At 42.1% G+C, this 122465-nt stretch overlaps 2 protein-coding genes, 1 long non-coding RNA gene and 3 pseudogenes across 3 annotated transcripts; 3 read left to right on the top strand and 3 right to left on the bottom strand.

Moving 5' to 3' along the window:
• Positions 1 to 11035: 11035 nt before the first annotated feature.
• On the bottom strand, positions 11036 to 12136 carry LOC118615821 (annotated as a pseudogene).
• Positions 12137 to 15599: 3463 nt separating this feature from the next.
• On the top strand, positions 15600 to 43686 carry ZNF554 (zinc finger protein 554). The gene is made up of 6 exons (XM_036240825.1): positions 15600 to 15654; positions 21451 to 21524; positions 24843 to 24969; positions 42789 to 42830; positions 42908 to 42980; positions 43538 to 43686. Exons 2-6 carry the CDS (start codon positions 21492 to 21494, stop codon positions 43617 to 43619), a joined length of 357 nt encoding a protein of 118 aa, XP_036096718.1. The 5' UTR covers positions 15600 to 15654; positions 21451 to 21491; the 3' UTR covers positions 43620 to 43686.
• Positions 43687 to 53454: 9768 nt separating this feature from the next.
• On the top strand, positions 53455 to 68798 carry LOC118615689 (zinc finger protein 555). Its single transcript, XM_036240824.1, has 4 exons — positions 53455 to 53539; positions 65876 to 66002; positions 66428 to 66608; positions 66988 to 68798. Exons 1-4 carry the CDS (start codon positions 53537 to 53539, stop codon positions 68549 to 68551), a joined length of 1875 nt encoding a protein of 624 aa, XP_036096717.1. The 5' UTR covers positions 53455 to 53536; the 3' UTR covers positions 68552 to 68798.
• A 27464-nt stretch (positions 68799 to 96262) lies between these two features.
• LOC118643907 lies at positions 96263 to 97569 on the bottom strand (annotated as a pseudogene).
• Positions 97570 to 101449: 3880 nt separating this feature from the next.
• LOC118615819 lies at positions 101450 to 102105 on the bottom strand (annotated as a pseudogene).
• An 18684-nt stretch (positions 102106 to 120789) lies between these two features.
• On the top strand, positions 120790 to 121886 carry LOC118615820. Its single transcript, XR_004956492.1, has 3 exons — positions 120790 to 120869; positions 121197 to 121327; positions 121459 to 121886. It is a non-coding gene; the product is annotated as an uncharacterized LOC118615820 (long non-coding RNA).
• The last annotated feature ends 579 nt before the right edge of the window (positions 121887 to 122465 follow it).

Genomic DNA, 122465 nt, shown 5'->3' with positions numbered 1-122465 from the left:
GGAGAAGATATTTGAAATATTTACCAACAAAGGACTCATTGTCTTGACAGTAAGACAAATAACATATTTGCCAATAAGAAAAATACAACCAATTTTTTGTTTAATGGGCAAAAAACACTTCACCAAAGAGTTTACTCAAATTGCAGATAAACCTAGGATGATATTCAACATCAATTGTTCAGAGAGAAATGCCAAGTACAACCACATTGGAGGGGGCTTCCAGTCAAGATGGAAGTGTAGGTAAAAGTGGTACTCAGATCCTCCCACAGCCACATCAAAATTACAACTCCACTAGAGAACAACCATCATTCAAACCATCTGAAATCTAGCTGAACAGAAGTCCTGCAACTATGGATATAAAGAAGCCACATCAAGACTGGTAGGAGGGACAGAGATGTGGAATGTGCTGATCCCACTCCCACGTGTAGTGGGTAAAAATTGAGAGGGATAGTGGGGCTTCCCTGAGGAGTAAGGGGGCCCACCCCCACACCAGGCCCCCCAGCCCAGGGTTTCAGTGCTGGGAAGAGAAGTACCCATAATTTCTGGTTGTAAAACCAGCAGGGACTATGATTGAGTGAAACAGAGAGCTTCTGGAGTCCCAGGCATTCCTCTTAAAGGGCCTGCACACAGACTTACTCAGACTCATTCATTCTGATGTCCAGCAGCTTGAAAGGCACCAGGGACATATGGGGAGGAAATGAATTATCTGGCATCAGGGTAAGAGCTGGAGGGACAGCTTTCTTCTACACAGAAGGGCTGACATTGGCCATTGTTCCTATTTTAAGCCCTAACCCCACAAAGCTGGCAGGCAGGTGCCATATCTAAGTCTACAGCAACCTAGATAACACTGTTGGCCCTGCCCTAGTGATTCTCTGAGACCCTGCCCCACTCAGCATTTGGGTCTACCCAAGCTGTTTCCAGTGGCTTTTCCATACAAATGCCCTGTCTTGGCTCATGCTTCATACTTTGCTAAAATCTCTCAGACAAACAGCATCTGGCCTTGGTGTATTCTGTACCTCTCACTAAGTGGCTCCAGGCCCAGGACCAGTAGCAGCTGACCTTGGTTCACAGCTTGGCCTCTCTTGGGCACCTCCGAGCTCTGCACAAGTGGCAGCCATCTGCAGATCACTTTGTAGCTTAAGCTGGGTGGCCCTGGGCAGGACACAGGTGGTAGTTGGCCTTGGCCTGCACCTTCCAGGAAGCCCCAGAGCCACCTCCACAAGTGATACACTCAAGGAGCAGACTCAGTGGGCACCAGAGTCCTGTTGAAATAAGTCCTGCTCCATGGGGCCAGCCCCTGAACAGCTGATCCTCCACAGTAGTCTTGGCCAGCCCTCCCAGTTGATTGGCCTGGGGTAAATCCCTTCCACTGATGTGCCAGTAGCAACCAAGGCTCAACAACAACAGAAGGGTATACACAGCCCACATTGGGGGGAGGCATGCACCTGGAGTGCCTAGCTTGGGAGATTGGAGAGGCTGTGCCACTGGACTCTACAGAACACCTACTACATTAAGCCAGTCTAACAAGCCTGGGAGATGTAGCAGCTCTACGTAACACATAGAAACAAATGCAGGGAAGCTGCCAAAATACGGAGACAAACATGTCCTAAATGAAAGAACAGAACAAAACTCCAGAAAAAGAACTAAACAAAATAGAGACAAGCAATTTACCAGATGCAGAGTTCAAAACACTGGTTATAAGGACCCTCAATGATCTCAGTGAGAACTTCAACAAAAATATAGGACACATAAAAACAGGACTAGAAAACATAATAAAGACCCATTCAGAAATGAAGACTACATTACAGGAAATCAACACGGCAGTAGATAAAGCAGAGAATCAGATCAGAGATTTGGAAGGTAAGGAAGAAAACACCCAATCAGAACAGCAAAAAGAAAAAGGAATTTAAAAAATTAGGAAAGTATAAGGAGCCTCTGGGGGTAACTTCAAGCGTACCAACATCCACATCATGTGGGTGCCAGCAGGAGAAGAGAGAGAGCAAGGAATTGAAAACCTATATGAAAAAAAGTCCCTAACCTGATGAAAGAAATATACATACAAGTCCAGGAAGCAAAGAGTCCCAAATAAGATGAACCCAAAGAGGTCCACACCAAGACACATCATCATTAAAATGCCAAAGGTTAAAGACAAAATCTTTTATTTATTTATTTTTTTATTTTATGAATTTTTATTTATTTTTTTGTTACAGATATTTTACCTTTTTACCCCATTGGCACCCCCCACCCCCACCCCCTCCACCCTGTCCCTGGCTTAGTTGTCCATGTCCATTGGTCATGCATACATGCATATAAGTTCTGTGGTTTATCTCTTACCACCCCACCCCCCACCCCCCATCCCCTCTTCTGAGGGATGTCAGTCTGTGCCCTACATCCATGTGTCTGGGTCTACTGTATTCCTCAGACTGTTATGTTCATTATATTCCGTATATAAGTGAGATCATGTGGTATTTGTCTTTTTCTGCTTGGCTTCTTTCACTTAGGATAATACTTTCCAGGTCCCTCCATGTCGTCTCAAAGGATAAGAGATCTTTCTTTCTTACCGCTGCATAGTACTCCATTGTGTATATGTACCACGCTTTTTTATCCATTCGTCTACTGGTGGACACTTGGGCTGTTTCCAGATCTTAGCTATTGTAAATAGTGCTGCTATGAACATGGGGGTACATATATTCTTCCTGATTGGTGTTTCAGGCTTCTTAGGGTATATTCCCAGCAGTGGGATCACTGGGTCAAATGGAAGTTCAATTTTTAATTTTTTGAGGTAGCACCATATTGTTTTCCATAGCGGCTGCACCAGTCTGCATTCCCACCAGCAGTGTATTAGAGTCCCCTTTTCTCCACACCCTCGCCAACACTTGTTGTTTGATGATTTGTTGATGGCGGCCATTCTGACAGGTGTGAGGTGATACCTCATTGTTGTTTTAATTTGCATCTCTCTGATGATTAGTGATGTTGAGCATTTCTTCATATGTCTCTTGGCCATTTGTATGTCCTGTTTGGAGAGGTGTCTATTCAGCTCCTCTGCCCATTTTTTAATTGGGTTCTTTGTCTTCCTTTTGTGGAGTTGTATGAGCACTCTCTATATATTGGAAATTAACCCCTTATCTGATACATCATTGGCAATGATGTTCTCCCATACAGTGGGTTGCCTTTCCATTTTGATGATTGTTTCTTTTGCTGTGCAGAAGCTTTTTAGTTTGATGTAGTCCCATGTGTTCATTTTCTCCTTTATTTCTGTTGCCTTAGGTGATGTATCAGTGAAAATTCTGCTCCGTATGATGTCCGAAATTTTGTTGCCTACATTTTCTTCTAGAATTTTTATGGATTCACGAGTCACATTTAAGTCTTTTATCCATTTTGAGTTTATTTTTGTGTATGGTGTAAGTTGATGGTCTAGTTTCATTTTTTTGCATGTAGCTGTCCAATTTTCCCAACACCTTTTATTTTATTTTATTTTATTTTTTTTTATCCTCACCCGAGGACATTTTTCCATTTTTTGTACAGATAGAGTGGGAGGGAGAGAGAGGAAGAGACAGAGAGAGAGAAACATCGACATGAAGGGACACATCGAGTGGCTGCCACCGCACGACCAACCAGGGCCGGGAACAAACTGCAACCGAAGTACGTGCCCTTAGCGGGAACCGAACCTGGGTCTCTCCGGACCACAGGCCGACACTCTAACCGCTGAGCCAAACCGGCCAGGGCCCAACACCATTTATTAAAGAGTCTGTCTTTACTCCACTGTATGCTCTTGCCACCTTTGTCAAATATTAATTGAGCGTATTGCCTTGGGTCCATTTCTGGGTTTTCAGTTCTGTTCCACTGGTCTATATGCCTGTTCTTGTGCCAGTACCAGGCTGTTTTGGTTACAGTCGCTTTGTAGTATAACCTGATATCTGGTATTGTGATCTCACCTACTTTTTTTTTTTTTTTTAAGATTGCTGTGGCCATTCGGGGTCTTTTTTGGTTCCATATGAACTTTTGAAGTATTTGTTCTAGTTCTATGAAATATGTCGTTGGTATTTTGATGGGGATTGCATTGAATCTATAGATTGCTTTGGGTAGTATGGACATTTTAATTATGTTAATTCTTCCAATCCATGAACAAGGTATGTGCTTCCACTTTTTTATATCTTCCTCTATTTCTTTTTTCAATGACCTGTAGTTTTCTGCAAATAGGTCCTTTACTTCTTTGGTTAAGTTTATTCCTAGGTATCGTAATTTTTTTGGAGCGATGGAAAATGGGATTGTTTTTTCAGTTTCTCTTTCTGTGAGTTCATCATTGATGTACAAGAATGCCGTCGATTTCTTGACGTTAATTTTGTATCCTGCTACTTTGCCAAATTCATTTATTAAGTCTAATAGATTTTTGATGGAGTCTTTAGGGTTTTCTATGTACAATATCATGTCATCTGCAAATAATGACAGTTTCACTTCCTCCTTTCCAATTCGGATCCCTTTTATTTTTTCTTCATGTCTGATTGCTGTGGCTAAGACTTCCAGTACAATGTTAAATAAGAGTGGCGAAAGTGGACATCCCTGTCTTGTTCCTGTTCTTAATGGAAATGTTTTTAGTTTCTGTCCATTGAGTATGATGTTGGCTGTAGGTCTTTCATATATGGCCTTTAGTATGTCGAGATATGATCCCTCTATTCCTACATTGCTGAGCGTTTTTATCAGAAATGGATGCTGGATTTTGTCGAATGCTTTTTCAGCATCTATTGATATGATCATGTGGTTTTTATTCTTCATTTTGTTTATGTGGTGTATCACGTTTATTGATTTGCGAATATTGTACCAGCCTTGCATCCCTGGAATGAATCCCACTTGGTCATGGTGAATAATTTTTTTCATGTATTTCTGATCCGATTTGCTAATATTTTGTTCAGGATTTTGGCATCTATGTTCATCAGGGATATTGGCCTGTAGTTTTCTTTCTTCGTAGTGTCTTTTTCTGGTTTTGGAATTAGAATTATGCTGGCCTCATAGAACGTGTTTGGAAGTCTTCCTTCTTCTTGAATTTTTTGAAATAGTTTGAGGAGAATGGGTGTTAGTTCTTTTTTGAATGTTCGGTAAAACTCCCCCGTTGGGCCTGGGCTTTTGTTTGCTGGGAGAGTCTTGATTACCTCTTCAATTTCCTTAGTTGTTATTGGTCTGTTCAAGTTTTCTATCTCTTCCGGGAATAGTTTTGGGAGACTGTGTGTTTCTAGAAATTTGTCCATTTCGCTTAGATTGTCGAATTTGTTGCCATATAGTTGTTCATAGTAGTTGTTAATGATCTTTTGTATTTCTGTGGTGTTGGTTGTTACTTCTCCTCTTTCATTTCTGATTTTGTGTATTTGGGTTCTCTCTCTTTGTTTCTTGGTGAGTCTAGCTAAGGGTCCATCAATCTTGTTTATCTTTTTGAAAAACCAGTTCTTTGTTTCATTGATCCTTTGAATTGTTTTTTTGGTCTCTATGTCATTTATTTCTGCTCTGATCTTTACTATTTCCTTCCTTCTACTTGCTCTGGGGTTTTCTTTTTGTTTGCTTTCTAATTCTTTAAGTTGTGAGGTTAGACAGTCTATTAGAAATTTTTCTTGTTTTTTGAGGTAGGCCTGTAGTGCTCTGAACTTCCCTCTCAGAACTGCTTTCGCTGCATCCCATAGATTTTGTGTTGTTGTGTGTTCATTTTCATTGGTTTCCAGGAAGTTTTTAATTTCTTCCTTGATCTCCTCGGTGACCCATTCATTGTTTAATAACATGCTATTTAGCCTCCATGTGTTGAAATGTCTTTGCATGTTCTTGTTGCAATTGATTTCTAGTTTCATGCCATTGTGATCTGAGAAGATGCTTGATATGATTTCAATCTTCTTGAACTTGTAGAGATTTAGTTTGTGTCCTATCATGTGGTCTATCTTTGAGAATGTCCCATGTGCACTTGAGAAGAATGTGTATTCTGTAGTTTTGGGGTGTAATTCTCTGTAGATATCTATTAAATCCATTTGGTCTAGTGCTTCATTTAAAGTCTCTGTTTCCTTGCTAATTTTTTGCCTAGAGGATCTATCCAGTGCTGTCAACGGGGTGTTGAAGTCCCCTGCTATGATTGTATTGTTGTCGATTTCTCCTTGGAAGTCCTCCAGAAGATTTTTAATATATTTTGGTGCTCCTATATTGGGTGCATATATGTTTATCAAGGTTATATCTTCCTGTTGGATAGATCCTTTCAATATTATGTAGTGGCCGTCTTTGTCTCTAGTTATGGTCTTCATTTTGAAATCTATTTTATCAGATATGAGAATTGCTACCCCAGCTTTTTTTTGCTTTCCATTTGCTTGGAAAATTTTTTTCCATCCCTTCACTTTCAACCTATGTGAGTCTTTTGTTGAGAGGTGGGTCTCTTGTAAACAACATATAGATGAGTCATGCTTTCTTTTTTCTTTTTTTTTTTTTTATCCTCACCCGAGGATATTTTTCCATTTTTTGTACAGATAGAGTGGGCGGGAGAGAGAGGAACAGAGAGAGAGAGAGAAACATCGATGTGAAGGGACACATCGAGTGGCTGCCACCCGCACGACCAACCAGGGCCGGGGACAAACTGCAACCGAAGTACGTGCCCTTAGCGGGAACCGAACCCGGGTCTCTCCGGACCGCAGGCCGACGCTCTAACCGCTGAGCCAAACTGGCCAGGGCGAGTCATGCTTTCTTATCCAATCAGCTACTCTGTGTCTCTTTATGGGAGCATTCAATCCATTTACGTTTAAGGTGATTATTGATATGTACTTATTTATTGCCATTTTTGTTTAGTGTGGTTCTGTTTTTCTTCCCATTTCTACTGCTAATTACAGCAGTCCTTTTAACATTTCTTGCAGTGCTGGTTTGGTGCTAATGTATTCCCTTAGCCTTTTTTTGTCTGGGAAGCTCTTTATTTGATCTTCTATTTTGAATGATAGCCTTGCTGGGTAGAGTAGTCTTGGATTCAGATTCTTGTTTTTCATGACTTTGATTACTTCATGCCACTCCCTTCTGGCCTGTATTGTTTCTTGTGAGAAGTCAGCTGAGAGCCTTATGAGGTTCCCTTTGTAGGTAACCTGTTGCTTATCTCTTGCTGCTTCTAGGATTCTCTCTTTGTCTTTAATTTGTGGCATTTTAATTACTATGTGTCTTGGTGTGGGCCTGTTTGGGTTCTGTAAGGTAGCCAGGTGCCGCCGGTGGGAGGTGGGAAGAAACCAGAGAGCCAAACAGCCGAATAAGCAGAAATCAGGCTTTATTGGGTACACTCCGGGCGGGTTCACAGACTCGGGGGGTCGAGTCCAAGAAGCCGCGCCCGATGCTGGGGTTTGTGATTTTTATATCTGCGCCTGTGGCAGAGGGAACTTGTTGTTAGGTTAGGTCCTGAGGGGCTACGCATGGGGGCCCCTGGAATGTGAGTCTATTGTCCCGGAGCGAACAGTTCCTGGACTAGGACAGGAGAATGGGACAGGAGTTGATCTATGAGTTCGGGGCAAACAGTTCCTGAAACAGGGAGGGAGTTTAGGTTGGGTAAGCGAGGTAACGGCTGAGCAGTTTGCCTGGTGCCAGTTCCCAGGCTCTCGGACAGGTTCTTCTTACTTGGGACTCTCTGTGCTTCTTGAACTTGAATGCCTTCTTCCTTCACCAAATTAGGGAAGTTTTCTCTCACTATTTTTTTGAATATATTCTCTATCCCTTGCTCATTTTCTTCTTCTTCGGGGACTCCTATGATGCGAATATTATTACGTTTCCAGTTGTCCCATAGTTCTCTTAAGCTGTCTTCCTGTTTTTTTAATAGTTTTTTCCTTTTGTTTTTCTGATTGGTTGATTTTTTCTACCCTGTCTTCTAATTCACTGATCCGGTCCTCAGCTTTCCCTACTCTGCTTTTTAAACCTTCCAATGTGTTTTTCATTTCTGATATGTCATTTTTTATCTCTTCTTGTTGGTTTTTAATTTCCAATTGGCTTATTTTCAGTGTCTCTATGTCCTTACTCATGCTGTCCAGCTTCGTCAAGATCATGGCTCTGAATTCTAGCTCTGTTAACATGCCTAATTGCTCCACATTGATCTCATCTTTGGTGGAGGTGTCTTGCTCTTTCATTTGGCTTCTGTTTCTGTGTTTCACCATTTTGGATATCACTGTGGGCTTTGGAGCCTGTCAAGTTCTCCCTGTGGGTGTTGGTGTTCTGCTGTTTGTGGCTCCCTCTCCTGTGTTTAGATGAGCGAGGGAGGACCCACGTTGAACACCACTGTCAAGTCTTACTTTCCCGGGAAAGTTGCCAGTCCAGGAAACGTACTGTTATCCTCTAGCTTTTTGCCTGGAGGCTAGCAGTCTAGGTTAATTGATGAGTTTTGGGTTGTCAGTTGATTGAAAAACTCCCTCTGGTGCTCAGCCAAGGGGCTTTCATGAGGGTGGGGCAGATGCTGGTTGTTAGTGAGCCTCAATTAGCACTTCAATGGCCCACAGGGTGGGGTTGGATTTCCGAGGGAGGGGCCGCTGCCTCTCCTCAGAGCCCTGGGAAGGAGCAATGTGGCCACTGTCCTGAGTGGCTGCACTCAGCCAAAGCTCTGAGCGCCCTCCAAACCCCGAGTGTCCCGACACAGTTCCAGTCCAGTCTGCCCTCCCTCTGCCGGAGCCCAAGGTGAGTGGCTGTGGCTGTTTCAGCCTCTGTCCCGGCTGCGCTGTGGAGCCGCCTGGGAGTGTGACCTGAGGGCGCCGCTCACAGCTGAGGCCGCTGCCGAGCTGCGGACCGTGGGCTCCCAGCCCCGTCTCGTGCCTTCGCAAGCCTACCGGGATGGAGTCAGTGTCCCTCGTTGTATGGTCCTCGCAAGCTGCTTTTCTGTTGGTTTTTCCCGTCGATTTGTCTGTGTTATAGTTGTAATTCCAGTTTGGTTCTGGGAGACTGTCTGTGTAGCTCCGTTCACTCCGCCGCCATTTTTTTCTCCGCCTAAAGACAAAATCTTAAAAGCAGCAAGAGAAAAGCAGTTAGTTACCTACAAGGGAACTTCCATAAAATTGTCAGCTGATTTCTCAACAGAACCTTTGCAGGCCTGAAGGGATTGGCAACAAATATACAAAGTGATGAAAAGCAAGGACTTAAACAGTTATGATTACTCTACCTAGCAAAGCTATCATTTAGACTTGAAGTACATACAGACTTTCCCAGACGAGCTAAAGGAGTTCATCACCGCCAAACCAGTATTACAAGAAATGTTACAGGGCGTCTTTAAGATTGGAAGAGAATTGAGAGGATGGGTGAAAAAGGTGAAGGAATTGAGAAGTACAAATTGGTAGTTACAGAATAGTCATGGGGATTTAAAGTACAGCATAAGAAATATAGTCAATAATATTTCAATAACTATGTATGATGGCAGATGGGTACTAGAGTTAGGGTGAAAACTTAGCAAGTTATGTAATGTCTAATCATTGGGTTGTACACCTGAAACTAATATAATGTATGTCAACTCTAATTGAAAATTAAAAAAAAAATTTTAAGTACAAAAAACCCACTTTGGAATACTTTTGTATACCCACCAGAAGGTCTAAAACTAAAGAATATTATGTGCTATTTATTGAAACAACTTTGTGTTACAGGTAGGAAGGTAAATTGGTACTACTGCTTTACAAAGCTTGTGCCACATCTACCAAAGATACTGTTCTATTTATACAACAGAAGTCTCCACGACAACAAGAGTAGAACACATCTCTGCCCCAGGCAGTGCTGGGCTTTCAGCATGGATGAATCTCACAGGTGATGTTAAGCAAAAGGCATCAAGGAGAAGATGTCAATGATGCATTAGATCATGACTACAATAAACATGCAAACCAGGTGTAGACCAAAAGTTGAATTTCAAGCGACAGTTGTTCAACTGCAGAAGTGACCACATAAATGCTTCTGGCTTTGGACCTCTTAAGAAGTGCAGGAAATCCAGCCCTAGCTGGTGTTGCTCAGTGGTTAGAACATCAACTGGGACCCAGAGGGTCATGGGTTCTATTCCCAGTCATGGGTATGTACCTGGATTGCAGGTTTGATCCCTGGCCGTGGTCTGAGTGTGTGTGGGAGGCAACCAATCACTGTCTGTCTCCTTCTCCCTTCCTTCCTCCCTCCCTTCCTTCTACTCTAGAAATCAGTGGAAAAAATATCCTCAGGTGAGGATTAACAACAACAACAACAACCAAAAAGAGGTGCAGGAAATCCAAATGCCCATCAACATCAAATAGTGTTTTGGGTCATGTCATGTGCTACACCTATGCTTATTTCATCAGCAGGCATTTAGTGAGCATCTGTTGTAAACATTCACTTTGTCCTGGAGTATTAGAGATATTCAAATCACAGTGCTTCTCATCAAGGAATTTCTAAATTATAATTTTTACCTGAGAAATTTTTTAAAAAAATTTTTATGTATTTATTTTTCAGAGAGAGGGAGGGGGGGAAAGAGCGAGCGAGCGAGCGAGAGAGAGATCAATTTGTAGTTCCATTTATTTATGCATTCATTGGTTATTTTTTTTTTCCTTTATTGATTTTAGAGAGAGAAAGGATGGGAGAGGGAGAGATAGAAACATCGATGAGCGAGAACATGGATTTACTGCCTCCTGCATGCCCCCCCCACTATGGATTGGGCCCACAACCTGGGCATGTGCCCAGACCGGTAATCGAACCGGTGACCTCTTGGTACATGGGTCGACACTCAACCAGTGAGCCACACTGGCCGAGCTTAATATGATTTTTTTTTTTTCCTGTAAAATCACTTTATTTTCTGTTACATAAACATCTTTCTTAGGTAATTTTACCAGAACAACCTGTTTATGGGGTATTAGAGTTCGGGGTAAATTTTCTTTTTAAATTTATCTCTATTATACAGAGTTGTGATATAAAAACAAGCTATATCAGCTATAGTTTTCAGAAAGCAGTTAGCTAGATAAATCCTGCTGAAGAAACTTTTCTATTTAAATCTACAATATGGCATAAAAAGACATAATTTTAAAAATCTTCTCATCAAAAAGCTTGAGATCATCAAAGGAATGTTTATTGTCCTCCACAGAGGGCCTCTAGGATTTTCTCATAATCTTCTTTGGTTTTATCCAGGATGGCTTGGCAGAGAGAGACACCATACAGCTTCTGGTAATATGCTTTGATATCATTCATGTCGATTTCAGAGCGGGAAACCATAACCCTGATCAGTGTCTTATGATGTGTTCCGACACCCTTCATGGCCTGATGAAGCTTCTCAGCAAAGAACATTGGTTTGCTTGTGGCACACTTCACAGTAGTTGTGTCACCCTTCATCTCCAGGTCCAGAACTTTGTTCATGTCATGCTGACTGTATTTGGTATGCTTCTGAAACACTCTTCGAAGATGGGGATAGCTTCAGGTGGTAAGAATGGTAGTGAACACGTTCACATCCGTCCCTTTTCTCTTTTCTCCTGCTTCATATAGTGCCCTGGCATCTGAATCAGCCATGTCCTCATTTATACCAAGATTCTCAGCCCGATCACCCTTAAGCATAGAAAGCAAAGCCTTCCGATAATCTCCAGAGGTTTCTGAGACGATGTCTTTAGCCAGATCCCTCTTCAATTCTTCTCTATAGACTCGGTCAATTTCTCTGATTTCTCTCTTAGTTCTTGATGCCAAAATTTCATTCAGAGTGTCTTCATCAGTACCAAGGCCCTTCATGGCACCTCAGAGTTCATCAGCATCAAACTGGGCTGGAGTTTTTAATAGAGCCAAAACAACTTCCTTGAGGTGACCTGTGAGGGCTTTCTTCAGAGCTTCATCCAAGGGCTTTCCTTTTTCCTGGAGATATGCTGCTTTGATCTGTTGACGCTGTGCATTGGTTCTCTTAGAATGTCAATGATGGTTGCTTCATCTACACCTTTAACTGTTATTGCTTTATGCAAGGCAGCAACATCCGAGGATGGATTGAAGGTGGGATAGGAGCTCACTGCTGACCCAGGACCACCTTTGTATCCTTTCACGATTTGAACGTATTCCTGCTCTTCATTGTCGATAAACCAGGTCTGCTTGAGGAATTCTGATACCATTGCCATTTTTAAAGAAGTTTCTTTGTTTTCACCTTCCTGAAAATAACTAATGAGAGATTCCCCTCTGAAAGCTTCACACTAGAACTCTTAATATGATTTTTTTTTAAATCGTTTTTTTTTTCCTCACTTGACATTTTTCCATTTTTTGTTCAGATAGAGTGGGAGGGAGAGAGAGGGGGAGAGAGAGAGAGAGAGAGAGAGAGAGAGAGAGAGAGAGAGAGAGATCGACGTGAAAGAGACACATCGAGTGGCTGTCTCCTGCACGACCCAGCCAGGGCTGGGGACAAACTGCAACCAAGATATGTGCCCTTAGTGGGAATCGAACCTGGGTCTCTCTGGACCGCAGGCCGACGCTCTAACCGCTGAGCCAAACTGGCCAGGGCCTTAATATGGTTTTTAATACGGGTAAGTTTGAATCTATTATATTGCTGTATATTTGCTATTCACTCCAGTTTACCTGTTTCCCTCTTTTTCTGCCTTTCTTTGGAGTAATTGAATATATTAATGATTTTATTTCCTTGTTGACTTATTAGCTATAACTCTTTGTTTTGTTATCTAGTTTGTTTAGCTATATTAGGGATGATAGTAAACGTGTAACTTGTCACAGTCTACCTTCACATGATACTATATGACTCTGCGTGTAGTATAAGAACTTTACAATAGTATATTCCTGTGTCTTCCCTTCCAGCCTTTAGGCTATTGTTGTCATGCCTTTTACTTTTACGTTTATTATGACACCCTCAATACACTATTTTTTTTAATTAAAATTTTTATTTTTAAATTACAGTTGACATTCAATATTATATTAGTTTCAAGTATACAGCATAGTGATTAGACATTTATATAGCCTACAAAGTGATCCACCTGATGAGTGTAGTATCAACCTGGCACCATAGTTATTACAATATTATTGACTTTATTCCCTATGCTGCACTTGACATCCCCATGACTATTTATGTTATTTTTTTATCCTCACCCGAGGACATTTTTCCATCCTTTGTACAGACAGAGTGGGAGGGAGAGAGAGGAAGAGAGAGAGAGGGAAACATTGATGTGAAAGGGACACATCGAGTGGCTGCCACCCGCACGACCAACCAGGGCCGGGGACAAACTGCAACCAAGGTACATGCCCTTAGCGGGAACCAAACCCGGGTCTCTCCGGACCGCAGGCGGACGCTCTAACCGCTGAGCCAAACCGGCCAGGGCCCCATGACTATTTTGTAACACGATTTGTACTTCTTAATCCCTTCACCTTTTTCACCCAGTGCCCCAATCCCTTTCCCATCTGGCAACCATTAGTTGTCCTCTGTATCCCTGAATCTATTTTTGTTTTATTTGTTTATTTTGTTCTTTAGATTCCACATAACAGCGAAATCATTTGTCTTTCTCTAACTTATTTCACTTAGTGTGATAACCTCTAGGTCCATCCATGTTGTTGAAAATGGTAAGATTCTATTCTTTTTTATGGCCAAGTAATATTCTATTGTATATATGTGATACATATTCTTTTTTTTTAAATTTATTTTTTATTGATTAATTTTTGTTACAGATGATTCTCCTTTTTTCCCCCATTGAATCCCCCCTCCCCCTCCCCTCCCTGCCCCTTCCCCAGATTGTTGTCCAGATACATATTCTTTATCCAATCATTTACTGATGGATACTTAGGCTGTTCCCATATCCTTGCAATTGTAAATAACTGTAATGAACATAGGGGTGCATATATCTTTTGACACTGTAATCAATTCTGTTTGGGTAGGCCAGTCAGCAGCACTTCCAGCAGGAGGAACAGGTCCTTTAGTCCTGAAGGAGAAATCTGGGCAACACCATACATCTTCCATGTCATGAGCTGGACTGGAAAAATCAGACTGAAAAAGTTGTGTTGGAAAATTATTTAACACATTGTTGTAGTCTCTTTGGGCTGTTAAAACAAATTATCAGAGACTGGGCGGCTTAAACAACACAATTTGTTTTTCAAAGTTCTGGAGGCTGGAAGTCTGAAATCAGGGTGCCAGCATGGTCAGCACCATCTCAAATGCCAAGAGATTGTCTGTGGTAATGGAGGAAGTGTTGTCAGCTTCTCCCAACTTCCAGGGGACCCCCATTTCTTCTTTAATAGAAAACATGAAGCAGAGGACATGGGCTACTGCATATACAGCACTGTATTTACAGGGATGGACAAAATAGGTTTACAGTTGTAATACAAATAAATAATATAATAATACAAGAATAAACTTTCACATACTTACAACTATAAACCAACTTTTGCTCTCCCCTGTAGAGAAAAAGTATGAAAGATATACAGGGAGAGAGAATACATCATGGTTTTTCTCAATGATACTAAAATAAAAATATGTATTTAGTTTATCAATAAATATTTTATTTTGTTAGATTATTACATTTTATTATATATTATATATTTTTCTTTTTTTGTTAATCCTCAGCCGAGGATATTTCTCCATTGATTTTTAGAGAGAGTGGAAGGGATGGGAGGAGGGGGAGAGGGGGAGAGAAAGAGAAACACCAATGTGAGAGAGACACATCTATTGGTTGCCTCCTGCACGCACCCCCACCGGGGCCAGGGATCAAACCTACAACCCAAGTACTGTCCTTGACTGGGAATCAAACCCAAGACCCTTTGTTGTGTAGGCCAACACTCTAACCATTAAGCCACACCGGCCAGGGCTATATATTATGTTTAATTATCATATCGTATTAAAAATATATTAATCTATAATATATTAATCTACCAATTATAGTTTTATTGCTTTAATAGACAACACAAATTAATATATTAATATAAATCAATATATTAATATTATCATTAAAACAATTTACCAACATGGACTATATATTTTTATAATTTTAAAATAAATAATAATAATTATTATTTTAATAGCAAATCTTTATGTGTCAGGCATCATGCTAAATATATTGCGTTTTGCCCTGGCTGGTGTGGCTCTGTTGGTTGGAGCTGGCCCCTACACCTAAAGGGTGGAGGGTTCCATTCCCGTCAGGGCACATGCCCAAGTTGCAGGTTTGATCACATCCATGTTTATCTCTTTCTCTCGAAAATAAATTTAAACAAACAGATAAATAAATATATTGTGTTTCTTATTTACCTGGGGCCTGTGGATATGCGCAGCCGCAGGCGTGGGTATCGCTGCTCGGGAGAGGGCGCTGTGACTCAATTCATTGCTCCCAGAGGGACCGAAACCCAGTACCTTGCCCGAGCCTCTGGGACTTGTAGTGTGTGGCTGTGTGGTGCACAGGCGCAGTGCCTGGGCGCGCGTAACTGGATGGCGGTGGCGGCGGTGGTGTGAGTTAACTTGGGGGTTGGATGCGTCGCGGGGGGGGGGGGGGGGTGTCCACCGGGGCCATGGAGGGGCGGAGTAGTGAGGGGTACCGAGAACAGACTGCACGGAGCACCTTCGCTGCGGCAGGACCCGCGGGACCCGGTGGCGCCCCATTGCTGGGCTGTTAGAGCCACCTGCGCCTACACCTGGGGCCGCAGGGGCCGGGACACCGCGTCCCAGCGACGCAGCCTTTAACTGGCGCCGGGCGATTCGGAGCCCTATCCTGGTTCCGCGCAGATCGTTTGGTGAGCAGGGGCAGGAGGGGTGACCTTGGGTGCCTCCCTCTATGGTTTACGCCACTTGTCACTCTGGAGGCGACAGAGAGGAGAGTCAGAGTGGCCGGGCAGCTTGTCCAAGGCCGCCTAGCACCCAGAATGGCAAGGTCTGGCCTTTACCCTGAGAAAAAAACCCTGAGTGACAGACCCGTGGGGGCAAATTGTTATGAAGTGAGTGAAGTTCCCAGAGGTCGAATATTAAAGGGAAGTGCAGGAAACCCATTTTACTCTTAAAGGCAGAGAGCGACTGGGATGCCCACACTTTCAAAGGTAGACTCTAGACTCTCTCCAGCTACTTCTTGGGCGAGACCAGGTGTTTGCAAGTGAGGATGACCTTTAATCTCAAGGGACACTGGGTCATGTCTGGGGACATCTATGGTTGTTATAACTGGGGGGTGTTCCTGGCGTTGAATGAATGGGGATCAGGGATGCTGTTCCAACACCCCACACTCTCCAGGAGAGCCCCTCTCCCCCAAGAGTGATGTGGCTCCAAATGTCCACATTGCTTAGGGGAGACCCTGCTTTGTACCTCAGCATTGTGATTCTAGTGATATCTAGGATCCACTTCATTTATGTCTGTATACCCCTGGAATGAGGAAGCAGCTGACCATTCAAGATGACACAGAGCTCACTAACCTCTCCCCTGTGAGGAAGTCCTCATTGGGCCTTTCTTGGGGGAAAAGGGTGAGTTTTGGTGGTTTGAACACTGAAAGGGAAGGTTATGAGCACCCCGCTGGGTGGTTTAGTTATTTGGAGCATTGTTCCCTGCACCAAAGAGGTTTGGGTTTGCTGTCAGGGCACATACTTAAGTTACAGGTTCGATCCTGGTCGATCCCAGTGTTTCTCTTTCTCTTCCCCTTCCTCTCTCTAAAAGCAATAAAACATTTTCTCGGGTGAGGATTTTAAAAAATGTGGGATTAGATTCCCCTTGGAAAGAAGGAAGGAAGGAAGGGAAGGAGGGAGGGAGGGAGGGAGGGAGGGAGGGAAAGAAAGAAAGAAACGGAAAAGAGGTCCTGAGCCAGGCGCCACAGGCTTAGGTGAATGAGGGACGCAGAGGGGATCACTGACATCAACCACGAGGGAGGGGGTTCCAATGAACCATGCTAGAGTGAGAGAGAGTTGGTCTGGAAATGCTAGGAAGGGGCTGGAGGTCTTGGACCCATTGTCATGAACTGCAATTTAAAGTCTCAAGAGCAAAGAGGAAACCCCATGCAGTTTGGGAGCAGGGTTGTAAATCCCTCCAATCCCAGCATCAAAGAATCCCCTGCATTAAGTCCCTTGACAACAAGGCTAAGGGGAGGGCAAGAAGCTGCGTCTTTACTTGCCTTTGGTGTTTGTGTGGCTTTCCTGGAGCAGCTGGAACAAAGCACTGTAGACTGGGCAGTGTAAGACAGACATATTTATTCTTATATTCTGAAGACCAGAAGTTGGAGATCAAGGTGTCAGCAGGGCTGGTGTCCTCTGAGGCTTCTCTCCTTGCCTTACAGATGGCCACTTTCTTTCTGTTTTCATATGGTTGGCCCTCTGCATATTTATGACCTAATCTTTTTATAAGGACACCATTCATATTGGATTAGAGACCACCTCAATGGCCTCATTTTACCTTAATTATCCCTTTTAAGACCCCATCTCCAAATATAGCCACATTCTGATGTCCTGGGAGTCAGGGTTTCAACATGTGAGTTTTGCAGGGAGCACAATTTAGTCCATAACAACAGATATACTGTATATGTACTGCTTATGTACTGTATGTACCTATGTGTTTTATACTTAAAAAGAACAAGTTATTTTTCCCTTTTTTCTACCCCCAAGAACCCATTTACAGCACCTTATGGGTGATAGCACCCCACTGGTAATGCATCCCCAAATGTTAATTTTTAAAAATTCCCATTCCTTTGCTCCCCCTTCTCCTTTGGCATCCACCAGCTTGTCTATATCTATGGGTCTGTTTCTGTTTTGTTTTGTTTACTCACTTGCTTTTTTTTTGGAGTCCACATGTAAGTGAAATCATATAGCATTTGTCTTTCTCTGACTTATTTTACTTAGCATAATACCATCTAGGTCCATTCATATTGTCACAAATGGCAAGATTTTGTTCTCTTTTTCTTTTAATCCTCACCCAAGGACATTTTTTCCATTTTTTGTTCAGGTAGAGTGGGAGGGAGAGAGAAATAGACAAACATTTACATGAAAGGGACACATTGAGTGGTTGCCACCCGCATGACCCATCCAGGGCCGGGGACAAACTGCAACAAGGTACGCGCCCTTAGCGGGAACCGAACCTGGGTCTCTCTGGACCACAGGCCGATGCTCTAACTGCTGAGCTGAACCGGCCAGGGATATTTTTTATGGCAGAATAATATTCTATTGTATATATGTACCACATCTTCTTTATCTAATTGGTTTATTGATGGACACCTAGGTTGCTACCATATCTTGGTTATTGTAAATAATGCTGCATTGAACATAGGGATTCATATATCTTTATACACACACACACATATACTTAAAATTTTCTTTATTGATTTTAGAGAGAGAGGAAGGGAGAGAGAAAGAAAGAGAGAAACAATGATGAGAGAGAACATCGATTGGCTGCCTCCTGCATGACCCCCACTGGAGATTTGGCCCACAACCTGGGCATGACCCCCACTGGAGATTTGGCCCACAACCTGGGCATGTGCCCTACCCAGAAATTGAACTGGTGATTTCTTGGTGCATGGGTCGACACTCAATCACTGAACCACACCAGCCAGGCCATCTTTTTTTTTTTATCCTCACCCGAGGACATTTTTCGATATTTTGTTCAGATAGAGTGGGAGGGAGAGAGAGAGAGAAACATCGACATGAAAGGGACACATTGAGTGGTTGCCACCCGCGCGACCCAACCAGGGCTGGGGACAAACTGCAACCGAGGTACGTGCCCTTAGCGGGAACCGAACCCGGGTCTCTCCGGACCGCAGGCTGACGCTCTAACCACTGAGCAAAACCGGCCAGGGCAAGGCCATCTCTTTGAACTAGTGTTTTGGGTTTCTTTGGATAAATACCCAGAAGTCGGGTTGCTGGGTCCTATGGTAGTTTCTATTTTTAATTTTTGAGGAATCTTCATACTGTTTTCCATGGTGGCTGCATCAGTTTGCAATTCTACCAACAGTGCACGAGGGTTCCCTTTTCTTGACATCTTCACCAACGTTTGTTGTTTGTTGACTTATTGATGATAAGTGAGATCTCATTGTAGTTTTGATTTGTATTTCCCTGATGATTAGTGACATTGAACACGTTTTCATATATCTGTTGGCCATATGTCTGTTGAATATTTATCAAAACTAAGACATTAACTAGAGTGGTGGTTACCAGGGCCTGGAGGTAAGGGAGTGGGGAATTGTCAATTAACAGGCACAAAGTGTCAGTGAATAAGCCCCAGAGATGTGCTGGACAACATTGTACCTATAGTCAGCAGTAATATATTATCCACTTACAATTGTTATGAGGATAGATCTCATTGTACATGTTCTTACCATGATAAAATTAAAATAAACTAAGACATTAACTTGGGTTCTCTGTACTATTAGCTAGACTACAAACTTCATTCAGATTTCACCCGATTTTCTATTCATGTCCTTTTTCTGGTCCAGGACCCCATCCAGGATCCCATGTAACATTTAGTAGTCATATCTCCTTGGGCTTCTCCAACCTGGATGGTGTCTTTGTCTTTCCTTGTCTTTCATGACCTTGACACATTTGAAGAGCAGTGGCCAGGCATTTTGTAGAATGCCCCTCAAGTTGAGTTTGATGTTTTCTTATGATTACCCTGAGGTTCTGGGTTCTGGGGAAGATACCACAGAGGTGAGGTGTCCTCCTGTTCATGGCACATAGGGATACCTGAGGCCCTCACAACATCCCTGGTGATATTAACCTTGATTACCTGGAGAGAGTGGGGCCTGTCAGGAGTCTCCACTGTGAAGTTAATCTTTTCCCCTTTATCTGCACTGTTCACTGGGAGCCAGTCATTGAGTCTATCCACCCTGAAGGGGAGGGAGGTTAGGTCCACTTCCTGGAGAAAGTATGTTGAAGAATTTTTAGACATATCTTCAAACCATGGCAGTAATTAATAAATATTGGGAGTATGACTTTGAGCTTTGCAGATGTCCTGCTTCTCTTTGGAATCTCACCAGTCATGAAGCTCACATCCATGAGTCTTGTCTGCAGGAATTCTTGCTAGGGTGTTCCCATGGTGATTAGCTGTTTCTGAGTGGATGACTTTTGAAGGTTTCATCTGTGAATACAGATCACACCCATGGGAGGTGTTCAGTACAAAGCCTCTGTGTGAGTCTGTGTGAGGGTTTGCCATCTACAAGGGACTTCACAGCCAAGGCATCATGGAGAGCAGGCAGGTAGCACAAAGCAGGACTGTCTTGGGGTTTTGTCAAAGAGAAGCAGAGCTAGACAGTCATCAGAGCAGTAGAAACAGATTCAAATCAGAAACTGATGCAATGGGGAGAAGAAAACTTAGTGCAGATCTGGGCCCAACTCCAAGTACAGTGTGAAAAGGGGGGACCTATAGCCAAGGAGCTGGTGGGGTCAGTGGATGGAAAATTGCTAAGAGGAAATATTAGGGAGATTCTGGCTACACCAGCTAACAGGATTCCTGCTGCAGATGAGGTGATCCAACATTGCCTGGGTGTGGGGAGGTAAAGAACCTTATTAGGTATTAAAAGTGATCAGATATGGAGGATGGAGGGATTATCAATTAACCACCATAGCAGAATTCTTCCTAAAATTGTATCTGACTCAAATCTGCTCAAGGAGAGAGACCAGTCACTGAGCAGAGGTGCCAGAATCAGCTCTTTTCCTGAAAGGAAGCGAATTCTGCGGGTATGTGGGAGCTTCGAATTTCCCACAGGCTTTCAGGGCCACGTGTTCCCATTTCTCTTAAGTAACATCTGGATGCTGCCTGCTCTAGGGCCAGAGCAGTTTGGCAGAAGATAGTCCAGTGGAAATGAGGGGACAGCCAGGAAGGGAGAGAGGAATCTGAGACATGCAAGGGGTAGGGGCATCTGTGAGGGTCAGAATGGAGCTTTCCAGAATGTGTGTTCCCCCAAGTTCACATCCACCCAGAACTTCAGAGTGTGACTGTCCAGTTGACTCTTGAACAACACAGGTTTGAACTGTGTGGGTCCACTTATACATGGGATTTTAAAAATAATTATGCACAGTACTGTTAATGTTTGTTTTTAATCCTCACCTGAGGATATTCTTCCATTTATCTTCAGATAGAGTGGGAGGGAGGTAGGGAGGGAAGGAGGGAGGGGGGGAGAGAGAGAGAGAGAGAGAGAGAGAGAGAGAGAGAGACATCAATTGATTGCCTCCTACATGACCCCGACCAGGGCCAGGGACCAAACTGCAGTTGAGGTACATGCCCTGGACCAGAATCGAACCCACAACTCTTTGGTCTGAGGGCCTATGCTCTAACCACTGAGCAAACTGGCCAGGGCTGTAAATGTATTTTTCTTATGATTTTTTTAACATTTTATTTTCTGTAGCTTATTTTATTGTGAGAATACAGTACAGAATACATATAACATACAAAATATGTGCTAATTTACTTAATTGGTAAGGCTTCCAGTCAACAGTGGGCTATTAGTTGTTAAGTTTTGGGGGAGTCAAATGTTATACGCTGATTTTTGACTGTGTGCAGAGTCAGGGAAACTTCTGGGGTTTAAAGACAGGCCTGGATCTGGTCTTCACCATATCTTTCCCCTCCTGAAGCTCTGTCTGCCCAGAAACCTGCATGTTGCCAAGAAGAGAGGATGGCTGCTGGGTGCCTGCCCCTTTGGCCCCAGGTGAGTGGAAACGTCCTCCTGCCCTAAAAGGCATCCAGTGTGTCTGGAGAGAACATATAAACCAGAATTAATTTCCTTCTTAGAGAAGGGATTACCCCTGCTTTATGGGAAAGGAGGGAGAATTCCCATGAGTGTCTGAGACCAGGTGCTCATGCTTCTTGTAAGCGCAAGGAGTGATGTGAACTATATCCAGTGTGCCCTCCCCTGCAAGAGACCTGTGCTTCATTCCTAGGGCTGGGAGCATCTCTGAGACTTAGGCGTCTGGCACCTTTTCCTATAGAGCAGGGAAGGCTGTCCAGGAAAGTACCATTCTCTTTACTTAAAATCATTTTTAATTGTGGTAAAATACATATAAATACAATTCACCATTTTAACCATTGTTAAATGCATAGCTCAGTGGCATTAAGCATGTTCACATTGTTGTGTAGCCATCACCACCATCCATGTCCAAAACTTTCTCATCTTCCCAAACTGAAAATCTGTCCCCATTAAATGCTGGCTCCCCCTCCCCACTCCTAGGCCTTGTTACCTACCATTCTACTTTCTATCTCTATGGATCTGACTTCTTTAGGGACTGCCTATGAGTGGAATCACACAGTATTTATCCTTTTGTGTCTGGCTTATTTCACTCAGCATAATGTCCTCAAGGTTCATCTACATCGTAATAGGTATCAGAATGTCCTTCCCTTTTGAAAAAAAATTTAGATATTGATTTGAGAGAGAGAGAGAGAGAGAGAGAGAGAGACATCGATTTGCTGTTCTACCCATTTATGCATTCATTAGTTGAATCTTGTATGTTCCCTGACCAGGGATCAAACCCAGAATCTTGGCGTATCAGGACGATGCTCTAATCACCTGAGCTACCAGGCCAGGGCCTCAGAATGTCCCCCTTTTTAAGGCTGAATAAGCCTTCTGAAGGCTGGGGACAGCTGTGATTAATAGTAAAACTGCCTTACTAAGGTGTGTTTACCATAAGGGTGAGGGGAATAACAGCTTTCAGACAGTTGGGACATCAGATCTGTCAGGAGTGGGTGGACAGGGTCCCCTCCCTTCCCTTGCAGCTCTGGGCAGCAGCCACAAGTTCAGGAACGCAATCGGTTTTCCCATTAGAAATACAGAGCTGTCAGAGGGGAGGGAACTGGGGGGGCTGGTGAAAAAGGTAAAGGGATTAAGCAAAACCCCCCAAAAAACAAAAAGCAACAACTCATAGATACAAACAACAGTATGGTGATTACCAGAGGGAAATAAGTGAGGAGGGAGCTAGAAGAGGGTGAAGGGGGGGTAAATGGTGATGGAGGGAGACTTGACATGCGGTGGTGAGTACACAATATAATACTATACAGATGACGTATTATAGGATTGTACTCCTGAAACCTATATAATTTTATTAACCATGTCATCCCAATAAATTCATTAAAAGAAAAAAATGGCTGGTGTTGCTTAATGGTTAGAGCGTTGGCCTGAGCACTGCAGGGTTGCAGGTCCGATTCCCAGTCAAGGGCACATACTCGGGCTGCAGGTTTGATCACCGGCCCTGGTCAGGGTGCATGCAGGAGGCAACCAATCGATGTGTCTTTCTCAGATGTATCTCTCTCCCTCTCCCCCTCCCTCCTACTCTCTCTAAAAATCAATGGAAAAAATATCCTTGGGTGATTAACAACAACAACAACAAAAAGTAAAGAAAAAAAATACTGAGCTGATCAAAAGCTGGGTTTTAGGTGGTCCCCTTGGAGAACAAGCCCTTCCCTGAGAATATTTGTAAGTGACCCAGATTATCCAGCCAGCATCCATGACGTAGTCATAGTTAGGGCCACCTGGAGAGCTGTCCTAGATCTGCACTGTCCCTAAATAAAAATCCTGGTCATCGTGCCTGTACCTGCTGTCAGGTCAGCCTGTCCCATGAGGCTGAAGAAATCCACGGGACACAGTCAGGTTCTAGCTCGGAGCTGGTGCAGGCAGTGAGGCTCTGTGAAATCAGAATTCCCAACAGAGCCCATGCATGTCTTTCAGCAGCAGCAGAGAGGCTTGCAAAGCCAGACAGTGGGCACTTCTTATCTGTCTCGGGGTCCACATGGAGCCACTCAGACAGACACAGGAAATGCACCTCTTCACATCACACATCTGAATTCACAGGAGTCCACTTGCAGCTCAAATCTGTGTCTTTAAAACTCCAAACAGGTTTCTCCATCCAGAGACTGTTTTGTTATATTGTTGTCTGAGACTCTGATAGGTATGAATCATAGTAAAATCATGACTGATAGAGACTCATTTTGTTTTAATACAGGATGTTCCAAAAAATGTATACATACTTTAACAGCTGATAACTCAATTTTCACTCCTTTTCAGGTTTACCTGATTTGAAAAAATGGGTGAAGCTAGACTAAGCTTTGAACAAAGAAAATCCATCCACTAGACTTAAAAAAATTTTTTTAATGTTTTTATTGATGTTATAAGAGAGAGGGAGGAAGAGAGAGAGAGAAACATCGATGTGAGAGAAACATCAATCAGCTGCCTCCTGCATACCCCCTTCTGGAGATCCAGCCGGCAACCTGGGCATGTGCTCTGACTGGGAATCAAACCGGGACCTCTCAGTCCATGGGATGATGCTCAATCCACTGAGCCACACCAGCTGGGCTATCCACTAGATTTTTTTTTTTAAATCCCCACCGGAGGATATTTTCCATTTATCTTCAGATAGAGTGGGTGGGAGGGAGGGAGAGAGACAGAGAAAGAGAAACATCAATGTGAGAGAGAGACATTGATTGGCTGCCTCCCGCATGACGCCTACCACGGGGACAGAACCACAAATGAGCTACGTGCCCTTAACTGGAATCCAACCTTGGTCCGCGGACTGACACTCTAACCGCTGAGCCAAACCAGCCAGGACATATCCACTAGACTTTTTTGTGGGGATACATAAAAAATCGAGTTTTATAGTATGAAACCAGCAATAGTCGAAGAATTGAGGGCGGCTATTGAAAGAAAACGCACACAAATATTGAACACAATGATTCTTGATGTTTGTGATTCTTTGCTTCCCGTTATCAGCAGTGCCTGGACCAGACAGACATCAGTTTGAAAACAAGCGTTGACAAAACAATTAAACAATGTCTGTAGATTCTATTACATTTTGAAAAATAAATGTATTTTAATAAACAGTGGCTTTGTAATTATTCAAAGTGTGTATACATTTTTAGGGGACACCCTATATTTAAAGTGTTTACATTTTGCCCTGGCCGGTTTGGCTCAGCGGTTAGAGCATTGGCCTGCGGTCCAGAGAGTCCCGGGTTCTTGAGCAGAACTGATGTGATCTTTTAGGAGTTGGTGACCTTCCAGGATGTAGCCATGGACTTCTCCCAGGAGGAATGGGAGCTGCTGGATGGTACTCAGAGGAAGCTCTACGGAGAGGTGATGCTGGAGACCTATAGGAACCTGGCCTCACTGGGTAAGGACAGTGTTGTTCATTCCCGTGCTGAGCAGGTCACACTTATTTAGCATCTACTGTGTGTCAAGAGCTATGTTAGGAAGAGTGGATTTATTGCTGAATAAGACAGCTATGTTTCTGCCTATGTGGGGTTCATGGTCTGTAGGTTTCTCCAACACAATAACCTGATTTCTTCAGTACAGTAAGTCATCAATAGGTTTTTGGAACTGTGGCAGAATGACAAAACCAATTTTACATAGGCTAATTGATGTAAACAAAAGTTAAGTTCCTAAGGCACCTCATCAACATTATGAGGACCTGCTGTATATTATAGCCAGAGCTGCTGATGAAATGCATATCTTAGCTTAGGCACTGATAATGTCCCTGATTCCTCTTGAGTACAGAGTCAAGGTGTTTGTACTTTTTGTGCCCAGGTGAAGAGCCGTAAATTTAAAAAAAAAATTTTTTATGGTAAAATAGGTGTAATATAAAATGTGCCTTTTTAATCATTGTTTTATTTAAAATATTTTTTTCCTTTATTGATTTTAGAGAGGAAGGGAGGGGGATAGAGAGATAGAAACAACTGATGACCATTTCTGGGTCATGGGGCAGTTCCATTCTTAAATTTTTGAGTTACCTCTGTACTGCTTTCCATAGTGGCTAGACCAATCTGCATTCCCACCAACAGTACACAAGGGTTCCCCTTTCTCCACATTCTTGCCAACACTTGTTGTATGTTGATTTACTGATGATAGCCATTTTGACAGATGTGAGATCATATCTCATTGTAGTTTTAATTTGCATTTCTCTGGTGATTAGTGTCATTGAGCATCTTTTCATATGTCTGTTGGCTATCTGTATGTCCTTTTTGGAGAAGTGTCTATTCAGGTCCTTTGCCCATTTATTTTTATTTTTATTTATTATTATTATTATTTTTAAATTCTCACCCAAGGATATTTTTCTATTGATTTCTAGACAGAGTGGAAAAGAGGGAGGTGGAGAGAGAGAGAGAGAGAGAGAGAGAGAGAGAGAGAGAGAGAGAGAAAGAAAGAGTGATGTGTGAAAGACATTAATTGGTTACCTCCTGCACAACCCTGACTGGGGCCGGGGATTGAACCTGCAACACAGGTACATGCCCCTGACCTGAATTTGAACCATGACCCTTCAGTACACAGGCTGACACTCACTGCTAAGCCAAACCAGCCAGGGCTTGTCCTTTGCCCATTTTTAATTGGATTGTTTAGGGGTTTTTATTGGTGTTTTGTAAGTTCTTTTTTAAAAAAATATGTTTTTAGCCCTTGCCGGTTGCTCAGTGGTTCGAGCATCAGCCTGCGGACCAGAGAGGCCTGGGTTTGGTTCCCACTAAGGGCACGTACCTCAGTTGCAGTTTGTCCCCGGCCCCGGTTGGGGTTGTGTGGGTGGCAACCACTCGATGTGTCTCTCTCGCATTGATGTTTCTTTCTCTCTCTTCCTTCCTCTCTCCCTCCCACTCTATCTCAAGATTAATGCAAAAAAAAAAAAAAAATGTCCTCAGGTAAGGATAAAAAAAAATGTTTTTATTGATTTCAGAGAGAGGAAGGGAGAGGGAGAGAGAGATAGAAACATCAATGAGAGAGAAACACTAATCAGCTGCCATCTGCATGCCCCCTACTGGGAATTGAGTCTGAAACCTGGGCATGTGACCTGACTGGGAACTGAACCGGTAACCTCCTGGTGCATGGGATGATGCTCAACCAACTGAGCCACACTGGTCAGACAGTTTTAGACGTTCTTTATAAACTTTGGATACTAGCTCCTTATCAGATGTATTGACGAATATGTTCTCCCATTCAGTGAGTTGTCTTTTCATTTTGTTAATGGTTTCCTTTACTGTGCAAAAACTTTAGCATGATGTAGTCCCATTTGTTTGTTTTCTTTTGTTTCTCTTGCCTGAGGAGATATGTCAGAAAAAATATTACTGTAAGAAATGTCCAAAGTTTTACTGCCTGTATTTTCTTGTAGGATTTTTATGGTTTTGAGTCTAATTTATGTCTTTAATCCATTTTGAGTTTATTCTTGTGTGCAGTTTAAGAAGGTAGTTTAATTTCATTTTTTTGCACGTATCTGTCCTATTGTATGTTTTTGCCTTCTTTGTTGAATATTAATTGACAATTAAGACATGAGTTTATTTCTGGGCTCTCTATTTTGTTCCATTGATCTATATGTCTTTTTATGCCAGTACCATGCTGTTGTTGTTGTTTTTAATTATTTTTCCTTTATTGATTTCAGAGAGAGAGGAAGGGAGAGGGAGAAAGAGATAGAAACATCTATGAGACAGAACACTGATTGGCCATCTTCTACATGTCCTCCCCTGGGGATCAGGCCCACAATCTGGGCATGTGCCCTGACTGGGAATTGAAGTGGCAACCTCTTAGTGCATGGGTCGATGCTCAACCACTGAACCACACCAGCCAGGCAGTACCCATGCTGTTTTGATTACTATGGCCTTGTGGTTTATAGTTTGATATCAGGTAGTGTGATTCCCATAACTTTGTTCTTTCTCAAGATCACTGTTGCTATTTGGAGTCTTTTATGGTTCGAAATACATTTTTGGCATATTTGTTCTAGTTCTATGAAATACATCATTAGTATCTTGATAGGAATTGCGTTGAATCTGTAGATTGCTTTGGGTAGTATGGACATTATAATGATGTGAATTCTTTCTATCGAACACGGTATATAATGGACACTATATATGTTTCCACTTATTTGTATCTTCTTCAGTTTCTTTCTAAAGTATCTTACAATTTTCTGAGTATAGGTCTTTTACATACTTGGTTAAATTTATTCTTAGGTATTTTATTCTTTTTGAAGCAACTGTAAATAGGATTTTTTTTTTTTTAGTTTCCCTTTCTGATAGTTTATTATTGGTATATAAAAATGCAACTGATTTCTGGATATTCTTGCTACTTTACATACCTATCAATAATTACTTTAAATGTAATTGGTTTAAATGCTCCAATCAACAGACATAAGGTAGCTGAATAGATAAGAAAAAAGACCCATATATATACTGTCTTCAAGAGACCCACCTCAGAACAAAAGATGCACGCACACTAAAAATAAAAGGATGGAAAAATATATTTAATGCAAATGGAAGGGAAAAAAATACTGGGGTAGCAATACTTATATCTGACAAAATGGGCTTTAAAACGAAGGCTATAGTAAGAGATAAAGAAGGATACTACATAATGATAAAGGCAGCAATTCAACAGGAGGACATAAATCTTGTAAATATTTATGTACCTAACATAGGAGTCCCTAAATATGTAAAGCAAATCTTGATGGACATAAAAGGAGAGATCGACAGTAATACAGTCATAGGGGAATTTTAATAATCCATTGACATTTAATCTTCTTCTTTTTTTTTTTTTTTATCCTCACCCGAGGGTATTTTTCCATTTTTTGTACAGATAGAGTGGGAGGGAGAGAGAGGAAGGGAGAGAGAGTGAGAAACATCGATGTGAAGGGACACATCGAGTGGCTGCCACCCGCACGACCAACCAGGGCCGGGGACAAACTGCAACCAAAGTACGTGCCCTTAACGGGAACCGAACACGGGTCTCTCCGGACCGCAGGCCGACGCTCTAACTGCTGAGCCAAACTGGCCAGGGCTAATCTTCTTTTAATTTAATTTAATTTTATTTTATTATTATTATTATTTTATCCTCACCCGAGGACATTTTTCCATTTTTTGTACAGATAGAGTGTGGGGGGGGGGGAGAGAGGAAGAGAGAGAGAGAGAGAGAAACATCGATGTGAAAGGGACACATCGAGTGGCTGCCACCCGCACGACCAACCAGGGCCGAGGACAAACTGCAATCGAGGTACATGCCCTTAGCGGGAACCGAACCAGGGTCTCTCCGGACCGCAGCCCAACGCTCTAACCGCTGAGCCAAACTGGCCAGGGCTAATCTTCTTTTTAAAAAACAATTTTTTCTTTATTGATTTTATTTTTAAAAAATTTGGGGGGGGGTGTTTTATTTACTTATTTATTTTTATTTTATTTTTGTTACAGATGTTTCTCCTTTTTTACCCCATTGACACCCTTCTCCCCATCCCCCCGACCCCATCCCCAGCTTTGTTGTCCATGTCCATTGGTTACGCATACATGCATATAAGTTCTGTGGTTTATCTCTTCCCTCCCCCCATCACCCCCTCTTCTGAGGGTTGTTAGTTTGTACTCAACTTCCATGTCTCTGGGTCTACCCTATTCCTCAGACTGTTATGTTCATTGTATTCCACAGATAAGTGAGATCATGTGGTATTTGTCTTTTTCTGCTTGGCTTATTTCTCTTAGGATAATACTTTCCAGGTCCCTCCATGTCGTCTCAAAGGATAAGAGATCTTTCTTTCTTACAGCTGCATAGTACTCCATTGTGTATATGTACCACAGCTTCTTTATCCACTCGTCTACTGATGGACACTTGAGCTGTTTCCAGATCTTAGCTATTGTAAATAGTGCTGCTATGAACATGGGGGTACATATATTCTTTCTGATTGGTGTTTCAGGCTTCTTAGGGTATATTCCTACAAGTGGGATCACTGGGTCAAATGGCAATTCAATTTTTAATATTTTGAGGTAACACCATATTGTTTTCCACAGTGGCTGCACCAGTCTGTATTCCTACCGGCAGTGTACTAGAGTCCCCTAATCTCCACACCCTCGCCAACACTTGTTTGATGATTTGTTGATGGTGTCCATTCTGACAGGTGTGAGGTGATACCTCATTGTTGTTTTAATTTGCATCTCTCTGATGATTAGTGATGTTGGCATTTCTTCATATGTCTCTTGGCCATTTGTATGTCCTGTTTGGAGAAGTGTCTATTCAGCTCCTCTGCCCATTTTTTAATTGGGTTCTTTGTCTTCCTTTTGTTGAGTTGTATGAGTACTCTATATATTTTGGAAATTAACCCCTTATCTGATGTATCATTGGCAATGATGCTCTCTCATACAGTGGGTTGCCTTTCCGTTTTGATGGTTGTTCTTTTTGCTGTGCAGAAGCTTTTTAGTTTGATGTAGTCTCATGTGTTCATTTTTTCCTTTGTTTCTGTTGCCTTAGGTGATGTATCAGTGAAAATTCTGCTGCATATGATGTCTGAAATTTTGTTGCCTACATTTTCTTCTAGAATTTTTATGGATTCACGGGTCACATTTAAGTCTTCTATCCATTTTGAGTTTATTTTTGTGTATGGTATAAGTAGATGGTCTAGTTTCATTTTTGCATGTAGATGTCCAATTTCCCCAACACCATTTATTAAAGAGGCTGTCTTTACTCCATTGTATGCTTTTGCCTCCTTTGTCAAATATTAATTGAGCATAATTTTTTTTGGTTCATTTATGGGTTCTCTGTTCTGTTCCACTGGTCTATATATCTGTTCTTGTGCCAGTACCAGGCTGTTTTGATTACAGTAGTTTTGTAGTATAACCTGATATCTGGTATTGTGATCCCACCTACTTTGTACTTCTTTTTCAAGATTGCTGTGGCTATTTGGGGTCTTTTTTGGTTCCATATGAACTTTTGAAGTATTTGTTCTAGTTCTGTGAAATATGTCATTGGTATTTTTATGGGGATTGCATTGAATCTATAGAATACTTTGGGTAGTATGGACATTTTAATGATGTTAATTCTTCCAATTCATGAACCAGGTATGTGCTTCCACTTTTTTATATCTTCCTCTATTTCTTTTTTCAATGTCCTGTAGTTTTCTGCAAATAGGTCCTTCACTTCTTTGGTTATGTTTATTCCTAGGTATCTTAATTTTTTGCTGCGATGGTAAATGGGATTATTTTTTTCAGTTTCTCTTTCTGTGAGTTTATCATTGGTGTATAGGAATGCCATCGATTTCTTGACGTTAATTTTGTGTGCTGCTACTTTGCCAAATTCATTTATTAAGTCTAGTAGATTTTTGATGAAGTCTTTAGGGCTTTCTATGTATAATATTATGTCATCTGCAAATAATGACAGTTTCACTTCCTCCTTTGCAATTTGGATCCCTTTTATTTTTTCTTCATATCTGATTGCTGTGGCTAAGAATTCCAGTAGTATGTTAAATAAGAGTGGTGAAAGTGGGTATGTTAAATAAGAGTGGCGAAAGTGGACATCCCTGTTTTGTTCCTGTTCTTAAGAGAAATGCTTTAATTTTTTTTAATCCTCACCTGAGGACATTTTTAAATTTTTTTGTTCAGATAGAGTGGGAGGGAGAGAGAGGAAGAGAGAGAGAGAAACATCAATGTGAAAGGAACACATCAAGTGGCTGCCACCTACACGACCCAACCAGGCCTGGGACAAACTGCGACTGAGGTATGTGCCATTAGCGGGAACTGAACTGAGGTCTCTCTAGACCACAGACCGATGCTCTAACCGCTGAACCAAACCAGCCAGGGCAGGAAATGCTTTTAGTTTCTGCCCATTGAGTATGATGTTGGCTGTAGGTCTTTTTTTTTTATCCTCACCCGAGGACTTTTTTCCATTTTTTGTTCAGATAGAGCGGGAGGGGGAGAGAGAGAGAGAGAGAGAGAAACATCGATGTGAAGGGACATATCAAGTGGCTGCCACCCTCATGACCAACCAGGGCCGGGGACAAACTGCAACCGAGGTACATGCCCTTAGCGGGAACCGAACCCGGGTCTCTCTGTACCACAGGCCGACGCTCTAACCGCTGAGCCAAACCGGCCAGGGCGGCTGTAGGTCTTTTATATATGGTATTTATTATGTCGAGATATGATCCCTCTATTCCTACATTGCTGAGCGTTTTTATCAGAAATGGATGCTGGATTTTGTCGAATGCTTTTTCAGCGTCTGTCGATATGATCATGTGGTTTTTAGTCTTCATTTTATTTATGTGGTGTATCACATTTATTGATTTGCGAATATTGTACCAGTCTTGCATCCCTGGGATGAATCCCACTTGGTCATGGTGAATAATTTTTTTGATGTTATGCTGGTTCCAATTTGCTAGTATTTTGTTCAGAATTTTGGCGTCTATGGTCATCAGGGATATTGGCCTGTAGTTTTTTTTTCTTTGTAGTGTCTTTTTCTGGTTTTGGAATTAGAATTATGCTGGCCTCATAAAACGAGTTTGGAAGTCTTCCTTCTTCTTGAATTTTAAAAAATAATTTGAGGAGAATGGGTGTTAGTTCTTATTTGAATGTTTGGTAAAACTCCCCTGTGAAGCCGTCCGGGCCTGGGCTTTTGTTTGCTGGGAGAGTCTTGATTACCACTTCAATATCCTTAGTTGTTACTGTTCAAGTTTTCTATCTCTTCCAGGACCAGTTTTGGGAGACTATGTGTTTCTAGTAATTTGTCCATTTTGCTTAGATTGTCGAATTTGTTGCCATATAATTGTTCATAGTACTTTTTAACGATCATTTGTATTTCTGTGTTGTTGGTTGTTACTTCTCCTCTTTCATCTCTGATTTTGTGTATTTGGGTTCTCTCTCTTTGTTTCTTGGTGAGTCTAGCTAAGGGTCCATCAATCTTGTTTATCTTTTCGAAAAACCAGCTCTTTGTTTCACTGATCCTTTGAAATGTTTTTTTGGCCTCTATGTTATTTATTTCTGCTCTGATCTCTACTATTTCCTTCCTTCTACTTGCTCTGGGGTTTTCTTTTTGTTTGCTTTCTAATTCTTTAAGTTGTGAGGTTAGATAGTCAATTAGAAATTTTTCTTGTTTCTTGAGGTAAGCCTGTAGTGCTATGAACTTCCCTCTCAGAACTGCTTTTGCTGCATCCCATAGATTTTGTGCTGTTGTGTGTTCATTTTCATTGGTTTCCAGGAAGTTTTTAATTTCTTCTTTGATCTCCTCGGTAACCCATTCATTGTTTAATAACATGCTCTTTAGCCTCCAGGTGATCAACTGTCTGCATGTTCTTGTTGCAATTGATTTCTAGTTTCATGCCATTGTGATCTGAGAAGATGCTTGATATGATTTCAATCTTCTTGAACTTGTAGAGATTTAGTTTGTGTCCTAACATGTGGTCTGTCTTTGAGAATGTCCCATATGCACTTGAGAAGAATGTGAATTCTGTAGTTTTGGGGTGTAATTCTCTGTAGATATTTATTAAATCCATTTGGTCTAGTGCTTCATTTGGAGTCTCTGTTTTCTTGCTAATTTTTTGTCTAGACGATCTATCCAGTGATGTCAGCAGGGTATTGAAGTCCCCTGCTATGATTGTATTGCTGTCGATTTCTCCTTTGAAGTCCTCCAGGAGATTTTTAATATATTGTGGTGCTCTTATATTAGGTGCATATATGTTTATCAAGGTTATATCTTCCTTTTGGATAGATCCTTTCAATATTATGTAGTGGCCTTCTTTGTCTCTAGTTATGGCCTTCATTTTGAAATCTATTTGATCAGATATGAGTATTACTGCCCCAGCTTTTTTTTCCTTTCTGTTTGCTTGCAAGATTTTTTCCCATCCCTTCACTTTCAGCCTATGTGAGTCTTTTGTTGTGAGGTGGGTCTCTTGTAAACAACATATAGATGAGTCATGATTTCTTATCCAATCAGCTATGCTGTGTCTTTTTTTTTTTTTTAATCCTCACCGGAGGACATTTTTCCATTTTTTGTTCAGGTAGTGTGGGAGGGAGAGAGAGGAACAGAGAGAGAGAGAGAAACATCGATGTGAAAGGGACACATCGAGTGGCTGCCACCCACACAACCGACCAGGGCTGTGGACAAACTGCAACCGAGGTACGCGCCCTTAGCGGGAACTGAACCCGGGTCTCTCAGGACCACAGGCCGACGCTCTAACCGCTGAGCCAAACCGGCCAGGGCCGCTGTGTCTTTTTATGGGAGCATTCAATCCATTTACATTTAAGGTGATTATTGATATGTAGTTATTTATTGCCATTTTTGTTTAGTGTGGTTATATTGTTCTTCCTATTTGTTTTATTAATTGCAGCAGTCCTTTTAACATTTCTTGCAGTGCTGGTTTGGTGCTAATGTGTTCCCTTAGCCTTTTTTTGTCAGGAAAACTCTTTATTTGACCTTCTACTTTGAACAACAATGGATAGAGTAGTTTTTTGTTTTTGTTTTTTAATCTTTATTGTTGAATGTAGAATGTATTACAGATGTTCCTTTTCCCCCCATTGACCTCCTCCTCCCCACACACGCCCCCTTCCCACCTTTCCCCACACTATTGTCTGTGTCCACTGGTTATGCATATAAGTTCTTTGGTTTATTTCTTCCCACCCCCCCAAACCTCTTCTCTTTGAGGTTTGTCAGTCTAGCAACAAATCTGTACTTCTTTAAAAAAAAATTTTTTTTTATTCTCACCCAAGGACATTTTTCCACTTTTTTTTGTTCAGATATAGCAAGAGGGAGAGAGAGGAAAAGAGAGAGAGAAACATCGATGTGAAGGGACACATCAAGTGGCTGCCACCCGCACGACCAACCAGGGCGGGGGACAAACTGCAACCGAGGTACCTGCCCTTAGCGGGAACTGAACCCGGGTCTCTCTGGACCGCAGGCCGACGCTCCAACCGCTGAGCCAAACCGGCCAGGGCGAAATTTGTACTTCTTAATCCCCTCACCTTTTTCAGCCATTCCCCAACCCCCCTCCCATCTGGCAACCAACAAAATGTTCTCTGTATCTATGAGAATGTTTCTGTTCTGCCTGTTCATTTTGTTTGTAGATTCCATTGTCGATAGATATGTATTCATTGCCATTTTGTTTGTTCATATATTTTATCTTTTTCTTCAAAAAGACCCTTCATCATTTCATATAATAACGGTTTGGTGGTGATGAACTCCTTTAACTCTTTCTTGTCTGGGAAAGTTTGTATATGGCCATCAATTCTAAATGACAGCTTTGCAAGATAGAGTAGTCTTGGTTGTAGGTTCTTGCTTTTCGTCACTCTGAATATTTCTTGCCACTCCCTTCTGGCCTGCAAAGTTTCTTTTGAGAAATCAGCTGACAGCCTAATGGGAACTCCCTTGTAAGTAACTAGCTGCCTTTCTCTTGCTGCTTTTCAGATTCTATCTTTGTCTTGAACCTTTTGCATTTTGATGATGATGTGTCTTGGTGTGGGCTTCTTGGGGTTCATCTTGTTTGGGACTCTCTGTGCTTCCTGGACTTGTATGTCTGTTTCCTTCACCAAGTTAGGAATGTTTTCTGCCATTATTGTTTCAAACAAGTTTTTGATTTCTTGTTCTCTCTCTTCTCCTTCTGGCACCCCCAAGAGGCGAATGTTGGCACGCTTGAAGTTGTCCCAGAGGCTCCTTACACTCTCCTCATTTTTTTGGATTCTTTTTTCTTTTTGCTGTTCTGATTGGGCGTTTTTTGCTTTCTTATATTCCAAATCGATGGTTTGATTCTTGGCTTTACCTACTCTACTATTGAATCTGTGTAAATTATTCTTTATTTCAGTTAATGCCTCCTTCATTTCTGACTGTGCATCCATCATTTCTGACTGGTGTTTTTTTATGCTCTTGAGTCCCTCCCTAAGTTCACTGAGGTTCTCACTAAGTTCATTGAGCATCCTTATAAGCAGTATTTTGAACTCAGCATCTGTTAGGTTGCTTATCTCCATTTCGCTGTCCAGTTCTGTTCTTGGGGTTTTGTTCTGTTCTTTCATTTGGGACCTGTTTCTTTGTCTCCTCATTTTGGCTGCCTCCCTGTGTTTGTTTCTGTGTATTACTTAACAAGCGGTATGGGGCTAGCTGAGACCAGATGCTGCTTGTTGGAAAGAATTTAGAAAAAACTTGAAGCAGGATCCAATACAGGCCAATCCTATGGTTAAGCAAGTGGGAACAGCTTTGGTGGGCCTGGAAGTTGGGTGGCGCGGGGCCTCAGGGAGTCCCCAGGGTGGAACTACCAGTGTGAGCCAGGTTGCTGGAGTCCCAGATATGGTACTGTCTGCTGCCCCAGGGAAGGGCTCACCAAAGGAGCAAAGGCTTCTGACAGCACATTTGTCCCGGAGAAAGCCCCCTCTCCAGCCCTCACTCCAGTGCCAAATAGCTTAGTTCTTCCCTGTATGTCTCTTGTGCCCCTCGAGCTGCCTCCCCTCCAAGCTTAGAGGGAGAGAGTCCAATAAGTCCGTGCGCGAGCCCTTTAAGGAGCTGCCTTGGGCCCCAGCCGCGTCAGCTTCCCTGAGCCTCAGTTCCTGCTGGTTTTTCCAGCCAGAAGTTATGGGGACTTCTCTTCCTGGCACTGAAACCCTGAGCAGGGCACCTGGTATGGTACGGGGACCCCTCAGTCCTCAGGAAGGACCTTCCCAGCTAAGGTGTCCTCCTGATTTTTATCCGCCACACGTGGCTGTGGGACCAGCCCGTCGTGCCGCCGCCCCTCCTACCAGTCTGGATGTGGCTGCTGCTTTAATTCTTTAGTTGTAGGACTTCCATTCAGCTTGATTTCAGGTGGTTTTGAATGATGGTTGTTCTGTAGTTTAGTTGTAACTTTGATGTGGTTGTGGGAGGACACGATACCGCGTTTACCTACGCCTCCATCTTGACCAGAAGTTCTGGATAGAGTAGTTTTGGATTCAGATCTTTGTTTTTTATGACCTTGATTACTTCATGCCATTCCCTTCTGGCCTGTAGTGTTTCTGTTGAGAAGTCAGCTGATAGCCTTATGGGGGTTCCTTTGTAGGTAATCTGTTGCTTATCTCTTGCTGCTTTTAGGATTCTCTCTTTGTCTTTAATTTGTGGCATTTTAATTACTATGTGTCTTGGTGTGGGCCTGTTTGGGTTCTTCTTACTTGGGGTCCTCTGTGCTTCTTGAACTTGAATGCCTTCTTCCTTCACCGAACTAGGGAAGTTTTCTGTCAGTATTTCTTCAAATATTCTCTAACACTTGCTCATTTTCTTCTTCTTCGGGGACTCCTATGATGCAAATATTATTACGTTTCCAGTTGTCCCACAGTTCTCTTAAACTGTCTTCCTGTTTTTTTAATTGTTTTTTTCTTTTGGTTTTCTGATTGGTTGATTTTTTTCTACCCTGTCTTCTAATTCACTGATCCGATTCTTCAGCTTCCTCTACTATGCTGTTTAGACCTTCCAATGTGGTCTTTATTTCTGATATGTCATTCTTCATTTCTTCCTGGTGGTTTTTAATGTCCAGTTGGTTGATTTTCAACATTTCTATGTCTTTACTCATGGTATTGATGCCCTTACTCATGCTGTTGAGCTTCCTCAAGATCATGGCTTTGAATTCTAGCTCTGTCAACTTGCTTAACTGCTCCTCATTCATCTTGGTAAAGGTCTCTTGTTCTTTCATTTGTCATTTGTTTCTTTGTTTTACCTTTTTGGCTATTACAGTGGAGCCTGCCAAATTTTCCCTGTGGGTGTTGGAATTCTTCTATTTGTGGCTCCCTCTGCTGGATTTGGATGAGCGTGGGAGGACCCACTTTAAACACCACTGTCAAGTCTTACTTTCCTGGGCCCAGTTGCAAGCCCAGGAATGGTTCAGTTATCCTCTAGCTTTTTTTGCCTGGAGGCTATTGGTCACAGTTACATGAAGAGCCTTGGGTTCTCAGTTGAATGAAAAACTCCCTCAGGTGTTCAGAGTAAGGGGATTTCCTGGGGGTGGGGCAGATGCTGGTTGTTAATGAGCCTCAGTTTGCATTTCATTGGCCACCGATGTGGTTGAATCTCTGAAGGAGGGGCCGCTGCCTCTCCCCAGATCCTTGGGAAGGAATAATGTGGCCACTGTCCTGCATGGCTGCAACTCAGCAACAGCTCTGAGTGCCCTACAAATCCCGAGTGTCCCCACACAGTTCCAGTCCAGTCTGCCCACCCTCTGCTGGAGCCCAAGGTGAGTGGCTGTGGCTATTTTAGTGTCTGTCCTGGCTCTGAGCTGTGGAGCTGCTTGGGAGTTTATCCCCGAGGGCGCTGCTCACAACTCAGACCGCTGCTGTCCGTGGGCTCCCAACCCCCATCTGGTGCCTCTGCAATCCTACCAGGATCGAGTCAGTGTCCCTGGTTATATGCTCCTCGTAAGCTGCTTTTCTGTTGCCTTTTCCTGATGATTTGTCTTTATTTTAGTTGTAATTCCAGTTTGGTCCTGGGAGATGGTCTGTGTAGCTTCTATTCACTCTGCCGCCATTTTGGAATCTCTCTTTATTGATTTTAGAGAGAGAGGAAGGGAGAAGGTGAGAGACAGAGACATCAATAAAAGAGAATATCAATTGGCTGCTTCCTGCATGTCCCCCCCCACACACACACACTGGGGATTTGGCCCACAACTTGGGCATGTGCCCTGACTGGGAATCAAACCAGCAACCTCTTGGTGCATGGGTCAGTGCTCAACCACTGAGCCACAGCAGGCAGGCTTGACACCTGATATGGCAGACAGAAAATCAAGGAGACAGAAGCCTTAAAATGACACACTAGATCAAATGGATTTAATTGATATCTTCAGAGCATTTCACCCCACAGCAGCAGAATATACATTCTTTTTCAAGAGTCCATGGAATGTATTCTAGGGTAGACCACATGTCAGACACAAAATAAGTCTCAATAAATTTAAGAAGATTGAAATCATATCAAGGACCTTCTCTGACCATAATACTATGAAATTTGAAATCAATCAGTGAAAAACACACAAAGATATGGAGACTAAATAACATGTTATTAAGCAATGAATAGGTTAACAGTGAGATTAAGGAAGAAATCAAAAGAATCTTGAAACATTTAAAATGAGAACACAACACCCAAAATCTGTGACACAGGAAAAGCAGTCTTAAAAGGAAAATTCAGCCCTGGCCAGTTTTGCTCAGTGGTTAGAGCATTGGCCTGTGGTCCAGAGAGACCCTGGTTCAGTTCCCACTGAGGGCACGTACCTCGGTTGCAGTTTGTCCGTGGCCCTGGTTGGGTCGTGCGGGTGGCAACCACTCGATGTGTCCCTTTCACATCGATGTTTCTCTCTCTCTCTCCCACTCTATCTGAACAAAAAAATGGAAAAAAATGTCCTCAGGTGAGGATAAAAAAAAAAAAGGAAAATTCATATCATTAAAGGCCTATCTCAAGAAATAAGAAAAATCTCAAACAAACAATCTAACTTTACACTTAAAGGAACTTGAAGAATAACAAATAAAGCCCAGAGCGAGTAGAAGGAAGGAAATAATAAAGATAAGAGCAAAAATATACAGAATAGAGTTTTCAAAAAACAATACAAAAGATCATTGAAACCAAGAGCTGGTTCTAATGTAAACAAGATTGACAGACTTTTAACCAGACTCATCAAGAAAAAAAGACAGAGGACCCAAATAAATAAAATCAGAAATGATAGAGAAGTAACAGCTGACATTAAAGAAATACTGAGGATTGTAAGAAAATAGTATGAACAACTATATGCCAACAAGTTGGACAAATCTGGATGAAATGGATAATTTCCTAGAAACATGCAGTATTCCAAAATTTTATCAGGAAGAATCAGATAATCTGAATAGACAAATCACAAGTAGTCAAATTGAAGCAGTAAAAACAAACAAACAAACAAAAAAACTCTCAACAAATAAAAGCCCTGGACTGGATGGCTTTACAGGTGAATTTTACAAAACAGTCAAACTATTCCACAAAATTCAAGAGGAGGAAAGACTCCCAAGCTCATTTTACAAGGTCAGCATTATCCTAATTCCAAAACCAGGTAAAGGCATGACAAAGAAAAAAAAGTATAGGCCAGCCCTGGCCAGTTTGGCTCAGCGGTTAGAGCGTCAGCCTGCGGTCCGGAGAGACCCAGGTTCGGTTCCCGCTAAGGGCATGTACTTCGGTTGCAGTTTGTCCCCAGCCCTGGTTGGTCGTGCGGGTGGCAGCCACTCAATGTGTCCCTTCATGTCGATGTTTCTCTCTCTCTCTCCCTTCCTCTCTCTCCCTCCCACTCTATCTGTACAAAAAATGGAAATATATCCTCGGGTGAGGATAAAAAAAAAAAAAAAAGTATAGGCCAATATCCCTGATGAACATAGATGCTGAAATCCTCAACAAAATATTAGCAAACCAGATCCAGCAATACATTAAAAAGATCATACACCATGACCAAGTGGGATTTATTCTGGGGATGCAAGATTGGTACACTATCTGCAAAACAATAAATGTGATACACCACATAAACAAAATGAAGAATAAAAACCACTTGATCATATAAATAGATGCAGAAAAAGCATTTGTTAAAATTTAGCACCCATTTATTATTAGTAGTAGTATTAGTATTATTTTTAATCCTCTCCTGAGGATATTTTCTCAAATAACTTCAGATAGAGTGGGAGGGGGGCAGAGAGAGGGAGAGAGAGAGAGAGAGAGAAAAAGAAACATAAATGTGAGAGGAACACATCGATTGGTTGCCTTCCGCACGACCCTGACCAGGGCCGGGGATGAACTGAAACTGAGGTATGTGCCCTTGGCCAGAATCAAACCCGCAACTGTTTGGGCCATGGGCCGACGCTCTAACCACTGGGCAAAACTGGCCAGGGCAATCCAGCACCCATTTATGATAAAAACTCTCAGCAAAGTGGAAATAGAGGGAACATACCTCAACATAATAAAGGCCATATATGACAAACCAACAGCCAACATCATACTCAATGGGCAGAAACTACAAGTGTTCCCCTTTAGATCAGGAACAAGACAGGGATGTCTGCTTTCACAACTCTTATTCAACATAGTACTGGAAGTCCTAGCCACAGCAATCAAACAGGAAGAAGAAATAAAGGGCATAAAAATTGGAAAGGAAGAGCTAAAATTGTCATTATTTGCAGATGACATGATACTGTATACAGAGAACCCTAAAGATTCCATGAAAAACTTCTAGAATTGATAAATAAATTCAGTAAAGTAGCAGGATTTTAACTGATTTTAGAGAGAGGAAGGGAGAGAGAGAGAAGCATTTGTGCAAGAGAGAAACATCGATTGGTTGCCTCCCACAAGCACCCCAACCGGGGATTAAACCTACAAATTGGGTATGTGCCCTGACTGGGAATCAAACCCACCACCTTTTGGTGTATGGGATGGTGTTCCAAACAGCTGAACTACACAGACCAGGGCTAGGTTTAACAAAAAAAATATATGTTTTCATTTATTTTTTTAGAGAAAAAAGAAGGGAAAGAGAGAGAACAAAACACTGATGTGAGAGAGAAACATTGATTGGTTGCCTCCCACACGCCTCCAACTCAGGATTGAGCCTGCAACTTGGGCGTGTACCCTGATCAAGAATCGAACCGGGCCCTAGCCGGTTTGGCTCAGCGGTTAGAGCGTCGGCCTGCGGTCCCGAGAGACCCGGGTTCGGTTCCCGCTAAGGGCATGTATCTCAGTTGCAGTTTGTCCCCGACCCTGGTTGGGTTGTGCGGGTGGCAACTACTCGATGTGTCCCTTTCACATCGATGTCTCTCTCTCTCTCTTTCTCTCCCCCACTCTATCTGAACAAAATATCGAAAAAAAAATGTCCTCAGGTGAGGATAAAAAAAAAAAGAATCGAACCGGGACCTCTCAGTCCATGGAATGATGCTCAATCTACTGAGCCACACCAGCTGGGCCATTTAACTTTTTGAGGAAACTCCAGACTGTTTTCTACAGCAGCTGCCCCATTTCACATTCCTACCAGCAATGTATGTGGGTTCCGATTTCTCCACATCCTCTCCAATATTTATTTTCTGTTTTATTTTATCTTAAAAAAAGTATAACCATTCTAATAGGTATGAGTGGTATCTGATTGTGGGCTTAAATAGTTTTTAATATTTAAATTACAGTTGACATTCAATATTATATTAGTTTCAGGTGTACAGCATAGTGGTTAGACATTTATATAATTTACGAAGTGTTCCCCTGATAATTCTAGTACCCACCTGACACCATACATAGTTACTACAGTGTTATTGACTATATTCCCTATATGTACTTGTACATCCCCTTAACTCTTTTGCAATTGCCAATTTATACTTCTTAATCCCTTCACCTTTATTACCCAGGCTCCCAATCCCCCTTTCATCTGGCAACCATCAGTTTGTTCTCTGTATCTATGAGTCTGTTTCTGTTTGATATTTTGTTCTTTAGATTCCACATATAAGTGAAATCATATGGTAGTTGTCTTTCTCCATCTGACTTGTTTCATTTAACATAATACCCTAAAGGTCTATCCATGTTGCAAATGGCAAGATTTCACTCTTTTTTATGACTGTGTGATATTTCATTGTACCAGTTCTTTATCCAATTGTCTATCGATGGACACTTAGGTTACTTCCATATCTTGGCTGTTGTAAATAATGCTGTTGTGAATATAGGGGTGCATGTCTTTTTGAATTAGTGTTTTGGATTTCTTCAGATAACTACCCAGAATTGGAATTGCTGGGTCATATGGTAGTTCTATTCTTTAATTTTTAGAGGAAACTCCATACCATTTTCCATAGTGGCTGCACCAATATACATTCCCACCAACAGTGCACAAGGGTTCCCTTTTCTCCAGATATTCCCTAACACTTGTCATTTTTTGTCTTTTTGATAACAGCCATTCTGACAGGTGTAAGATGATATCTCATTGTGGTTTTTATTTGCATTTTCCTGATGATTAGAGACGTTGAGCATCTTTTCATGTGTCTATTCGCCATCTGTATGTTCTCTTTGGAGAAATGTCTATTCAGGTCCTCTACTCATTTTTAATTGGATTGTTTATCTTTTTGGTGTTTTATTGTGTTTTTGATTAGCATTTCCCTAGTAACATGATGGTGAGCATCTTTTCATGGGCTTGTTGGCTAGCCATTTTTATGTCTCTGGGGGAAATGTAAGATGCACAGTTTTTTTATTTGGAAAATAAAATTTTAGCTGGATCAGTATGCCACTTCTTCAGCATGCTCTTGTCTCTTTCAGAAACTTTGAAGAACCAACGTATTGATGTGGCCACCAAGGATGGTACATTTTCCCCAGCACAAATCTCTCAAGACACCAGTCTTTTCCTATGGACAGGGTGTTCACTCTTTTGGCCACAGGTTTCTTCCCACTTGGAGCAAGGATAAGCCATGTTGATGGGGGGAAAAAGAGTTTCCCAAGCCTCCTGTTCAGGTGAGTACCAGTCAGACGTGAGCCATTGGGATGGAGGCAGTGTCTTGGGGACTATGTCAGAGATCTCTCCACAGAGGCCCTAATTGTAGAAGGAGAAAGCCTAGGTTCTTGGTGGCACTTTCTCAGATACCTTCAGTTCATCCTCCAGCAATGTTCTTTCACATACTGCCTCCTCCCCCTCTTGGGTTCAGAGAAAAGAACTTACCATTTTTTTGGTGTGTGAAGCCATTCTACCTGTGTTTCTAATTACAATTCTTTCCTCTCTCTTTTCTTGATAATTCTTTCTCTCTGTCATTCTTATCCCCTTTTTTGTAGAGCAATTCCTTCTACATTTATGTTTTCTCTATTTTCCACCATTGTCAAACATTTTACACTGCATCCTGTCCTCAGCAGATCAGCTTACTGATCCATCTCTCATTTTCCTGTCCTTCCCTCTTGTTGAAAGCTAATACTTGACCATGAGTCCACATATGCCTTGTATATTTTGGAAGTACATATGTCACACCATTCTTCAATTAGAAGTTGTATTCTTTTTTCTTTTTTTTTGCCCCCTCAAGTAATTTCAGATCAGGAGACTGGACTGAAAAGTCAAGATTTCATTTACAAGAAGGTGGTTTTACAGGAAGAACCACCTGGTAGTATGAATATTATAAAGCTCCCCAGAGAAGACTGGGGCTGTGGTCAACTTGAGGAGAACCATGAAGATCCCCAAGGCTTTTGAGGCAAGTGGCATACATCCAGTTAAAGGCATTTGCTTTAGAAAAGGCTACTGCCTGGCATGAAATTGGGGAAAACTGTAATCTGAGCACAGACCTTCTTTTATCACAGGGAGTTTCCGTAGGAAAACACTTCCATGACTGTGACCTAAATATTAAATGTTTGGTAGCTAATCCATTTTTAAACCATCATCAGATGGGATATACAGACCAGAGACCCTGTGAAAATATTGCATGTGGGAAAGACCTCAGCCAAAATTGCCCCCTTATAAAACACAAAAGAACTCAAACATCTGCATATGCAGAACGTGGGAAATCAGTTAATGATGATATGACTCTTACAATACATAACAAAATTAATATGGTGAAGAAGCCCTATGAATGTTTTCATTGTGGGAAATTGTTTAACTGGAGGCATTCACTAAGTGAACGTCAGAGAATTCACACAGGAGAGAGACCATACGAATGTCGGGAATGTGGGAGGACTTTTACGCACAGCTTAACTCTCACTCGACATTTGAGAACCCATACTGGAGAGAAGCCCTATGTGTGCAGTGAATGTGGGAAGGCCTTCAACAGGATTTCATCTCTTACCCAACATCAGAGGATTCACACAGGGGAAAAGCCCTATAAATGCAAAGACTGTGGAAAATCCTTCTGCCAGAGTTCTTACTTGATCTTGCATAAGTGAACACATACCAGTGAGAAGCCCTATGAATGTAATGAGTGTGGGAAGGCCTTCAGCGACCGCTCATCACTTAACCAGCATGAGCAAACTCACACTGGTGAGAACCCCTATGAATGTAATCAATGTGGAAAGGCATTCAGCCAGAGTTCTTCCCTTATCACACATCAGAAAACCCACACTAGGAAAAAAAAACATATAAAATCATTGACTGTGGGAGAGCTTTCTGTAAGAGCAGCCACTTTATTGCATTTTAGACCTTGTTTGTTGTCATGTAAAATACTTTTTTAGCACTCTACCAAATAAATATGGTTAGACATTGCCCTCTCATGTCCTGTTTGAAAAAAAGTCGGCTCATGCCACATTCTTGAATGAAAGCCCTGAGATTTAGATCCCAGAGGGGCCTTTTAATGAGGGAAATTGCCACTGAGCTATGCCCAATGAGTTCCACCTTCTGGGAAAAGATCAATAAATGGGAATACTAACATGGAATGGGATTTTTGTAAGAATGATCATATCCATTGAGTTATTAAATTAAAAGGTATTCTGTTTCAACTTCTACTTTCAGTTGTCAATTTAAAAATTTTTTTAATCCTCACCCAAGGACATACTTGTTTATTAATTTATTTTTTTTTAGAGAGAGAGAAACATCAATGTGAGAGAGAAACATTGATCAGTTGCCTCCCATTTGGTATGCACCCTGAGCAGGGATCAAACCCACAATCTAGGTATGGGCCCTGATTGGGAATCGAACCCACAACCTTTTGGTGCATGGGACAGTGCTCCAACCAACTGAGCCACCCAGCCAGGGCTCAGTTGTCAATATTTTTGTTTCAATAATTATTCAATATTTTACTTAATTATTCCAATGCTGTTGGTCACTTAGTGAGGTCCTGACTTGTCCCACACCCTACTATAGCAATGCAGAGTGTATGTTAAGACAGAAAGTGTTTTGGGTGCAATGTGAAAAATATGGTGTAATATAGTATATGTAGTTCTATCCAGTAAAGTTGAAATATATACATACATGGGCAAAAGCTGGACAGAGATATGCAGAAATGAACAGTTTATTGGTCAGGGTTATGGGATTATATGTGATTTTTTGCTATTTCATTTGCAATTGCTGGTATCATTTTGTTGTTAATCCTCTCCTGAAAATATTTTTCCTTTTTTTTTTTTTATTAGATAGAGTGGAAGGGAGAGCAGGAGAGAGGGAGAAACATCAATGTGAGAGAGACATATTGATTGGTTGCTTCTCGCACAACCCCGACTGGGGCAGGGGATTGAACCTGCAACCCAGGTGTCCTTGACCAGGAATCAAACCCACAACCCTTCAGTCTTCAGGCTGACACTCTAACCTCTGAGCCAAACTGGCCAGGGCATGCTGGTATCATTTTGACAATAATTAAAAATCAAACAACACCAAGGGATATTCAGTTTCATTGATCAGTTAGGAAGGATAGTGGACACCAAGATGATGGGGATACAGTGCGGAAGGATTTGGGACAGGGAGAGGTGGAATGACCTTTGGTGGCCTGGGAAAAGTCTTAGTTGTCAGGTGTACTTGCCATAGTATAGGCCAAGGGCGCTATACACATCATCACTGCTATTATTAACATTTATTGGTGCTTACTGTATTCCTGGTGCCACTCCAGCACTTATGTTTCTTCATTTAACCTTCTCAACAACCCATGAAATAGTAGGAAGGGGAAACAGAAATAAAGTAACTTGCCCAAAGTCACACAACTGGAAAGTAGTGGAATCTGGATTTGAATTTGAGCAACCTGCACAAAGTCAATGCCACATTAGAAAGGAGGAATACAAAGGAGTTGTGTTTTCTTTTTTTGTTCTCACCTGAGGACATTCTTTGCATTTTTTTTTGATATTTTGTTCAGATAGAGTGGGAGGGGGAGAGAGAGAGAGAGAAACATCGATGTGAAAGGGACACATCGAGTGGCTGCCACCCACATGACCCAACCGAGGCCAGGGACAAACAGCAACTGAGGTACGTGCCTTTAGTGGGAACCGAACCTGGGTCTCTCCGGATTGCAGGCCGATGCTCTAACCGCTGAGCCAAACTGGCCAGGGCGAGTTGTGTTTTCTAAATTCTCCCTCAGAAGACATTTTCATCTGAATCTTCTCCTTTCCCTGGAGATAAAGAGGAAAGTTGCCTGTCAAGTGCCCTTTAATTTAAGTGGGACCTGATCACATGAATATGGTTGTTTTTCCTTAAAGTAAAGATCCTTTATTTGGGGTCTGTGTAGACCATACTGAGTTGATGGATACAAAGTGTGTGTTGGGGCATAGATGTCCTTTCTGGGGAAAGCATCTATGGCTTTCACCATATTCTTAGGCATAGTTGACTTAGAGGTGTCATGAGTGCACTGTTTTTCAGTTTTGATCTCTCCCCTCTGCCAACAAGTATTTATAGAGAACCTGAACTCTTTGTGTTAACAGTGGCTGTAAGACAGACATATATTTCAGTGGTGAGGAAGCAGGGCGGCTTCATGGGCATGCGATCCAAGGCTGCTCTCAGAAAGGTCCTGTGATTGCTTTAATACTCTGCTGTACACATCTTAGTGTTATTAATAATTTTGAAAGGGTCTCCCCTAAATTTTTATTTTGCACTAAGCTCTACATGTTCTGTAGCCAGATCCATGATGGAGTGAGGGGCAGGGACAGATATTAAACAAGTAACCAAATACTCTAATTAAATAATTACAGATTTTGGTACATTCTTTAGAGCATAAAAACAGAATGCTGCTGTAATAGATAATGAGAGGGACCAACTGCAGATAGGGCCTTTCTGAGGGTCTGAATTTAACTTGAGATGTGAATCATTGCAGCAATCAAGATGAGGAATTTAACCAGAGGAGAATTTAAGTTTAGCTCTGTTTTTACATGTCGTTTTATGATCATTAAAAAAAATTTTTTTTACAGTTTTGTTTTAATTGCTCTGACTAAAAAGTATTTTGAGAGAGAATATACTTTTTTAAACTTCTGGGTGTTTAAATGTTCTTTCCCCATCTTTAAAAAAACAAATTATTTTTCTTGTCTTATTTCACAGGCTTACTCCTTTAGTACTATGTTGAATGGGGGTGTTGAGAACAGATTTCCTTGCTTTGTTTCTGATCTTAGGGAAAATCATTCAGTCTTTCACCATAGAGTGTGATGTTAATTGTAGGATTTTCACACTCTTCATCCTTATTTTTTAAATTGAATTTCTTCTTTTATTATGCTGTAGTTTGAGAATGTTTCTACTGTTTTGAATCTTTGAAAGTTATTGAGGTTTAGAAGTATTTTGTAGATATTGAAAAGCAGATGGGTTCTCAGCTTTTGTGATTAAGAATCTGGCTTGTCTATTAAATCAATCTTATTAAACAATGGCTCTCAAATTTTTTTTTTTTTTTTTTTTTTTTTATCCTCACCTGAGGACATTTTTCCATTTTTTGTTCAGGTAGAGTGGGAGGGAGAGAGAGGAACAGAGAGAGAGAGAGAAACATCGATGTGAAAGGAACACATCGAGTGGCTGCCACCCGCACAACCGACCAGGGCCGGGGACAAACTGCAACCGAGGTACGCGCCCTTAGCGGGAACCGAACCTGGGTCTCTCAGGACCACAGGCCGACGCTCTAACCGCTGAACCAAACTGGCCAGGGCATGGCTCTCAAATTTTATGTTAGGCTATAGCCACTGAGCCAAACTGGCCAGGGCAATTTCAAATTTTTAAATTTCTTGTATCTCTCTTTTTAACATACAGAGGGATTATGTTTTAGGATCCTTTTCTTTTGGTGTAATGTTTTTGGCTTTAATTCTGTTAACATTTTATGTCATTTTTCTTATTTTTGAAGTTTCTTTTTCTCTTTATTTTTTATTGTATTATTTGTATTGGAGGAGCGTATTTATTTTCTGATAATTTGGAAGGTGCATTCTCTGCTTTAATTTCTTTCGGCATTTTATTTTATTACATTAACTTATATATTGTGATTTAACATTAAGCAGTTTTCTTTTTTAATCTTTATTGTTGAAAGTATTACAGATGTTCCCCCTTTTTTCCTCCATTGGCCTAAACAGTTTTGAAGGATAAGAAAGTCCAGTTATGGAGTATGTATAGGATAATAGCATATTTATAACACTTGAATATAGGGATGGTAATGTTATATATAGTTTATGGATCTGTGTATGGCATGGCAGTAATAAACATCATGCTTGTGAATATGGTTTCCTCTGGGAAGAGATGGAGAGGAATAGGATCCTGGAGGTAATACACAGGGCATTTCGATTCTATCTATAATGTTTTTGTTCCTTCAAGAAATTTGACAGAGTATGGTGAAGTGATAGGATTCCATACAGCTTAGCAGTAGATACATGAGTATTCAAAATGTTATTCCTTGAATATTTTGTATTTTTGAAAAGTTTCATAATAGTTTAAAAGTGTTCCCTCCCTTCTCACTGGGTTGCAATTTTAATTAATATAAGCCTTCATAAGGAATGCAAAAATCAACTCTCCTTATGTTTTGCAAATGGATGCTTAAGGTTTGGGATAAAAATTCAGAATATCGTCTATCCAAAAAGTGCTATTTTAAAAAAGGGAAAAAAGTGCTATATTTCAGACACAAAGACACTAAGGTGTTGTTCTCTGAAAAAGGTCAAATCGCTCCAAGATGTGTTGTAGTAGGAGCAGAGTCATGTTGAAAGAGTATATGAGACGTTCACAGTTGTTGCATGAAGGATGAGATTGGAAATAGGAGTTATTTGTGCCACTTATTAAGTTAGTTTCTCTGCTTCAGACCCATTATACGAGTTTCTTGTTATTGCTGTAACAGATTACCACACTTAGTGACTTAAAACAACCTATTTATACATATAACAGTTCTGGAGGCTAGAGCCTAAAATCGAGGTGTGGGTAGGTTGATGTTTGAGGTGTGGGTAGGTTGATGTTCTTTCTGGAGGCTCCAGGCCAGACTCATTCCAGGCCTTTTCCAGCTTCTAGAGGCACCACATCCCTGACTCTGACCTTCTTGCCTTCCTCTTATGAGGCTCCTTGTGATGATACTGGGTCCCCCAGGGAATCCAGGGTCATCTCCATTTTAGGGTTCTTAACCCAATCCCGTCTGCAAAGTCCCTTCTGCCATGGGAGGTGACATAGTCATAGGTTCCAGTGACTAGGTGGTGCATACCTACAGGGGGCTGTCATTCTGCTGGCCACCACATACCCTTTCATACTTTGGTTTGTGACATGGGGTGGAAGTGCTGCAAAACATGTTTCTATGTTGCCAGTGGCTTCCCATTAGGCTCTGCCAATGGGAGACCTTGAAGGGAGGGTGAAAGGCTGGAGGAGAGACAGGGGATTTGTTCTGTCCTGGCCCTCTCACTCCTCACATGTTTGAAACTGGCTTTGTTTTCTCTGCTTGAATAACATTCTAGCATGGTCCAGGTATTTTTTTATTTTTTTATTTTTTATCATCCTCACCCAAGGACATTTTTCCATTTTTTGTTCAGGTAGAGTGGGAGGGAGAGAGAGGAAGAGAGAGAGAGAAACATCGATGTGAAAGGGACACATCGAGTGGTCGCCACCTGCACAACCAACCAGGGCCGGGGACAAACTGCAACTGAGGTATGTGCCCTTAGCGGGAACCGAACCCGGGTCTCTCCGGACCGCAGGCCGATGCTCTAACCGCTGAGCCAAACCGGCCAGGGCAAGGTCCAGGTATTTTTAATCACACTTTTTTCCTCTCCGATTGCCATAGTTGTTACTCTCTTGTGACAATGAATGTTTTGTCAAGAATTCAGAGACCGGCCTCATTTTTCACCTTAATAAATGAAATGACATGTTCTTTAAGAGTGATGCTCCTAGGATAGATCTCTGAACATGTTATGGCCAGCAGACAGGAGTGCTAGAGATCCATGTCAGGACCCAATCTGAAGGCCAACTTCTAAATTCCATGCTGATTTGTTGAAACTTGGAAATAATTAGTAATGCATATTAAACAAAAATGCATATAACCTTATTTTATTTATTTATTTTTTTATCTTCACCCGAGGACATTTTTGCATTTATCTTCAGATGGAGCGAGAAGGAGAGAGGGGGGAAGAGAGAGAGAAACATCGATGTGAGAGAGACACATTGACTGGTTGCCACCCACATGACCCCAACCGGGGCCGGGGACAAACTGCAACCAAGGTACGTGCCCTAAGCAGGAATTAAACCCAGGTCTCTCTGGTCCGCGGGCCGACACTGTAACCACTGAGCCAAACTGACCAGGGCTATTTTTAATAGTTTATAAATCCAATGAGTAGTTTGTTGTTGTTGTTAATCCTCACCTGAGGATATTTTTTCTATTGATTTTTACAGAGAATGGAAGGGAGGGAAGGAGAGGGGGAGAGAGAGACATTGATTGGTTGCCTTCTGCATGTGCCCCAACCTGGGCAGGGATCGAACCTGCAACCAAGTACATGCCCTTGACTGGAAATTGAACCCAAGACCCTTCAGTTTGAGGGCTGAAGCTCCAACTACTAAGCCATACCAGCCAGGGCAGTTATTTTTAACTCGAAGTTTTAAATTTTATTAAAAATTTTTATTGATTTTAGAAAGAGAGAAGAAGGGATATATATAGAGAGAAACATTGATTTGTTCTACTTGCTTATGCTTTCATTGGTTGTTTCTTCTAGGTGCCTTGACCTGGGATCAAACCCTCAACCTTGTTATATTGGGTGGATGCTCTAATCAACTGAGCTACCCAGCCAGGGCAACTCGAAGCTTTTTTTATGTGTTAGTCCTCTAAACACTAATTTTTTATAAAATCATATTAAACCTTTCTGGAAACCATAAAAGAAGAATTTTTAAAATTCTGTTTGTAAAAAAATGACAAGTGATATCAGAGTTTGGATGACCGCTTAATCTCAAAGGAGAGAATGTTTTCTAACAGTAGCAGGCATATTAAATGCATTAGCCTCCATCTAGTAAGTGTATTAAGAGTTTTCAGGTCTATCCCAAATTTATATAAGCTTTTTTGCTGTTGTTTTATATCAGTTAAAATAGGAATTCAACTGCCTTAGGGATAAAATAGCCTTTTAAAAAAGTGAACATTAAAAAATTGTGGTAAAATACACATAATACAATTTAATGGTGTTAGGTACATTCATACTGTTGTGCAGTATCAGAGCTATTTCATTTTCAAAATTCTCTTGGAATACATTGAAAGTCTGTTCTGATAGAAATTTCCTTGTGGTGCAAATGCACACTGAGAATTCTAATATCTCACCTGCGGCTGTGCAGTGAGGAGCCCTGTGTGCAGGTTGATGCCGCAGGGCTCCACTTCCTACTTTGGGGGACAAAAAACAGGGATCTCTGGTTGCTGACCTCAAGCTTCATCGTGAGGGCAGAGGGCGGGGCCTCCCGGTGTCAAATGTCACGTCAAAATCAAGTGGGACCCTTTAATGCAGGGGACCCTGGAAACGTAACAGTTGAGTGTCTTTGTTTTTAAACAAGGGTCACAGGTCAAGGGTGCTTGCCCTGGGCTGACCCCAGATCAGGAGACCCTCCTGTTCTATTCTGGCTCCGGACAGAGGGCGCTTGGTGAAGAAACAGAGAACTTCCTGGTCCACGGGGAGGACTCAGATGGGGCTATGAGCTGCGGGTGGATGCGTAGGGGCAGGGAGAGGGTTCTGCTCTGAGCCAACGCCCTAGGCTGTGGCCAGCCAAGAGTGTCCCCATGGCCTGTCCCTCAGGATGGGGTGGGGGGGAGGCTGAGATAATTTTTAAAAGCGATAGGGGCAGCCCTAGCCATTTGGCTCAGCCGTTGGAGCATGGGCGCGGACTGAGGAGTCACGGGTTCGATTCCAGTCAACTGCAGGGACTTCGGTTGCAGTCTCTCCCTGGCCCTGGTCGGGGTTTGGGGGAGGCAACCAGTCAATGTGGCCCTCTCACGTCCATGTTTCTCTCTCTCCCCCTCCCACTCTATCTGACAATAAATAGAAAAATAAACTAGGGTGAGGATGTATATATATATTTTTATTCTCACCTGAGGACATTTTCTATTTATCTTCAGATAGAGTGGAAGGGAGGGAAAGAAACATGGACGTGAGAGAGACATATCCAGTGGTTGCCACCCATACACCCCAGTTGGGAACAAACTGCAACTGAGGTACGTGCCCTTAGCGGGGAACCGAACCCAGGACTCTCTGGTCCACAGCCGATGCTTTAACCGCTGAGCCAAACCGGCCAGGGGAATATATATACATATATATACACATATATGTATATGTATATATATGTGTGTGTATGTGTGTGTGTGTGTGTATATATATATATAAACACACAGGCAGCCCCTGCCGGTTTGGCTCAGCGGTTGGAGCCTCGACCTGCAGACCAGAGAGGACCGGGTTCGGCTCGGCTAAGGGCATGTACCTGGGTTGCGGTTCCTCCCCTGCCCAGTTGGGGTCGTGTGGGTGGCAGCCACTGCATGTGTCTCTCTCAAATGGATGTTTCTCTCTCTTCCTCCCTCTTTCCCTCCCGCTTTATGTCAAGATAAATGCAAAAATGTCCTCCAGTGAGGATTCTTAAAAAAGGATAGGCTCAGCCCTGGTCCGTTTGGCTCAGCGGTTGGAGCGTCTGCCTGCGGTCCTGAGAGCCCCGGTTGGGTTCCCGCTAAGGGCATGTACCTCGGTTGCAGTTTGTCCCCGGCCCTGGTTGGTTGTGCGGGTGGCAGCCACTCGATGTGTTCCTTTCACGTCGATGTTTCTCTCTCTCTCTCTCTCTCTCTGTTCCTCTCTCTCCCTCCCACTCTACCTGAACAAAAATGGAAAAATGTCCCCGGGTGAGGATAAAAAAAAGGATAGGCTCAGTGCACAGAAAACGGTCAGGAATGCAGGGGCGGGGCCCACAGAACTGTCCAATCAGAGGTTCCAGGAGCGGGTATGTGGAACTGTCCAGTCAGAGGCCCACGGACATGGGCGTGCCCGATATACCGACCACTCAAGACGCAGGATCTGAGCCACGTCCAATCAGAGATCCCGTGGAAGGGAGAGAGCGTGGATGCTGCTCTCAGCAGATCGCTGCGTTGGTGCCTACCTGCCCCGCGCAGCCCCAGGTGTCAGATCCCGGTAGCTCACACCTGCCTGGGCCGCGGGGAGGACGCTTTGAGAGCCGGGAGATGGTGAGTGCGCAGGGCGAGACCCACACTCAGAGGAGCTGGTTCTAACCGGCGGGAACCTGCTGGAAGTGGCCGCGGGCCAGGACTCCCCGCGCGCCCGGATGTCTCGACCCGAGTCTCCCCTTCGGCGCGGGGTGGAGTCCTGGCGTCCTGTGCGGCCTCTGCGCTAGATCCGGAGTCTCAGGACCGCGGCCTAGGGTGCCTCAGATGCAGAGTGCTGCACCTACCCGGGGGCGGGGAGTAGCCCCTGGTCGGCTCCTCCCAGGGGACAGCCTGCGGGTTGGGCGGGAGTCTGGGGAGAACTGCCTGGGGGCCCCAAATTGGGACGGATCTCTGGTAGGTTCTCGGCCCCTAGCTGACGCTGACCCCCGTTATTATTCCCTGGAGGGACACAGTTGTTAGCTTACAAGACGCTTGTATTGAGGAGAAAAAGATGGAAATGATTCGGGCCCCTGAAGGGAGAGAAACTAACCCAGAAGACTGAGAAAGGCCACCCAGTGAGGTGGAGCAGTCACCTGCAAAGCCACCTGCTCTTAAGACATAGCGAGACACCAGCCTGTGTCCTTTGTTCGGAGACCACGTCAGTGAACAGTGGGGGAGGGGTCTCCCACGAGATAGGATAGCTGCACTGGACTCTTGAGTCTGAAGTCGTCTGTATGTTCCAGTTCAGCACTGCCCTTCTCTGGATTTGTCACCTTGAAAAGGTGTACATATTCACTTATTGGAGCCTCGGTTTTTCAGCAGATATATACTACTTTTAATTAATTGAGCAGGAAAGTTAAAATATTTCCTAAGAGTTGAATTTCAGGGGGAGAAAAAAGAAAGTGTCTTTTATTCCATTTGTTAAACCTTCTTCTGTTCCTTTGAGTATAAGAAATGGAATTCCAGGGCTTAGCCTTGAAGGTCCTACCACAAAAAAGACTGTCAGAGAAAACCTCCCTTCCAATATGGCAGCAGAGAATTGAATACATTTCCACATAGTGTGGTAGGTGAATTGTTGAATTATAGAGAATATCAGTTTTTTTTCTTGTCAGGGTGAAGAATTTTTGACAGTAGGTAAAACTGTTGTTTACTGTTATCTGTAATACACTTTACTTTAATCTACAGTAAATTGATATTGTCTATGGAGGAAGTGGGAGCAAAACATCTTTGTTATTTAGATAACTTTTGTCACTGTCTCATGTATTATTTTGTAATTTCTGCCACTGTTCTGCGATGGCTGCCCTGTTGTGAATGAATAGATGAGGACCCACTTCAATTTGTTGTTTCTTTCCATGGATTTAGTTGTCCATTCCTCTTCTAATTCCATCATGTTAGTATTACTATGGCTTTACAATCCTTGCTTTGTGATAGGCAGGCCCCTGCCTTGTTCTTCAGAACATTTGGGCTCTTTTAGGATATTTGTTTTTCCTGTTAGGTTTGTAAATTCAGTATTTTTCAAGTCCTAAAAATCTGGTTTGGAGATTTAATGGAATTTTATGAAGACTTTAGGTCTTTTTTTGGAGGGTTGATATTTTGCTGACACCAAGTTCTATACTTTAAGAACATGTGCCATCTTTCTATTTATTTCTTTTTACTTTGTTATTTTTATTAATGTTAAAACATTTTCCCATTTGGTTCTTATTATAGCATTCTTTAGACTTATTCAGTACTAATTAAATTTTGGTTTTTACCATAGTATGTGTTGTCATTTTGAAATTATTTTTCCAACTTGCTGATAATTAAAAAGGTAATGAAATGTGTTTTTATATTGAATTTTTACACTGGATTGTTATTAAAAATCTTATCCTGTTATTATTTTTCTGTCCTGTTGGTGTCCTACACATACAATTCATAGAGGTAGGTGTAAAGACAAGGTTTTTTTCTCTTTTAGTTCTTGCACATTTGTTTTCTGCTTGATCTGGAATGACACTCTAGTATGTTGATCAGGAAGGAGGTCCTGAGCATACTTGATTTGTCCCTAATTGTTTTGGAGAAAACAACATTATACTATTTAAAAATATATATTTTCATTAATTTTTAAAGAGGGAAAGAGAGAAACATTGATGTGAGAGCTGAGAGCTAAACATCAATCGGCTGCCTCCTGCACACCCCCTACAGGAAACTGAGCCCACTACCCATGCATGTGCCCTGACAAGGAATTGAACTAGCAACCTGGCAACTTTTTGGTGCACAGGACTAGCCTAACCAACTGAGCCACACCGGCCAGGGAAACATTATACCATTTATATATTCTTTGTTATTTTTTGAATATTCTATTATCAATTTTCCTTGATCAAGCTATGCACATGACCATCTCTTCCAGTAGTAAGATGTATGACTGTTGAATATTATAAAATAGTTTTCAGCAATTCCTAAGATGATTACAGGCAAATCATATAAATTGACTTTTGAGTTTTCTATTGTATAATATCAGTGTAGGAAAATGTATATGACATGTACAGTTGACAAATATTAATAAATAATCATTTGTGAAATGAAATTCAGCCCTAAATGTAGAACAGGCTTTCACACCAGATACCCCACTTGAAATGAACCCCAATGGCAGGCTCCCTCACTCTGATATGTGTAACCAATATGTTGAATCATGAAGATATATATACATATATATTATATATAATAAATATATATACACACACACATATATAATTATATACACACAAATATTTTTAAGCAATTTAGGAATCAATTTGAAGTGTTATTTCTTTTCTTTATTATTATTTTTTTATTAATTAATTAATTTTGTTACAGATGTTTCTCCTTTTCCCACCACTGATTCCCCCTCCCATCTCCCTCTTCACCTTGTCCCCAGCTTTGTTGTTCATGTCCATTGTTCATGCATACATGCATATAAATTCTGTGGCTTATCTTTCCCCCACTCTAGGGATTGTCAGTCTGTACCTCACTTCCACGTCTCTGGTACTACCCTATTCCTCAGACTGTTATGTTCATTATGTTCCACAAATAATTGAGATCATATGATACTTGGCTTTCTCTGTTTGGCTTGTTTCACTTAGGATAATACTTTCCGGGTCCCTCCATGTTGTCTCAAAGGATAAGAGGTCTGTCTTTCTTACAGCTGCATAGTACTTCATTGTGTATATGTACCACAGCTTTTTTATCCATTCGTCTACTGATGGACATTTGGGCTGTTTCCAGATCTTAGCTATTGTAAATAGTGCTGCTATGAACATGGGGATACATATATTCTTTTTGATTGGTGTTTCAGGGTTCCTAGGGTATAGTCCTAGAAGTGGGATCACTGGGTCAAATGGCAGTTCCATTTTTAATTTTTTGAGGTAACACCATATTGTTTTCCACAGTGGTTGCACCAGTCTGCATTCCCACCAGCAGTGTACTAGAGTCCCCTTTTCTCCACACCCTTGTCAACACTTATTGTTTAATGATTTGTTGATGGCGGCCATTCTGACAGGTGTGAAGTGATATCTCCTTGTTGTTTTAATTTGCATCTCTCTGATGATTAGTGATGTTGAGCATTTCTTAATATGTCTCTTGGACATTTATATGTTCTGTTTGGGGAGGTGTCTAGTTCCTCTGCCCATTTTTTAATTGGGTTCTTTGTCTTCCTTTTGTTGAGTTGTATGAGCACTCTATATATTTTGGAAATTAACCACTCATCTGATATATCATTGGCAATTATGCTCTCCCATACAGTGGGTTGCTTTTTCATCTTGATGATTGTATCTTTTGCTATGTAGAAGCTTTTTAGTTTGATGTAGTCCCATGTGTTCATTTTTTCCTTTGTTTCAGTTGCCTTAGGTGATATATCAGTGAAAATTCTGCTTCATATGATGTCTGAAATTTTGTTGCCTACATTTTCTTCTAGGATTTTTATGGATTCACAGGTCACATTTAAGTCTTTTATCCATTTTGAGTTTATTCTTGTGTATGGTGTAAGTTGATGGTCTAGTTTCATTTTTTTTTGCATGCAGCTGTCCAATTTTCCCAACACCATTTATTAAAGAGACTATCTTTACTCCACTGTATGCTCTTGCCACCTTTGTCAAATATTAATTGAGCGTATTGCCTTGGGTCCATTTCTGGGTTCTCTGTTCTGTTCCACTGGTCTATATGCCTGTTCTTGTGCCAGTACCAGGCTGTTTTGATTACAGTGGCTTTGTAATATAACCAGAAATCTGGTAATGTGGTCCCTCCAACTTTGTTCTTCTTTTTCAAGATTGCTGTGGCTATTCGAGATCTTTTTTGGTTCCATATGAACTTTTGAAATATCTGTTCTAGTTGCGTGAAGTATGTCGTTGGTATTTTGATGGGGATTGCATTGAATCTATAGATTGCTTTGGGTAGTATGGACATTTTAATGATGTTAATTATTCTAATCCATGAACAAGGTATGTGCTTCCACTTTTTTATATCTTCCTCTATTTCTTTCTCAATGACCTGTAGTTTTCTGCGAATCGGTCCTTTATTTCTTTCTTTGGTTAAGTTTATTCCTAGGTATCTTAATTTTTTTGCCGCAGTGGTAAGTGGCATTGCAGTATTATTTCAAAGGGGTTTTAAAATTGTTTTTTATCTTTCAACCAGTCATTCATATTTATATTGATATTTATACACACACACACAAATACACATGTAAAGATATATATCTCGCTCCTGATCCCCTCATTGTGCCACATTTTTCTTAGTACTTATATTTGATTTGCTCATTTATTGTTTTCCTCCAAAAAAATTTAAGATCCATGTGGTTCAGAATTTTTTTGTTCTGTGCTGTAACCCTAGTGCCTGCAAGTACTAGGACCCATGTCACTGTAACCTAAGTCAGTTTTACGAAATAAAAGAACCAGAGGTAAGATCTTCAAACAAAACAGTCTTTCATAAGATACAGGGCTTTGCCAGGAAAGGAGCATAAGGAGGTAAGCATGGACTAGGATGCTTCTGTTGGCTCTGCTCCATAGTGCCAGGCAAAATCTAGCTTATCTCCTTATCACACTGGGAAATAACAGTCACAATAACAAAACAGCTGTAAGGTGTATGTGAAAGATATGCAAGTGGTAGGAGTTTGTGTGATGTTATTCATGGACTGTTCTGTGTTTCCTCTACTATGAACCAGTTTTAATAATGTTTGCTTTACAGAGTTATTATAAGACTATATGAGCTAATGTATGTGTATAAAGCTCTTTGCAAAGCTTTTTGCATATGACGGGTGCTCAGATTTTAAAAAGATGAATGTTGTAGAGTGTTAAAGTATTTGATGGTTTCAAGCTGGGTGTGTTAGGAGTTCCTGTCTTAGTCAGCTGTGGCTGCTATAAAAAAAATTACCACAGACTGGGGGGCTTATAAACAGCAAACATTTATTTGTCATAGTTCTGAAGGCTGGGAAGTCCAGGATCAAGGTGCTGACAGATTTGGTGTTTGTTGAAGGCCGGCTTCCTGGTTCATAGACAGCTGTCTCTTCCCTGTGTCCTCACATGGTGGAAGGGTCCAGCAAACTCTCTCAGGTCTCTGTTATAAGGGTACTAATTTCATTTGTGAGGTCTAGGAGGACTCCCAGGACTCAGCCTGTAGTCACGCTCATGGCCATGATTTATTGCAGTGCAAGAATAAAGCAGAGTCAGCCCAAAAGAAAGGTGCCTGAGTACTAAGGAGAACAGGTACAGGGTCCTCTCTAGTGACATCACAAAGCAGCCAGATGATAGCACATTTGAAATGTCTATTAGGGAAGTTAATGAGAGACTCAGTTACAGGGTTTTTATTGGGGCTAGTCATGGAGAAACCTTTTTCCCAGCCCAAACCAAGAATTCAGACTTGTAAGAGAGCTGGTCTTTGGCAGAAGCCTTATTGTTTGTATAAAAAGGCAGAGGGAGCCACTCATATCAGGGTGCTGGGAACTGTCCCTACATCCGAGTTCCCACATGCCAGCCAGGGCCAACCTTGCAAGTAGGACATTCTGAGAGTAAGGACTATCAGGCCTGCTTGGCTAACACTTCTGCATAGTCTGTTCACTTGGCCCTTGGACAGGGCATCTTTTTTTTTTTAATCCTCACCCAAGGATATTTTTCTACTGATAGAGTGAGAGGGAGAGAGAGAGAGAGACATTGATGTGAGAGAGACATTAATTGGTTAACTCCCACACAACCCCAACCAGGGCCAAGGATTGAACCGCAACTGAGGTATGTGCCCTTGACCTGAATCGAACTGTGACTCTTTGGTCCGAGGGCCAACGCTCTAACTGCTGAGCCAAACTGGCCAGGGCAGACAGCATCTTTATAGCAAAATTGTTAGTGGGATCCTCTGCAGTAGGGTGAGAACCACCTGCAGTATTGATCTTGGTTGTGCCCTTTAGGAGTCCTGGTCTTAGCTAGTTCAAGTAAATCCCATTAACCATAGAGGCCTTAGAAAGCCTGGGGTGGGGGTGTTCTTCCTCAAATATCTGTATTCTGTATTTGCTTTTTAAAAATCTGGCCTTATGTTCCCGCACAGCACAACTCTGGCCAGTAAGTTGAAACAGACCTGAGTGCCTTATCCACAGATAAGAGTGTCCTGATAGGACATACACCTGAGAAGTACAATCCTATAGGGCACACTTGGTCCCCTGGAAATGCAGAGTTTAGAGAAATCTGGGCACCCCAAGCAGGACATGCATTAGTTAGGCATCCAGGTCTCAGAGTTCTCAGTGCAGAGCTAATAATGCAGTCCAGTCCTTGTTTCAGAGGGACTGCTTGTGCTGGTCAGTTTCAGACAGTTTTGTTTATCCACTAGTTCATGTACCTCACTAGTGCAGATGACATCTGGAAGTGATCTATCAGTGTGGAAGCTAGCAGTTGTGAAATGAGCAGCTTGATTTCAGATGGTCCTATTGTAAAACAAGGCCTTCGCCGTGGATACTTATAAGGGACCCCATCAGACCCGCTTGTATCCATGAGCTTTTCATAGTTTAGGGCCTCCCAGAGAGCTGCTCTAAATCTTCCATATATTCCCTGCTTGCAGGCCAGCACAGTGTGTACTGAGGCTGAAACAGCCCATCACGGACACTGTTGGGTTTTAGTTCAGTCAAGTGCAGGAAGTGTAAATGAGCTATGTGAATTCAGAATGCCATCAAACGCTAGGGCCTTTTCTTCTCAAAAGCAAATCTGAGACACTGCAGGGGCAGACTGCTGTGTCCCAAGTGCAAATGAAACTGTCCTAAACCCTTTTTGTTTTATCTGTCTTACAGTCCAAATTGACCCACTGCCGGACAATTGTCAGCCTCTACAGGTCATCAGAAGTAGGTCTTTTTTTTTTTTTTTTTTTTTTTTATCCTCACCCGAGGACATTTTTTCCATTTTTTGTTCAGGTAGAGTGGGAGGGAGAGAGAGGAACAGAGAGAGAGAGAGAAACATCGATGTGAAAGGAACACATCGAGTGACTGCCACCCGCACAACCGACCAGGGCCGGGGACAAACTGCAACCGAGGTCCGCGCCCTTAGCAGGAACCGAATCCGGGTCTCTCAGGACCGCAGGCCGACGCTCTTACTGCTGAGCCAAACCGGCCAGGGCAGAAGTAGGTCTTTATAAGAGCTTTTTAGCAGACTGGAAACTTTTACTTAAAATTCCAAAAGTCTACCTCCCATTGAGATTGCCTGTCTTTTCCGTTTATTTCTCTCTTTTTGAATCTAGGTAAAAATCATAATAAAAAGTTATCAGTTATGGAGACCTAATCTTGTTTCTAATAGAGTTGCAATTCCAACCCATGCACCAGTGGCAAAAAGCAAGGAAGTTGTGTCTCACTGGCACTTTTTCTTTGTACAGATTGGGATGACCCCATCAGCATTGATAAAATTATAAGGATATACCATTTTCATTCATTTTTATCCTTCATGCAGATGCAGGAATAGAAACTATTTTAAGTAAAAATCCCCTCCGCCTTTCTTTTTTTTTTTTATCCTCACCTGAGGATACTTTTCATTTTTTTGTTCAGGTAGAGTGGGAGGGAGAGAGAGGAACAGGGGGTGGGGGGGGGAGAGAGAGAGAGAGAGAGAGAGAGAAAGAAACATCGACATGAAAGGGACACATTGAGTGGCTGTCACCCGCACGACCAACCAGGGCTAGGGACAAACTGCAACCGAGGTACGTGCCCTTAGCGGGAACCAAATCCAGTCTCTGGAGCGCAGACCAACGCTCCAACCGCTGAGCCAAACCAGTCAGGGTCCCTCCGCCTTTATTCTTTGCAAATTCACTCACACCATGTATTAGTTTCCTAGGGCTTCCATAGCAAGTGAACACTGTGTGCGTGGCTCAAAGTGTTGTTCTCTCACAGTTTTGGAGGCTGGAAATCTGAAATCAAGGTGTTGACAGGATCGTGTTCTCTTAGAACCCTCTGGGAACATTCTTGGTCTGTCACAGCTTCTGGCAGCCCCAGGCCTTGTTATGAGTTGAACAGTGTCCCCCCACAAGAGGTATATTGAAATACTAATCCCTGGTACCTACCTTGCTTGTGGCAGCACAATTACAATCTCTGCGTCCATCTTCATGTGGCCATTTGCTCTGTGTTTCTCTGTCCTCATATGGCATTTTCCTCTCCTGATAAGGACACCAGTTGTAATCGATTTGGACCCATTGTAATGACCTCTTTGAAACTTGATTACACCTACAAATACCCTATTTCCAAGTAAAATCACATTTATAGGTACCAGGGATTAGTATTTCAACATATCTGTTTTGGGGAAACACAGTTCAACTCATAACAAGGCCCTAGTCATACATTTGGCATTTATAGGGATAAAATTACAGCTGCCAGGGAAGGTCCTGGCCAGAAGGCAAAGGTGGGTGGGGAGGCTACAGCATCCCAGCTGGCTTCATCTCCCCACCCCCTTTCCCCTTGGTTTCTCTAAAGTTTTGCTTCCGTCCTGGGAACTGATTTAACTTTTCTTTTCCTCCCGATGTAGTACAAACTTTTAGCACTTTATGCCCATCCAAAGCTCACCATGGGATCTTGGGCCTCCCAGGGCTGTCTTTGTTTCTTCTTTTTTTCTGTCATGTAGCCAGCAGAGCCAGAAGTAGCCTGTCTGTCCAGTGAGCTGGCCCTCCTGCAGTCAGATCTGTCATTTTGACCTCTGTCAACTTTACCTCCTATCAGACAGCAGCTTAGCTGCCCTTTCAAGCCACGAACATACCTCCTATCAGACAGCAGCTTAGCTGCCCTTTCAAACCACAAACAGCTCCCAGGCACCAGAGTACCATCCCCTCCCTCTTCATCCTTCTGCTTCCCAGACAGTACTTTTGCCATATTTCAGTGGGTTGGGGTGTCCTAGCAAATATACTTCTGGTGTTTCAAAGACCATCCCAGGCCCTATTAGTAAGACTCTGTCAACTCAACATGTAGTTGCACTCATGACTATGATTTCGTATAACAAAAGGACATGGACAGACCAGCAAACGGCAAGGGCTCTTGGGGAGAAAGCTGCAGGAAACCAGGGACAAGCTGTTAAGAGTCCTTTCCCAGTGGAGTCACACAGAGTGCACCTAGCAATGAGTTGTGACATGTGAAATGTTACCTACCAGGGAGGCTCGTTAGAAACCCAGTGCTCAGGATTTTTCTTTTTTCTTTTTAATCCTTACCTGAGGATATTTTTACATTTATCTTCTGATAGAGTGGGGGTGGGGAGGAGAGAAACATCAATGTGAGAGGGACACATCGACCAGTTGCCTCCTGCACAACATGACCAGGGCTAGGGATGGACCGCAACCGAGGTACATGCCCTTGACTGGAATTGAACCAGGCGACTCTTTGGTCCATGGGCCAACACTCTAATCGCTGAGCCAGACTGGCCAAGGCATTGCTCAGGATTTTTACTGACAGTGGATGATGTGAGCATCGTCTGCCTAGCATGTCTCCAAACACCAGTCTCCCAGAAGGAAAGCAGGTGTTCGGGATCAATGCTGTTGTCTGCACAGTTTAGACAGTGTGAAGAATATCAGTTCATGGTGTGATACCTCTCAAATCCAAGGTTCCAGACACCATCCACGGCCAGCTGTACCTCAGTCGTTTCTAAGGATGAAAAGTTTAGGCCTGAGTCCTGGCCGGTTTAGCTCAGCGGTTAGAGCGTTGGCCCATGGACCAAAGAGTCACTGGTTTAATTCCAGTCATAGGCATGTACCTTGGTTGTAGTTTGGTCCCTGACCCTGGTCAGGTTGTGCAGGAGGCAACTGGTTGATGTCTCTCTCTCATGCTCCCACTCTATCAGAAGATAAATGGAAAAATATCCTTGGGTGAGGATTTGAAAGGAAAAAAAACAGTTCAGGCCTGAGATGTCAATTTTTCTTCTTTTTTTTTTTTTTTTTTTTTTTTATCCTCACCCGAGGACATTTTCCCATTTTTTTGTTCAGGTAGAGTGGGAGGGAGAGAGAGGAACAGAGAGAGAGAGAGAGAAACATCGATGTGAAAGGAACACATCGAGTGGCTGCCACCCACACGACCGACCAGGGCCGGGGACAAACTGCAACCGAGGTACGCGCCCTTAGCGGGAACCGAACCCGGGTCTCTCAGGACCGCAGGTCGACGCTCTAACCGCTGAGCCAAACTGGCCAGGGCTCAATTTTTCTTCTGTACAATTGGTAAGGGAACTTTATTAGAGGAAACACTACAGATAACTGTCCTAACATTAGTTCAGCTGACTTTGGGCCCTCCTGTCATTACCTGTACCAACAATAGAAATAGTCCTATTATGCTGTTACTCTGTTGAATAGGTAAATTCTGACAGCAGAATTGACAGAGTATTTTTTCTGTCTCCTCTCATGGATATCAGTGGGTTGATATTCCTTTGTTTTAAAACAATAGGACTTAAAGGAAGTGTGTAGCTCAGTGGTTCACATGGGATTGGTCAGCATGTTTTTGGGTCCAGTGGGGGAGGGATATGGAAATGAGGTGCATTGGCAGTGCAGCCTCTAGGGTGATTTGTGGGGAATCAGCTTTTCCTGGAATTTGAGATGAGGAAGTATTTCCTTTGTAGGAGGTCACTGGCGCATCTTTTATGCATTTTTTAATCAAGGGCAGATTTACCACCGGATGTTTTTTACTTCAGTTGACTCCTTGCCAAAGAAGGACTGTTAACCTTGTCCTCAAGGTCAGCAAGAGTATTCTTATGAGAAATTTAAAATACTGATTCAAAAAGACATACACACCCCTATGTTCATTGCAGCATGGCTTACAATAGCCAAGATATGTAAGCAATCTAAGTGTTCATCGACAGACGAATGGATAGAGATATGGTACATATATATAATGGAATATTACTCAGACGTAAAAAAGAATGAAATCTTACCATTTATGACCACATGGATGTACCTAGAGAGTATTAGGCTAACTGAAATAAGTCAGAGAAAGACAAATACATATGATCTTACTTACATGTGGAATCTAAAAAAACAAAATAAACAAACAGACTCATAGATACGGATAACAAATTGATAGTTGCCATGTGGGAAGGGGATTGAGGAGCTGGGTGAAAAGGGGAAGAGATTAATAAATACAAATTATAGTTACAAAATAGTCATGGGACTGAAAAGTATAGCATAGGGAATATAGTAAATGATATTGTAATAGCCCAGCCGGTGTGGCTCAGTTGGTTGAACATCGACCCATGCGTCAAGAGATCACCCATTTGATTTCCAGTCAGGGCACATACTCAGTGAGGGGCGTGCAGGAGGCAGCCGATTGATGTTTCTCTCTCATCGATGTTTCTCTCTCTCTCTCTCCCTCTCCCTTCCTCTCTCTCTAAAATCAATTTTAAAAATTTTAGGAAAACAATATTATAATAACTATGTATGCTATCAGGTGGGTACTTACTAGAGTGATCACTTTGTATGTTATATAAATGTCGAATCACTATGGCATTAACCTGAAACTAATATAGTATTGTATGTCAACTATAATTGAAAAATAAAATTATTATTTTTAAATTGTTTTAAAAACCCTCATCCAGGTTTGACTTTGGGCTTCATGTAGTACTGAATGATGTGGTATGCAGTAGGGAAGGAGCTGAAGTTCTTTGTGTCATGTGGGATTGGTGGGTCATAAAGTGCAAATATGTGTTTAATTTACTTAGCATTTCTTTAATTTCTCTAACGTGGTCTGAACCCTTTGGTTAGCGAATAAGTCTCGATGTGGTCACAGTAAAAATGTAGAGTAAGTTCTTTGTGTTAGTGATATTTTAAATCTATGAAGACTTGAATGTGGACATGGAGTAAGAGGTTCTGATGACCGAATCATAGACAGGATGTTAGGGGGTCACAGAATCTTGTTTAAACTTCCTGTAAATTGAGTTCAGTTGCTCAGTACCTTGAGTCTCACCCATTCTCCTGCACATACATTGAATGTTTTAGGACGCAGTGGTCTTTGAGGATGTGGCTGTGGACTTCTCCCAGGAGGAGTGGGCTTTGCTGGATGCTGCTCAGAGGGAGCTCTACAGAGATGTGATGCTGGAGACCTTCAGAAACTTGGCCTCATTGGGTAAGAATAACACTGTTCCTTCACTTAGTCATTTAGAGAACATGCGTTTCTTGCATAAAGACTGTTCCCAGATTTGGAATGTGGAAAGGGAATACATTAATGAATAAGAAAGACATCATCGTAACTGGCATAGAGTTAGAATCTAATATCTCCTCCAAGAGAATGAGAATCTATTTATTAAACTGAGTTTTTTTTGTGTGTAAAAAAGTGTTATCAGTGGATATAGGTTTCATGGGTCATTAAGGGGCCCAGTGAAGTTTGTTTTTGTAACTTTGTGAAGATTTTACTGTTTATTAAATTGCTTACCATTTTGGCCTGGTACTTGTTATTATTGAAGTCCTGACAAAGCTAACCTCCTCAGTGTCTTTTTTGGCTAACAGGTGCCTTTATTCTTCTTGTAAGATTTGTTCCCTTTCTGTTTTCAGATGATGAGACTCAATTTAGGGCTAATGAGTCAGTTTCTCAGCAGGATATTTATGGGAATAAAATATCTAAGGAAGATAAAATAGCAACGTTCACCAGAAATTCTTGGGTCTCCATCTTAGGAAAAATTTGGGAAGAACCTAGCATTGAAGCTCAGCACACAAACCAGGGGAGATATCTGAGGTGAGTTGCATTCCAGGAGGAATCTTAGTATGTCATGAAATTTAAAAAGCAAACAAACCAAAAACCCACTTAAGTCTAGATCAAATTTGTTTATTTGTAGATTTTCACCAAAAAAAAAACAAACCCCCAAACTCCAACTTTATTAAATATGACATAGATGTTGAGTGTTAGAAACAGTTGAAAAGAATTAGGAAAAAAGCTCATGTTTAAGAAACACTATTTTCATAATGGCTGTGGCCAATTTATTCAGCTCATTCCACTTTAAAACAAGTCACATAGGGTAGAAAACAACACATTCACTGAAATTGGTGAAAATGTAATTCTAATAATAAGTCATTATTATCAAACTATTGATAACATGTTTCTCACTTTTTAACAGAAACCATGTGATAGAGAGACTCTGTGAAAGTAATGATCTATGTGGAGAAGGCTTCAGTCAGATTTCAAATCTTAATCTGTACCAAAAAACTCTTACTGAAGTAAAACAGTATGAATGCAATGCATTTGCAAAAGTTCTCATGCATAAGTCTTCCCTCAAGAGTCACATTGCCACTCACACTGGACACAAATCATATCAGTGTCAGGAATGTGGGCAGGCCTACAGTTGTTCACACCTAAGAATGCCTGTGAGAACTCACAAAGGAGAGAGGCCCTATGCATGTAAATTATGTGGAAAAACCTTTCCTCGAACTTCTTCCCTCAACCGGCATATAAGGATTCATTCTGCAGAGAAAACCTATGAATGTCAGCAATGTGGGAAAGCCTTCATTGACTTTTCAAGTCTTACTAGTCATGTGAGAACGCACACTGGAGAGAAGCCCTATAAATGTAAGGAATGTGGGAAAGCCTTCAGCTATTCCTCAACTTTTCGAAGACACATGATAACACACACTGGAGAGAAGCCCTATAAATGTAAGGAATGTGGGGAAGTCTTCAGCTATTCTTCAACTTTTCGAAGACATATGATATCACACACTGGGGAAACACCACATAAATGTAAGGAATGTGGAGAAGCCTTCAGTTACTTCTCGGCTTTTCGAAGACACATGATATCACACACTGGAGAGAAACCCTATGAATGTAAACAGTGTGGGAAAACCTTCATTTATCTTCAATCCTTTAGAAGACATGAAAGGATTCATACGGGAGAGAAACCTTATGAATGTAAACAGTGTGGGAAAACCTTTATTTACCCCCAGTCATTCCGAAGACACGAAAGGACTCATGGTGGAGAGAAACCCTATGAATGTAACCAGTGTGGGAAAGCCTTCAGCCATCCCTCATCCTTTCGAGGACATATGAGAGTGCACACTGGAGAGAAACCGTATGAATGCACTCAGTGTGGGAAAACTTTCAACTGGCCCATATCCTTACGAAAACATATGAGAACACACATGAAAGAAAAGCCCTATGAATGTAAACAATGTGGAAAAGCCTTTAATTTGTCTGCTTGTTTTCGAGAACATGTGAGAATGCATCCTGGAGACAAATCGTATGAATGCAAACTATGTGGGAAAGTGTTCTATTGCCACATATCCTTACAAAAACACATGAGAAGGCACACTGCCGAGAAACTTTATGAATGCAAGCAGTGTGGGAAAGCTTTCAGTTGGCCCGAACTTTTGCAACAGCATGTGAGAACACACACTGCAGAGAAACCTTATGAGTGTAAGGAATGCGGGAAAGTCTTCAAATGGCCGTCATCTTTACCGATACATATGAGAATGCATACTGGAGAGAAACCTTATGAATGTAAACAATGTGGAAAAGCCTTCAGTTGTTCCTCATCCTTAAGAAGACATATGAGAACACACACTACAGAAAAACACTGCGTCTGTAATGCAGGAAGCCCTCCTGCAAATGAATTCATGTCCAGTGCTTCAGAAAAGATGCACCAGGAGAGAAATCTTATGAAAGTTGTAAATATGGTGTTGCCTTTATGAGTACCTCATCGTGAAAATGGACCCATAGGTAGTGTATTTCTAGTTCTTTTGCAAATAAACATTTAGGTGAAAAATAACTCTCCAAGTAATCTTAGAGTACACAAAATTTGCATGTAGTGTTTTTTCTTGCATTTCAGTAAACAAAACTTTTATCTTTAGTTTGTGGACTCAGATGATTTGAAGTATATTTTCAATATGTAAGTGTTTTATATTCAATATGTAAGTTTTAATTTCTTCTTTATATTGTCCTTTGAGGGGTTATTGGAACAATGACACTTTGGTATTTGTTGGATGTTTTTGTTTTTTATTTAATCCTCACCTGAGGACGTTTTTTGCATTTATCTTCAGATAGAGTGGCGAGGGGGAGAGAGAGAGGGAGAAACATCAATGTGAGAGAGAGACACCGAGTGGTTGCCACCCACATGACCCCAACCAGGGCCAGGGACAAACTGCAACCGAGGTACATGCCCTTAGCAGGAACTGAACTCGGGACTCTCCAGTCTGCAGGCTGATGCTCTAACTGCTGAGCCCAACTGGCCAGGGCTGTTGGATGTTTCTTACTGGCTTAATATGGCACATACTGATATCCCCCATTATATATTTTCTACCTTTCTTGTTGAGAATATTTATTTATTTTTGGTCAGAGGAACCGTGTTCTATTTTTCTTACTAAGTTTTTTTATAATTATGAAATGAGAATTATTGTTTCCAATTTTTGCCTGTCACTGTTTTTTCTTGCTTGTGATTGGGAATTGGACAGGCAGTATTTCCTTAAGAGACACCTATGACATGACTATGAGATAGAGAGTTCAAGATGGTTCTTTTGGATTGTGCTATGTCAACGTGGGTAATGTTGGGAACTACATGTCCCAGAATCCCTTCCCTTTATGATTCTGTATTCTAATTCACCAGTAGCCTAACTTGCCATGAGATTTGGAAGGCACAAGTGAAGAATCCATTACTAAGTTTTTGGAACCCTTTTGAAGTGTGATGGAAAGATGCATAGGGACTTCTATATACCAGTTTTCAGCCCATTTTTCTGATTTCTTTGCCCTATTGATCAAGAGTATCATGAGAAGACACAACAAGTGCTTGATTTTCATTTTTCTCAGAGGTTAGGCTTCCACGGATATCTCCAAGAGCTCAGTATCAAGGATCCATACACTTGTGTGCTCAGGTACTGACGATTTGAATTTTCCTGGACACCATAAGATGTCCTCCAGACCACTAATTCAGACTCATAGTTAGTGATCTCTAATGCTATGATTTACCCTCTTCTGGAGATGTTAACATAGTTCACAAGGTCTAATTTGTATGGCAAACACTGTTCTTAATCATTTTAGTGGTTCTGTGTTCCTACCTGCACCACAAAAACTACAGTGTTGCAGCAAAATAAAACAGGTCTTGGGACTTTGTCACTCTATTGCATTTTTTAAATGTGCTGACCCAGCTCTTGGTGAGAAGAAGCTTTTGGAAGATGTTTGTTACACAGAACTAAATGCAGTTCTTTCTCCCTGGCTGGTTTTGCTTAGTGGTTAGAGCATCAGATTTGATTCCGGGCAAGGGCACAGACCTCAGTTGTGGTTCATCTGGGGTCGAGCAAGAGACAACCAGTCGATGTGTTTCTCTGACATCGATGTTCTCTCTCTCTCTCTCTCTCTCTCTCTCTCTCTCTCTCTCCCTCTCCCTCCCTCCCTCCCTCCCACTCTGTCTGAAGATAAATAGAAAAATAAACAAACAAAAACAAATGCAGTCCTTTCATGTGAGTTTAATGATGTTTCTGTGTCATTAAAAACAATATAGATTTTATTTTCAAGGAAAATCAACTGGGTGGCTCGGGACAACAGAAAATTATGTCTCAGCGCTGTAGACAGAAGTCCAAAATCCAAGTGTTGGCAGGACCAGCTTCCTCTGGAAGTGCCAGGGAAGCCTCCAGCTCTCTCCCAGCTTCTGGTAGTTCATTGGCTTTAGGCAGCTAGCTCTAATCTTCACAGGGCACTCCCCTGTGTACATGCCTGTCTTTTCATATGGCATGCTTTTTGTAATTATTTGGTTAGGGTCCCCCTCCTCCAGTATGACCTCATCTTCTACAACCATCCTGTTTTCCCCTCATGACCCATCTGAGTCTCCAGAGCCACCCTGTCACTGCCCATGCACACATCTGACCCCTGTGTTCACATAGTCTCAACCCCAGTGACCTGGGGAAAATGGAGGTCTCTGAGCCTCTGAAGACACCCAGCAGCCTTTTAAGAAATTCCCCAGAGACACCTGGGAGCTCAGCTTCATTGGAAGTGCACAGTGTAGGTCAGCAAAGTGAGAACTTGGAGAAGGGGCCGCATAGGGAAATATGGAAGTTGAGTCCCCACCCCTTCCGGAGAGCTTCCTGCCCTCCCCTGGGTCCCGCAAGAGCCATCTCTGTGGCCCATCTTCCCCAGGCAGCCACCCTCCAGCCACCATGAGGACTTTGGGGCCTTGGGGATGCCCAGGCAGACTGAGCCAGTACATGAGACCAGCAGGCAGTTTTGTTTCCAAATATTTACATTTACATCCTCTTGTTTGTATAAAATAAAGAAAATCAAGCACCCACTGACCATTCCTAGATGAAGACTTTCTTGACCCTTTGTCAGTCTTACAAATTTGCTTCCTCCCCCGACCTACCAGAGCACTAGTAGAGCAAAAATGAAGAGCAGAGAACACAGATCGTTTCTATTTAATAAATGGCATGTTTTGACTGACATTAACTTGTCAGTTGTGTAATTTTAAAATTTATTATAATTGTGTAAATAACTAGTGGTCCAATTTTGTTTATTACACTTATGTAATAAGCACTTATGTTTATGCGCACAGGTTTGGCTGTTGGCTTAGGTAGGTGACCCAAGTGATGGTCTTCAAGGCCATCCTGGAAGCCAAACTGGCTCTGATCCAAGTATGTTCATTCTGGGCTGAAGCTTAATCAATAGCACCTTGGGGAAGGTTCCTCACGATGGATTACTCAAGGTGAGGGGAGCCAAATGCACAAACATGTTCACATAGCACTAATTTAAGCAAGTCACATGATTCAAAATAAAAGGGAGAACTACAATCTCGTTACCACGAGACATTGCTAGATTGTTTCACAGGGGATTGAACAATTTGAGTCAATAATGCAATCTATTGCATTACACAGCATAATTATAGAGAATGTACTTTAAAATCCTTTCATAAGTAGTTCTCTGTTGTTTATTTTTAATATTTGACTTGGGGAAAATTTAAACTTTGTATAAGTAGAGAGAATGGTTTTAGAAAATCTCACACTACCCATTACCAGCCTTCAAGAATTTTCATCAGGTGTTTTCCTACAATACTCAGTTCCCTCTGGATAATTTTGAAGCAGTTTTCAGCATATCATTTTATTCTTGAATATTTTGGAATATATCTGTTTGCCTAACATAACCATAACCAATGCCGTTATCATACCTAACAGTCATCCCTTAACATTTCCAAACGTAGGCAATGGCCAATTTCCCGAATGGTCTACACAATTTTAAAACCTTTGCTGTTGGATTGTTTGCATTGGAATCCAATAATAGCCATATATTTAAATTTATCCTCTCTTTTATGTCTAATTTAATCTATAGTTTCCTTATTTTTTTTTTTGTAATGTAATTGTGGAATATAATAAATCACATAGAAATTTTCATAGAATAGGTTTTCTAACTGTATCTCCATGCTGTTTAACATCTTCTGTTCCCTGTATTTGCAGATAATTGTAAATTAGATCTAGAGGGGTGACCATATGCAGGTCTGATATTTTGATAAGAATAATCCAGCCCTGGCCGGTTTGGCTCAGCGGTTGGAGCATCGGCCTGCGGTCCCGAGAGACCCGGGTTCGGTTTCCGCTAAGGGCATGTACCTTGGTTGCAGTTTGTCCCCGGCCCTGGTTGGTCATGCGGGTGGCAGCCACTCGATGTGTCCCTTTCACATCGATGTTTCTCTCTCTCTCTCTCTCCCTCCCACTCTACCTGAACAAAAAAATGGAAAAAATGTCCTCGGGTGAGGATAAAAAAAAAAAAAAGAATAATCCAAAGGTTGTTTGTATATTCTAATAGGATTAGAGGCACACAGAATCTGGAGGTGTTATATGCATGAGACTAAGCCTTTGTATACTGGCCTTGTGTGTGGTTCATTTCTTTACCACAAACTATTGGCTCAAAAGTCCACTGGTGCCAAACTCAAATTTCTGCACACCCAATTGTTTTAAACATAGCCCCAAAATCAGCAGATCTTAGCTATTTAAAGCATGCTTGCTTTTTATACCCGTAAAACTGCCCCACAGGTGCTAGCCATAAATAAGATAATCTCTGTAGCTATAAAAGACCAAGGTTGCTGCTGCCCTTTGGAGCTCTCTGATCCAAAGACTTTCCTCTGGGCTGCAGAGGGACATCACCTAAATATGTAAGTCCCCCTCTGATTCCCTTCTCCCCTCCTCTTTTGGGTGGTATGGCCTCCTTGCCTTTGTCTCTGGTCAGTCTTATGTTATGAGGGACTTCCCCCACGTGCCAGCCTGTCAAAGTAGTGCCTGAATGAAGCTCAGGTGTGCTACTGCCTCCTCTGCTCATATTTTTTTTTTCTGGATCAGCCTCAAAATCTCAAAAAGGAGATGACATCCTTTTGTGGTATAAGCTGGCCTTGATGACCATTACCTGGAGCATTTATAACTCTTGCATTTATAACTTTTTCTTGTGAAAAAGAGGGCATGTATTTCCAGAATGTGGGGCAAACCACGGAACTAGGTCGCTTTATTATCTCACAGTTTTGGAAGCTAGATGCTGATGTCAATGTGTCAGCAGGGCCGTGCTCCCTCTGGGACTCTGGGTAGAATCCTTCTTTGGCAATTCCTAGCCTCTGGTGGGGGCCCGCAATCCTTGGCAATCCTTGACTTGGTGATGCATCATTCCAGTCTCTGCCTCTGTCATCACATGGCATTCTTCCTACCTGTCTTTGTCTTCACATGAAATGATCTCTCCTTATAAGGGTGCAATTCTTATTGGATTAGCACCCACTTTAATGGCTTCATTTTAACTTGATTACATATGTAAAGATTCTATTTCCAAATAAGGTCATACTTTTTATTGGGATATTTTTCATTATTCTTTGTCCAAGTTCATGTATTCTGGACATAGTGTTTTATCATATATGATTCAAGAATAGTTCCCTGGGCTCTGGTTTGTCTTCTTAAAATTCTAAATGGTGTCTTTGGGAAAGTAGTTTTTAATTTGAATGAATTCCAATTTATCAGTTTTGTTCAGTCTTGTCTAACCAAAGTCATAAATAAATACTTCCCTTTGTTTCATCTAGAAGTTTCATTGTTTTTACCTTACATTTAGATTTATTACAAATTTTTAGCCCTGGCTGGTTTGGCTCAGTGGTTGAAGCATCAGCCTGCAGACCAGAGTTCCGGGTTCATTTCTCACTAGGGGCACGCACCAAAAAAAAATTTTTTTTAAATTTCTGTGAATAGTGTGAGGCAAGGGAATAAAAGCTTTTTGCTTTGTTTCATTTTTACATATGGATATCTGATCGATCCTGCACCATTTGAAAAGACTACGGTTCCTTTATTGACTTATTTTGACACTAATAAAAAATCAGTTGACTTTAAATAGGTGGATTTACTTCCAGACCCTGTGTTCTTTTCAATTGACTTACATGATTTACAAGGGTACAGAAGTAAAACTAATGTTTGACTTTTGATCTTATATTCTGAAACCTTGCTAAAGTCGTTTATCAGTTCTAACTATATTGGTGTATGAGATTTTTTACCTACAAGATCCTGCCGTCTGCAGACAGACACAGTTTTACTTCTTCCTTTCTAATCCGCATACCTTTTTTTTAAATCCTCACCTAAGGATATTTTTCCATTTATCCTCAGATAGAGTGGGAGGGAGGGAGGGAGGGAGAAAGGAAGACAGACAGACAGACAGACAGACAGAGAGAAACATCAATGTGAAAGACACACATTGACTAGGTGCTTTCTACATGGTCGGGGACTGAAATGAAACCAAGGTACATGCCCTTAACTGGAACCAAGCCCAAGACTTTGTGGTCCATGGGGGCGATGTTCCAACCACTGAACCAAACTTGCCAGGGCTAATTTGCATACCTTTTATTTTTCCTACCTGTCTCCTCTGGCTAGCACCTCCATTACAATGATGAATAGAAGTGGCAAGAGCAGATATATTTCTGATGTTAGGGGGAAATCAAGTCTTTCAACATTAGGTGTGATGTTAGGTTTAGGATTTTTCTTTATTAGTTTGAGGAAGTGCCCTTCTAGTCTTAGGTTGTTGAGTGTTTTTATCATGAAGAGTTACTAGACTTTTGATCTTCTGTTAATATGGTGTACTACATTAATTAATTTTCAATGTTAAACCAATCTTGTATTCCAGGGGTAAATCCCACTTGGTGATGGCATATAATCCTATTTAGATATTGCTGGAATTAGTTTGCTAGCATTTTTGTTGAGGATTTTTTTTTTTAAATCTTTATTGTTGAATGTAGAATGTATTACAGATGTTCCACATTTTTCCCCCCATTGACTCCCTCCTCCCCACTCCCGCCTCCCTCCCACCTTTTCCCACACTATTGTCTGTGTCCATTGGTTATGCATATAAGTTCTTTGGTTTATTTCTTCCCACCCACCCACCCCCAGCCCCTTTCACTTTGAGGTTTGTCAGTTTAGCAACCAATTTGTACTTCTTAATCCCTTCACCTTTTTCCCCCATTCACCCAAACCTCCTCCCATCTGGCAACCAACAAAATGTTCTCTGTATCTATGAGAATGTTTCTGTTCTACCTGTTCATTTTGTTTGTAGATTCCATTGTCGATAGATATGTATTCATTGCCATTTTGTTTGTTCATATATTTTATCTTTTTCTTCAAAAAGACCTTCATCATTTCATATAATAACAGTTTGGTGGTGATGAACTCCTTTAGCTTTTTCTTGTCTGGGAAACTCTTTATATGGCCATCGATTCTAAATGACAGCTTTGCAGGATAGAGTAATCTCGGTTGTAGGTTCTTGCTTTTCATCATTCTGAATATTTCTTGCCACTCCCTTCTGGCCTGCAAAGTTTCTTTTGAGAAATCAGCTGACAGCCTAATGGGAACTCCCTTGTAAGTAACTAGCTGCCTTTCTCTTGCTGCTTTTCAGATTCTATCTTTGTCTTGAACCTTTTGCATTTTGATGATGATGTGTCTTGGTGTGGGCCTCTTGGGGTTCATCTTGTTTGGGACTCTCTGTGCTTCCTGGACTTGTATGTCTGTTTTCTTCACCAAGTTAGGAAAGTTTTCTGCCATTATTGTTTCAAACAGGTTTTCGGTTTCTTGTTCTCTCTCTTCTCCTTCCGGCACCCCCAAGATGCGAAAGTTGGCACGCTTGAGATTGTCCCAGAGGCTCTTACACTATCCTCATTTTTTTGGATTCTTTTTTCTTTTTGCTGTTCTGATTGGGCGTTTTTTGCTTCTTTATATTCCAAATCAATGGTTTGCTCCTTGGATTTACGTTCTCTATTATTGAAGCTGTGTAAATTATTCTTTATTTCAGTTAAAGCCGCCTTCGTTTTTAACTGTGCATCGATCATTTCTGACTGGTCCTTTTTTATGCTCTTGAGGCCCTCACTGAGTTCATTGAGCATCCTTATAAGCAGTATTTTGAACTCAGCATCTGTTAGGTTGCTTATCTCCACTTCGCTTAGTTCTTTTCTTGGGGTTTTGTTCTGTTCTTTCTTTTGGGACCTGTTTCTTTGTCTCCTCATTTTAGATGCCTCCCTGTGTTTGTTTCTGTGTATTACTTAAAGAGCGGTATGGGGCTAGCTGAGACCAGATGCTGCTGGTTTGAAAAAAATTAGGAAAACCTGAAGCAGGATCCAAGTCAGGCCAATCCTATGGTTAAGTAAGTGTCAACAGCTTGGGTGGGCCTGAAAGTTGGGTGGGGTGGGGCGGGGCCTCAGGGAGTCAGCAGGGCGGGGCTACCAATGTGAGCCAGGTTGCTGGAGTCCCAGATATGGCTTCTGTCTGCCGCCCCAGGGAAGGGCTCACCAAAGGAACAAAGGCCTCTGACAGCATGTTTGTCCCGGAGAAAGCCCCCTCTCCAGCCCTCGCTCCAGTGCCAAACAGCTCTTCCCTGTATGTCTCTGGTGCCCCTCGAGCTGCCTCCCCTCCAAGCTCAGAGGGAGAGAGTCCGATAAGTCCGTGCGCGGGCCCTTTAAGGAGCTGCCTGGGGATCCAGCCGCGTCAGCCTCCCTGAGCCTCAGTTCCCGCTGGTCTTTCCAGCCAGAATTTATGGGGACCTCTCCTCCTGGCACTGGAACCCTGAGCGGGGCACCTGGTGTGGGACGGGGACCCCTCAGTCCTCAGGGAAGGACCTTCCCAGCCGCAGGAGCCTCCTGATTTTTATCCGCCACACGTGAGTGTGGGATCAGCCCATCGCGTCGCCGCCCCTCCTACCAGTCTCGATGCAGCTTCTTTAATTCCGTAGTTGTAGGACTTCCATTCAGCTTGATTTCAGGCGGTATTGAATGGTGGTGATTCTGTAGTTTTGTTGTAACTTGGATGTGGTTGTTGGAGGGCGCGATACTGCGCTCACCTACACCGCCATCTTGACCGGAAGTCTTGTTGAAGATTTTTGTACTTTTGTCCAATTAAGCATAAGTTCTTAGTCAATATTACCAGAGGCATACAAGTTTAGTGATTTTTCTGTTAGGTAAATTTTATTTTTATATACTTTGAGTTTTTGTCACTAAGATACCTTCTTATTTATGAGTAACAGTAAAAGCTTATTGGTTCTGTTAGTGCCCCTTAGAGCAGCAATTTTCAACCTTTTACATCTCATGGCACACATAAACTAATTACTAAAATTCTGCAGCAAACCAAAATATATATTATATTTTTTGCCGATCTGACAAGAAAAATAATTATAATTTTTATTCATTCACACTGAATAGCTATTCTGTTGGCTGTTGTCATTTTTTAAATTTGACAATCTAAGCAGGGGTGGGGGAAGTCCGGCCCACAGACTGTATAAGGCCCGTGAAATCAATACCAGCTAACATCACACACCTCACCAAATTAGCCTGACCAAATACAGCAGGCTAATTTTTAGGTTGATAATTTTTTTTATTAATTTATTTTTGTTACAGATGTTTCTCCTTTTTTCCCCATTGACACTATCCTCCCCATCTTCCCCCACCCCATCCCCAGCTTTGTCGTCCATGTCCATTGGTTACGCATACATGCATATAAGTTCTGTGGTTTATTTCTTCCCTCCTCCCACCCCCTCTTCTGAGGATTGTTAGTCTATACCCTACTTCCACGTCTCGGGTCTACCCTGTTCCTCAGACTGTTATGTTCATTATATTACACAAATAAGTGAGATCATGTGATATTTGTCTTTCTCTGCTTGGCTTGCTTCACTTAGGATAATACTCTCCAGGTCCCTCCATGTCATCTCAAAGGATAAGAGATCTTTCTTTCTTACAACTCCATAGTACTCCATTGTGTATATATGTAACACAGCTTTTTTATCCATTCGTCTACTGATGGGCATTTGGGCTGTTTCCAGATCTTAACTATTGTAAATAGTGCTGCTATGAACATGGGGGTACATATATTCTTTCTGATTGGTGTTTCAGGCTTCTTAGGGTATATTCCTAGAAGTGGGATCACTGGGTCAAATGGCAATTCAATTTTTAACTTTTTGAGGTAACACCATAGTGTTTTCCATAGTGGTTGCACCAGTCTGCATTCCCACCAGCAGTGTACTAGAGTCCCCTTTTCTCCACACCCTCGCCAACACTTGTTGTTTGATGATTTGTTGATGGCAGCCATTCTGACAGGTGTGAGGTGATACCTCATTGTTGTTTTAATTCGAATCTCTGATGATTAGTGATGTTGAGCATTTCTTCATATGTCTCTTGGCCATTTGTATGTCCTGTTTGGAGAGGTGTCTATTTAGCTCCTCTGTCCATTTTTTAATTGGGTTCTTTGTCGTCCGTTTGTTGAGTTGTATGAGCACTCTATATATATTGGAAATTAACCTCTTATCTGATGTACCATTGGCAATTAATTATGCTGTCCCATACAGTGAGTTCCCTTTCCATTTTTATTTATTTATTTATTTTATTATTATTATTATTATTATTTTATCCTCACCCGAGGATATTTTTCCATTTTTTGTACAGATAGAGTGGGAGAGAGAGAGAGGAAGGGAGAGAGAGAGAGAAACATCGACATGAAGGGACACATCGAGTGGCTGCCACCCGCACAGCCAACCAGGGCCGGGGACAAACTGCAACCGAAGTACGTGCCCTTAGCGGGAACCGAACCCGGGTCTCTCCGGACCGCAGGCCGACGCTCTAACCGCTGAGCCAAACTGGCCAGGGCTCCCTTTCCATTTTGATGGTTGTTTCTTTTGCTGTGCAGAAGCTTTTGAGTTTGATGTAGTCCCATGTGTTCATTCTTTCTTTGTTTCTGTTGCCTTCTGATGTATAAGTGAAAATTCTACTGCGTATGATGTCTGAACTTTTGTTGCCTACATTTTCTTCTAGGATTTTTATGGATTCACGAGTCACAGTTAAGTCTTTTATCCATTTTGAGTTTATTCTTGTGTATGGTGTAAGTTGATGGTCTAGTTTCATTTTTTTGCATGCAGCTGTCCAATTTTCCCAGCACTATTTATTAAAGAGGCTATCTTTTTTTTTTTAGTCCTCACCCGAGGACACTTTTTGATATTTTGTTCAGATAGAGTGGGAGGGAGAGAGAGAGAGAGAAACATCGACGTGAAAGGGACACATTGAGTGGTTGCCACCCACACGACCCAACCAGGGCCAGGGACAAACTGCAACCGAGGTATGTGCCCTTATTGGGAACCGAACCCGGGTCTCTCCGGACCGCAGGCCGACGCTCCAACCGCTGAGCCAAACTGGCCAGGGGAAAGAGGCTATCTTTACTCCACTGTATGCTCTTGCCACCTTTGTCAAATATTAATTGAGCATAATGTCTTTGGTCAATTTCCATGTTCTCTGTTCCATTCCACTGATCTATGTGCCTGTTCTTGTGCCAGTACCAGGCTGTTTTGATTACAGTAGCTTTGTAGTATATAGGTTGATAATTTTGTATGGCCTTCGAATGATGTTATAAATATCCAAATGGCCCTTGGCAGAAAAAAGTTTTCCTACCCCCGATTTAAGGGAAAAGTCAGTGCCCTTGACTAAATAGTCATGTATTGCATGCTTTAAAAATTTTTGTAGCACACTGGTTGAAAATCAGTGCTGGAGGTGAAAAGACCACTAGTATCACACCTATAGTAAAAAATGTTGGTTGAATTGAGTTCTAACAACATACCATTAATGGTTGTGGGTTAAACCAATGTGCAACAAGACTTAACAATTTGTGCTTGGTTAGTTGATCTGGGTTGTGTTCGAGAAAATTGAGATTTGCTCTTCATTGGATGCTATCAGGAATTGAATATAATTCTATGATTGGGGATCTTAATAGTTTTTATTTATATAGAAGGCAAGCAGAATGGAGTGGTGATAATACTATTGTTAAAGCAGCAGTCAGTCGTAGTAGCAAGATGAGGGGAATTATTGGACTTTGTCTTTCTAGACTTCTTCAGAGTGCTCTTGTTTTTATCTTGATCAATCCTGGTCACCAAGTAGCATTATCTAATGAAGGTATTGTGTGAAACTATTTCTTCTCAACAACAGAAGACTAAGCCTAGCAATGAATTCCAGACCAACTCTGGTTTATCTGGGGCTGATTATGTATACATATTTTTAGCCCTGGCTGGTTTGCTCAGTGGTTAGAGCATCAGCCCACAAACCAGAGAGTCCCATGTTCAGTTCCCACTAAGGGCACTTACCTTGGTTGCAGTTTGTCCCCAGATCCAGTTGGGGTTGTGTGGGTGGCAGCCAGTCGATGTGTCTCTCTCACATCGATGTTTCTCTCTCCCTCTCTCTCTCTCTCTTCCTCCCTCTTTCCCTTCCACTCTATCTGAAGATAAATGCAGAAATGTCCTCAGGTGAGGAAATAAATAAATAAACAAACAAACAAATGTATTCGAAGGCTATAAAACTTCCTTTGTTCCATAAATTAAACACAAAACAAAACTATTTTTAGTGTTTTCCATAGAGTAATTTTACATATATAAATTTAGTCAATCCTCAAATTCTATAAGGTAGCAGATTTATTATATCCTTTTATGTGTTAACAGGAATATAAGTTTACATAAATTGTCAGCGGTCACAAAGATAGCAAGATAAAAAGACAAAATAAGGTTTCAAATGAAGCCTTTATTGCTCAGAGAGCAAATGATTTAGTTGATGATAGTTTTGAGCATCCATATACAGTCCCTCACCACTTCGTGCTTCGACGTTCCCGGCTTCACTCTATTGCGGTTTTTTCAAATATATTCATTAAAAGTTGATCAAGACAGTGAAAATGATACAGCATATGCTCAATTGTATGAGTCAATTATACACCCCTGTATTACAATTAAAATTAAAGTTACCGTACGTGTGGACTGTAGGCCTATGTATTTGAGCACCCCAGGACGCCTTCAACGCCAGGTGCAACTGCTGGAGTCCGGAACGGATTAACCGCGATAAACGAGGGTCGACTGTATGCCATTCTAGGCTCAAAACTTAAACCATTATGCTCAAATGTAATCAGTGTAGTCTATGTTGTATTGTGTTGAATGAAGGGACATGAAACACACAGGTTGTTGCGGTACTGGTGCTTGTAGTTTTGTGGTTAACAAATGGTAAAACTGGCTTATAAAATGGGAATAAACAACAAGGGAGGAAACAAGGAGATCATAGAGAATGTAGATAGTCTAGTGTATACTTTTTACTGTGGAGGGTAGGGAACTCGAGTGAAGCTGTCATCATTATTAATTTGCTTATATTTCCATCATCTAATATGTCTTTATATGTTTGTAATCTGGTAGAAGAAAGGTGAGTTATAGTGGGGAGGGGAGCAGTTATCTAAGGAATAATTGAGATGTGTTGCAGACAGAGGGTACCATTTTGAGTAGTACACAAATTTAGTAATAAAGAAGGTATATTTGACATCTCAAACAGGGAAATTTATAATGATTTTTATAGGAAGAAAAGGTAGAAACTGTTTGTTATAATCCACAAAGTTTAAAAGTCCCATTTTACTTTTTACAGGCATCATTTCCATATGCATAGATTTCTAGTACATATTAGGGAAGAGGAAAAAAATGTAACAGCATTTTACTTAATTAAGGAACAAATAAAGTCTATTTGTCCATTTTTTCCATGTCAACTTATTTCTTTGTAGTGCTGCAGAAATTAATGTAATTTGATAATCATTAGTATATTATTTGATTCCCCTCACCTGCACCATCCCTCTCAAATGAAGAAAGTTAAGCAAAGGCAGCACAGTCTTTTCTAAGCTCATGTGGCTCATATAATAATAATGGAAACTGTCAGTTTGAAAAACCTAATGTGGGCCAGCACAAGAGTTGGGCATTGTCAAAAAAAATTAAAAACTAAGAATAACGCTTTGAATTAGGTGTACACCATTTTACAAATATGGTGTCAAAATTTACACGTAGGACTTGAAAGACAACATAGTGTTCTATTTACATTCCAGTCTTTGGAAAAAGGCAAAGATAAATAGCTATTTAGAAAAGTTTAGGGGTTAAAGGTAGAGGATTGACTACAAATAGGCACCATGAATTCTTTTGGAATGATCAAGTGATCTGTATCTCTCTCTCTCTTTTTTTTAATTCTCACCTGAGGATATTTTTCTACTTATCTTCAGATAGAGTGGGAGAGAGAGAGAGAGAAACATTGTTGTGAGAGGGACATATCGACTGGCTGCCTCCCGCACAAGACCAGGGCCCAGGTGGAACAGCAACTGAGGTACATGCCCTTGACCAGAATTGAACTGCGGCTCCTTGGTCCGCTGGCCGATGCTTTACAGCTGAGCCAAACTGGCCAGGGCAAGTGTTCTGTATCTTGATTGTGGTGGTACAATCATGCATTTGTGAAAAGTGATACAACTGCACTTAAAATGAATTTATATATATATTTTTTCATATATATATGAAAAATGAATTAATAGAATATGAACAACCATCCAAAACCCTGCTTTCATATGTTAAGAAAATTTAAAACTCTTCTGAGCCCTGGCCAGTTTGGCTCAGCGGTTAGAGCGTCGGCCTGTGGTCCGGAGAGACCCGGGTTTGGTTCCCGCTAAGGGCACGTACTTTGGTTGCAGTTTGTCCCCGGCCCTGGTTGGTCGTGCGGGTGGCAGCCACTCGATGTGTCCCTTCACGTCTATGTTTCTCTCTCTCTCTCTTTCCCTTCCTCTCTCTCTCTCCCACTCTATCTCTACAAAAAATGGAAAAATATCCTCGGGTGAGGATAAAAAAAAAAAAAAATCAAAACTCTTCTGAGCCTTCATGTCTTCGTGTGCAATAAGACTTCTTCACATCACGCTGGAATAATTCTTGGAAAGAAGTACAGGACTTGGGAAGGACTTACACCCTCTCAGGCCTTTTTGGAAGCCGGTTATAGTAGTCAGAAACACTTCTGCTCTCACCTCACACACATACCTAGAGGGGAAGTGAGACCTTTCCTAGAACCTGGCTTTAATTTTACACCAGGTTCTTCTGGCCAGACTTTCAGCAATGCCCTAGTTCTGAAACCTACAGGTGGGCCCTGCTGGGGGCGTCCTAATCCTTGGGATTCGCGGTGTATCTTCCCAGGGCCTGTCTTGAGGCTATTTCCAGCTCTAAAAGTCTAGCAAGCCCAGTCTGTGCCTTTTGGCTGAGAATGCCATTATGGATCGCAACATGCCTTGTGCTGTTGGGAACCTTGTGGCAGTTCCACGTGGCTGTGAGGTTAGCGTAGTAACAGCAGTGGCAGAACCCAGGCATGGGGACACGGGGCCCTCAGCCATAGTAACTCCTGCTGATGCATGTGCATCTGCTTTGCACCCACAAGTACAACCACGCGTCCTAAAGACTGTCAAAACTGCCCGTGATGTCACAAAGACGCCTACTGTCACTGAAAACCACTGTTCCGCAGTCACCCAACGTGACTTGTTTGTAATCTCAGGTCTCAGACTCTGGCCCCCCAAAACACCCATCACATATTCATTTATTTTGGTGCCTGCCTCATCCGCACACTCTGGGGCGGGTCTTCTTAGCCGCCAGCCTGGACGCCAGCACACTTCTTGGGTAGAGACCAACCGCGCACAGCCCAGCCCAGTAGCCTATGGGAAATGCAGTTCCGAAGAGAAAGCCCCTCACGCAGGGAGTCACACATCTGATAGTCCTCATGATCCAATACCGGCGTCTAAAGAAGCTGTGCCCAGGAGACAACTGGACGGTTCTGCCTCACGGAAGTGCGCAGGCGCACGCACCGAGGTGGAGCCGCGAGCTGGGGTACCGGACTGCACCGGAGCCTCTGGTGGGCTGCACGTGTTTGGCGGTTAGAGGGGTGGACCGAGCTCCTGCGGCCTCAACGCTCCAACATACTGCTGTGCTTGCGCAGCGGCAACATGGCAAAGGCCCTGATGTTTCCACTGAGCCTCCACGGCAGCTAGATGAGACTGCAGCGGAGCCTGAGATAGGGTATGTGGCGAGGGCTGTAAGCCATAAGGGCTGCAGGGACTGTAAAGGAGATGGTAAGACTAACCCCCAATGGATTTATGGCTTAGAACCAGCGGAAGACCAGCTCCGTCCAACATGGGGACTCATTTCACCTTGTGGTAGTCCCTAGCCTCATTTTACATGCATGGTAATATATTAGCATCCTGAATGACTCACCCCAACCCACAACATGGCCCACGGGGGTGTTTCTGTGACGTCTCCACCCCTTTCTTGGGAACCGTGAAGATTTCTCCCACTTATTGAATGTCCTAGCCCTTGAATTTTTAAATGAGCTTCAATAAACGAAGTAAATCCCACCAGGGAGGGGCTGCTCTGTCTGTGGAGTAGCCACTCTGTCTCATTGCTTCACTAAATCACTTTCTTTCACTTTAAACTCTGTGCTGGCTTGTGTTTGACTTATTTTCTGCGTGAATCAAAGAACCCACAGTGGGTTGCGGACTTTGGGGTCCCCAGACCCCTGGAACTCCTGCATCAATCATGGCATTAGAGGTGAACACTGAGGAGAACATGGTGGCTGAGCGTGGGGAGCCTAACTGAGCTACCTGGGTTTGGTGGTGAAGGGGCCGTTTCTGGAAGAATCTAAAGGCTGAAGCATCATAACTCCTGTTATGTCTGATCCCTGAATCCTAGGGGCTCAGAATCCCTGTTCTCTGGTTATGTAGTCGATAATGACTCAGGAAGGCCTCTCTCTCCCCACCAGGATGGCAAAGGACTTCATTTGGGGCTTTGGGGCCGGGGATTAACCTCCCGCCACATTGGTTGGGCACAAAAACAATCCATTCTCTGAAATTCCATCAGATGTGGTCCTATGATGATGTTTGTGGACAAAGCCTTGTATGCATGTGTCTCTTGGGCTCAGGCATTCAGTTAATGTTTCTTGATATGCTGTGTAACAGATTATGTTCTAGGTTCCACAATGGACAGAATAAGCAAAATATCACCATTCCCTTGAAGCTGATGTTCTAGGATACATAAAACAAGTTATATCAGTAAATTATCCATTGTATGGATGGTGGTAATTCCAAAGGAGAAAAACTGCTGGGGGTAAGGATATATAGAGGGTCTGAGCTATGTGTGTCTGGTGGGAAAGTCTGTTACTGCCTCTGGGACTATTATCTCTGAGAGTGTGTCTTTGGTGTGTGTCTACCTGTACTTCCCAGTGACAAAGTCTGGGTGATCCTGCATTTATGTCTGTGAGAACACTTTAGTGTGTCTGCAAAGTTCCATGTATACTAGTGGTGGTCCCTGAGTCTCTGTTTCACTGTGTGGCTATGGTGTTTTTGTGTTCATGTATGTATTTCCCAATCTATGTGTAATGAAGTATAAAGGCCCAGTAGGCTCAGATTTACAACTGAGTTGTATTTAACATTTAAGAGGCACACAATTATCATTTACTAAATTTTTCCAATATATATGAAAAAACTGAAAGTTTCATTATTTTTAGTAAGTTTGTATGAGTTTGATACTGCATAAAATAGAAAGATTGGGATCAAGCTAACTTTAGGTTTTTTGAGTAGTAGCTGAAATAACAATTAACTACAGATATATAAATTGTGACACATGTATAGGTCCATGAAACCATCCCTATAATCATAATAATGATCCACCAAGTTCATTTCTGAATGAAGAATAAGTTGTAAATGGAATATTGGACAGTAGAATTCCCAATATATTAGATACCTGTCGAAGTATGGAGCTCAATTCAGGGACAAAAATGTTCCTATGTTACAAAATACAAAACCCACCATATTTCGCTAAGAAGATGCTCATTGCTGAGCAGAAATGATGGATACAGTAACACATGGACAATAACAGTGGGAAAATGCATCTTCTTCCTGTCGGCTCCATGCATAATAATCAACTAACTAAAGATTTACATGCGAAGGAGGAAACCAGATCAATCTTAGAAGTGTTTTATGACTTCAGAATATAGAGGATTTTTTTATATAAGGAAAAATAGTAACCTACCAAGGAAGAAATGGAAAAATTTAACTCTTAAAACTAAGAGCAATACACTGAAATATGGAATAAAGGGACTACAGAGATAAAACACAGTCTGGGAGAAAATATTTACGGTATCTACATTTGAAAAAGATTCATATCCAGAATATAGAAAGAAATGAGATGAAACCAATATAAATACAAATGAATTAAAAGGACTGATAAATATTTCATAGATGAAAGACATAAAAAGTGCTAAATAGCTTTGGTACTTAATAAAAAGCGTAGGCAATTCCATTTCACAAATTAATTCAGCAATCTCAATGTCAATCATGTGGAATAAATACATTTATGCAGGAATGGTGGGAAGTTGACTTCATATACTCCATTGGCATTTTCTGTAAATTTGAAATTATCCATAGTCTACAACTTAGTAATTTTTCTACAATGTGTAGAGAATTTGTTATTCATGGGCACTGGAAACTGAAATGGGATGATAGGAGCAGCATTTTTCACAAGAGCGAATAACCCTCCAATACTTGAAACATCCCTCAAACCATAATCACTGGAATGGACGAATAAATTATGTAACCCACAACCTCAGACACCAGCATGTCTGAAACATACCAAGGGAAAGCAACCAGTGATGACTATGTTTAGGGTAATTAAAATCCTTTCATTAAAACATCTCAGCCCTGGCCAGTTTGGCTCTGCAGTTAGAGCATCCGCCTGCGGTCTAGAGAGACCCCGGTTCGGTTCCCGCTAAGGGCACATACCTCGGTTGTGGTTTGTCCTTGGCCCTGGTTGGTCATGTGGGTGGCAGCCACTCGATGTGTCCCTTTCACGTAGATGTTTCTCTCTCTCTCTCTGAACAAACAATGGAAAAATGTCCTCAGGTGAGGATTAAAAACAAAACAAAGCAAAAAAACATCTCGAAAGAGCCCTGCTGGTTTTGCTCAGCGGCTGGAACGTCGGCCTGCGGACCAGAGAGTCCCAGGTTCGGTTCCTGTTAGGGGCACGTACAAAAAAAAAAAAAAAAAAAATCTCAAGAGAGGCAAAATTAAAACACACCTTGGTGATAAATAATATATGGTAATGCTATAAGGAATAACTATAAAATTCTTAGTAGTGTTTACATCTGGGAATAGGAGGGAAGTGAAGTCATAGTGGACACAATGGGGAGTCTAATATCTGCCCAAAGTCTATTAATTGATTGTGCCCCATCAACAGAGTTTATACAATAATTTAAATTAATATAAAACATTTTATTCAATTTTTTCTACATATATCCCACTACAAAAATTTAAGGAATTATGTCATTTACACTTGAAAAAATGTACAATTTAAAAATATTTATTTTACCATATTATCTGACCACCTACCCAGTTTTGATTGCAGCTTGGAAGCAATTCTCAAATCTTTTGTACTGGATCCATTTAAGTTTTCCTTTATATTAATTTGAGCAGGATTTGAATAGTAAAATTTTGGAAACGAACCCAGTATCTATTTAGATAGAACTGGTTACATAAAAATATCATGTACACATTTATAAAAATGAAGGAAGTCATTTTTGATATGAGCAGAGTTGCAGGATTTATTTCTAATTGAACAAAGTATATATCAATGTGTAAATGATGTTGGTATGTCAAAGAGAAAAAATGTGGAATTGAAATAGCTTCTTTGCATAAAGTAACACTGACCATATGTACTAATATAATTGGAATTTAGGGGATCATGGGGCAAATGGACAGGAATGCTAGACAATATGCTAGGATTGAGTTGTAAATCTGAGGCTTTTTTTTTTTAAGGTAGCATTTTTTAAAATTTATTTATTTATTTATCTTTATCCTCACCCGAGGACATTTTTGCATTCATCTTCAGATAGAGTGGGAAGGGGAGAGGGAGGAAGAGAGAGAAACATTGATGCGAGAGAGACACATCAAGTGGTTGCCACCCACACAACCCCAACCAGGGCCGGGGACAAACTGCAACTGAGGTTTGTGCCCTTAGCAGCACCGAACCCAGGCCTCTCTGGTCTATGGGCCGATGCTCTAACCGCTGAGCCAAACTGGCCAGGGCTGAGGCTGATTTTTTTAGAAAAACTTGGCATTCACTTTTTAAAAACAACAAAAATATATTAGCTATATTTTTAATACTTTATAAATCAGCTCTGGCCTGGTAGTTCAGTTGGTTAGAGCGCCATCCGGATACACCAAATTGGGAGTTTGGTCCTGGTCAGGGCACATACAAGAAACAACCAATGAATGCATAAATAAGTGGAACAACAAATTCTCTCTCAGATAAATAAGTATAAAATGAGTAATATCTTTTTAATAAGAAGCCTCTTAAATTTTTAAAAAATTTATCTTAGAGAGAGAGAGAGAGAAACATCGATGTGAGAAATATGGACTGGTCTCCTCCTGCGTGCGCCCCAACTGGGGATGGAACCTGCAATGGGGGTTTATGCCCTCACCAAAATTGAACTTGCCACTTTTTGATGTATGGGAGGACACTGCAACCAACTGAGCCACACCACCCAGGACAGAAATCCTCTTTTATACATACTAACCCTCTAAGCACTACTTAAAAATTTTTTTTCTTCTTTATTGATTTAAATTTTTTTCTTTTTAAAATTGATTTTAGAGAGAGAATAAGGGAGAGGGAGAGAGAGATAGAAACATTGATGAGAGAGAACATCAATTGGCCGCCTCCTGCATGTCCCCTACTGGGGATTGGTTGGGCCCACAACCTGGGCATGTGCCCTGACCGGGAATCGACTAGCGACCTCTTGGTGCATGGGTCGATGCTCAACCACTGACCCACACCGCCGGGCTCTAAGCACTACTTTTTATAAAGGAGGACAATACTTTTTGCAATCCATAAAACGTATATATTTTTTCAAAAATTTTTTTTTGTAAATAAGCTGGGTGGCTAATGATGGGTAAGGCCTCAACAATGTCAATAGCCAAACATCAAAACTATCCAGACTTACCTGGCCGGTTTGGCTCAAGGGTTAGAGCATCAGCCTGTGGACCAAGGCCAAAGAGTGGCGAATTCCATTTCTGGTCAAGGGCACGGACCTCGGTTGCAGGTTCATCTCTGGTCCCATTCCCAGCCCCCTGGTGAAGGAGGCAACCAATCCATCTCCCTCCCTCCTTCCCTCCCTCCCACTCTATCTAAAAATCAATGGGAAAATATCCTCGGGTGAGGATTAAAAAAACAACAAAGAACTATCCAGATTCTACATTGCACGTGGTGACAACACTGTTAAAAGTGTGTTCTTAAAAAGTACAGATCCACGGGTAACTTCGCAGTCCCAGGTTAACTCCTGACCCGTGGAGGACCTCAGGCCCTACTGTTCCCGCCCAGCTTTGTCTGGGTGCTGGTCTGAGTGCCTCTCTTCCTCTGGACGTAGTGGGGGTGTCGCTCCATGGTGAGTCTGGATGAAAGAGGTGCCTTCGAACTTTCAAAAGACCCCTCACTGCACCCTGGTGACTCAGAACTAGTTCTACTTCAGTGCAAAGGTGTGTGTTTCACTGCTGCCTAACTGTCGAATCAGGAGCGCTGGGGTGGGCCAGTTAACGGACCACCCGGGAGAGCTGGGGCGGGGCCTGGAGCACTATCCAATCAGAGTCCCTATGGGGATGTGCGTGTCGGAGCACTGTCCAATCTGCCGCGCGGTGCCCAGGCGTGGCTGCTCTGCTCGGCCCCCTGGTACGGCTCGCGGTAGCTCTCACCAGCGGGTTTACGGGGAGGACAGGGCAAGAGCCTGGAGCGAGGCCCGGAGACGGTGAGTGCGGGGCGGGCCCCCAGGGTCCCTACCCGAGTCTCCGTCCCGGGAGGTGGGATGAAGTTCCAGCGTCTTGTCCAGTCCGCGCTGGGTCGGGGGTCTTAGGACTGCCTGGGGTGACCCAGATGCTCACAGCTGCGGTGGGCGGGGACCCTGGTCGGCTCCTCCCACCGGACATCCTTCCGGCTGGGAGGGGAGTCCAGGGAGACCTGTAACCCCTGCCCCCGGGGCTGGGAGGGGTCTTCTGGTAGGTGCTTGGTCCCTGGCGGATTCAGACCCTAGTTTTCATTCCCTGGAGGGACACAGTGGTCAGCGAACCAGACGTTGGTATTGAGAAAAGACAGAAATTATTTGGGCGCCCTGAAGGGAGAGAAACTAACTCAAAGGAAAGGGAAAGCCCACCAGTGACGTGAGGCAGCCACACGCACTTGAGACCTACAGCGGGGCATCAGCCAGTGTCCTTTGGGCGTTCGGTGAGCATTTCAGTGAACAGATGATGGGGCGGGGTGGGGGTGGGGGGGATGGCTGTCCCACGTGTAGGATGGCCGCGCTTGACCCCGGAGTCATCTCTCTGTGTTCTAGTTAAACACTGCCCCTCCCTGGGTTTGGCACCTTAAAAACATTTATTTGGTTATTTGAGCCTCAAATTTTTCAGTAAATGTAAAATACATTTAACTAACACACACTGAAAGATAAGATAAAATACTTTTAAAGAAGCAAGGAAGAGGAGAATTTCAGAAATTAAAAAATGTTCTAATCATACATTACATTTGTTAAATGTTCTTCTGTGCCTTTTTTCTCCCCTAGAGTATGTGTGGTTAAGTTTCTCACATCTGTTGTGTTCTTTTTGGCAATGACAAATGGAATTCCAGGCTTAGCCTTGAAAATACTACTGGGAAAAAGAATCAGAGAAATAGAGAAAATCTTCCCGTTATGGCTGCAGAAAAAAAAACAAAAAAAACATTTACACACACACACACAATGTTTGTTATATTAACTGGTGAATTACAAAGACCCAAATGTCAGTTATTCTCCTTGTGCAGGGTGGGAAGTTTGTGACAGTGAATAATTCTGTCCCATATGATCTAGACTTCAGAGATTAATGCTAAATCCTATGTCCGGAAATTTGCACCACCTCAGTGTTGACATGCTTAATATCTACGAAACATTTTGTTCCCATGGAAATAATTAAGTGACATCTTTATTTTCTGAAAGGAATAGATACTTGTGGGTTTTCTTCTTGAAGTATAAAATATTTTTTCCTGAAGTGTTTTTTCCTGATTCTTCAAACACTGGGTTTGTCTCATTTAAATGATCAATAGGGTTAAATATGCGTGAATAACCTGGAGTGGGGAGAGAGCTTGGGGCCAGTAACTCCAAACTGAGGCCAATCATGAGACTGCAGAGAGAGGCAATGAAGTCTTCCCTTCCTGGAAGTTCTCCTCTGTTCTGATGTCCCCAACCTGTTCATACTATCTGTGGTGGGGGGTTGGTGGAGTGTATGGGGGGGGGGGGTTGTGTATATTGAGAGAGGCTTCTGGGACCTGGAAAGTGTGTGCAGATGGGGGTGATGTTCTTTTTGAGGTTGTGCTTGCCATGGTCTTGGGTTTGCTTCAAGATAGTAGTTTGGATTGGGCACGTGCCGCATGGTGCACTCAGGTTATAATCTGGGCAAATTGAGAAAGTCTGTGTAAGTCAGACTTAAAGGAAGACTCTTCTGGGGTCTGTTTCCTGGAGAAAGAATTTATGAATTTGGGATTCATTTGGGTCAGAACCTGAAACTGACTCTGGCGCCTGGAGAGGAGACTCTCCACACTAAGAGGAGGGGTGAGGAGCTCCAGAGTTCAGTTTTGTGTCTGTTCAGGTCCCTTGACCTTCCATTACCAGAGACTGACCCACTAGAAGGGTGATATTTCTGTAATGAGAGTCTGGATCCCAAGCTTGTGAAGTGTATTCACCTTCTGAATGTGAGTTTTCCTTGCCAGCTGTGAGTAAGTCAGTGGCTTTGTCTGAGCTGATGGAAATGTTTGGTTTTCTTTCCTTCTGATTCCTGTATTGCTGCCATCTAACTCCAGTTTCCCTAAGCATTTGGTCATTTAAAGGTTTTCTTAAAGGTTAATCCTCACTCAAGGATATTTTTTCATTGATTTTTTAGATAGAGTGGAAGGAAGGAAGGGAGGGAGAGAAAAACATTGATGTGAGAGAGACAAATAGATTGGTTACCTCCTACATGACCCAATTGGGGCCAGGATGGAACCTGCAACCCAGATATGTGCCTTTGACTGGGAATTGAACCCAAGACCCTTTGATTATTGGGCCAATGCTCTAATTGCTAAGCCAAACTGGTCAGGGCAAGTATTTGGACATTTTATGTTCTTATTTGAGTGGGTATTTTCTTAGAAAAGTATAAGTGGATGAAGAGATAAAATGTGAGACAAGAGAATTCGGGCAGAACACAGAGTTTTTCTTCTTATTTTGGTAAGAGAACCCTCACATATGAGATGAAGATATTTATATTATCAGGTTCATTTTTCACTTTTTTTTTTTTTTTTATTGTCACCCGAGGACATTTTTCCATTTTTGTCAGATAGAGTAGGAGGGAGAGAGAGGAACAAAGAGAGAGAGAGAAAAACATCGACATGAAAGGGGCACATGAGGTGGCTGCCTCCTGCACGACCCCAACCAGGGCTGGGGATGAATTGCAATTGAGGTACATGTCTTGACCGGAATCGAACCCGTGACTCATTGGTACGTGAGCTGACACTCTAACCGCTGGACCAAACTGGCCAAGGCTCATTTTTCACTTTTTACATAATTTTTTATATCAGTGATTATCTCTAGAGAGTTGTACATTTTAAAAGGTTATTCTATTCCTAAGACAATTCCTGTTTTAACTAATATGAGGAAACTACTTTGGGTTATGTAAATCCCTGAAAGTCATGGTACATTTAGTGGGTTAGGCCCAAATCCTTAATGTAGTAAGTATTCTATTCCCCAGTTTGAGATAGAGTAGAAGTACAAATTATGATGTCACTTGTCATTTTAGTTATAAAGAAGTTTGAGCCCTGGCCGGTTTGGCTCAGCAATTAGAGCTTCAGCCCTCAGACTGAAGGGTCTCAGGTTTGATTATGGCCAAGGGCATGTACCTAGGTTTCTCTCTTCATATCCCTCTCTCTCTCCATCCCTCCCTTTCATGCTCTCTGAAAAATCAATGAAAAAATATCCTCAGATGAAGATTTTAAAAAATACAATTTTTTTTTTGTTATAAGAAAGGTAACATAATGTACACATGGCAACACACTTTTCTTATTTGTTCTTTTGATAGTCCTGCAGGTCTATTCCTATCAATACCTGATGCCTTTGATTTTCATGTTTATGCAACCACTTCTCTGTAAATAGACACTTGGTCTGTGCCCAATATTTGCTACTAAAGACTGTCAATCAAAACTGATCTTTTCGACTTCCAGTCAAGATGGCGGCGTAGGTAAACGTGGTATCGTGTCCTCCCACAACCACATCAAAGTTACAACTAAACTACAGAACAACTATCATTCAAAACCACCTGAAATCAAGCTGAAAGGAAGTCCTACAACTACGGAATTAAAGCAGCAGCCACATTGAGACTGGTAGGAGGGCAGAGGCAGACGGGCTGCTCCCACACCCACGTGTGCCTGATAAAAATCAGGAGGACACCTCGGCTGGGAAGGTCCTCCCTGAGGACTGAGGGGTCCCCGTCCCACACCAGGCGCCCTGCACAGGGTTCCAGTGCCAGGAAGAGAATCCCCATAACTTCTGGCTGGAAAAACCAATGGGAACTGAGGCTCACGGAAGCTGAGGTGGCTGGAGCTCCAGGCAGCTCCTCTTAAAGGGCCCGTGCACGGACTTATCAGACTCACTTCCTCTAAGTTTGGAGGGGAGGCAGCCAGAGGGGCCCTAGAGACATACAGGGAAGAACTGAGCTGTTTGGCATTGGAGCAAGGGCTGAAGAGGGGGCTATCTCCAGGACAGACGTGCTGTCCAAGGCCTTGATTCCTTTGGTGAGCCCTGCCCTGGGGCGGCAGACAGTCACCATATCTGGGACTCCAGCAACCTGGATCACACTGGTTGCCCTACCCTGGTGATTCCCTGAGGCCCCGCCCCACCCAACTTTCAGGCCCACCAAGCTGTTACCAGTTGCTTAACTATAGGATTGGCCTGTCATGGATCCCACTTCAGGTTTTCCTAAATTCTTTCGAACAAGCGGCATCTGGTTTCAGCCCCATACCTCTCGTTAAGTAATACATAGAAACCATCACAGGGAGGCAGCCAAAATGAGGAGACAAAGAAACAGGTCCCAAATGAAAGAACAGAACAAAACTCCAGGAAAGGAACTAAGCAAAATGGAGATAAGCAACCTAACAGATGCTGAGTTCAAAATACTGCTTATAAGGATGCTCAGTGAACTTAGTGAGGGCCTCAAGAACATTAAAAAAGACCAGTCAGAAATGAAGGAGGCACAGTCAGAAATGAAGGAGGCACTAACTGAAATAAAGAATAATTTACACAGATTCAATAGTAGAATAGGTAAAGCCAAGAACCAAGCCATCGATTTGAAATATAAGGAAGCAAAAACCACCCAATCAGAACAGCAAAAAGAAAAAAGAATCCAAAAAAATGAGGAGAGTGTAAGGAGCCTCAGGGACAACTTCAAGCGTGCCAACATTTGCATCCTGGGGGTGCCAGAAGGAGAAGAGCAAGAACAAGAAATCGAAAACGTATTTGAAACAATAATGGCAGAAAACTTCCCTAACTTGGTGAAGGAAACAGACATACAAGTCCAGGAAGCACAGAGAGTCCCAAACAAGATGAACCCCAAGAAGCCCACACAAAGACACATCATCATCAAAATGCAAAAGTTTCAAGACAAAGACACAATCTTAAAAGCAGCAAGAGAAAAGCAGTTAGTTACCTACAGGGAAGTTTCCATAAGACTGTCAGCTGATTTCTCAAAAGAAACTTTGCAGGCCAGAAGGGAGTGGCAAGAAATATTCAGAGTGATGAAAAGCAAGAACCTACAACCGAGATTACTCTATCCTGCAAAGCTGTCATTTAGAATCGATGGCCATACAAAGAGTTTCCCAGACAAGAAAAAGCTAAAGGAGTTCATCACCTTCAAACCATTATTATATGAAATGTTGAAGGGTCTTTTTGAAGAAAAGGATAAAATATATGAACAAACAAAATGGCAATGAATACATATCTATCAACAATGGCATCTACAAACAAAATGAACAGGCAGAACAGAAACATTCTCATAGATACAGAGAACATTTTGTTGGTTGCCAGATGGGAGGGTGGTTGGCGGAATGAGTGAAAAAGGTGAAGGAATTAAGAAGAACAAATTGGTTGCTAGACTGACAAACCTCAAAGAGAAGGGGGTTGGGGGGTTGAAAGAAATAAACCAAAAAACTTATATGCATAACCAATGGACACAGACAACAGTGTGGGAAAAGGCGGGAGGGAAGTGGGAGTGGGGAGGAGGGGGTCAATGGGGAAAAATGAGGAACATCTGTAATACATTCAACAATAAAGATAAAAAAAAACAAACAAAGGAACTACTGATAAACACAGTAACATAGATCAATTTTTAAAATATTATACTTGAGGGAAAGAAGAATTCAAAAGAGGCAATTCTGTCTGATTCCATTCATGTAAAGCTCAAATATAGGCAAAATTGATTCACAATAATAGAAATCAAAACAGTGGTTACACTAGGGAGCGGTATGCAGGTATACATATACGTAAGTTGTGAAAATAAATTGATCTATAAATCTAAAAACAAAAAACTGATCTTTTCACATTACATGGTAAACAAACATACCAAAAATTATTTTTTTACCTTAATTGATGCTTTAAATTTTTTATTGTGATATCTACCATATTCAGAATGTACACAAAGTTTTATGGGAAGTTTCAGAACTTCCATAATCCTAATGGACTCACCATTTATAAATGAGCCTTGGGTGGTGGTTAAAGTCTCCTGACAAGCCCCTTCCTGAACTCACCTCCATCTTATCCCGTTAATTACGGCTGTTTTACTTGTTTGCTTAATCTTTTTTTAAACTGATTTTTACAAATATCTTGTTTATTTTAATGAAGCTGGTACAGGCAATGTCCACTTAAAACCCTATCCCAGGCCAAAAAGAACAAATGAAATAAAAAAAGAGCAGTGCACTGTTGTACACACTTCTGCATGAATAACTTTATTAACTGCTAATGAAACTTTTCTGGGATCTTCTGGCAAGATTTTTCTTTTTTCTTAAAATACTTTGTCTTCAGTGATGCCATCTCTGGAGTTAGTCTTTACTTTCACCTTATCTGTCATCTTAACACCAATCTGATATTCCTCTTCTTTTGGTCCAAACCTTCAGATTAAAAAAATATATATGTTTTTATTTATTTTTTAGTGAGAGAAGAAGAGAGAGAGCTAGAAACATGGATGTTAGAGAGAAACATGGATTGGCTGCCTCCTGCATGCCCCCTACTGGGGATCAAGCCTCTAACCCAGGCATGCGCCCTGACTGGGAATCGAACCAGGACCTCTCAGTCCATAGAAGGACACTCAGTCCACTGAGCCACACTGGCTGGGCCAGACCTTCAGATTTTAAAAATAGCTTCAAGTTGAGGAAAGGTCATTTTCCCACAGTTCAGTTCTCTGGAAAATTTCCATCTCCCACTGAAAGTCAAAGTCCAGGAGTGAAGCAATCACATGCCAGAACTTCAGGGCCAATTAGAAGTCATTATGAACACCTGCGTTGGTCGGCCTTATTTATCACAAACCTGAAATGTACAGTCCTGAAAAAGGTGGCCTCCCTGTGGACACACGTAATCTTTAAAAAGGAGGGGGCAGCCCTGGCCGGTTTGGCTCAGCAGTTAGAGTATTAGCCTGCGGTCCAGAGAGACCCGGGTTTGGTTCCCTCTAAGGGTGCATACTTTGGTTGTAGTTTGTCCCCAGCCTTGGTTGGTCGTGCGGGTGGCAGCCACTCAATGTGTCCCTTTCACGTTGATGTTTCTCTCTCTCTCTCTCCCTCTCCCTCTCTCCCACTCTATCTATCTGAACAACAACAACAAAACAGAGGGCAATATGAAGGGGATTGAGGTTTGATCACCAAAAATCAGCACAATGAAAACAAACAATAATAACAAATGGTTACTAGAATTCAAATTACCAGATGTGTTAAAGAGATAGGGAGTCAGTTTTCACTTCCATTTTGAATACCGCATTGCAAAAGGACAATTTTTAAAAATAGAAAAGGATTGAGGGAAAGAAAATAAAATAGAAAGATATCAAAACCATTGAATGACCCAGTTTGTTGCTGATAAGCTTCAATCACATCTTCTTCCTCCATTCCCAGTTCTTTTGGAGTGTGATTATCAGCAATTCTCTGACCTTCAAAGAGAAATTTTAGTGAATTCATTGGAACTCCCTGTCTTTGACAGTATGATTCTTTGAGTTTCTTGAGATGTGAAGTGAATCTCACTGCTATCCTGTCCAATAACTTTGAGTTTGATATATTCTCCTTCTTTCTTATCCACAGTTGAAGGTTTTGTCTCCTGGTCAGACATGGTGATGATGGCTTTACCTGAGGTCTCCGCACAGCAGTGGCCTCAGGTAGGCAGAACCTTGCTCTGCCCTGGGGTTTACAAATTCATCTCTCTTCCTCACAGCACAACACTGCATCTGGAGGGACTTCTGCTGTGTATCTCTTTGCTTTATCTTCATAACTTTATCACCTATGATTTTTTTTTACCAAGCAGTGTTCTTTTTTTTTCTTAATTTTAAATCTTTATTATTGAATGTAGAATGTATTACAGATGTTCCTCATTTTTCCCCCATTGACCCCCTACTCCCCACTCCCGCCCCCCTCCCGCCTTTTCTCACACTATTGTCTGTGTCCATTGGTTATGCATATAAGTTCTTTGGTTTATTTCTTCCCAACCCCCAACCCCTTTCCCTTTGAGGTTTGTCAGTCTAGCAATGAATTTGTACTTCTTAATCCCTTCACCTTTTTCACCCATTCTCCCAACCCTCCTCCCATCTGGCACCCAACAATGTTCTCTGTATCTATGAGAATGTTTCTGTTCTGCCTGTTCATTTTGTTTGTAGATTCCATTGTTGATAGATATGTATTCATTGCCATTTTGTTTGTTCATATATTTTATCTTTTTCATCAAAAAGACCCTTCATCATTTCATATAATAACGGTTTGGTGGTGATGAACTCCTTTAGCTTTTTCTTGTCTGGGAAAGTCTTTATATGGCCATCGATTCTAAATGACAGCTTTGCAGGATAGAGTAATCTCGGTTGTAGGTTCTTGCTTTTCATCACTCTGAATATTTCTTGCCACTCCCTTCTGGCCTGCAAAGTTTCTTTTGAGAAATCAGCTGACAGCCTTATGGGAACTCCCTTGTAAGTAACTAGCTGCCTTTCTCTTGCTGCTTTTAAGATTCTCTCTTTGTCTTGAAACTTTTGCATTTTGATGATGATGTGTCTTTGTGTGGGCTTCTTGGGGTTCATCTTGTTTGGGACTCTCTGTGCTTCCTGGACTTGTATGTCTGTTTCCTTCACCAAGTTAGGGAAGTTTTCTGCCATTATTGTTTCAAACAGGTTTTCAATTTCTTGTTCTTGCTCTTCTCCTTCTGGCACCCCCAAGATGCGAATGTTGGCACGCTTGAAGTTGTCCCAGAGGCTCCTAACACTATCCTCATTTTTTTGGATTCTTTTTTCTTTTTGCTGTTCTGATTGGGCGTTTTTTGCTTCCTTATATTCCAAATCGATCGTTTGCTTCTTGGATTTACGTACTCTACTATTGAATCTGTGTAAATTATTCTTTATTTCAGTTAATGCCTCCTTCATTTCTGACTGTGCATCCATCATTTCTGACTGGTTCTTTTTTATGCTCTTGAGGCCCTCACTAAGTTCATTGAGTATCCTTATAAGCCATATTTTGAACTCAGCATCTGTTAGGTTGCTTATCTCCATTTTGCTTAGTTCTTTTATTGGGGTTTTGTTCTGTTCTTTCCTTTGGGACCTGTTTCTTTGTCTCCTCATTTTGGCTGCCTCCCTGTGTTTGTTTCTGTGTATTACTTAACGAGAGGTATGGGGCTAGCTGAGGCCAGATGCTGCTCGTTTGAAAGAATTTAGGAAAAACCTGAAGCAGGATCCAAGACAGGCCAATCCTATGGTTAAGCAAGTGGCAACAGCTTGGGTGGGCTTGAAAGTTGGGTGGGGCGGGGCCTCAGGGAGTCACCAGAGAGGGGTTACCAGTGTGAGCCAGGTTGCTGGAGTCCCAGATATGGCTTCTGTCTGCCGCCCCAGGAAGGCCTCTGACAGCATGTTTGTCCCAGAGAAAGCCCCCTCTCCAGCCCTCGCTCCAGTGCCAAACAGCTCAGTTCTTCCCTGTGTGTCTCTGGTGCCCCTCGCGCTGCCTCCCCTCCAAGCTTAGAGAGAGATAGTCCGATAAGTCCATGTGCGGGCCCTTTAAGGAGCTGCCTGGGGCTCCAGCCGCTTCAGCTTCCCTGAGCCTCAGTTCCTGCTTGTTTTTCCAGCCAGAAGTTATGGGGACTTCTCTTCCTGGCACTGGAACCCTGAGCGGGGCACCTGGTGTGGGACAGGGATCCCCCCAGTCCTCAGGGAGGACCTTCCTAGCTGAGGTGTCCTCCTGATTTTTATCCGCCACACGTGGGTGTGGGACCAGACAGTCGTATCCACCCCTCCTACCAGTCTGGATGTGGCTGCTGCTTTAATTCCGTAGTTGTAGGACTTCCATTCAGCTTGATTTCAGGTGGTTTTGAATGATGGTTGTTCTGTAGTTTAGTTGTAACTTTGATGTGGTTGTGGGAGGACGCGATACCGCATATATCTATGCCGCCATCTTGACCGGAAGTCCCCCAAGCAGTGTTCTGTTTAGTTTTGCCTCTTCAGAACTTTCACTAAATAAATAGTAATGGAATTACACTGAAAGGCTTTTCTGAAGAGTCTTTGCATTAGTCTGTTTAACACATGCTGGTTATTGAGGCTTCGGGCCATCCCATTTATTCTTACATTCTAGGACTTATGGAATTGGGGTTTTTCAAGTTTTGTGGGGTTTTTTTTCTTGTGAAAAATGCCACTCCTATGATTCTTGTCTCAGTGTCCAAATGCAAGTGCATGGTAAATTTTCTACATATCAGAGACAAATTGCTGGGGTCTAGGTCATAGCCAACTTTAAATTTGCTAGGAAATTCTAATGAATTCTGTAAACATCTGTGCACAACTACTTATTTGTTTGATATGATCATGGAGACATGAGACTATCTAGTTTTTGCCTCTCTTGGTTTGAAATTAGCTCTACTTGAGATTTTTATTTTACATTTAACCTTCAATACTATTTCATATTAGTTTAAGGTGTACAGTAAGTGATTAGATAATTATATAATTTATGAAGAATACTTCTAGTACTCACCTGGTGCTATACATTGTTTTTACAATTTTATTTACTATATTCCCTATACTATACTTTTTATTTTATTTTATTTTAATCCTCACCCAAGGATATTTTTCCATTTATCTTCAGATAGAGTGGGAGGGAGAGAGAGAGAAATATCAGTGTGAGAGAAACATCGAGTGGTTGACTTCCACAGGACCCCAACCAGGGCGGACGACCAAACCACAACCAAGGCACGTGCCCTTGACCATAATCGAACCTGAAACTTTTTGGTCCATGGGCCGATGCTTCAACCGCTGAGCCAAACCTGCCAGGTCCCCAATACTATACTTTACATCCCTGTGACTATTTTGTAACAACCAATTTGTACTTTTTATTTTCTTAATATTTATTTATTTATTTATTTATTTATTTATTTATTTATTTATTTATTTGAAAAACTCCATTTTGATTTTATTTTGGTATGTGAGTAACTACTGAGCCAGTGTTTCCAGTGTGGGTCCCATAAACACTTTGTGGGTTGTGGCAAATGGGATGAAGTAAGCACTGCATTGGCCACCAATAACCCACTGTGTGACACAACCAACATGATGATCAACGCACACCTCACAATCAATAGATTTTAGTTTATATGATTAAAGAAATAAAATATTGGACCACATTTAGTGTCACATTCTATTATGTCATACATCAGGTACCATTCTGCAGAGACATACTGGGCTACAGTATATACAGTACATAGCCAGGACTTAACCAAAGGTGAAAAGGAAACTATGTATACGTTACATACATGTATACATCTAAAGGTGTTGTCCATTGAGTTGGATTTACCATGTGGTTTGCTGTGCCACATTTACTAGCTTAAATCATTATTTCCCCAGCTTAAAGATCTACTTTTGTATAAAGAAGAAAAAGATGGTGGTAAAAAAACAAACAAACACAAAAAACAACTTCTTCAAGCTCCAACAATTATGTCCCAAATACCACTGTATGAACACCCCTGTACTCCCATGGTGCTTCTAACAACCACACTCCTGAGCGCTTGGGGCCTGTGGGCCACGCAGCGATGGCAGCTGTCTCAAGGCAGCATCTCCTTACTGAGTACCTGAGCCCATTCTTTCTGGGTCCAGCTCACCTGATTCCACTTCGTTAAGTATTTTTTCTTGCACATTGTACAAAGGTCTCTTCTACATTCTCCTCCATTAGGGCACTTGTTCAAAACATCAGTTCATTTTCTTGAGCAAATCTGGAGGCTTCTAAGAAAACTTAGCGATCTGCATCCAGGTTCTGGGACCCACACAGGGTGATCACGATGTTCTGACTTGCTAGCGGTCTGGTCCGGCATCTGTTAAGAAATTAGTAAGTGCATTGTACGTTCTCGGCTGGTGATGTCATAGACGAGGGGAGCCCTTTCTATAATAACTTCTGGTCAGAGGCCTGAGTCGTTCTTGGCCTGCTGTATCCCATATCTGTAACTTTACATATTTACCACCAATATTTATTATCTTTGAACCAAATTCCACTCCTATTATATCATTTGAGTCATCTTTGATTTTTTTTTTTGTTTGTTTTCAATAAACTGATGAAGTAAGCAAGACTTGCCAGTTCCTGCATTTTCAGTAACCAAGAACTTAAACAAAAAATTGTAGGTCTCAGACAAGGCGGTCTGTGACATCTTAGGAGCGGCACCGCCTCTTTCGGGTCAGGGCTGCAGCTCCGGCTGGGGTGGGGGAGGGGAGGGCTGGGGTCTTCAGCTGCATCCGGGTGGGGTGTGGCCTGGTGAAGGACCCAGAGGTGCCCCTGATCACAACGGCAACTGCCAGCACCCACTGGCTGCGGCCCTGATAGCTCCACGCTGGGGCACTCCACACCGCACCCTCGGGACCACAATTTGTGCTTTTTAATTCCTTTAACTTTTTCACCTAGTTCCCCAACACCCTCTCCCATGTGGCATAAACCATGCTATTATACTCTCCCATATAGTGGGATCCCTTCCCATTTTTAAAAATTTTTTTATTACTTTATTTTTGTTACAGATGTTTCTCTTTTTCCCCACATTGACGCCCTCCTCCCATCCCCCCTCCCTTGACCCAGCATTATTGTCCATGTCCATGGTTACGCTTACATGCATATAAGTTCTGTGGTTTACCTCTCCCCCCTCTTCTGAGGTTTATCAGTCTGTACTCTACTTCTATGTCTCAAGATTGCTGTGGCAAGCTGATTTTGTTCATCAGCTTGTTTTGTTCATTATATTCCACAAATAAGTGAGATCATGTGATATTTGTCTTTCTCTGATTGGCTTGTTTTGCTTAGGTAATACTCTCCAGGTTCCTCCATGTCATCTCAAAGGATACAAGATCTTACAGATGCATAGTGTTCCATTGTGTGTATGTACCACAACTCTTTTATCCACTCATCTATTGATGGACACTTGGGCTGTTTCCAGATCTTAGCGATTGTAAATAGTGCTGCTATGAACATAGGGGTACATATATTCTTTCTGATTGGTGTTTCGGGCTTCTTAGGGTATATTCCTAGAAGCGGGATCACTGGGTCAAATGGAAGTTCAATTTTTAATTTTTTGAGGTAACACCATATTGTTTTCCATAGTGGCTGCACCAGTCTGCATTCCCACCAGCAGTGCACTAGAGTCCCCTTTTCTCCATACCCTCCCCAACACTTATTTGATGATTTGTTGATGGCGGCCATTCTGACAGGTGTGAGGTGATACCTCATTGTTGTTTTAATTTGCATCTCTCTGATGATTAGTGATGTTGAGCATTTCTTCATATGTCCCTTGGCCATTTGTATGTCCTGTTTGGAGAGGTGTCTATTCAGCTCCTCTGCCCATTTTTTAATTGTTTGGGGTTTTTTTGTCTTCCTTTTGTTGAGTTGTATGAGTATTCTATATATTTTGGAAATTAACCCCTTATCTGATGTATTATTGGCAATGATGTTCTCCCATACAGTGGATTGTCTTTCCATTTTGATGGTTGTTTCTTTTGCTGTGCAGAAGCTTTTTAGTTTGATGTAGTCTCATGTATTCATTTTTTCCTTTGTTTCTGTTGCCTTAGGTGATGTATCAGTGAAAATTCTACTGCTTGTGATGTCTGAAATTTTGTTGCCTACATTTTCTTCTAGAATTTATATGGATTCACGGGTCACATTTAAGTCTTCTATCCATTTTGAGTTTATTTTTGTGTATGGTATAAGTTGATGGTCTAGTTTTATTTTCTTGCATGTAGCTATCCATTTTCCCAATATCATTTATTAAAGAGGCTGTCTTTACTCCACTGTATGCTCTTGCCACCTTTGTCAAATATTAATTGAGCATATTGCCTTGGGTCCATTTCTGGGTACTCTATTCTGTTCCACTGGTCTATATGCCTGTTCTTGTGCCAGTACCAGGCTGTTTTTTTTGTTTTGTTTTTTTTTCCATTTTTTGTTCAGGTAGAGTGGGAGGGAGAGAGAGGAACAGAGAGAGAGAGAGAAACATCGATGTGAAAGGAACACATCGAGTGGCTGCCACCCGCACAACCGACCAGGGCCGGGGACAAACTGCAACCGAGGTACACGCCCTTAGCGGGAACCGAACCTGGGTCTCTCAGGACCGCAGGCCGATGCTCTAACCACTGAGCCAAACCGGCCAGGGCCAGGCTGTTTTGATTACAGTAGTTTTGTAGTATAACCTGATATCTGGTATTGTGATCCTACCTACTTTGTCCTTCTTTTTCAAAATTGCTGTGGCTATTCGGGGTCCTTTTTTGTTCCATATGAACTTTTGAAGTATTTGTTCTAGTTCTGTGAAATATGTCGTTGGTATTTTGATGGGGATTGCATTGAATCTATAGATTGCTTTGGGTAGTATAGACATTTTAATGATGCTAATTCTTCCAATTCATGAACAAGGTATGTGCTTCCACTTTTTTATATCTTCCTCTATTTCTTTTTTCAATGTCCTGTAGTTTTCTGCAAATAGGCTCTTTACTTCTTTGGTTAAGTTTATTCCTAGGTATCTTAATTTTTTTGCCGGGATGGTAAATGGGATTGTTTTTTCAGTTTCTCTTACTGTGAGTTCATCATTGGTGTATAAGAATGCCGTCGATTTCTTGACATTAATTTTGTGTGCTGCTACTTTGCCAAATTCATTTATTAAGTCTAGTAGATTTTTGATGGAGTCTTTAGGGTTTTCTATGTGTAATATCATGTCATCTGCAAATAATGACAGTTTCACTTCCTCCTTTGCAATTTGGGTCCCTTTTGTTTTTTCCTCCCATCTGATTGCTGTGGCTAAGACTTCCAATACTAGGTTAAATAAGAGTGGCGAAAGTGGGCATCCTTGCCTTGTTTCTGTTCTTAAGGGAAATGCTTTTAAATTTGCCCATTGAGTATGATGTTGGTTGTAGGTCTTTCATATATGGCCTTTATTATGTCGAGATATGATCCCTCTATTCCCACATTGCTAAGCATTTTCATCAGAAATGGATGCTGGATTGTGTCAAATGCTTTTTCAGCATCTATTGATATGATCATGTGGTTTTTATTCTTCATTTTGTTTATGTGGTGTATCACATTAATTGATTTGTGAATATTGTACCAGCCTTGCATCCCTGGGATGAATCCCACTTGGTCATGGTGAATAATTTTTTGGATGTATTGCTGGATTCGATTTGCTAGTATTTTGTTCAGGATTTTGGTGTCTTTGTTCATCAGGGATATTTGCCTGTAGTTTTCTTTCTTTGTAGTGTCTTTTTCTGGTTTTGGAATTAGAATTATTTTGGCCTCATAAAACGAGTTTGGAAGTCTTCCTTCTTGAATTTTTTGGAATAGTTTGAGGAGAATGGGTGTTAGTTCTTTTTTGAATGTTTGGTAAAACTCCCCCGTGAAGCCATCTGGGCCTGGGCTTTTGTTTGCTGGGAGAGTCTTGATTACCTCTTCAATTTCCTTAGTTGTTATTGGTCTGTTCAAGTTTTCTATCTGTTCCCAGTCCAGTTTTGGGAGACGGTGTGTTTCTAGAAATTTGTCCATTTCACTTAGATTGTCGAATTTGTTGCCATATAATTGTTCATAGTAGCTGTTAACGATCTTTTGTATTTTTGTGGTGTCAGTTGTTATTTCTCCTCTTTCATTTCTGATTTTGTGCATTTGGGTTCTCTCTCTTTGTTTCTTGGTGAGTCTAGCTAAGGGTCCATCAATCTTGTTTATCTTTTCAAAGAACCAGCTCTTTGTTTCATTGATCCTTTGAATTGTTTTTTTGGTCTCCATGTCATTTATTTCTGCTCTGATCTTTACTATTTCCTTCCTTCTACTTGCTCTGGGGTTTTCTTTTTGTTTGTTTTCTAATTCTTTAAGTTGTGAGGTTAGACAGTCAATTAGAAATTTTTCTTGTTTCTTGAGGTAGGCCTGTAGTGCTATGAACTTCCCTCTCAGAACTCCTTTTGCTGCATCCCATAGATTTTGTGTTGTTGTGTGTTCATTTTCATTGGTTTCCAGGAATTTTTAAATTTCTTCCTTGATCTCCTCGGTAACCCATTCATTGTTTAATAACATTCTATTTAGCCTCCATGTGTTCAAATGTCCTTGCATGTTCTTTTTGCAATTGATTTCTAGTTTCATGCCATTGTGATCTGAGAAGATGCTTGATATGATTTCAATCTCCTTGAACTTGTAGAGATTTAGTTTGTGTCTTATTATGTGGTCTATCTTTGAGAAGTCCCATGTGCACTTGAGAAGAATGTGAATTCTGTAGTTTTGGGGTGTAATTCTCTGTAGATATCTATTGAATCCATTTGCTCTAGTGCTTCCATTAGAGTCTCTGTTTCCTTGCTAATTTTTTGTCTAGAGGATCTATCCAGTGGTGTCAACAAGGTGTTGAAGTCCCCTGCTATGATTGTATTGCTGTTGATTTTTCCTTTGAAGTCCTCCAGGAGATTTCTAATATAATTTGGTGCTCCTATATTGGGTGCATATATGTTTATCAAGGTTATATCTTCCTGTTGGATAGATCCTTTCAATATTATGTAGTGGCCTTCTTTGTCTCTAGTTATGGTCTTCATTTTAAAATCTATTTGATCAGATATGAGTATTGCTACCCCAGGTTTGTTTTTTTTTTTTTGCTTTCTCTTTGCTTGGAAAATTTTTTTCCATCCCTTCACTTTCAACCTACGTGCATTTTTTGTTGTGAGATGGGTCTCTTGTAAACAACATATAGATGAGCCATGCTTTCTTATCCAGTCAGCTACTCTGTGTCTTTTTATTGGAGCATTCAGTCCATTTACATTTAAGGTGATTATTGATATGTACTTATTTATAGCCATTTTTGTTTAGTGTGGTTGTATTTTTCTTCCTATTTCCTCTACTAATTACAGCAGTCCTTTTAACATTTCTTGCAGTGCTGGTTTGGTGCTAATGTATTCCCTTAGCCTTTTTTTGTCTGGGAAGGTCTTTATTTGACCTTCTATTTTGAATGACAGCCTTGCTGGGTAGAGTAGTCTTGGATTCAGATCCTTGTTTTTCATGACCTTGATTACTTCATGCCATTCCCTTCTGGCCTGTAGTGTTTCTTGTGAGAAGTCAGCTGATAGCCTTATGGGGTTTCCTTTGTAGGTAACCTGTTGCTTTTCTCTTGCTGCTTTTAGGATTCTCTCTTTGTCTTTAATTTTTGGCATTTTAATTACTATGTGTCTTGGTGTGGGCCTGTTTGGGTTCTTCTTACTTGGGGCTCTCTGTGCTTCTTGAACTTGAAGGCCTTCTTCCTTCACCAAATTAGGTAAGTTTTCTGTCACTATTTCTTTGAATATATTCTCTAACCGTTGCTCATTTTTTTCTTCTTCGGGGACTCCTATGATGCAAATATTATTATGTTTCCAGTTGTCCCACAGTTCTCTTAAGCTGTCTTCCTGTTTTTTAATCATTTTTTCCTTTTGGTTTTCTGATTGGTTGATTTTTTCTACCCTGTCTTCTAATTCACTGATCTGGTCCTCAGCTTCCTCTACTCTGCTCTTTAGATGTTCCAATGTGTTCTTTATTTCTGATATGTCACTCTTGATCTCTTCTTGGTGGTTTTTAATTTCCAGTTGGTTTATTTTCAGCATCTCTATGTCCTTACTCATGCTGTTGAGCTTCCTCAAGATCATAACTCTATATTCTAGCTCTGTTAACTTGCCTAACTTCTCCACATTGATATCATCTTCAGTGGAGGTCTCTCTTTTTTTCATTTGGCTTCTGTTTCTGTGTTTCACCATTTTGGCTATCACAGTGGGGTTGGAGCCTGCCAAGTTTTCCCTGTGGGTGTTGGTGTTCTGCTGTTTGTGGCTCCCTCTCCTGGGTTTAGTTGAGTGAGGGAGGACCCACGTTAAACACCACTGCCAAGTCCTACTTTCCTGGTTAGAGTTGCTAGCCCAGGAATGGCACTGTTATCCTCTAGCTTTTTGCCTAGAGGCTAGCAGTCCAGGTTACTTGAAGAGTTTTTGGTTGTTAGTTGATTAAAAAAACTCCCTCATGTGCTCAGCATAAGGGGATTTCCCGAGGGTGGGGCAGATGCTGGTTGTTAGTAAGCCTCAATTTGCATTTCAATGGCCCACAGGGTGGGGTTGAATATCCGAGGGCGGGGCTGCCACCTCTCCCCAGAGCCCTGGGAAGGAGCAATATGGCTGCCATCCTGCGTGGCTGCAACTCAGCAAAAGGTCTGAGCGCCCTCCAAATCCCAAGTGTCCCCACACAGTTCCAGTCCAGTCTGCCCACCCTCTGCTGGAGCCCAAGGTGAGTGGCTGTGGCTATTTTAGCCTCTGTCCCAGCTCTGCGCTGTGGAGCCGCTTATGAGTTTAACCTGAGGGCGCTGTTCCCAGCTAAGGCTGCTGCCAAGCTGCTGACCGTGGGCTCCTAGCCCCTGTCTCACGCCTTCGCAATCCTACCAGGATCAAGTCAGTGTCCCTGGTTATATGATCCTCGCAAGCTGCTTTTCTGGTGGTTTTCCCCGTCAATTTGTTTGTGTTTTAGTTGTAATTCCAGTTTGGTCCTGGGAGGGGGTCTGTGTAGTTTCCATTCATTCTGCCACCATTTTGGAATCCCCGGAAATATTTGTTTTGTTTGTATAGCATTTCTCTTATTTTTTCAAAGTATTCTAGATTATTGTAGACTTTGATAAAGAAGAATCACACAGAGAGTGTCACAATAAAAATTTAGAGAGTTTTTTTATCTCTCTAAATTCAATGTGTTAGTGGTGCTATTAAAACTATGCCACATGCCCTGGCTGGTTTGGCTCAGCAGTTGGAGCATCAGCCTGTGGACCAGAGAGTCCCGGGTTCAGTTTCCACTAAGGGCATGTACCAAAAAAAAAACAACAAAAAAAAACAACTATGCCACAGCCCTGGCCGGTTTGGCTCAGTGGTTGGAGTGTTGGCCTGTGGACCAGAGAGTCCTGGGTTCAGTTCCCTCTAGGGGCACGCACCAAAAAAAAAAAAGAATAAAAACTATGAAACTATGCCACAGGAGCCTGATTGGTGTGGCTCAGTAGTTGAGCATTGATCCACACACCAAGAGGTGCAGGTTTGATTCCCAGTCAGGGCACATGCCAAAGTTGTGGGCCAAATCCCCAGTGGGGGCCTTGCAGGAGGCAGCCAATCAATGTTCTCTCTCATCGATGTTTCTATCTCTCCCTTCCTCTCTTTCTCTAACATCAATAAAGAAAAAAAAATTTTTTTAAATAAAGTAAAATGCACAAAAATAGCAACCATAAAAAATAAACAGATTGTCTTATAATTCGAAACTATTTTTAAAAAGACAACATTAGGAGCCTGGCCTGAGTGGCTTAGTGGTTGAGCATTGACCCATGTACCAAGAGGTCACTGGTTCAATTCCTGGTCAGGGCACATGCCCAGGTTGTGGGACAAATCCCCAGTGGGGGGCATGCAGGAGGTGGCCAATTGATGTTTTCTCTCATCAATGTTTCTATCTCTCACTCTCCCTTTTTCTCCCTCTAAAAATCAATAAAGAAAAATAAATAAAAAGGACAATATTAGGAGAGTGAAAGTGTAACCGAATCACAGGTTCAGCTGTCTGCCTCAACGAAAGCCATTTCTCGTGAGACAGGTGCTATTGCAAAAGAAAAAAGGTTTATTCAGGTGCTGTGACCTGGGAAAATGATGGAATTCTGTCTCAAAGACCATCTCCCCCTCCTGCTCAAGCCTGAGGTTCTTATAGGGATAGGGAGGGGAGGGCTTTTTTTATTTCTATTCAATTATCTTGCTAGCTTTTGGCACATTTGGGCCTTGTTCATTCATCTTTCTAGCTTTTGGTGTGCTCAGTGTAAGAACCTCCCCCTGTGTCATCTTTGCCAATGGGGAGATTCCCCAGCACTCCCTGATTGTCTACGGTAACAATTCTCCCCTTCAAAACTCTGGCCCCTTGTAATCTTACAAGGGTAAATGAATGAAGGTCTCGTCTTCTGTAGTTTCTTCCTGCTATCTAGGGACGTAGTCTTAACCATCCCTGGGTCCAGAGATTCTTGTTGTCTACTAAAGGGAGAAGGGGGTCAAGAATGGAGGGGAGCCTTTATACGAGAGAGGATTGTTGTCTTTGGAAGGCAGCATATGTGGTATCTAGAGGATAGCACTGCTGAACAAGCAAAGCTGATAGACTGCTTCATATTTCAAGAGGCAGTGTTGCAGATGGGCTTCCAAAGTGAGACCTGTTGTGTAGACATTTCATGCTGGGGGAATTGTAGTGAAACCAGAAATTGTTGAGACTAAAAGAGTCCCATGATCTAATCCTGAGTGGGGCTTTGGGTTACAACACCCAACAACAGGATCAATTTGCCAGGGAAGCTACTGTCTGGAAAATGCAGACAAAACTGTTATTTATCTAAGCATGGGCATAAAGTATAGCAAATGTCAACAAATAATAAAATGAAAAGTAACACTGTCACTTAACTTTGGGAGGCACTGTCCCTTTCCAAAAGAGGAATTTTAAGTCTCTTTCAGTAGTGCAGGTCCAGCTATTCCTTGCAGTATCGACAGGAGCAGTAAGATCCAAGCCCTCCTCAGGCGGCGCCCATTTTATCCATCTGTGTGTGGTGGATCCAAGGCTTGATTCCTGTGAACTTTAGGGAAGAGTGCGTTGTCAGCAGGATATCATAGGAACCAGTCCATTGCTTGGCTAACTGTTTTTCAGGACCTTCAGTCTACCAGGTCTTTAGTAAGACCCAGTCTCCCAGCTGGAATGGGTGTAAGGGCTCATCACACGGGTAGATAGACCTACAGTGAGCAAATTTGTGCATAGTTGTTCATGTTTACCCTAAATGTTGTACATATTGTTTGATTTTTAAATTCATGTTTTAACTCTAAAGGAGGTGTTATTAAAACAAAAACTTAGAAGGTTCTCCCATAAACTATTTCAAAAAGGTTTAATTTAAATCCGCTTTAGGGTGCTACCCTAATCCAGAGCAAGGCAATAGGGAGTGCCTTTTCCCATTTCAAATGTCTTTCTTGGTATATTTTCACTAGGGTCTTCTTTATTGTGTGATTCATTTTCTCATTCTCTGTAGATTGGAGTCTTCAAGATGCATATAGTTTCCAGTACCTGTCCTATCTGCTGGGAGATTTCTGAAATGAACAACAGTCCATTGTTGCTTTGAATGCTTGTCTATGATGACTGCCATGTACCCACCTTGTCGTTGACCATTTTCTGTGAAGCTGCTCTCATCTATATATAGTTCCCAGTTAGGTTCTGCAGCAGCTGGTCCAGTGGATCTGGTCTGCTGGAATAAACTTTGTCAATGATTTCTAAGCAATCATGTTAGAGGTCTGAACTTCCCTCTGAGTCTGGGAGTAGGGTGATTAGGTTTAAGGTAGTGGTGGTTTGTCAGGTGACATTTAGGTTGTCTAATAAAATGGCCTGCTATTTTTCCATGCTCATTGCCTTCAGCCAATACCCTCCTTTCTGTTTTAATAGTGTTAGGACCTGGTATGGTGCAAATACCATAGTCAGTTGCCCCAGAGTGAATTTCTCTGCTTCTCCTAAGATGTCACAGGTAGCTGCTATTGCCTGGAGGCATGACGGCCATCCTTTTGTCATGTGATCTAGTTTATTTGAGAGATAGACTGTGGGTTGAGGGGTATTTCCCAGGGTGTGGTTAGCAACCCAAGTTCAATTTCTTGCCTTTCATGAATGTATAATTTGAAAGGTTTCTGTAAATTGGGCAATCCTAATGCAGGGATTTAAACTTGTTTTTACTTCAAGGTGTCGAATGCCATCTGACAGTCTCTTGTCCACTCAAGGGGTTCAGTATCTAATCCTTTCAAAGAATTACACAATAGTTTCACTATAAGGCCAAAGTTTAGAATCCAAATTTGGTAAAACCTGTGATCCCTAAGAATTCACAAAACTACCTTCTGTTCTCTAGGATTTTTATAATAGCGATGGCTTTTTTTTGATCAGCCATCAAGCCCTTGATGCCCTGTTTCAGGTGGAATCCCAGGTATGCCACTTCCTGTTTGCAAACCTTGTGAGGTGATACTTTATATCCTCTATTTGCCAAATGATTCAGGACTGTGGTGGTGATAAGCAAACAGTCTCCATAAGTATTGCTAGCTATTAGTAAGTCTTCTACATGTGGCAGAAGAATTCCTGATTTCAGTTGAATATCCCTTAAATATTTTGCTAATATTTCCCCAAATATGGTTGGGGAATCCTTAAATCCTTGTGCAACACAGTCCAACAGTATTAGAGTGTGGCTTTAGTTTCTAGGTCCTGCCATTCACAGGAAAATAATAGTTGAGCCTGTTTATCTTTTGGGATGCAGGAAAAAAGCATCCTGCAAGTCTAGGGCTAAAAGCCAGTTGCTCTCCCAGGGCACCATGGTCAACAAAGTGTAAGGGCTGGACAATGTAGGATGAATGTCCTAGACAATGTAATTTATGACCTTAAGGTCTTGTAACAATCAATATTCATCAGAATGAAGCTTTTTGACTGGTAAAATGAGGATGTTATAGGGTGACTGGCATAGCCGAATTAATACTAATTTTAAGAAATTTTGCGCCCTGGCCAGTTCGGCTTAGTGGTTGGAGTGTTGGCCTGCGGACCAGAGAGTCCGAGGTTTGGTTCCCACTAGGGGCACATACCAAAAAACAAAAGGAAAAGAAAAAAAATTGACTTCCGATCAAGATGGTGGTGTAGGTAAATGCTGTATTGCATCCTCCCACAACCACATCAAAGTTACAACTAAACTACAGAACAACCATCATTCAAAACTGCCTGAAATCAAGTTGAATGGAAGTCCTACAACTACAAAATAAAAGAAGCAGCCACATCAAGATTGGTAGGAGGGGTAGAGGCGGACGGGCTGGTCCCACACCCATGTGTAGTGGATACCTCGGCTGGGAAGGTCCTTCCTGAGGACTGAGGGGTCCTCGTCCCACACCAGGAGCCCACCTCAGGGTTCCAGTGCCAGGAAGAGAAGTCCCCATAACTTCTAGCTGGAAAAACCAGCGGGAACTGAGGCTCAGGGAGGCTGAGGTGGCTGGAGCCCCAGGCAGCTCCTCTTAAAGAGCCCGTGCACAGACTTATCAGACTCACTCCCTCTAAGCTTGGAGGGGAGGCAGTTCGAGAGGCGCCAGAGACATGCAGGGAAGAACTGAGCTGTTCAGGAGCAAGGGCTGGAGAGGGGCTTTCTCCTGGACAGATATGCTGTCAGAGGCCTTTGTTCCTTTGGAGAGCTCTTCCCTGGGGCAGTACACAGTTGCCATATCTGGGACTCCAGCAACCTGGTTCACACTGTTTGCCCCACCCTGGTGATTCCCTGAGGCCCCGCCCCACCCAACTTTCAGGTCCACCCAAGCTGTTGCCAGTTGCTTAACCATAGGATTGCCCTGTCTTGGATCCTGCTTCAGGTTTTCCTAAATTCTTTCAAACAAGCAGCATCTAGTCTCAGCTAGCCCCATACCTCTTGTTAAGTAATACAAAGAAGCAACACAGGGAGGCAGCCAAAATGAGGAGACAAAGAAACAGGTCCCAAACGAAAAAACAGAACAAAACTCCAGGAAAAGAACTAAGTGAAATGGAGATAAGCAACCTAACAGATGCTGAGTTCAAAATACTGCTTATAAGGATGCTCAATGATCTTAGTGAGAACCTCAGCGAACTTTGTGAGGGCCTCAAGAACATAAAAAAGGACCAGTCAGAAATGAAGGAGGTACTAACTGAAATAAAGAATAATTTACACAGATTCAATAGTAGAGTAGGTAAAGCCAAGAAGCAAGCCATTGATTTGAAATATAAGGAAGCAAAAAATGCCCAATCAGAACAGCAAAAAGAAGAAAGAATCTAAAAAGATGAGGAGAGTGTAAGGAGCCTCTGGGACAACTTCAAGCATGCCAACATTTGCATCTTGGGGGTGCCAGAAGGAGAAGAGAGAGAACAAGAAGTTGAAAACCTATTTGAAACAATAATGGCAGAAAACTTCCCTAACTTGGTGAAGGAAACAGACATACAAGTCCAGGAAGCACAGAGAGTCCCAAACAAGATGAACCCCAAGAGGCCCACACCAAGACACATCATCATCAAAATGCAAAAGGTTCAAGACAAAGACACAATCTTAAAAGCAGCAAGAGAAAAGCAGATAATTACCTACAAGGGAGTTTCCATAGACTGTCAGCTGATTTCTCAAAAAAACCTTTGCAAGCCGGAAGGGAGTGGCAAGAAATATTCAGAGTGATGAAAAGCAAGAACCTACAACCAAGATTACTCTATCCAGCAAAGTTTTCATTTAGAATGGAAGGGCAGATAAAGTGCTTCTCAGATAAGATCAAATTCAAGGAGTTCATCATCACCAAGCCCTTATTATATGAAATGTTAAAGGGTCTTTTTGAAGAAAAGGATAAAATATATGAACAAACAAAATGGCAATGAATACATATCTATCAACAATGGAATCTACAAACAAAATGAACAGGCAGAACAGAAGCATTCTCATACATACAGAGAACATTTTGTTGGTTGCCAGATGGGAAGGGGATTGGGGAAATGGGTGAAAAAGGTGAGGGGATTAAGAAGAATAAATTGGTTGCTAGACTGACAAACCTCAAAGAGAAGGGGGTTGGGGGGTGGGAAGAAATAAACCAAAGAACTTATATGCATAACCAATGGACTCAGACAATAGTGTGGGAAAAGGCAGGAGGGGGCAAGAGTGGGGAGTATGGGGTCAATAGGGGAAAAATGAGGAACATCTGTAATACATTCAACAATAAAGATTAAAAAAAGAATTTTTGCAATACTGGTTGCATTCACTCTAAAGCTTTCTATTTTTTTAAATCCTCACTGAAGGATATTTTTCTATTTATCTTCAGATAGAGTGGGAGGGAGGGAGGGAGGCAGGGAAGGAGAGGGAGAGAGAGAGAGAGAGAGATCAATGTGAGAGAGACACATTGACTGGTTGCCTTCTGCATGACCCCAGCCAGAGCCAGGGACGAACCACAACTGAGGTAGGTGCCCTTGACCGGAATCAAACCCACAGCTGCTTGATCTGCAGGCTGATGTTCTAACCACTTAGCCAAACCAGCCAGGGTGCACTTTCTTTTTTTTTTTAAATCCTCACTGGAGGACATTTTTGCACCTGTCTTCAGATAGAGTGGGAGGGAGACAGGGAGAAAGAGAGAAAGAGAAACATTGATGTGAGAGAGACCCATCAGTGGCTGCCAACCACATGACCCAAACCAGGGCCGGGGGTAGACTGCAATCGAGGTACATGCCCTTAGCAGGAGCCGAATCCAGGACTCTGGTCTGCGGGCTGACGCTCCAACTGCTGAGCCAAACCGTCCAGGGCCGCAAGCTTTCCTTTTAAGGAGGTATTGTTTATTCTTTGGGATCCATGCCCCTTCTTTTTTTTTTTTTTCTTTTTTCTTTTTTTTAATCCTCACCTGAGGACATTTTTGCATTTTATCTTGAGATATAGAGTGGGAGGGAAAGAGGGAGGAAGAGAGGGAGTGAAACATCAATGTGAGAGAGACACATTGAGTGGTTGTCACCCACACGACCCCAATGGGGGCTGGGGACAAACTGCAACCGAGGTATGTGCCCTTAGTGGGAACCGAACCCGGGCCTCTCTGGTCCCCGGGCTGATGCTCTAACCGCTGAGCCAAACTGGCCAGGGCCATGCCCCTTCTTTTAGGTTAATTTTTATGCATTGGATGTTAACAGCCCTACCCGGGGCCATGTCACCCCAAATGGCTCTATTGACCTGCTCGTAGATCTCAGGTGGGAAGAGTTGTCCTCTGGGTCCTTCCAGGCAAGTCAGGAGCATCTGGAGCTGGAAAGCATGTTCCAGTGGGACTCCTAAACATAACTTTTGCTTCTCAGGAGAAAATGTTATTTGTGTATGCAATTTACAAAGCAAATCTTGACATAACAATGGAATGTGGCATTCTGGCATGTAGAGAAAACTACACCTTTTTTTTGTAATTGTCCGGTCACTCCAGTTACCGACACCACAGCTTGGTTAGTTTTGTATTTAACATTGAGTATGTAGCTACTGTATCTATGAGAAAGTAAATTAGCTTGTTCACCACTGTCACTTGTACCCAGAGCTCCTGTGTGGAAATAGTGATCATTCAAGAGGTGTCTAGGGGAGTTCCTGAGCCTTCTCATTGATCATTGGATTTATTATTCCTTTCTAATATTTCTTGCTGAGGGTTTCTATCCTTTTAAATTTTCTCTTTGAATTCTGGGCAGTCTTTCTCCAACAGCCTTCCTCTTTGCAAAGGGTGCATTGATTGGCACCTAGTGGGCCTTCCCCTTTTCCTTTTAGGTCCCATCTTTCCTGGTGTTCCTGTACTATTTCTAAGAAAATGGTGGTCTGCTTTAATTTCCCTTTTTTCCCCCCCTGGCATGGTAAACTTTAAAGGCTGTGTTCACCATGTAAATATTGGATCTTCCTTCTGTTTTCTGGGGTGCTTTGCCAAATAAAAATCAAGTCTACCATCTGGACAGTTTTTGGTGCCTGTTGGTCAGCATCAGTGTGGTTTTGATTGGCCTGATAGATCCTTTCTAAAAACTGAAAAGGATCTTTGATTTCTGTTGAATGGTCTGTATCATATTCAAGCTCTTTTGTTCAGACATCACTTTCTTAAGCTCTTCCAATATGCACCTTTTGTAATGTTCTATGGAGGCTAGGTCCCCTCCATTCAGGTCCCAGTTGGGCTCTGTCAAGGGAATGACCCCAGCTGGGTTGGCGGTCCTGATGGGATTCTATTGATAGAGGCGATGAGCCTCTTCAACAGCCGTATCTATAACTAGCTGTCTTTCATCTGCCATTATCTGCCCAGTTTGGATGGTGAGTGGCAAAAGTGGAGGTGATAAGATCTTCCATTTTCTGAAGATCCTCCCTATATGCAGGGTTGGGATTCTTTCAATTCAGTAAGTCTGACGTGGAAAATGGAATATGGCCCAGTAGTGGCCAGTAGGCTGACTTTTCTGATTTTTTTCCACCTATAGGGTATTGCCTCAAAGGTAATTGTTCCATTCTGGATAGGGATTCTCCCTGGCCAAATCAGGTGCCCTGCTGGGTCTTTGGGGGGGAGACCATTCCTTCATCATATAGGGGTGGAGCTGTCGCCCCTCTGGACCATGTTTCAGGAATATCTAGCCATGAGAGTAGGGGTGGGGAAAATCTTCCTGCTGTTAATCCTGGGTCCCCCAGGTTCAGGGCATTAAAGTGACTTTTAATTTTCCTTTTCTTTCTGTGTCTTACATTCAGGAAGGGGAAGACAATTCCCTTCTCTACATCATTAGTTCCTTTTGTTTGCTGAATCCTCACTGTGTAAAGACATAAACATCTGGACATAAAGGGATTTTGTCCCATTTCCCTGACCGTTGGCCAAACAATTCCAATCATGTGATGGTATAGTCATTTAGGGGCCATTCCCCCCATAGTTTAAAGTATACATAGGCCAAGAAGTGTTGCGATAGAAAACCAATTCCTTCTTAGTCATTGGATCATAGCTGTACATCGACCAATCTGCTAAAATTCAGCCCAGTGAGTTCCCTTCAGGAATTAAAACAGAACGACCCCCAATGGCACAGAAGTACAAACCCAAAACTATAATCATAGAAAGACCCCAGACAAAGTGGGAACATATGAACAAAACTTGGATCCATATTCCATTAGTACAAATGAGTTCTCACAAGCAAATTCTGGCATCTTAATTCCTGCCAACCAATACCGCAAGTGGTCCTGACTGGATCCAAATGGCGCAAAGCCCAAGTGGCTTGAAGCCCAAGTGGCACAAAGCCCAAGCAGCAGGGATAGTCTGCCAACTGGTGCCACAAATGGTCCTAACCAGACCCAAGTGGCACAAAGCCCAAGTGGCATGAAGCAGCAGGGATAGTCTGTCAACTGGTACTGCAGTTTATCCCATCAAGACCCACGTGGCACAAAGCTCAAGTGGCACAAAGCCCAGGTGGCAGGGATAGCCTGCCAATCAGCACTGCAAATGGTCCTAACCAGACCCAAGTGGTACAAAGCCCAAGTGGCAAGGATAGAGGACCCCCAGTATGCATGTTGGTTTGATGTACCCAGTCTTGGAGTCCTTCCCTCCCCATACACTCATTTCCTTTCATCAGCCAAGCGTTTCAGGTAGCTGACACCTTCAGATGGAGTTCAGGGAAATTCCTTGAGAAAAGCTCTCCGCAGCTGCTGCAAAGTCTGTACAGTCCTGCTCTGGGGTCGGCCTGCCACAGGCAGCTGGAACCCCAACCTTGGCTCTTTGGGACTTACTGAGGTCCATGCTGTCCCATCTGGGTCACCAAAAACTGTAACCAAAATACAGGTTTGCCTCCCTGCCACAATGAAAGCTAAACTTGTGAGACAAGTGCTGGTGCAAAAAGAAAGAAGTTAATTCAAATGCAACGACCTAGAAGAATGGTGGACTCCCGTCTCAAAGACCATCCACCCTTCCTGCACAAGCCTGCAGTTCTTATAGGGATAGGGAGAGGAGGGATTTATTTTCTAACTATCTTGCTAGCTTTTAGTGCACTCAGGCCCTGTCCATTCATCTTTCTAGCTTTTGGTGTGCTCAGTGTAAGAATCTCTCCCTGCACCACCTTGGCCAATGGAGGAGACTCCTTGTTGCTCCCTGACTGTCTACAGTATCAGGGTCAGTGGGGGGTGGGGTGGAAGGCTGCTATAGGACCTGCCATCAGGAGGAAGCCTGGGGATGCTGCAGCCCTCAGACTGCCTCCTGACACTGGACATGGTGCCTGAACATCAGGGGGAGCTGGTTGGAGCCTGTAGGGCACACTTGGATCCAGGCACACTTAACGTTTTCTGCACAACCCCGGCATGGCCTACCCCTTTGAAGTGGCCAGCCAGGTTCAGGCTCACCCTGCCACTGGCTACCCATCATCTGACTGTCTACAGTAACAACTTAGGGTGATAAGAAGAAGACTTTCTTTTGTTTTCCAGTTGTTGGTACTAGAGCACAAGGTTTTTAGGGTTTTGTGTTTTTTTTATTTGTTTGTTTGTTGTTTTTTGCATTGCTCTGGCTTCTGGGATCTCCACCAGAAGGTGGAAAATGCATTTTATTTGCTGGAAGGTGGGCGTCTCCTCTTTGACCAAGTCATTTCAGTCTCAGGGATGACACCCATGGGGGATTGTGCTGGGCGATGGGGTTTTGAACCAGTGAAATCCCAGCACTGACCCTTGCAACGAGACTCTGCAACAGTGCAGCTGTGACTGGTGTGGGTGAGGTTAGCTGGGTTGAGAGGCTGGCTGGTTCCTTTGTGGCTTTGTCTCCTCAGTAATGGCTACTGCCAGACCTCAGTTATTTCGGCTCTGTGTCTCCACCCTATCACTGGGATTAGCTGCAGTGTACTTCCTGCCTTTCAGGGAAAAAATGCTTTTGTCACTCCAGTTCTCAGGGCTTCAGGTAATGTGCTGTGTTGCCCAGCACTCAATGCTGCAGCTTATTTGGAGGCCAGCTGCTAGCTCTGGAAGGGTGAGGAGAAGTGACAAGGCTCCATAGATTTGTTTTCTCTCTGGCAGTTACTTGGCTGGCAGACAACTGCAACTGCAACTCTGTGCTCCAGCTTCGCTGAGTTCACTGGGCTCAGCTGCAGTGCTTACCAACCATTCTGGCAGAAGAAATCATATCTCTTTGCTCCTCTGGCCTCAGGGAGTACAGGTGGCGACCTGCTTCCTTTTCTTTTCTAAGACCCACAGTGAACTCTGGGTTGTATCCGTGGCACCCATTTCCACTCTTGTCCCCTCCTACCTCCCCAGCTCACCCTGTTCCTTCACCTCCAGGTGTTTTAATGTGCCAGTTATTTATAGGTGCTTGTGTTTTGAGCAGGGAGTCCTTTATTGAATTTTAACTGTTCAAATTGTTGTAACTTAAAGGAGAGAAACGCTGCCATTCCACTGACATTGCTCCTGTAATATATGTAGAATAAATTCTTTTATTAGGCATGTAATTTGCAAACCATATTTGCCACGTCCTCTTCCAACCATATTGTCTGACAAAGTCCGGATATGGAGAAGAAAGCTTCAAGGAATGCATCTTCTAGGAAGAGGACGTTGCATGGGGGTGGGATTAATCAGTATTACGGGAATTATAATATTGGGAATTATTATTCTATATGACTAACCTCGGAATAATAAACAAGATATCTGAAATCATGCCTCTTCAAATAAATTCTGAAGAAACTCCAGCTTCCCCTGAAACAGTCACCACTGCATGTCCAGACTGTCTTAATAATTTACTAATTCAACTAGGTAAAAATTTCCCCCCAAAAGTCCCTAATTAACAATTCATAGATGAATTGTGACAGGTAGAACTAATGGAGGCACCTTATACTCCAGTGCCTCCTCCCCAGATAGAGTAAGAATAGTTAACAAAGACAGACTACATGTTCCTTATGCAAGCTTACCTTCATGGAATGATTGACATACCAAAGTCCCCCTTGGTGTTTACGCACAAAGGAACAAAAGAAATCTCAATCATTGCAATTGAATAGGTTTTATAAGAAATGTTGTCCTGAGTTAGCTAGGGAGGTAAATAAAAAACTAGCTGATCTAAAAACCCAGAACTAGATCAACTATTAATCTCAGACAAAGGGCCTATAGAAAAACTCTGTCTCACCTTACAGGTTACTCTACTCCCTTCTTTGTATCTATAAATACAAAAAGTTATAAATTAATTCTGATAAAAAATGAAACTAACATCCTGGTACTATGGAATGTAACTCCCTGCTTCTTTAACCTCAAATGTTAAATTTATGCCAAAAATGAAAGTACATAAGCACATAGAAACTTGCAATAAATCGGAACAGTGTCACACTTCCTCTGAGTCATGTAGTCATCTGTCTCCCAGCGCCAACGCCTTACCACCTTCGGGACCCCTGGATCCTGCTGCAGCTGGACCGTGGCATATATTTGCATCCCTGGTTGAAGTAGGTGATATAGTTGATATTTGTGAAAATATTTAGAACATATAGTTTTTTTTAAATACACCCCACCCCACCCCCACCCCCTTTTTTTTTATAATTTGCTCTTTATTCCCTAGGTGTGGTGTGATCCCATATTGCTCTAATGGCACAAAATCAGTATGTTTTAAAATCTCTGTTAAAGTCACCTTTGGCTCTCTTACTATCAGATACTCTAGGGACTTTTCTTTGTGGGGACATAGATCTCAAATTATAGGCACTTGGTTATTGATTTAAGAGGCCATTCTGGCTACAAAAATTTTTCAAGAACCACACTCTCCTCTTATCCAACAGATGTGTCATGCCCAGAGCCTGGCCTACGACTTGGTCCATGGGGTCCACTTCTTACTGGGAGGTGTCATGTCTGTGCCTGTATTGGATATAAGGAGACTACAGCAGGCTCTTGGACATTGTTAACTTCCAAGGTAAGAGTTGCTCAGATCAAAGAGCACTGGAAATTTCAGTGTTTACGACATCCTGACATTCTAGTTCTAGGTCTTGGAGCTGATGAAAAAATAACTTTTTACCCCACCCCTTCCTCTTTCTCTTTGAACAGGTGACAGTGGCAGTGGTGGCTTGTGAAGCCATGGCCAAAATGAAGACTTGAGACCTTTGCAACAAGAAGAAGGATCTGAAGGTGGGAGTGTCCCAGTTGTGTGTCGTCAAAGTGACAGGTGGTGGCATGTTTTCCTAGCTCTCTAAGAACTAAATTGTTAACAAATCCATTGCCCATGTTCTCTCCATCATTAATGAGACTCAGAACCTTAGGAAATTCTACAAGGGCAAGAAGTACAAGTCCCTGGATCTGCAGTCCAAGAAAACATGGGCCATGCTCTACCCGCTCAACAAGCAAGAAGAGAATGTGAAGACCGAGAAGCAGCAGTGGACCCTAGCCAGTTTTTCTCAGTGGTTAGAGCTTGGCCTGTAGACCAAAGAATCACAAGATCGATCCCAGTCAACGGCATGTACCTCGATTGTGCTTAGGTCCCCAACCCTGGTTGGGGTCATGCTGGAGGCAGCCAATCAATGTGTCTCTCACATCGATGTTTCTCTCTCTCTGCCTGTTTCTCCCTCTCTCCCTCACCCCCACTCTATCTGGAGATAAATGGAAAAATATTCTCGGGTGAGGATTAAAAAAAAAAAAAGCAGCAGTAGTGGAAGGAGCAGCTATATCCATTGCTGAAGTAACGTGGTCAAGGCCTGAGCATCATGGCATCAATAAAGCACAAACTGGCAAAAAAAGGAAATACCTTTCAAGCAAGCCGTGCATCCATTTCCATGTTATATGAATGATGATTTCATTTTTAGTGTTTCCCTTACTCTAGAATCTGCTGTCTCAGTAAAAATTGTTGTTGTTTTTTTTATTATTATTATGTGTAAACAAGACTATATCAATAGTTGTCGCACTTTGCATCAGGGTTCCAAGCTCTTACCATCACTGAATGTCCAGCATTTGATTTGCTTGCTTATTGTCATTTCCCATGAAAATATTAGCTCAGGAGTCATGATCAATACACAGTGGACATGATAATTTTGCTGCAATTAAACCCACACTTACCCATT

Source organism: Molossus molossus, unplaced genomic scaffold, assembly GCF_014108415.1.
Source record: "Molossus molossus isolate mMolMol1 unplaced genomic scaffold, mMolMol1.p scaffold_m16_p_4, whole genome shotgun sequence".
NCBI classification, from domain to species: Eukaryota; Metazoa; Chordata; class Mammalia; order Chiroptera; family Molossidae; genus Molossus; species Molossus molossus.
The sequence above is the reverse complement of the archived record's forward strand: the minus strand, read 5'-3'. Positions and strand labels throughout refer to the sequence as shown.

Coding starts and splice junctions, on each gene's coding strand:
- LOC118615689 (XM_036240824.1), top strand. Junction 66,003..66,427: donor CAGAAACTTGGCCTCATTGG/GTAAGAATAACA, acceptor TTCTGTTTTCAG/ATGATGAGACTCAATTTAGG. Junction 66,609..66,987: donor AACCAGGGGAGATATCTGAG/GTGAGTTGCATT, acceptor ACTTTTTAACAG/AAACCATGTGATAGAGAGAC.
- ZNF554 (XM_036240825.1), top strand. CDS start 21,492: ATGGCTGCTGGGTGCCTGCCCCTTTGGCCCCAG. Junction 21,525..24,842: donor GCCTGCCCCTTTGGCCCCAG/GTGAGTGGAAAC, acceptor GTGATCTTTTAG/GAGTTGGTGACCTTCCAGGA. Junction 42,831..42,907: donor TGATGTGGCCACCAAGGATG/GTACATTTTCCC, acceptor TTTTGGCCACAG/GTTTCTTCCCACTTGGAGCA.